The 121,896-nt window shown below is 43.0% G+C and overlaps 2 protein-coding genes and 2 long non-coding RNA genes across 8 annotated transcripts; 3 read left to right on the forward strand and 1 right to left on the reverse strand.

Moving 5' to 3' along the window:
- The first annotated feature begins 3,023 nt into the window (after positions 1–3,023).
- Positions 3,024–12,702, forward strand: malt2 (MALT paracaspase 2). Of its 4 annotated transcripts, XR_006756911.1 has the most exons (18): positions 4,666–4,687; positions 5,245–5,392; positions 5,656–5,822; positions 5,959–6,089; positions 6,618–6,768; positions 6,948–7,135; positions 7,305–7,401; positions 7,609–7,653; positions 7,770–7,811; positions 7,977–8,180; positions 8,298–8,475; positions 8,589–8,663; positions 8,752–8,879; positions 9,011–9,160; positions 9,369–9,526; positions 11,531–11,665; positions 11,905–12,457; positions 12,539–12,702. XR_006756911.1 is itself a non-coding variant. In XM_014216215.2 (17 exons), exons 2-17 carry the CDS (start codon positions 5,256–5,258, stop codon positions 12,361–12,363), a joined length of 2,445 nt encoding a protein of 814 aa, XP_014071690.1. In that variant the 5' UTR covers positions 3,024–4,126; positions 5,249–5,255; the 3' UTR covers positions 12,364–12,702. The 4 variants fall into 4 exon arrangements, 3 of the variants coding, with proteins under 3 accessions (XP_014071690.1, XP_014071689.1, XP_045543410.1); XM_014216215.2 differs by lacking the exon at positions 4,666–4,687 and adding an exon at positions 3,024–4,126 and having other exon boundaries at positions 5,249–5,392; positions 11,905–12,702; XM_014216214.2 differs by lacking the exon at positions 4,666–4,687 and adding an exon at positions 3,027–4,126 and having other exon boundaries at positions 11,905–12,702.
- A 1,922-nt stretch (positions 12,703–14,624) lies between these two features.
- Positions 14,625–29,426, forward strand: LOC106613692 (scaffold attachment factor B2). Of its 2 annotated transcripts, XM_014216223.2 has the most exons (18): positions 14,625–14,931; positions 15,543–15,633; positions 15,782–15,846; positions 15,942–16,169; positions 17,863–17,908; positions 18,695–19,100; positions 19,453–19,499; positions 19,654–19,760; positions 19,920–20,069; positions 24,992–25,077; positions 25,178–25,310; positions 25,419–25,561; positions 25,722–26,042; positions 26,262–26,399; positions 26,671–26,713; positions 28,328–28,410; positions 28,516–28,608; positions 28,743–29,426. In XM_014216223.2, the coding sequence occupies exons 1-18, from the start codon at positions 14,767–14,769 to the stop codon at positions 28,849–28,851; spliced, it is 2,454 nt and encodes an 817-aa protein (XP_014071698.2). In that variant the 5' UTR covers positions 14,625–14,766; the 3' UTR covers positions 28,852–29,426. The 2 variants fall into 2 exon arrangements, with proteins under 2 accessions (XP_014071698.2, XP_014071699.1); XM_014216224.2 differs by lacking the exon at positions 26,262–26,399.
- A 17,343-nt stretch (positions 29,427–46,769) lies between these two features.
- On the reverse strand, positions 46,770–55,520 carry LOC106613693 (uncharacterized). The gene is made up of 4 exons (XR_006756912.1): positions 55,150–55,520; positions 54,666–54,734; positions 54,428–54,516; positions 46,770–47,531 (listed from the first exon to the last, which is right to left on the reverse strand). It is a non-coding gene; the product is annotated as an uncharacterized lncRNA (long non-coding RNA).
- A 26,857-nt stretch (positions 55,521–82,377) lies between these two features.
- LOC123724388 (uncharacterized) lies at positions 82,378–104,942 on the forward strand. The gene is made up of 3 exons (XR_006756913.1): positions 82,378–82,517; positions 98,432–98,554; positions 104,134–104,942. It is a non-coding gene; the product is annotated as an uncharacterized lncRNA (long non-coding RNA).
- The last annotated feature ends 16,954 nt before the right edge of the window (positions 104,943–121,896 follow it).

The raw sequence follows: 121,896 nt of genomic DNA on the forward strand, positions 1-121,896 counted from the left end.
TGCTAAATCCTCCCATTCCTAAGCCATGGATGGAGATGGGGATTTGGACTTGTTGTTTTGGCTTAATTCTCTGTACAGGCTAATGATTGTGATGGGGATTCTGATCTAACTATAAATTGATATGTTGTGCCACTGGCCTGAGATGATTGAAGTTGAATATGTAGCCTAGCAGGCTCCCATTAACTAGCTAGCAAGAAAGGAGGTTGGCATTGGCATTCAGCTAGTCTACAAGTACAGTGAGGAAAAAAAGTATTTGATCCCCTGCTGATTTTGTACGTTTGCCCACTGACAAAAAAATGATCAGTCTATAATTTTAATGGTAGGTTTATTTGAACAGTGAGAGACAGAATAACAACAAACAAATGTTATAAATTGATTTGCATTTTAATGAGGGAAATAAGTATTTGACCCCTCTGCAAAACATGACTTAGTACTTGGTGGCAAAACCCTTGTTGGCAATCACAGAGGTCAGACGTTTCTTGTAGTTGGCCACCAGGTTTGCACACATCTCAGGAGGGACTTTGTCCCACTCCTCTTTGCAGATCTTCTCCAAGTCATTAAGGTTTCGAGGCTGACGTTTGGTAACTCGAACCTTCAGCTCCCTCCACAGATTTTCTATGGGATTAAGGTCTGGAGAATGGCTAGGCCACTCCAGGACCTTAATGTGCTTCTTCTTGAGCCACTCCTTTGTTGCCTTGGCTGTGTGTTTTGGGTCATTGTCATGCTGGAATACCCATCCACGACCCATTTTCAATGCCCTGGCTGAGGGAAGGAGGTTCTCACCCAAGATTTGACGGTACATGGCCCCGTCCATCGTCCCTTTGATGCGGTGAAGTTGTCCTGTCCCCTTAACAGAAAAACACCCCCAAAGCATAATGTTTCCACCTCCATGTTTGACGGTAGGGATGGTGTTCTTGGGGTCATAGGCAGCGTTCCTCCTCCTCCAAACACGGCGAGTTGAGTTGATGCCAAAGAGCTCCATTTTGGTCTCATCTGACCACAACACTTTCACCCAGTTGTCCTCTGAATCATTCAGATGTTCATTGGCAAACTTCAGACGGGCATGTATATGTGCTTTCTTGAGAAGGGGGACCTTGCGGGCGCTGCAGGATTTTAGTCCTTCATGGCGTAGTGTGTTACCAATTATTTTTTTGGTGACTATGGTCCCAGCTGCCTTGAGATCATTGACAAGATCCTCCCGTGTAGTTCTGGGCTGATTCCGCACCGTTCTCATGATCATTGTAACTCCACGAGGTGAGATCTTGCATGGAGCCCCAGGCCGAGGGATATTGACAGTTCTTTTGTGTTTCTTCCATTTGCGAATAATCGCACCAACTGTTGCCACCTTCTCACCAAGCTGCTTGGCGATGGTCTTGTAGCCCATTCCAGCCTTGTGTAGGTCTCCAATCTTGTCCCTGACATCCTTGGAGAGCTCTTTGGTCTTGGCCATGGTGGAGAGTTTGGAATCTGATTGATTGCTTCTGTGGACAGGTGTCTTTTATACAGGTAACAAGCTGAGATTAGGAGCACTCCCTTTAAGAGTGTGCTCCTAATCTCAGCTCGTTACCTGTATAAAAGACACCTGGGAGCCAGACATTTTTCTGATTGAGAGGGGGTCAAATACATATTTCCCTCATTAAAATGCAAATCAATTTATAACATTTTTGACATGCATTTTTCTGGATTTTTGTTGTTGTTATTCTGTCTCTCACTGTTCAAATAAACCTACCATTAAAATTATAGACTGATAATTTCTTTGTCAGTGGGCAAACGTACAAAATCAGCAGGGGATCAAATACTTTTTTCCCTCACTGTATGGTGAGTCCAAAAAAAATGTTTTGCTTAAGCCACACGCCCACACACACAGACTGAAATCTGTACCATGGACAGCCACATTACATTTAGCAACATTGATTGGACTAAATTGTTTTGGGTATATTTTAAGTTTGTTTTCAGTGTATTAAACTAAGCATGTATAGCCTTGTTCATTTGATGATGTTTTAATGTTTAAGTTGAAATGGTGCTGGAATAGCAGAGGCAGTGCTCCTGTTGTTTTTATGCTGACGTGTAGTAACTGGTTTTAAATCAGTAGTTGTTTAGTAAACGGTTGAAAACATGAACTTGCTTGACCATGCTGCAGGTGAAATAACTGTTACATGCAATATTTGCTTTGTGGACTTCACCAGACAGATGTTGCTCTCTGGTTTTGTGATTAAACAATGGTGTGGTTGAATTTATTCTGCCACTGTGGCTTCCCAGGTAGCACAAAACGTCTGGCCCACATCTGGCCTGATTCCGACATGCCAGATCTAAAACTGCTGGCCCAGGTCTGGCAGCCGGATCCTGCCCTGAGTCATTCGGCCAGATCTGGCAGCCTGAACTGAGCCAAAGCTGCCATTTTAGGGCCAGAATCTTCCCAGCAATGGCCCAAATCCACTCGATTTGGATCAGTTTTGGCTTTATTCTCGACAGTTTACAAGATCCAGAAAATTACATTAGGCCACTCATATGATGTATTTTGTCAGGATGTATCGATGTTTACACATAGGTTATAGCCTATTTTTCCTATGGGTGGCCTCACTAAACACACGTTTCATTTGTAAATTATGTCTGAGTGTTGGAGTGTGCCCCTTGCTATCAGTACATTTAAATAACAAAACATTTTTGCTGTCTGGTTCGTTTAATATAAGGAATTTGAAATGATATATGCTTAAGTATATTTTAGCAATTACATTTACTTTTGATACTTAAGCATATTTAAAACCAAATACTTTTAGACTTACTCAAGTAGTATTTTGGTGACTTTCACTTTTACTTGAGTCATCATCGGTTCCTCTTTTTGTGTTGTCCGTTGTATTTTTCCTTTTACTCGACTATGACAATTTGCAACTTTTTCCACCACTGGTCGTGGATCATGTATCCCAAGTCATCCTATAATTAACATTTCCACCAGCATATGCCTTAAAATCGCTAATGCCATTATATTAAGCCATGACTGGACGAATGACTGAACTTAATAGAATTGTGAGTGGGGTTCGAAAAAAAATCTGTAGTAAAATCAAATTCATTTATTGTAGAGATTATCTAGGGTAATTCTCCATCGAATAGCTTAATAGGCCGATTTTTTGCAAATGACCTAGCAAATTCGAGGTGAAATTATTACATTAATTTGTTTTTTTTATATTATTCCATCACCTGCCGAATAAAACAATCTCATATGGCCCTACTTCTGAAAAAGTTAGATATGCTGAGCAAACAACGCAATTATCACAGGTTGTAATATGACATTTTTTGTGTCTTGGCGTCGCTGTTGATTTTAAACATGCACCGCTGCTGCTAGAGACCTGAAAAAAATATGGCCTTGTTTATTCTCGTCACCTTTTGAGATCTACTTATTTCGTGCAAGATTTTGTGTGTAAATGGTGAATATACATTTTTTTGCGTGTGTGGATTTAAACTTGTTCCGCCACTGTGTGACTGTTGTCTACTTGTTGTCACGGCCTTATTGTATTTCACGGTGACGTATGAATGAATGGGTTGTAGAACAAACAACGCAATTATCATAACAGGTTGTAATAGCTTTTTTTTATTGGCTTTGCTTTCTCAGTGATTTTACACATGAACTGCTAGTGTTTTTGCAACGTGATGGAGTTGTCTCTTTTGCTGATAGTTCCAAACTTCTCTCTGATACATATTTCCACTGACGCTGAGTTTTGGTATGATTCTATTGGCGTAGGGAAGGTGAAAGTAAACTTGAGGGGGAACATGGTTGCTTTCATGCAAATACAAGGGACAACACAAAAAGAGGAACCGATGTGAAATGAGAAACAAGACATTGTTCAACCAATTGTGAGAGTTCATTCACACCGAGACGAGATTGGCAAAACGGACTACTGTAGTTCCGAAATATATGATTATTGATAGATATTTCTGAACTAGATGAGTGCGGTCGGGTTGTCTCTTCTTCCACTGAAAACTATTGAACGGCTTGTCTCATCGAAAACATCGTCGGAATCGGTAAAGAGGCAGGCGTTTGTAAGTTTTGAGATAAATATACAGTAGTCTCGTTTACGTGGACGAAGAAATTCATCTCAGGTTATTCCGGAAGCAGCTGAATCGAACGCAGGTAAATGGATGCGCTTTCAGTCACTCACTTAAGTGAGCAATACATTCAGATAAATAGACTATAGCAGTTGACCGATATTTAGGCCTATTCCTTATGTTGTAATGTGCTTGTTTAATTGTTATAGCTTTTAACTAGGCTACGTACAATCCAATCATACAAATCTTTTTTTCACACGCTTTGTATACTGCCAGTCACTGTAAGCATCAGCAAGTGAAAGTTGTAACCATAGCATTAAGAATTAGAATACTAGAATGGCTTGAACTTGACCAAAATGATCAGCCATTTTGGTCAAGTTGGTCAACCATGGTTTGCCAGTGCTGTGATTTAGATATTGTGTAAAATAATGTATTTGAACAATTTATCTGCACTGTATGTTTGTTAGCTAGCTATAGCAAGCCAGTTTTAGAGGAATGATTCCATTAATCGGACAAATGAACTGCTAATATTTCAACATTCCATTCAAACAATGCAATCAATCCACAGCCTAGCGGACTAAACTCCACTTCCTCTATCCATGGCCATACACTGGCTGAAATTAATTGATGACAGGACTTGGACAAGGTGTAAATGCAACAAGTACTCATATTGTATCATATAATGGCACTCACAGCTTTACAAGAAAATTGAGACATTTCTGGTCTGTTTACATATATTTTAGAGGCTATTTATAAAGAAAATGGGTATAAAACCTGTATAAACTGTATGTATAATTATATGACAATATTTTGTTGACAATAATTATATTACACAATTTCTAAAATATCACATGCCTTACTTTTATTTTCATGTATAAGTAAAATCAGGATTATGCCTCTACTGCCATTCATTCCAATTAGACTTTGGATGACCAATATGGCTGCCATTTTCATCCCATTCTGGAACTTTGAGGATCTATGACATAGCCCTTCTAGTAATTTAACAGGATATCTATGGTTGGAACAATGTGTCTTCTGTAGTGTGTTCTGTCATCACAGCCACTCAAGGCGTGACTGGCACGCTTGACTCTGGACGACCACTGTTACAAGTTTATTCCAAAATGTTTTGAGAACTGTGAAAACTAAGGTCAATAACCATTAGCTGTTTCTATTCTTCCCTACAAAAAACAATATTGTTTGAAGACAGACTAGAGATGGGTGACTGGAATCTCAGCATTGGGACTTTGAGTGAAGGAGCTCAGAGCAGGTTAGCTGACATGCTGGATAATGCCAAATGTGGATGGAGACAACTTGCCAATGTTGTCACCGAGGAACCTCGATTCCGCTGCAGGTGAGACTTTGAAATGAAACACTCAATGTTAATAGCATTGTCTCATAATCATTAGAGCTATGATGTTGATAACTGAGTCCGTACCCCATATTCTTTACAGAATAATCTGTCATCTATACCGAATGATAACACTCAATCTGTATTTTTTTTTTTTAACGGTGATGTTGTGAAGCTGTGGAGTCTTAATGATGGTATAAAGCCATACAGAGAGAATGTCGATGTTTAGCCTGACCGGTTAGTGGTTTGTCACCATTTATTGACAGTGAGAATGAGATGACCAGCTGTTCGCTCCAGGTGCTCAGCCCAACAGGCAGCCCCAGCCGTTACCTCCTAGAGAGGCTGTCTGAGCGCTCCTGCACCCTGGCCTTCCTGCTGCACTGCCTGAAGAAGATGGAGCACCATGAAGCTGCGCAGTACCTCACTGCTAACGGTCAGTCTTAACCTCTGCCTGTCTGTCTCTCGCTCTCTGAAATATATGATATTTGCTCATTTTAGCAACACTACAGGTGTCCTCTGTCACCTTACTTGGTACCTCAGTCACTGTGCGTGTGTATATGTGTGTGTAGTGATGGAGCGGTTTCAGATCACAGTGCAGCCCCAGGCCCAGCATGCTACAGAGGGAGGCAGGGTTGTGCTGGTCTGTAAGGCCATTGGTCCTGCTGCTATGGGCTACCAATGGTTCAGAGGCAAAGAAGAGGTCAGTCCATTGCATATTACAGTGATTATACGCTGAGTATACAAAACATTAAGAACACCTTCTCTTTCCCTGACAGATTGACCAGGTGAAACCAGGTGAAAGCTATGATCCCTTATTTATGTCACTTGTTAAATACACTTCAATCAGTGTAGGTGAAGGGGAGGAGACAGGTTAAAGAAGGATTTTTATGCCTTGAGACAATTGAGACATGGATTGTGTGGGTGTGCCATTCAGACAGTGAATGGGCAATACAAAAGATTTAAGTGCCTTTGAACGGGGTATGGTAGTAGGTGCCAGGCGCACCCGTTTGTGTCAAGAACTGCAACGCTGCTAGGTTATTCACGCAAAACAGTTTCCAGTCTGTATCAAGAATGGTCCGCCACCCAAAGGACATCCAGCCAACTTGTTTAAGGGGTGGGGGGTGCGCAACTCAATATTAGGAAAGTGTTCCTAATGTTTGGTATACTCACTGCGTGCCCACATACGGTGTGTAAAGTGTATGAGTGAGATAATGTATTCTCTCTTTAGGTGCTGGGTGGAAGTGGTCCAGAGCTGGTCCTTTGCCCTTTAACCCCAACCCACCAGGGACACTACATCTGCCGGGTCAACCATGGAGAGAACTTCATCTTCTCCCAGTGGGCACATGTCCGCATTGTCAGGTCAGCTGGCTCCAGCACAGGTAACTCAATTCAACTATATTTTCCAATATTGTTCAATCAGTAGAACTAATGTAGTCAATGCAACGATGGTATTATAAGATCGTCTTGGCATTTAGGCTCTGCCCTTCCTGAATTAATCACATTGACTTCACCTTGCATTATGGTGTCATAACCATTGGGCCCCTTGGTTGTGTTTCAGGTGTCAGTAGCAGCTTCTTCCCCCCCTCAGTGAGTGGAGTGCGTATTGTCCGTCAGCCCAGACCCCAGGTAGTAGCTGAGGGGGACTCCTTGTGTCTGGACTGCTTTGCTGAGGCCAACCCTCCTCCTCAGTACCAGTGGTACCACAATAAACAATCAATGCCAACAGGCAAGATAAGCACCCTGAGGGTCAGTGCCGTTTTGGGTCCCCTGAATATATGATTACTTGCCTTTTTGTTTAAAAAGCCTGTATCATAATTATAGTTCCAATTATGTCAGACATGACTTGTATGTGTCTGTTCATTGGCTTTTTATGATTGCCATATTTGGGGTTGTTATGTGTCGTGGTTGTCTGCAGATACTGTGTGTGACCACAGCAGACCGAGGAATGTACAGCTGCAGGGTGTTCAACCTGTACCATGAGGTGTGGAGCGACCAGGTCCATGTCAAAATAGGTGAGAGTGTTGCACCTGCAATGATTGTATTGTCTGTTATTTCTGTTCTGTGGTCAGAATTTTATGATGTATTTTGTATGTTTCCTTTTTAGTGTTGGCTTAGTTGTGAGGATTCGTGCAGAAGTGGTTCTATGAATGTGTTTTGATTGTCCCGGAAAGCACATGACACAGTGCTTTAACTGACTTCCTTGTTTGTGGTTTTTGTAGACCCTGGTTCCTCCATTGATGCCTCCTGGGAAGAAATAGACGCTGGTACAGACATCATAGTATTTTAACCACCTTCGCTGTTTTTCTACTCCGTGTTGCACTAATGTTTTTGGGTGGTAATGTGATTAATTCATAACAATGTTATAAACAATGTTTTACAGCTGCCACACCTAGCCCTGCCAGGCAGATAAGTAAATTATATGGTAAGTGCAGTAAACAACAACAGCCATCTAAAAGAAGATGCAGTGTTGAAAAAAGCTTTAGAAACATAAATGACTGTATATGATTGTCCATTTTGAATAACATTAATAACAATGTTTCTATGTACCCTTTTTCCTCATACCTCAACTTCCTGTTGTTTGTCAAAGCCACGGACAAGGTGGCTCTTCTGATGGGCAACATGAATTACCTGCACCACAGGCCTCTGCGAGCGCCCATGGCTGACGTGCACGAGATGACCAACCTCCTGCGCCAGCTGGACTTCAAGGTGGTTTCTCTGCTGGACCTCAACTGGCAGGAGATGCACAGCGCTGTAACTGAGTTCCTACTGCTGCTCGACCGCGGAGTCTATGGTCAGTTTAGTTACAATAAGGAATCATAGTAGTTAAATAGTAATATTATTTGCATTGTCCAGCTGTGTCTGATAGTGCCTATCCCTTTCCCGTTCCTCCTCTCCCGTCATGTTCCAGGGCTTCTGTACTTTGCGGGTCATGGTTATGAGAACTATGGGAACAGTTTCATGGTGCCCATTGATGCCCCGGCTTCTTATACCTCAGAGAACTGCCTGTGGGTGCAGGATGTGCTACAACGGATGCAGGAGCGAGAGACGAGCCTCAATGTATTTCTATTGGACATGTGTCGCAAAAGGTACAGTTCTCAGCATCAACTATGTGATTGGGCTCTATGATAATGTAATAATGATATTGCTGTTATGATGTTGTAAATTAATTCATATCTGTACTAAACTTGTACTGTTTTAGAAACTTGAACGACGGCGTCCCCCCACAGCCAGGGCAACTGAAAGTGACCGCAAACATAGTGTTTGGTTATGCCACGTGAGTTGCTTCTCTGCCACCTTAAAGTACCTCTTTCACTCATACACGTATCACAGAATGTGTTATATTAATCTCTGATTATGTCTAGGTGTGTGGATGCAGAGGCCTTTGAGGTGAACAAAGACGACCTGTCCAATGGAATCTTCATCAATTTCCTCAAACAGAGAGTCATGGAGGACGAGAAGGTCACTGTCATGCTGGACAGGGTGGCCGAAGGTATGACTAATGAAGTTTTAAAAAAAAACGAAAACATATTTTGAAGTATTGTGACACTTGATATCGTGAATATCAATCTTTACAAATGACTGTTAATGTAGTTTGTCTTTTTTGTTCATGTATCTGTACAGACATGGGTCGGTGTGAGATCACACGAGGGCGGCAGGCTCTAGAGTTACGCAGTAATCTTTCTGAGCGACGTGCACTCACTGACCGCATCCAGAGCTCCGGCTGCCCAGAGACCACCTCGGCACGCAACCTGCAGTGGGCCATAGCACATGGTGAGACCTTTGGCTTATTCACCATGTATTTTTCAATCAAGGTACATTAGTGGAGTGACTGACTGGGTTTTGAACCCAGGTCATATGTGTTACATTATCCCTCTGAGCTAAATCCAATGCATTATCTCTGGGAGCTGATATGCGTTTTCTGGTAGACCTAAGCAAGCACCCATGACGGCTTCAATAAGCTTTAGCTGTCTCTTTCCAGTTCTTCCAAAGAGCCGTAACCTGCAGTTTGACTGTGGCGTGACGGTGCAGCTGGGCTTCGCAGCAGAATTCTCCAACATCATGATCATCTACACCCGAATATTGGAGAACCCCAAGGACATTGCGTCTTGCTCGGCCCATCTCACAGACTTCACTGAGGTTAGCTTCTCCATTGTCACAATGTCTTAATATGTTCAATAGTCTTCAACTGCAGCACAGTCAGGGTTGGTAACTCCTTATTAAACATTTCACAGTAATAAACTCATCAAAAAAAGAAATGTCTCCTTTTCAGGACCCTGTCTTTCAAAGATAATTCGTAAAAATCCAAATAACTTCACAGATCTTCATAGTAAAGGGTTTAAACACTGTTTCCCATGCTTGTTCAATGAACCATAAACAATTAATGAACATGCACCTGTGGAACGGTCATTAAGACACTAACAGCTTACAGACGGTAGGCAATTAAGGTCACAGTTATGAAAACTTAGGACATTAAAGAGGCCTTTCTACTGACTCTGAAAAACACCAAAAGAAAGATGCCCAGGGTCCCTGCTCATCTGCGTGAACGTGCCTTAGGCATGCTGCAAGGAGGCATGAGGACTGCAGATGTGGCCAGGGCAATAAATTGCAATGTCCGTACTGTGAGACGCCTGAGACAGAGCTACAGGGGGTCAGGACGGACAGCTGATCGTCCTCGCAGTGACAGACCACGTGTAACAACACCTGCACAGGATTGGTACATCCAAACATCACACCTGCAGGACAGGTACAGGATGGCAACAACAACTGCCCGAGTAACACCAGGAACGAACAATCCCTCCATCAGTGCTCAGACTGTCCGCAATAGGCCGGGAGAGGCTGGACTGAGGGCTTGTAGGCCTGTTGTAAGGCAGGTCCTCACCAGACATCACTGGCAACAACATCGCCTATGGGCACAAACCCACCGTCACTGGACCAGACAGGTCTGACAAAAAGTGCTCTTCACTGACGAGTCGCGGTTTTGTCTCACCGGGGGTGACGGTCGGCTTTGTGTTTATCGTTGAAGGAATGAGAGTTACACAGAGGCCTTTACTCTGGAGCGGGATCGATTTGGAGGTGGAGGGTCCTTCATGGTCTGGGGCGGTGTGTCACAGCATCATCGGACTGAGCTTGTTGTCATTGCAGGCAATCTCAACGCTGTGCGTTACAGGGAAGACATCCTCCTCCCTCATGTGGTACCCTTCCTGCAGGCTCATCCTGACATGACCCTCCAGCATGACAATGCCACCAGCCATACTGCTCATTCTGTGCGTGATTTCCTGCAAGACAGGAATGTCAGTGTTCTGCCATGGCCAGCGAAGAGCCCGGATTTCAATATCATTGAGAATGTCTGGGACCTGTTGGATTGGAGGGTGAGGGCTAGGGACATTCCCCCCAGAAATGTCCAGGAACTTGCAGGTGCCTTGGTGGAAGAGTGGGGTAACATCTCGCAGCAAGAACTGGAAAATCTGGTGCAGTCCATGAGGAGGAAATGCACTGCAGTACTTAATGCAGCTGGGTTGCCACACTAGATACTGACTGTTACTTTTGATTTTGACCCCCCTTTGTTCAGGGACACATTATTCCATTTATGTTAGTCACATGTCTGTGGAACTTGTTCAGTGTCACACCCTGACCATAGAGAGCCCTCGGGGTTCTCTATGGTGTTTTAGGTCAGGGTGTGACTAGGGGGGTTCTATGTATTCTATTTCTGTGTTGGTGTGTGTGTATGGTTCCCAATTGGAGGCAGCTGAATATTGTTGCCTCTAATTGGGGATCATACTTAGTGTGTCCCTTTTCCCACCTGCGTTGTGGGATATTGTTTTGTTTAGTGCCTATGTGCGCTACGTACTGCACGTTCATTAATTCTTTGTTGTTTTGAGGTTTCACTGTAATAAATATGTGGAACTCTACTCACGCTTCGCCTTGGTCCGATTATTTATATAACGAACGTGACATTCAGTTTATGTCTCAGTTGTTGAATCTTGTTATGTTCATACAAATATTGACACATGTTAAGTTTGCTGAAAATAAACGCAGTTGACATTGAGAGGACCTTTCTTTTTTTGATGAGTTTCTGTTTCTGTCACGTGGACATGCAATGATACTTGTTCCTGTTTCCAATTGTGTTCTGTATGATGGCAGGGTTTGGATATGGATCTGAAGATGAGTAATCAGGAGAACCTCCTAGATGCAGGGAGTTTACTGCCAATGGAGATCCTCCTGCCTGCAGAGCTTCCAGGCCTCTACACCCGCCTGAAGGGACTGCAGAGACTTACGGTCAGGGTTCATTTTACACATTGACTCTCATGGGTGCTCCAAAACAGTGTTGGTATTCGAACTCTAAATCAGATATCATTGTTACTAGTTTTGTTTGGGGATACGGGAGAGCCCAGAAACCCTGTAAGAACCTTGCTCAAGGTGATTGTGAATCCCTTCTCTGTGTAGGCCTATGAGTTATGTGACTATCACCATTTTATGAGCTTTGACGCATCTGCCTTTGTTTGTTCTCATTACAGAAGGAGTTGACATTCACTGTGTGTCTTCAGTATAAGTATACAAACTTGGATGAGGAGGTCCATGAGAGGCAAACTGTCACTGTGGGAAAACCACTGGTATCCAAACTCAATCTCCACGAACCTCGGCTTCCCCGCTCCTACTCGGCCTCTTCCTCATTCGACCTTCACTCCTTCAGCCATTCCTCCTCCTTCCCAGAGGGCTTTGGGCCAAGCTTCCCTGCCTCAGAGACATCCTCCATTGGCTCAGCCTCCACCACCTGGTCATATTACTCACAGCCAGGACTGTCTGCCACCCCATCTTCTCCTGGGAAGTTAAATCTACCTGTGGAGGATGACAGTCCAGAGTTGTTTGATTCTGACGCCCCTCAGCCTCTCACCACAAGCAAAAGCCTGCCTCATGGTCAAGTAGAGGACCTCACATATCGGTTCAGTAACATGCACAACTTCCATTCATGTTAGTCATGTCAATTTGCAGAGTTGTAAGCCGTGCAACCCATTGTGTTTTGTCTACAGACCTACACATTAACTTATAGTGCAACTTACTTTACAACAAATTGATCCCATGACCTGCATTGTTTATATGTTAAAGAATATGTAGAGAAAAACTGATGTAATCTCATTTTTTTTAGCTCATGTAATGGGTGTTTGTCTTAATGTTATGAAAATATAGTGCCTTAAAGCATAACCATTTGGGCATGCTGTTAATACATTTCTTTCACATCTTTCACATGGTGGATTTAACTTTTTTTTTGTTAAACAGACATTAATAACTTATTAAAATGTGTTTGAACATTTTGATTCTGCCCCCTCAAATAGTGTACACAAAATACAACTCATTTAGGCTGGGATATGTTTATTATCCTGTCATAGCCTTTATAAACAGGCCTTTGCAGTGTAAGACATGTCAAATGTTTGGACATGTAAAAAGTGTCTGCAGAAGGAAGGAGCCGAGATGTGGAACGTGTGGGGGAAAATCCGTTTGATAGAGACTGTATAGCAGAAGAGAATTGCAAAGGAATAAAGTGTTGTAACTGTGGAATGCCCAAATATGGTGGAAGAGGTGGAGGTGGCCAAAATCAGGGCATTTCAGTCCGTCTTTTATGCGGAAGGTGCTATAAAGGGTAGAAATAGCAAAAGGTCCGACACAGCAACAAGCAGCGATGCCTGCGTGTCACCTGCAGGATCCAGACATTCTTCAAGTAAAGAAAGTGGACTTTGTGTCATTTATAGCAATGGTGCTAAATGGAACTGCAGAAGTAAAAATAAGTCAAGAAAGATCGACATTGATTCTGCAGCTGAACTCTTTCAAGGATTAAAGGATTTTACATCTGAGGAGTTGCAGTGCCTTCGGAAAGTATTCAGACCCCTTGACTTTTTCCACATTTTCTTACGTTACAACCTTAATCTAAAATGGATTAAATCGTTTTTTCCCTCCATCAATCTACACACAATAACCCATAATGTCAAAGCAAAAACTGGTTAAGAAATGTTTGCTAATTGATAAAAAATTAAAAACATCACATTACATTTACATAAGTATTCAGACCTTTTAATCAATACTTTATTGAATATTCTTTGGCAGTGATTACAGCCTTGATTCTTCTTGGGTATGACACTACAAGCTTGGCACACCTGTATTTGGGGAGTTTCTCCCATTCTTCTCTGCAGATCCTCTCAAGCTCTGTCAGGTTGAATGGGGAGCGTCGCTGCACAGCTATTTTCAGGTCTCTCCAGAGATGTTCGATCGGGTTCAAGTCCGGGCTCTGGCTGGTCCACTCAAGGACATTTAGAGACTTGTCCCGAAGGAACTCCTGCGTTATTTTGGCAGTATGTCCAACCAGCCTCACAACCGCAGACCACGTGTTTGGCGTCGTGTGTGCATTTTATCAATGGCAATTTGAACGCACAGAGATACTGTGACGAGATCCTGAGGCCCATTGTTGTGCAATTCATCCACCCCCATCACCTCATGTTTCAGCATGATAAAGCATGGCCCCATGTCGCAAGGATCTGTACACAATCACTGGAAGCCGGAAGCTGAAAGCCACTGGAAGCCGTTTCTTCCATGGCCTGCATACTCACCAGACATGTCACACATTGAGCATGTTTGGGATGCTCTGGGTAGACGTGTATGACAGCGTGTTCCAGTTCCCGCCAATATCCGGCAACTTCGCACAGCCATTGAAGAGGAGTGGGACAACATTCCACAGGCCACAATCAACAGCCTGATCATCTCTGTGTGAAGGAGACGTGTCGTGCTGCATAAGGCAAATGGTGGTCACACTGGTTTTCTGATTCACACCGCTACTTTTTTAAAGGTATCTGTGACCAACGGATGTATATCTGTATTCCCAGTCATGTGAAATTAATAGATTAGTCCTAATGAATTTATTTCCATTGACTGATTTCCTTATGTGAACTGTAACTCAGTAAAATCTTAGACATTGTTATTTTATTTTTTTTCGTTCATATTTTTGTTCAGTGTGTTCAGGGAAAATTAACACGAATCCACCCAAACTACGCAATATATATTTTGTATTTATTTATTTATTTGTAGTTTGTGTGGAGTCGTGTATATTTTCGCTTCCCCTTATGGAATTTCCCTTTCTCTTGTATATTTTTTGCACCCCGGTTCAGTTGGAGGCGACAATACACCACCAATTCTGCGTGTAGCGCGACTTAAAACTCAAAGAAGAAGAACAAGCGAACACTGCCCCTTTTCACGAACTGTTTTCAGATGACATATGCGCAGTGGAGTTCCCTGTTCATAGTGCGCCATTTTGTGACAGTAGGCCGCTTGTTTCGTGCAAGAGATTAGCTAACCTGTGCTTGCAAACAAAATAACGTTTTCTCAGTGTAATCATGGCTGAAAACTATTCGACGGGAGAAGCAGGGGGCGTTGAGATTCCTGAGGGAGCAATTCGTAAATTGTCGGAGCTGAGAGTCATTGACTTGAAAGCAGAATTAAAAAGACGAAATCTGGACGCCACTGGCATTAAGAGTACGCTGACAGAGAGGCTGAAAAAGGTAACGTTAGCCATGCTAACTAGTAGCTAGTTAGATGTGCTTATGCATCATGATAATTCACAAATGAGCTGGAACCAGTGTCACATCATTAGTTAGTTGCATGATGTAGATAACCACTAGAATTTTCTAGCGAACTAAGTTTTATATTTCAAATAAATGAAGCTAACGTCAGCTAGCCATGGCCTTGCGTAGCCGAACGGCAAGGCCTTTGTGAGCGGGCGGTGATAGCCACATGGTGCCCTTCCCAAACCTCTCCTCCGGCACCCCCGCTCCGTATTCTAGAACTAGCTAGTTTAGCATACATGATTCAACAAATGAAAGCCTTAGTGATTTAGTTGGCCATTTGAATCAGATGTGTTAGTACTAAAATGCATCGAATAGGTTTAATACTCGTAGGCACTGGAGGAGAGGTTAAAGAAACACAACTCCAAGGCCTGCAAGCTAGCTTGTCAGATTTTGTGTAAGTGATAATGTTCACCAACTAACACTGTTTTGTAGTTGGCCACACAGCCGTTTGTTTGATAATAGTCGAGTTGGCTAAACTGAAACCAGATTTAATGTAGTTAGCTAGTCAGGTAACTATAATCATTCCTTATGTAATTTCCCAACAGGCGATTGAAGAAGAGGGTGGGAACCCAGATGAGATGGTGGTTGTTCTCGATGCAACTCCTAAGGCAGCACTGGCTAAACGGACCTCCAAAGGTATGTTTAGGGAGTGAGAGCAAGGTCATAATTAAGCAATGTCTTGGAGTAAATTGATATTAGGGACTTAAATATTTGTTTTTTTACCCCACTTTTCTCCCCAATTTTGTGGTCTTTAATTGCGATCCAATTACGATCTTGTCTGCAGGGAAAAGACAGGAGAACGATGAATCAGAGGACTGCACCATTGAGGAAGATTCGGGTGATGGCCAGGTGAGCATCTACCACCGTTTTTATCTAACGCAATCACTATGCACTCCCTGGATAACAATCTATTAATAAATTCACCTTCCATAATTCCATTCAAGGATGACAACATGCAGGACATGGACATCCTGGATATGAATGTGCTTGATGAGGCCGAGAATGACAACAGTATGCCGGCAGAGGAGGAGTATGACACAGATGAAGTCCTGAACTCTCCGTCGGATGAAGTCAACCCCGAGATCCTGGCTGACGAAGGGGCCATGAACGAAGATGAACACAATGGAATCTCTGGCTCTCTTGAGCTGATGAGTGAAGCCAAACCTGAAGAGGTGAGACAAACTCGCTGCTGTTGTGGGGAAGTCATATCTAATCATTCCAATATTCTCCCACTTGTTTAAAAAAAAAAAATTTAGGCGGCACAGCCGTAATTAGCAGACATTTAACCTCTATGGGCTAGGTGGGACGCTAGCGTGCCACCCGTGGTGCACTCCATCAACAGCAGGTGCATTTCAAGAGCGGCAAATTTGAATCCAAATAAATGTCAAAATTCAAATTTTTCAAACATACAACTATTTTACACCCTTTGAAAGATAAACATCTCCTTAATCTAACCACGTTTTACGATTTCAAAAAGGTTTTACGGCGAAAGCATAAATTTAGAGTATGTTAGGACAGTACATTTACAAGAGTTGTGTGTAATGTTTTGTCAATTCAAAGACAGGGTCACCAAAACCATAAAACCAGCTAAAATGATGCACTAACCTTTTACAATCTCCATCAGATGACACTCCTAGGACATTATGTTAGACAATGCATGCATTTTTAGTTCTATCAAGTTCATATTTATATCCAAAAACAGCGTTTTACTATGGCATTGATGTTGAGGAAATCGTTTCCCTCCAATAACCGGCAGTCAAGTCAGCGTCACAAATTAAATATTTAAAATTAGAAAACATTGGTAAAATATTATATTGTCATTTAAAGAATTATAGATTTACATCTCTTGAACGCAATCAACTTGCCAGATTTAAAAATAACCTTACTGGGAAATCACACTTTGCAATAATCTGAGCACTGCGCCCAGAAAAATACGCGTTGCGATACAGACTAGACGTCATGTTGGGGAGATCTAAAATCGAAAATACTATGTAAATAATCCATTACCTTTGATTCTCTTCATCAGATGTCACTTCCAGGTATCACAGGTCCATAACGAATGTAGTTTTGTTCAAAAAAGCTCATCATTTATGTCCAAAAATCTCCGTCTTGTTAGCACATGATCTAAGCCAGCCGGACTTCTCGTCATGAACGAGGGGAAAAAATATATTTACGTTCGTTCAAACATGTCAAACGTTGTATAGCATAAATCATTAGGGCCTTTTTTAACCAGAACATGAATAATATTCAAGGTGGACGAATGCATACTCTTTTATAACGTATTGGAACGAGGGTACCCAACATGAACTCGCGCGCCAGGTGTCTAATGGGCCATCATAGTTCCATGGCTCTTGTTCGGTCAGATCTCCCTCCAGAAGACTCAAAACACTTTGTAAAGGCTGGTGACATCTAGTGGAAGCAATAGGAAGTGCCAAAATATTCCTCAGCCCCTGTGTTTTTCAATGGGATAGGTTTAAAGGTAATACAACACATCAGGTATCCACTTCCTGTCAGAAAATGTCTCAGGGTTTTGCCTGCCAAATGAGTTCTGTTATACTCACAGACACCATTCAAACAGTTTTAGAAAATTTAGGGTGTTTTCTATCCATATGTAATAAGTATATGCATATTCTAGTTACTGGGTAGGAGTGGTAACCAGATTAAATCGGGTATGTTTTTTCATCCAGCCGTGTCAATACTGCCCCCTAGCCCTAACAGGTTAAGAGAAGGAAGAGTTAAAGTTGAAATAAAATGCAGGCGCATTTCATAATCATTTGTGTTTAGTTGGAAGGAAAACAGACTGTAAAACCCCATTTGTGCTAGGAGCCATGTTACACTAGATACATTTTCCTTTTATTCCTTTAGGTTCAAGAGAAGGATCCGAAGCCCAAAGACTCAAAGGAAGAAATAGGTACTGTTGAAAAGGGGTTGGAAGTTGATATGAATGCACACTATCTTTTTGCAGTGTTAAATCCGGTATGCAAGTCGTTCTAGATTAACATTCTTGCCTGTGGTTGGTCAGGAAGGGACTGGAAATCCAAAGATAATTGCTGACTGTGTGTTGATGCTTGTTAACTGGAATTGCTAAACACTGATATATGAATCTGTCTGTTTTGGGCACCCTCCTATTATTAAAACAGAACTGGTTAACAATCTGAAGCACAAGGCCAGTAATTAAAGGTTTAGTTGTTGCAGTTAGCACGCAGTGTTTTTAGCTTGCCACGCAAAGACCAAGAAGAGAAGACTGAGGCCCATCATTTGAAACCAACCATTCAAAAGCCTTTTTAGGACTCTGACTAATATTCTCACTGGAGATGAGACTAATGGACTTGTTATACAAACCAAAAGAATTCTGAATTCGCTGTCACTTACCAGATTATGGACACTCATGAAGTCAGCAATTGCATGAAGATGGACCTTCATGGAGCCTCTGCTGATCTTTTGGCTTTCTTCAGATCAGATCTTTTTCTGCCTAGGGATCAGGTGAACTGAAATGGTCGACTTGAATGAGGAGTTAGGCTGCTTGGTCAGTCTCTTTGGTTTTTCCAGTCTCTTGTTACGTGTGTATCTGTGTATACGTAGTTCAATGACAGCGGAGGGCCACGTCCTTTTCCAGCCTTGCCAGTTCCACGTTAACCATTGCTGTGTTTCAGAAGTAATTAAACTCTGTGCCATTCTATTCCTGTTAAATCCGTAGAAACTGATAAAGTAGCCGGGTCTTGTTTATCTGAGCCGCTAAATGAAGAGCGCCAGGAGCCACCGACAGAAGATCAAGCCACCATCGGGGACAAGGTCAATGTTGCCGAGGAAGACAATTTGGAGCCTGAACTGTCGACTAGCGACATGGACGTTGCTAAGCTAACTGCGAGTGAAACGAAAGACACTGGCGACACACAAAATGTCCCCGACGAGGCAGATGACGCTGAAAGCGAGAGCGCTCAGGCTGTTAGCGTAAGCGAGCAGGGCGCGGGTGAAACCGAAAGCGCTGTTGATTCGGAAATGGTCTCTAAGGCTGAGGGTGAGGAGAAGACTGAAGAGAATGCTGCAGAATCAACGACAGTGAAAGAGTCCTCTTCTGTTGAGGGTGATGATCAGAAAAAGAGGTTTGTTGTTTTCTGTCTACTAGAACAATGGCTATCTCTGTTGCATTGGGTCCTTTTTTTAGCAAGTTTTGGTGCTCTTCTGGATGTAAAATGGTCTGCATTTGTGTCAAGTTATCATTTTGTCATTTCCCACCCCTACCTCACCTCTTTACCTTCATAAAGTAATGTATTGGGAGTTTCTTTGGCCATGTAAGGCTGCCTTGTAACATTGACACCCACCCAAATCACTGTAGTGTTGTATATGCTGGGGTAATTACTATGTGCACAGGGTAAGTATGATTAATCTGGATGAGCCCCCTCCCCCAGGTCTTCTCACTTCCAGATATTAATTGTGTGTTCTCTTTGTCTTTAGTTCTGATGAGGAAAAAGGTAGCAAGCCTGACTCAAAAGATGAAAAGGGTAAGTGTAAACATTGTTCATCCTGTATCATTCTGTAATTGTGATGTATCCATTGTGGGAAATTGCAAAATACTTGCTCACACCTGAATGAGGTGCTGAATCAGCTCTGTTGAATGTCTGTACATTTGGCTCATGTTTGTCTGTGTTCTGAAAGGCCCTGCAGGTAGTGCTCCAGCTAGTGGCAGAAACCTGTGGGTTAGCGGCCTCTCCTCCAACACCAGAGCAACTGATCTAAAGACTCTGTTCAGCAAGCACGGAAAGGTCAGTATCCTGAGGAAAGAAATAAGCACTTTTTTGGTACATGTTCATGCAAGAATGTAATTGAGCAAGATGTAGGTGTGAAATGGTACTTTACTTTTGGACCCCACACACTTTCCCTGCTCATGAATTAAGTGTTCTATCCTTCTGTCTCAACATCAGGTTGTTGGAGCTAAAGTGGTGACTAACGCCCGGAGCCCCGGGGCTCGCTGCTACGGTTTTGTCACCATGTGTTCCACAGAGGAGACCACCAAGTGTATCAGCCACCTGAACAGGACCGAGCTCCACGGTAGAATGATCACTGTGGAGAGGGTGAGGGTCATTATCTACCATCTTCAATGTCAGTGGCCTCTTAGTTCACTGCTCTCAACCTGTAGTTTTGTCAAATGTATGGGATGCCTTCATTCAGATAAGTGAGGCTTGACCATGCCAACCTGCATGCATTTTGCGTGCCATGTACGCCATTTGAGGTCAAAATAAGCTTGAACGAAAAACTCCCCTAAAATAGGCTTCTAGTTGGCACATTGTGGTTTTTGACTTAATAGGGATAGGCATCCCGCTAGCGGTACACCTGGGAACAACATTCGGATAAATCGAAGGGCACGCAAATCAAATAAATAATCGTAATATTAAACATTCATGAACATACAAGTATCTTATATCATTTAAAAGCTTAAATTCTTGTTAATCTAACTGCGTTGTCCGATTTACAATAGGTGTTTACAGCGACAGCATTCAATAGACTGACATCTAGTGGAAGCCATAGGAATTGCAATCTGGGAGCCAGGATTACATAGGACCCATAGCTTTCCATTGTAAAAGCCTGGGACCTCAAACATTCTGGTTGGTTTTTCTTTGGATTTTTGCCAGCCATATCAATTCTGTTATAGTCTCAGACATTATTTTAACAGTTTTACCAACTTCAAAGTGTTTTCTATCCAATACTATCAACTATATGCATATCCTGGCTTCTGGGCCTGAGGAACAGGCAATTTATTTTGGGCACGTCAGTCAGGTGGAAATTCAGGAAACTAGACCCTAACCCTAACAAGTTTAACTGTCTAAAGTTGGAGCTGAGCCAATCAGATGATTTGGGCAAGGATAAAATGATCTCTAGATCTCTACTCCGGCCTGCCCTGTAGTCTTATTAATATTAAACTCAGCAAAAAAAAGAAACGTCCCTTTTTCAGGACCCTGTCTTTCAAAGATAATTCGTAAAAATCCAAATAACTTCAGATCTTCATTGTAAAGGGTTTAAACACTGTTTCCCATGCTTGTTCAATGAACCATTAACATGCACCTGTGGAATGGTCGTTAAGACACTAACAGCTTAGATGGTAGGCAATTAAGGTCACAGTTATGAAAACTTAGGACACTAAAGAGGCCTTTCTTCTGACTCTGAAAACACCAAAATAAAGATGCCCAGGGTCCCTGCTCATCTGGATGAACGTGCTATAGGCATGCTGCAAGGAGGCATGAGGACTGCAGAAATGGACAGGGCAATAAATTGCAATGTCCGTACTGTGAGACAGGACGGACAGCTGGTTGTCCTCGCAGTGGCAGACCATGTGTAACACCTGCACAGGATAAGTACATCTGAACACCACACCTGCGGGACAGGTACAGGATGGCAACAACTGCCCGAGTTACACCAGGAACGCACAATCCTTCCATCAGTGCTCTGACTGTTCGCAATAGGCTGAGAGAGGCTGGACTGAGTGCTTGTAGGCCTGAAAGGCAGGTCCTCACCAGAAATCACTGGCAACAACGTCGCCTATGGGCACAAACCCACCGTCGCTGGACCAGACAGGACTAGCAAAAAGTGCTCTTCACTGACGAGTCGAAGGTTTGTCTCACCAGGGGTGATGGTCGGATTCGCGTTTATTGTCGAAGGAATGAGCGTTAGACCAAGGCCTGTACTCTGGAGTGGGATGGATTTGGAGGTGGAGGGTCCGTCATGGTCTGGGGCGTTGTCACACCATTATCGGACTGCGCTTGCAGGCAATCTCAACGCTGTGCGTTACAGGGATGACATCCTCCCTCATGTGGTACCCTTCCTGCAGGCTCATCCTGACGTGACCCTCCAGCATGACAATGCCACCAGCCATACTGCTCATTCTGTGCGTGATTTCCTACAAGACAGGAATGTCAGTGTTCTGCCATGGCCAGCGAAGAGCCTGGATTTTAATCCTGTTGAGCACTTCTGGGACCTGTTGGATCAGAGTGTGGGGGCTAGGGTCATTCCCCTGAAAACAGCTCATGTAGGCCTAGTTGTTTCATATTCCAAATAGCTTACATCAAGCTAGATTACTACATTGCATCCAGTAATAGAATTATTCTGAATTCTCTCCACAAATTAAATGTAAGTTGATTCAAGTTTACATTTTCACTAGACTATACACATACAATGACAAATTTGAATAAATAATACCTCAATTTCATTGACCACTTCAATTTCATGAGGACTTCTATGTTGGCTACAATGTTTATCATTTAAAACCCTATTCGGACGGGACAAGTATTATTAGAGAACGTTGGTTATTTATTTATAACCCCAGAATGTCCGTTACTCCAGAGGACGATTCGGACAGGATTATTTTTTTCCAAAATGCTCTCCTATTTTTCTCAATAAATTGACAGTTATGACGGAAGCCTTGACTTTTTTTCTAGGCTTGTCCAGGCGACAACGGGTTACACTGAAAGCTCACGTTTCTTTAACCTCTATGGGCTATGTGGGACGCAAGCGTCCCACCCCTGGTACACCCTATCAACAACAGGTGAAATATCAAGAGCGCCAAATTTGAAAACAAATGTCATAATTCAAATTTCTCAAACATACAACTATCTTACACCCTTTGAAAGATAAACATCTCCTTAATCTAACCACGTTGTCCGATTTTCAAAAAGGCTTTACGGCAAAAGCATAAAGTTAGATTATGTTAGGAGAGTACATTGACAATAGCTGTGTGTAATGTTTTGTCAATTCAAAGACAGGCGTCACCAAAACCATAAAACCAGCTAAAATGATGCACTAACCTTTGACAATCTCCATCAGATGACACTCCTAGGACATTATGTTAGACAATGCATGCATTTTTTGTTCTATCAAGTTCATATTTATATCCAAAAACAGCGTTTTACTATGGCGTTGATGTTGAGGAAATCGTTTCCCTCCAATAACCGCCAGTCAAGCAGCACAACAAATTAAATAATTACCATTTGAAAACATTGGTAAAATATTATTGTCATTCAAAGAATTATAGATTTACATCTCTTGAACGCAACCGGATTGCCAGATTTAAAAATAACCTTACTGGGAAATCACACTTTGCAATAATCTGAGCACTGCGCCCAGAAAAATACGCTTTGCGATACAGACTAACCGCCATGTTGGAGAGGTCTAAAATCGAAAATACTATGTAAATAATCCATTACCTTTGATTCTCTTCATCAGATGTCACTTCCAGGAATCCCAGGTCCATAACAAATGTAGTTTTGTTCGAAAAAGCTCATAATTTATGTCCAAAAAGCTCCGTGTTGTTAGCACATGATCTATGCTCGCCGGACTTGTCTTCATAAACGAGGGGGAAAAAAATATTTACGTTCGTTCAAACATGTCAAACGTTGTATAGCATAAATCATTAGTGCTTTTTTTAACCAGAACATGAATAATATTCAAGGCGGACGTTTGCATTCTCTTTTAAAACGTATTGGAACGAGAGTACCCAACATGAACTCGCGCGCCAGAGTCTAATCGGCCACCACCGTTCCAAGGCTCTTGTTCGTTCAGTTCTCACAGTATAAGACTCAAAACACTTTCTAAAGACTGGTGACATCTAGTGGAAGCCATAGGAAGTGCTCAACAATTAATAAGCCCCTGTGTGTTTCAATGGCATAGGCTTAAAGGTAATTCAACACATCAGGTATCCACTTCCTGTCAGAATTTGTCTCAGGGTTTTGACTGCCATATGAGTTCTGTTATACTTAGACACCATTCAAACAGTTTTAGAAAATTCAGAGTGTTTTCTATCCAAACCTGAACAATAATATGCATATTCTAGCTTCTGAGTTGGTGTAGGAGGCAGTTAAAAATGGGCAATTTTTTTTCAAAATTCTCAATACTGCCCCCTAGCCCCAAGAGGTTTTAAACCATACCAAACCATCTTTGCTATAGTGTTGTCATAATATTTGAATTGTGGAACTGTGATCATTAGGATATTTTAGCAATCTGCAGTAGATGTCCTAAATGCCCCCCAGCCTAAACAGCGCTGTTGTGGAAATTCCTACACAGGGACACTCAAAAGTCAATCCTAAATGAATCATTGTTTATTGTCAGTGCACTGGAGAGGTTCTATTAAACTTGATGCACCATAGTGAATGTCTGTCAGGAGCTCTAACGGGACAGTCCCGTTGAGTCCTCTTTTTATATATGATAGACAAGTCATATTTGCATGATTTTTAGCTTATTCATTTAATGTTTGCTTCATTCATGTGACCGACCAGTACTGGGTGCTGCATGTGACCGACCAATACTTCACAAGCTTCTGGGTGTACTGCCAAATTGCAGACACTGAACGAATCCTCACTATCAATCAGTCACTAGCATGAACACAGAAATTGGTTTATAGACGAGCACCAACATAACATTTTCCATCACAGTGCACTTTTTATCAGATCAGTTAATGATTTCTTGCTCAAACCACGAGCAATGCCTGTCAAACTCGGAACATTTCTCTCAAAACACAGGGATGCCAATTCGCAAAGGGCTAGTATTATCAGAGGTCATTATGGTTGGAAATGTTACTCTCCTGCCATGGAAAATTTACTGCCATGGCAGATTCGGACGTGACTGAAATTTTACTTTTTGTGCTTGTGCACCTAATTACATTACCCGACCTCCCCCAGTAAAACTAATCCCATCTGAATAGGGCTTAAAGTATACATTTAATTGTATTTAATTATAAAAATATGTACTTTTAAACATTTTCTAGTTAGCTACTGAAAAGCAGCCAATTACCAAGTACGTATATGTCTATAGCATACCATTCCTGCTTAGGCAGTCTTCTGCCAACATCAGTATTAGGCAAAAAAAGGTGCATTTGATGTGAGCAGTGTGGGATTTGCACGTGTACCGATGTGGGAGCCGGAGATGCTGCTGCCACCCTGAAGTGGTACTCGTACAAAATCTTCATGGTTGGCAAGTCTGCTGTTTTATAATCCGACCTCTGTTCCAGGCTAAGAACGAGCCTGCTGGTAAGAAGCCTGCTGACAAGAGCGATGCTAAGTCTGGCACCGACAGGAGACCATCCTCAGACTCCAAGTAAGCTCTGAGAACGTCAATGTCGTTACACATTAAGCTATGTGCTTACTGTATGTCATCAGATACTAGATTTGTGTTTTTAACCATTTTCTCTATCCAGGTCCGATGCCAACAAGGACGAAATGGCTGAAGGTGAAGTCGGAAAAGATGGCAAACGTAATGAGAGGACAGTGGTGATGGACAAGTCCAAGGGAGAGCCTGTCATCAGCGTGAAAGCCAAAAGCAAAGACCGGGTAAGCTACCCAAATGCTGACATCTATGCTCCATCTATTGAACTTTCACCTCAAACTTTTGTGGTAAAAATGGTTACACTACAAGAGCTTTTGTCTTGTTCAAAACAGAGTACCAAGAGTCGCGACCGCAAGTCCCCAAGCAAAGAGAAGGACATCCTGTCGTTTGACCAGATCAAGGAGCAGCGTGAGCGGGAGAGACGGAGGCAGCGGGAGAGGGAGGTCAGGGAGGTGGACAGACGCAGGCACTCTGGGTGAGGAGTTGCTATAGCTGCACGACATTTCACCTCAATGCTAAGAATGAAGCCCGCTTGTACACTGTTAGCTTGTTCCAGCAGTTAGAATCCTTTGAAAAGAGACTGGTCATTCAAAGTGATTCCACTAAATATCTCCTATGCTTTCTGTTTGGCTCAGGGAGCGCGGCAGTGGCCCAGACCGTGGCAGCGTGGACAACCGCACAGAGCGTGAGCGTATCCGCCTGTTCCGAGAGAAGGAGGAACGCGAGCGCCTCCTGCGGAAAAGAAACTGGCTGGAGGTGGAGAAGGAGCGGCTGAACTTTGACCGCATGGAGCGTGAGTTCCTGGAGCGCGAGCGTCAGCGCGTGGAGTACGAGCGCCGGCGTGAGCAGGAGAGGATCCAGCGGGAGAGGGATGAGCTCCGCAGGCAGCAGGAGCAGCTGCGCTTCGAGCAGGACCGCCGCCCCCTCAAGAGGCCCTACGCCGACTTGGACAACAGGTACACACTTCATCCACGTCTGCCACTCTTTCACCCCTCTCCACAGCGTCAGTACCCCTGTTTGAGTTACCAGGTTTCTTATCATAGAATAGATGGCTGGATATGGCCACATAACAACCTCAGCCTTACTCTAGATCCTCAGTGTGCATGACTGTCATCTAAAGACGTGCATGGTTTGAGAATATTTTATTGCGACTGACAAAGACCTGCTGCTTGTAGGAAAGACGACTGGCAGGACAAGAGGCTGGCTATGGATGACCGCTATGGGGGGCGCTCAGACTTCGGTCGCCAGGAGCGCTACCAAGACATTGACCACAGGGACCGCGGTCGCTACCAGGACGATGCCGTCATTGACAGGTACAGAGTAGACTAAGGTTATTTGCAGTTAGCTGACACCAGCTGTCATGACTGTTTATGACATCTGTTATGTAGGTCTTATGATGGGGGGGGGGGGCTTCAAATATTTTGCGCCTGTTTCTGCATCACTTCAATTGATGCTTATAATTTATACTTACGTAAAAAGCAGTTTCAATGGCCAACTGCTTGTTGATGTTGAATTTGTGGTTGTATGCCACACGTTTCGGTCAATAATCAATGTTTGTGTTTAATAATGTAATCTTTCCTGTAGGAGGGACACTTCACGGGCTGTAGTTGCAGACAGGGATAGCACGGTAAGTCATGTCCTCATGCAAGCTACACACAATACCCCATAATGACAAAGCGAAAACAGGTTTTTAGATTTTTTTCTCCAAATGTAATATTAAAATATGTGTATCGCTCTCTGCTATGAGACTTGAAATTAAGCTCAGGTGCATCCTGTTTCCATTGATCATCCTTGATGTTTCTACAATTTCATTGGAGTCCACCTGTGGTAAATTCAATTGATTGAATGTGATTTGGAAAGGCAATCCTGTCTATATAAGGTCCCACAGTTGACAGTGCATGTCAGAGCAAAAACCAAGCCATGAGGTTGAAGGAATTGTCCGTAGAGCTCCGGGACAGGATTGTGTCGGCACAGATCTGGGGAAGGGTACCAAATAATTTCTGCAGCATTGAAGGTCCCCAAGAACACAGTGGCCTCCATCTTCCATTTAAGTATGTTTAGAACCGCCAAGACTCTTCCTAGAGCTGGCCTACTGGCCAAACTGAGCAATCGGGGGAGAAGGTCCTTGGTCAGGGAGGTGACCAATAACCCGATGGTCACTGACAGTGCTCTAGAGTTGCTCTATGGAGATGGGAGAATCTTCTGGCAAGACAACCATCTCTGCAGCACTCCACCAATCAGGCCTTTACGCTAGAGTGGCCAGACAGAAGCCGCTCCTCAGTAAAAGGAATATGACAGCCTGCTTGGAGTTTGCCAAAAGGCACCTAAAGACTCTGACCATGAGTAACAAGATTCTCATGTCTGATGAAACCAATATTGAACTCTTTGGCCTGAATGCCAAGCTTCACTTCTGGAGGAAACCTGGCACCATCCCTACGGTGAAGCATGGTGGTGGCAGCATCATACTGTGGGGATGTTTTTCAACGGCAGGGACTGGGAAACTAGTCAGGATCGAGGGAAAGATGAACTGCACAAAGTACAGAGATCTTTGATGAAAACCTTCTCCAGAGCGCTCAGGACCTCAGACTGGGGTGATGTTTCACTTTCCAACAGGACAACGACCCTAAGCACACAACCAAGACAACGCAGAAGTCGCTTCAGGACCAGTCTGAATATCCTTGAGTGGGCCAGCCAGAGCCCGGACTTGAACTCTATCGACCATCTCTGGAGAGACATGAAAGTAGCTGTGCAGCAACGTTCCCTATCCAACCTGACAACACTTGATAGGCTCTGCAGAGAAAAATGGGAGAAACTCCCCAAATACAGGTGTGCCAAGATTGTGGCGTCATACCCAAGGAGACTCAAGGCTGTAATCGCTGCCAAATGTGCTTCAACAAAGTACTCAATAAAGGGTCTGAATATTTAGGTAAATGTGGTATTTCTGTATGTAATTTATCAATTAGCAAAAATGTCTAAACTGGTTTTTGCTTTGTCATTATGGGATATTGTGTAAAGATTTCCCCCCCCCAATTTAATCAATTGTAGAATAAGGCTGTAATGTAACATAATGTGGATAAAGTCAGGGTCTGAATACTTTCCCAAAGTGTATGCTATTAGGCACCAATATGAGTTGTTGATCATGTCGTACCACTGTTTTACAGCATTTGGTGCCTTTTAAAAAAAAAAAAAATTTAAAAATGTGATGCGATTCTTTTGGTTTTAATTGTGCTTCCCTCACCAGCACTTCTCGGACCGTACCGAGAGGCACGGGAGGGACACCTGGACCGCAGCAGGAAGTTATGACAAGCGTACTATTAATCCAAGGTTAGTTTGATTTTTAGATAGTTTTGTCAATTTGAATTTACCCCTCACCAGATGGATGCCACGGTGTGCTTTGAGCTGCTCATCACTGTCTGTCTTTTCTTTCAGGGAGGGCCGTGACTGGGACAGAACCTGGCAAACAGGTCGAGACGGGGGCATCCCAGGCCAAAGTCACATGGGGGCACGGGGAGGAATGGCAAGGTAAGCTCATATATATATGGCAATATTGACTATGTTTTTGAGACATCTGCCAATGTAGGATTCGGACATGTGGGGCCAGTGTGAAATCCATCAGCAATTCTGGTCCTTATGGTGTCTTGTTTTCTGACCCCCAGTCGTGGAGGAGGCTACATGACAACAGGGACTTCCCAGTCCCTCTCTGGAGCTCTGAATCGTCAGAATCAGATGATGCAGGGTGGTGGGGCCTTCGGTCGCCGCTACTGAGGTCTGAACACCCTTGTTCCCAGTCACATGTTTAGATGTATTGTGAAACTGTCTGCAGCATGTATATTGCTCACAAAAGCTTTGTGAATTCGATGTTGCTTTTATAGACCCTTTGACTTTTCTTCCTCCTTTTAAAATGTAAGATTGCAATTGAATTTAACTGAACATCTGAGTTTTAAATGTCTGATCAGATCATTCATAGTTTTTTCACTCTGAATTACTATTTTTTTTTTTAAATAGAAAAATGATAAATTCTGTTCAATTTGTGTATTTTGAGTGTGGTTGAATCTTGGTAAGAAATGCTCAGGAATGCGTCTGCTTAAACTTGGTTGCGGAAAAGTACGAACACAATGGTTATGATTGCATTTCAGGCTTAATTTCAATTACTGTCAAATGTGGCATTGTCTTAGTGGTAATGTACAAAAATCTTTTAAGAATTTGTATGGATAATAGGAAACGATTAACCGCGTTTGATTCAACTGCAGCTGTACAATACCACCACTGGATGGCACCAGATGGCTATTTTTCTGTGAGATGAAAATGCTGCCTAATAAAGTTTTCTTTTTGCAGGCCAAGGGCAAACATTTTTATTTACTTTCTCATCAAGATTGTTTTTAAGAGCAATGTTTTGCAATCGATGATTAACGCAGGTTTGGTTCGTGGTAGATATAACACTCCACAAATCAAATAGAATTAGACCTAAGAGTTCGGGGCTCTTCATGCAACCAGAAAAATAAGTACATGAATCATCTTGCCCTAGTGAAATGTGTTGTGGGTATTTTCACCTACATACTTGTAGGCTACATGTTTGGAGCTTTACACTTGACTTTTTTTTTTTACTATCTTTATTCATAATGAGCTTAAGAATGTGTTAAAATAACTTAATTCGTTTGGCATGGTTGTTGTCTATCTACTCCATAGGGCCTAGGCCACACTGATGTAAACAGTTGTTTAAAATTTACATTTTGTTTAATCCACTTGATTTTCTCCTAGCCTACCAGCAGTTTTCCCCTCTAGCAGCCTACCATAATTTTTGGTGTCTAACTTGCCCAGCTCATATTAAAGATTCATCTTTGGTCCAGTCATAGAATTAGTATACTACAATAGACATGAACCTTAAGGTCAGCCATCTTGGTCAGGGAGTTGGACAGGCAAGAAGTACTGATATTGTATCATAATAGCGTTCAGTTTTCCAAGAAAAACATTTAGACATTTACCGGCCGTTTGCATATTTGAGAGTCTATTCATATAGAAGTTGTATTTATAATGACAGTATTTTTGGTAGATGATTATTACACTATCACACGCCTAACTTTTATTTTCCTGCATAAGTAAAATCAGGATTGTCTGATTTTGGATTTCTCCCTGACCAATATGGTTGCCATTTTCACCACATTCTGGAATGTTGACGGTTAAAATTAGCTAGATAACCAACAACTGTAATGAAGTATTTGAGACGAGTGCTCATTGTGAAAATGTATTTGTTTTCAATAAACATTGGAGACAATATAGTTTACATGTCAACAAATCTAAGCCAACCCTGTCTGTTTTGCTCGCGACGGTTTTGTTGCTAAACCACCAACCCATCTATGGGTCCAGTACTGTCTTCGTGCCCAATTCGCGCCACACGTGATGGGCGTTGACAGAAAAACCTGACTTGCTAGCTAACGGATCCACTGCAAAGTGATTTCACATGGATTAAACAGTCAAAGTATGATTATTTATCAAGCTAGCAATCTAAAATATAGTGAAATGCTAGCTAGCTTTATATTCTTTTGCTAGCTAGCCAGCTATACTGAACAAAAATTCAAACGCAACATGCAAAAGAATTTACTCAGTTACAGTTCATATAAGGAAATCAGTCAATTGAAATAAATTAATTAGGAGAACATAGGCCTTCCCACTTGGCAGGTAGGCCCACCAATTGGGGAGCCAGGCCGACCCCCACTCAGACTATCCCACAGGTGAAAAAGCCGGATGTGGAGGTCCTGGGCTGACGTGGTTATACGTTGTCTGCGGTTGGTTTGCCGGTTGCACGTACTGACAAATTCTCTAAATCGACATTGGGAGGCAGTTTATGCTAGAGAATTGAACATTCAATTCTCTGGCAACAGCTCTGGTGGACATTCTGCAGTCAGCATGCCAATTGCACTCTCCATCAAACTGCAGATTTTATAGTGGCCTTTGTCCCCAGCACAAGGTGCACCGGTGTAATGATCATGCTGTTTAATCAATTTTGTGATATGCCATACCTGTCAGGTGGATGGTTTATCTTGGCAAAGGAGAAATGCTCACTTACAGGGATGTAAACACATTTGTGCACACAATTTTAGAGAGAAGCTTTTTGTGCATTTTAAATATTTCTGGGATTTTTTTGTTTCAGCTTATGAAAAATGGGACCACCACTTTAGATGTTCTGTTTATATTTTTTTTCAGTGTACTTTCGCTTGTTATCAAGCAAAGATACTGCTCCTTCCGTCTGTGTTACAAGTTAATAATGGCTCTCCAGAGTGGAGAAAAAGTTATCCGGATAGCTATGCGTCAAATAAACATAAACATGTTTTGTAAGTAATTAAAATCACTAATTCATATTTGGTGGCCTACATTATTGTAGCCAATTTCGGTGCTGTTTCTGGGTGTGATAATACACCAAGTGGCCCAAACCTCTGACATGGTAGTCCTTGCAGAACTAAGAATAAGCCTGCAACATTTCTTCATAGGTGTCCCTGCGCTTCACACATCCATCCTGCCTGCCCAGTTAACGGTCAGAATTCTGATGGCCTCCCAGCACCAGCTGGTGCCATCCCACTTCTGATGTAGAAATATTTGATGGGAAGCCCTGAATTAAATCCAGGACCCTGCCAGTATCAGTCCAAACGGGTACACACACAGGAGCTAGGTGTACTGATCCACGCTGATCCTCAACACTGGTGCCCCTCAGTGGTGTGTACTTAGTCCCCTCCTGTACTCCCTGTTCACCGACGACTGCGTGGCCAAACACGACTCCAACACCAAGTTTGCTGAACGACACAACAGTGGTTGGCCTGATCACCGAAAATGATGAGACAGCCTATAGGGAGGAGGTCAGAGAACGGGCAGTGTGGTGCCAGGACAACAACCTCTCCCTCAATGTGAGCAAGACAAAGGAGCTACAGGAAAATGCAGGCCAAACAGGCCCCCATTAACATCGACAGGGCTCTAACTTAGAGTAGTGAATGCATATATTTCATACTTTTTTTTTTAACGTACTGGTCCGCCGTGGGAATCAAACCCACAACCCTGGTGTTGCAAACACCATGCTCTACCAACTGAGCCACACGGGACCTACCACATCAACGAACTATCATGCTCCAAACACACCAAGACAGTCGTGAAGAGGGCACGACAAAACCTTTTCCCTCTCAGGAGACTTGGCATGGGTCCCCAGAACCTCAAAAAGTTCTACAGCTGCACCATCGAGAGCATCCTGACCGGTTGCATAACCGCCTGGTATGGCAACTGCTCGGCATCTGACCGTATGGCACTACAAAGGGTAGTGCATACGGCCCAGTACATCACTGGGGCCAAGCTTCCTGCCATCCAGGACCTATATAATAGGCAGTATCAGAGGAAAGCCCATAAAATTGTCAGAGACTCCAGTCACCCAAGTCAGACTTTTTTTCTGCTCCTGCACTGAAAGCGGTACCGGAGCGCCAAGTCCATGACCAAAAGGCTCCTTAACAGCTTCTACCCCCAAGCCATAAGACTGCTGAACAATTAATCAAATGGCCACTGGACTATTTACATTGACACACCGCTCCCCTCCATTTGTTTTGTACACTGCTGCTACTCGCTGTTTATTATCTATGCATAGTCACTTCACCCCTGCCTACATGTACAAATTACCTCAACTAACCTGTACCCCCGCGCACTGACTCGGTACCGGTACCCCTTGTATATAGCCTCGTTATTGTTATTTTATTGTTACTTTTTATTATTTTTTACTTTAGTTTATTTGGTAAATATTTTCTTAACTCTTTTTGAACTGCACTGTTGGTTAAAGGATCGGCCCCTTTTTTCCCAATTTTCGCCTAAAATGACATACCCAAATCTAACTGCCTGTATCTCAGGCCCTGAAGCAAGGATATGCATTTTCTTGGTGCCATTTGAAAGGAAACACTTTGACGTTTGTGGAAATGTGAAAGGAATGTAGGAGAATATAACACATTAGATCTGGTAAAAGATAATACAAAGAAAAAAAATATGTATTTTTATATTTGTTTGTACTGTCATATTTGAAATACAAGAGAAAGGCCATAACGTATTATTGCAGCCCAGGTGCAATTTAGATATTGGCCACTGGATGGCAGCAGTGTATGCGCAAAGTTTTAGACTGATCCAATGAACCATTGCATATATGTTCAACGTTTGTATCAACACTGCCCAAATGTGCCTAATTTGTTTATTAATAACTTTTTATGTTCAAAACTGTGTACTCTCCTCAAACAATAGCATGGTATTATTTCACTGTAATAGCTACGGTAAATTGGACAGTGCAGTTAGATTAACAAGAATTTAAGTTTTCTGCCAATATCAGATATGTCTATGTCCTGGGAAATGTTCTTGTTACTTACAACCTCATGCTAATCGCATTAGCCTACGTTAGCTCAACCGTCCTGCAGGGGACCCACCAATCCTGAAGAACTTTAAGGGCTTGTAAGTAAGCATTTCACGGTAAGGTCTACACTTGTATTCGGCTCATATGACAAATAAAGTTTGATTTGATTTACTAAGGTTGTTACTGTTGCTCGCTGGTGATGTCTACCAGAGTCAAATAATCTTGATGCAACATATTGATTCCAAATTGTGTTGTGTTAAATTAATGATCATTTGTTTGATAATTTGTTAGAAAAAGCAAAGCAGTAGGTGACACCAAATACCTATCATCTGAGTCTTGAATTTTTTTTCTTCATGTCCTTACAGTGACAATACCATGCCAATACCAACTTTTTTTTAAAGTACCGAGGATGACCTTATCCTGTCTGCTGAGTGGCAAGGTAGTCCATGGCTGCAGGAGTGGGCCTAAGAAGCTGTTATCAGAGGAGAATGAGAGATTGGTAAAGGCATGTAAAAAGGGCATGTCAGTCAAGAAGGCAGTTGTGATATTTCAAGTACCGAGGATGACCTTAGCAGTGGCGGTCATGAAAGATGATTGTTAAGCAAATAACTGCTGGACTCACGGTAATTGACCGTTAATTAACAAAAACACGTTTAGCATCTCCTGGCATACACGCGTAGCCTACAAGCCACTGATGCAGACCTTTGGAACATCTACATTTTAAAAAGTCTAATAAATCCATTTAATATAGCCTACACTATCACAATCAATCCATTATTTATTTTAGACAGCTCTAAAGAAACATGACATGAAGGAAATGTAGACTATTTCAGAAGAACAGAATAGCATACTCTGAGTTGTCCTTATGTTAGGCCCTGATATGGCTATGCCAAATGGCTGTAGGCTACACTAGTTCATTTAGCAGATAAGATCTGTTTAGATTTCTGTGACATTATTTTGTATTACTTTATAGTATGAAGAATAAAATTGAACATAGCTGAATAAAATAGAAAGGATATTTTCTCCAAACAATTTCCAAGGAAGTGCGCCCACGAGGCTATTCTGTGTTGAGCGGTTAACAAAGATACAGATCCTCCCGATATGCTTCATTTAGAGTTATTTATGCAACTTTAGTTGTCATACAAATGTTGGACTATATGTTTAGATTTTTTATATATTCTAAGGCTGCATGATGCAACTAATGATGAGCTGAAAAAAGTTGCATGAAAGGCTGCACACCTCATCAGTCTCTCATTCACAATTTGACAATATCAAATCAAATGTATTTATATAGCCCTTCGTACATCAGCTGATATCTCAAAGTGCTGTACAGAAACCCAGCCTAAAACCCCAAACAGCAAGCAATGCATGTAAAAGAAGCACGGTGGCTAGGAAAAACTCCCTAGGAAAAACTCCCTAGAAAGGCCAAAAACCTAGGAAGAAACCTAGAGAGGAACCAGGCTATGAGGGGTGGCCAGTCCTCTTCTGGCTGTGCAGGGTGGATATTATAACAGAACATGGTCAAGATGTTAAAATGTTCATAAATGACCAGCATGGTCAAATAATAATAATCATAGTAGTTGTCGAGGGTGCAACAAGCACGTCCGGTGAACAGGTCAGGGTTCCATAGCCGCAGGCAGAACAGTTGAAACTGGAGCAGCAGCACGGCCAGGTGGACTGGGGACAGCAAGGAGTCATCATACCAGGTAGTCCTGAGGCATGGTCCTAGGGCTCAGGTCCTCCGAGAGAAAGACAGAGAGAATTAGAGAGAGCATATTTAAATTCACACAGGACACCGGATAAGACGAGAAATACTCCAGATGTAACAGACTGACCCTAGCCCCGCGACACATAAACTACTGCAGCATAAATACTGGAGGCTGAGACAGGAGGGATCAGAAGACACTGTGGCCCCATCCGATGATACCCCCGGACAGGGCCAAACAGGCAGCCCCCACACCACTAGAGGGATGTCTCCAACCACCAACTTACCGTCCTAAGACAAGGCCGAGTATAGCCCACAACGATCTCCGCCATGGCACAACCCAAGGGGGGGCGCCAACCCAGACAGGAAGACCACGTCAGTGACTCAACCCACTCAAGTGACGCACCCCTCCCATGGACGGCATGGAAGAACACCAGTAAGCCAGTGACTCAGCCCCTGTAAAAGCCCCTTGCCTTAACAGGAAGCCAGTGTAGGGAGGCTAGCACTGGAGTAATATGATCAAATTTTTTGGTTCTAGTCAGGATTCTAGCAGCCGTATTTAGCACTAACTGAAGTTTGTTTAGTGCTTTATCCGGGTAGCCGGAAAGTAGAGCATTGCAGTAGTCCAGCCTAGAAGTAACAAAAGCATGGATTAATTTTTCTGCGTCATTTTTGGACAGAAAGTTTCTGATTTTTGCAATGTTACGTAGATGGAAAAAAGCTGTCCTTGAAACAGTCTTGATATGTTCTTCAAAAGAGAGATCAGGGTCCAGAGTAACGCCGAGGTCCTTCACAGTTTTATTTGAGACGACTGTACAACCATCCAGATTGTCAGATTCAACAGAAGATCTCTTTGTTTCTTGGGACCTAGAACAAGCATCTCTGTTTTGTCCGAGTTTAAAAGTAGAAAGTTTGCAGCCATCCACTTCTTTATGTCTGAAACACAGGCTTCTAGCGAGGGCAATTTTGGGGCTTCACCATGTTTCATTGAAATGTACAGCTGTGTGTCGTCCGCATAGCAGTGAAATTTAACATTATGTTTTCGAATGACATCCCCAAGAGGTAAAATATATAGTGAAAACAATAGTGGTCCTAAAACGGAACCTTGAGGAACACCGAAATTTACAATTGATTTGTCAGAGGACAAACCATTCACAGAGACAAACTGATATCTTTCCGACAGATAAGATCTAAAACAGGCCAGAACTTGTCCATGTAGACCAATTTGGGTTTCCAATCTCTCCAAAAGAATGTGGTGATCGATGGTATCAAAAGCGGCACTAAGATCTAGGAGCACGAGGATCTTAGTGCCCATTACGTGGTTGTAATGCCCCTAAAAATCTATGCCTTTTGCGGCCAAAGTGGCTGTTGTGCCCTTGGGCTGAATATAATATAATTACATTCTCCCGGCTGCCGTGCTCCGAAGCACCTCTCACTCACATGGCTATCAGATATCTCAATTCTTATTCGCCAATGCTCGTCATGTGATCGGGTCCTTCTCGCAGCTAAGAAGTAGGCTACAAGTGAAGACATACACATCCCTCTTATCGAATTCTGAGGTGCATATTGAAGATGTTAGAAGAACTGTCCAGATTTTGCCTATTGTTAGTCAGCCAACATGATGAGTAGGCCTAACAAACAGCAAAAACACTAGCCTATGTTAATCTACTATCCCCCATAGTACAAAAGTTGACCTATTCTATTTGTCAACTTGTCCTGTGCAATAAATAAATATTCTTAACCTAAGCTGGGACAGTTGTGGGATCCAAATTAATACAACCACTCGCATAAAAAAAAAACTTTAAAAGCAATGAGGCTGGTGCAACAGATCAGAACATTCAGCTTAAAATGTTGATATACTATTAGGCTATTTCATTATGAATGTTCCAAAATGCAATCAGTTAGCGGGAAAACACTGTTCTGACCGTAAATGCGATTATACATGTCATGAAAATGATCTTCCCCAAACTTGAAACTCACGTGCTGCCTGTGCCGCATGCCAGTTAGGCTCTACATCGATTGTAAAGCGGATTAATGAACTTAATTTTATTAAGTTATTTGGCCACTGTAGTTGTGACACAAACCTTATTAAAACATATCGGCCTATGGGCTAGGCTACATGAGGTGTGCGACTATGATTTGAAAAAAAATCAACAAAAAAAGGCATGCTGTTTCTTGCCTTGCTGGGCATCATTCACAAGTGATATTACATCATTCACAAGTGATAGGCTAATATTGTCACCCATGAGACTATTCTTAATTGTATGTCGTCTATTATAGTAAATAATATGTGTGAAATTAGTTTTGATTTAGAATGGACTATTATCATGCACCTGTCTTGGAACAGGTGTCACACCTGCTCCCGCTCATTACCTGTCACCATCGTTATGCGCATCAGAGCTCATTGGGCTCAATGCAACGACGTCGTCGATGCACTTATTGATGAAGCTGGTGACTGATGTGGTATACTCCTCAATGCCATTGGATGAATCCCGGAACATATTCCAGTCTGTGCTAACAACACAGTCCTGTAGCGTAGCATCGGCGCCATCTGACCACTTCTGTATTGACGGAGTCACTGGTACTTCCTGCTTTAGTTTTTGCTCGTAAGCAGGAATCAGGAGGATAGAATTATGGTCAGATTTGCCAAATGGAGGACGAGGAAGAGCTTTGTATGCGTCTCTGTGTGTGGAGTAAACGTGGTCTAGAGTTTCTTTTACTGGTAGAAATGAGGTAAAACGGATTTAAGTTTGCCTGCATTAAAGTCCCCGGCCACTAGGAGCGCCGCTTCTGGATGAGCATTTTGTTGTTGCTTATGGCCTTATACAGCTCATTGAGTGCGGTCTTAGTGCCAGCATCAGTTTGTGGTGGTAAATAGACGGCTAAGAATAATATACATTTGAAGTTGGAAGTTTACATACTCTTAGGTTGGAGTCATTAAAACTCGTTTTTTCAACCACTCCACAAATTTCTTGTTAACAAACTATAGTTTTGGCAAGTCGGTTAGGACATCTACTTTGTGCATGACACAAGTAATTTTTCCAACAATTGTTTACAGACAGATTATTTCACTTATCATTCACTGTATCACAATTCCAGTGGGTCAGAAGTTTACATACACTAAGTTGACTGTGCCTTTAAACAGCTTGGACAATTCCAGAAAATGATGTCATGGCTTTAGAAGCTTCTGATAGGCTAATTGACATAATTTGAGTCAATTGGAGGTGTACCTGTGGATTTATTTCAAGGCCTACCTTCAAACTCAGTGCCTCTTTGCTTGACATCATGGGGAAATCAAAAGAAATCAGCTAAGACCTCAGAAAAAAAATTGTAGACCTCCATAAGTCTGGTTCATTCTTGGGAGCAATTTCCAAACGCCTGAAGGTACCACGTTCATCTGTACAAAAAATAGTACGCAAGTATAAACACCATGGGACCACACAGCCGTCATACCGCTCAGGGAGGAGACCGGTTCTGTTTCCTAGAGATGATCGTACTTTGGTGTGAAAATCAATCCCAGAACAACAGCAAAGGACCTTGTGAAGATGCTGGAGGAAACAGGTACAAAAGTATCTATATCCACAGTAAAACGAGTCCTATATCGACATAACCTGAAAGGCCGCTCAGCAAGGAAGAAGCCACTGCTCCAAAACCACCATATAAAAGGCCAGACTATGGTTTGCAACTGCACATGGGGACAAAGATCGTACTTTTTGGAGAAATGTCCTCTGGTCTGATGAAACAAAATAGAACTGTTTGGCCATAATGACCATCGTTATGTTTGGAGGAAAAAGGGGAGGGTTGCAAGCTGAAGAACACCATCCCAACCGTGAAGCACGGGGTGGCAGCATCATGTTGTGGGGGTGCTTTGCTGCAGGAGGGACTGGTGCACTTCACAAAATAGATGGATCATGAGGTAGGAAAATGATGCGGATATATTGAAGCAACATCTCAAGACATCAGTCAGGAAGTTAAAGCTTGGTCGCAAATGGGTCTTCCAAATGGACAATGACCCCAAGCATACATCCAAAGTTGTGGCAAAAATGGCTTAAGGACAACAAAGTCAAGGTATTGGAGTGGCCATCACAAAGCCCTGACCTCAATCCCATAGAAAATGTGTGGGCAGAACTGAAAAAGTGTGTGCGAGCAAGGAGGCCTACAAACCTGACTCAGTTACACCAGCTCTGTCAGGAGGAATGGGCCAAAATTCACTCAACTTATTGTGGGAAGCTTGTGGAAGGCTACTCGAAACATTTTACCCAAGTTAAACAATTTAAAGGCAATGCTACCAAATACTAATTGAGTTTATGTAAACTTCTCACCCACTCTGAATGTGATGAAAGAAATAAATGCTGAAATAATTCATTCTCTCTACTATTTTTCTGACATTTCACATTCTTAAAATAAAGTGGTGATCCTAACTGACCTAAGACAGGTGAATTTTTACAAGGATTAAATGTCAGGAATTGTGAAAAACAGAGTTTAAATGTATTTGGCTAAGGTGTATGTAAACTTCTGACTTCAACTGTAGATGTGAACTCTCATGGTAAATAGTATAGTCTACAGCTTATCATGAGGTATTCTTCTTTAATATTAGGCATCGCACACCAGCAGTTACCAGACCTAGTTGCTCTGTCCTGCTGAAAAACAGAGAAGCCAGCCAGCTCTATATAATCCGCGTCGTCGTTCCAAGTCTCCGTGAAACATAAAGTATTACAGTTTTTAATGTCCCATTGCTAGGATATTCTTAATCTTAAATCGTCCAGTTTGATTTCCAATGATTGCACGTTGGCCAATAATACAGAGGGTAGTGGTGGTTTACTCAATCGCCAGCAAATTCTCACAAGGCACCCAGAACTCCGCCCCCTGTAGTTCCATCTTTTATTCATGCAAATGATGGGGATGATGGCCTGGTCTCCGGGAAGCAGTATATCCTTCGCGTTGGAATCATTAAAGAAAAAATCTTTGTCGAGGTGAGTATTCGCTGTTCTGATGTCCAGAAGCTATTTTCGGTCATAAGAGACGGTAGCAGCAACATTATGTACAAAATGAGTTACAAAATATGCAAAAAAATGAACTAAATAGCTGGTTAGGAGCCAGTAAAACGGCAGCCATACCCTCCGGCGCCAACATGTTTTCAGATGTGAGCAAAACCTTTAAACAGGTCAACATTCACAATGCTGTTGGGCCAGACGGATTACCAGGACGTGTACTGAGAGCATGTGCGGACCAACTAGCAAATGTCTTCACTGAAATATTCAACCTCTCCCTGACCGAGTCTGTAATACCTATATGTTTAAAGCAGACCACCGTAGTCCCTGTGCCCAAGAACGCCAAGGTAACCTGCCTAAATGACTACCGCCCCGTAGTACTCTGAAAGTGCTTTGAAAGGCTGGTCATGGCTCACATCAGTCCCCTCCTCTTCACCCACGACTGCGTGGCCAAGCACGACTCCAACACCATTATTTCGTTTGCTGACGACACAACGGTGGTAGGCCTAATCACAGACAACGATGAGGCAATCTATAGGGAGGAGGTCAGTGACTGTTTATTAGCCTTCCCTTTGGCTCAGTTGGTAGAGCATGGTGTGTGCAACGCCAGGATTATGGGTTCGATTCCCATGGGAGGGCCTGTACAAAAAAAATATGAAATGTATGCATTCACTACTGTAAGTCGCTCTGGATAAGAGCGTCTGCTAAATGACTAACATATAAAAAATATCTATGCATAGTCACTTTACCCCTACCTACAGTGCATTCGGAAAGTATTCAGACCTTTTTCCACATTTTGATATGTTACAGACTTATTCTAAAATGGATTCAATAAAAATAAGTCCTGATCAATCTACATACAATACCCCATAATGACAAAGCGAAAAACAGGTAAAATATATATTTTTAAAATGTATTTATTTACATAAGTATTCAGACTCTTTGCTATGAGACTCGAAATTGAGCTCAGGTGCATCCTGTTTCCATTGATCATCCTTGAGATGTTTCTACAACTTGATGGAGTCCACCTGTGGCACATTCAATTGATTGGACATGATTTGGAAAGGCACACACCTGTCTACATAAGGTCCCACAGTTGACAGTGCATGTTAGAGCAAAAACCAAGCCATGAGGTCGAAGGAATTGTCCGTAGAGCTCAGAGATAGGATTGTGTTGAGGCACAGATCTGGGGAAGGGTACCAAAACATTTCTGCAGCATTGAAGGTCCCCAAGAACATAGTGACCTCCATCCTTCTTAAATGGTTTGGAATCACTGAGAGAATGCCAAGAGTGTGCAAATCTGTCATAAAGGCAAAGGGTGGCTACTTTGAAGAATCTCATATACACTGCTCAAAAAAATAAAGGGAACACTAAAATAACACATCCTAGATCTGAATGAAATAAATAATCTTATTAAATACTTTTTTCTTTACATAGTTGAATGTGCTGACAACAAAATCACACAAAAATAATCAATGGAAATCCAATTTATCAACCCATGGAGGTCTGGATTTGGAGTCACACTCAAAATTAAAGTGGAAAACCACACTAAAAGGCTGATCCAACTTTGATGTAATGTCCTTAAAACAAGTCAAAATGAGGCTCAGTAGTGTGTGTGGCCTCCACGTGCCTGTATGACCTCCCTACAACACCTGGGCATGCTCCTGATGAGGTGGCGGATGGTCTCCTGAGGGATCTCCTCCCAGACCTGGACTAAAGCATCCGCCAACTCCTGGACAGTCTGTGGTGCAACGTGGCGTTGGTGGATGGAGTGAGACATGATGTCCCAGATGTGCTCAATTGGATTCAGGTCTGGGGAACAGGCGGGCCAGTCCATAGCATCAATGCCTTCCTCTTGCAGGAACTGCTGACACACTCCAGCCACATGAGGTCTAGCATTGTCTTGCATTAGGAGGAACCCAGGGCCAACCGCACTAGCATATGGTCTCACAAGGGGTCTGAGGATCTCATCTCGGTACCTAATGGCAGTCAGGCTACCTCTGGCGAGCACATGGAGGGCTGTGCGGCCCCCCAAAGAAATGCCACCCCACACCATGACTGACCCACCGTCAAACCGGTCATGCTGGAGGATGTTGCAGGCAGCAGAACGTTCTCCACGGCGTCTCCAGACTCTGTCACGTCTGTCACATGTGCTCAGTGTGAACCTGCTTTCATCTGTGAAGAGCACAGGGCGCCAGTGGCGAATTTGCCAATCTTGGTGTTCTCTGGCAAATGCCAAACGTCCTGCACGGTGTTGGGCTGTAAGCACAACCCCCACCTGTGGACGTCGGGCCCTCATACCACCCTCATGGAGTCTGTTTCTGACCGTTTGAGCAGACACATGCACATTTGTGGCCTGCTGGAGGTCATTTTGCAGGGCTCTGGCAGTGCTCCTCCTTGCACAAAGGCGGAGGTAGCGGTCCTGCTGCTGGGTTGTTGCCCTCCTATGGCCTCCTCCACATCTCCTGATGTACTGGCCTGTCTCCTGGTTGCGCCTCCATGCTCTGGACACTAAGCTGACAGACACAGCAAACCTTCTTGCCACAGCTCGCATTAATGTGCCATCCTGGATGAGCTGCACTACCTGAGCCACTTGTGTGGGTTGTAGACTCCGTCTCATGCTACCACTAGAGTGAAAGCACCGCCAGCATTCAAAAGTGACCAAAACATCAGCCAGGAAGCATAGGAACTGAGAAGTGGTCTGTGGTTACCACCTACAGATCCACTCCTTTATTGGGGGTGTCTTGCTAATTGCCTATAATTTCCACCTGTTGTCTATTCCATTTGCACAACAGCATGTGAAATTTATTGTCAATCAGTGTTGCTTCCTAAGTGGACAGTTTGATTTCACAGAAGTGTGATTGACTTGGAGTTACATTGTGTTGTTTAAGTGTTCCCTTTATTTTTTTGAGCAGTGTATGTCACGTCCTGACTATTGAGTGCTCTTATTTTCTATGGTAGAGTAGGTCAGGGCGTGACTGGGGGGTTTATCTAGTTAATTTTTTCTATGTTGTGTTCTAGTTTCTTTTTTCTATGTTGGGGTTTTTGTATGATTCCCAATTAGAGGCAGCTGTTCATCGTTGTCTCTAATTGGGGATCATATTTAAGTAGTTGTTTTTCCCACCTGTGTTTGTGGGAGATTATTTTGAGTTAGTGCATGTTGCACCTCTGTCGTCACGGTTTGTTGTTTGTTTATAGTTTATTGTTTGTTTTGGCTAAGTTTCACAATATATAAAGATGTGGAACGATACGCACGCTGCGCCTTGGTCTGTTCCTACACACAGTCGTGACAATATAAAATATATTTTGATTAGTTTAACACTTTTTTTTGGTTACTACATGATTCCATATGTGTTATTTCATAGTTTTGATGGCTTCACTATTATTCTACAATGTAGAAAATAGTAAAAATAAAGAAAAACCCTTAGGTTTTAGGTGTGTCCAAACTTTTGACTGGTACTGTATATGCAGTTATCTTAAACAGCAAGCTATCCAGCCACCTAAAATGAGCTATTTAGCTAACTAGCTATTAGCCTAGCCAACAACTACGATTATGGTAGGCAAGCTAGAGCCCAACTACTAAAGACCAGCTCGAACACAACTAACCAAACTAAAACATAACCACAGATCAAAGAGAGAGCAGAGACTTACAGATTGATGGCTGGGGCACATCCGATGGTAAAACTTTTAAAAGCGTTCAGGCTGAGTTAGCTACCAAATCCAGGGAGGCGGGCCGATGGAGAATCAAAAAATCCCAAATAGATAGATTCCAGATGTCCGTCAGCTAGCCTGCCAATGTGTACAAAGTTACAAAACTCCCGTAGCCTACTTCACAGAGAACATGCCGAAAAGTTGATAAAACAAAAAGGAGAACAGACGAGGTACTACAAAATTAGAGCAAGCAGGTATGATTTTCTCTTTCTCTTTGTGCCCAGGTGAAGAAAGCACCTGAGCCAGTCGTGCTAATGGTTTCCCACTAGATAGCACAGCCACAAACTCAAATACCTCATACTCAAATACCACAAACTCAAATAACACAAACTCAAATACCTCATACCTCCATTCTTCTGTATTTTATTTTATTCCTTGTGTTACTATTTTATTTTTTAACTCTGCATTGTTGGGAAGGGCTCGTAGGCAAGCATTTCATGGTAAAGTCCACACCAGTTGTATTCGGTGCATGTGACAAATACAATTTGATTTGATTGGTGGATTGTAGCTCACCACCACCAACACTTGGTCTGGAATGTAATTATATACATGCTAGCATGGCTAACGTTAGCCAGCTTGAGCAACACTAGATGACCATAAGTATGAGTTCACCAGTGGCGGTCGGTGCCGTTTAAGATGAGGGAGGATGATCTTCTTTTTTTCTTTTTTTTTTTTAAACATGGCCTCATTTCTATTACAGCATATTGGATGACTGTCATTCAGATAACATTCACTCAGCTCAATGTAACATAGATAGGTTTAGGCTACTACATGATACTCAAATTTTCCCTGTACACATCATGAGGTTGCTACAACCTAGCCTATGAATGAAAGTTTACAACGTAGGTGTACAGGTCAAGAGAATTCTGAGTAATCAAGGTGACAGACACATTCAATACCGCCTTGCATACTCTTGCCTGCATCTAGCTGATATAGGGTGTAATCATTACTCCAACAGTTGCAAATGAGAGTTTCTATTGGACAAATTCAGATATGTTTACCCCCGTTTCTTTCCATTTGCTTCCATTTAAGAAACGTTTTTCAACAGAATCGGCGCAATGAATACACCCCTGATCACACGCAAACACAGTTCACTTTCATACCAGACACATACAAACCGCTCGTTGTATATATAATTCCTTCTCATTTATCTATGCACTCTCCTCCTCTCACCTTTTCCCTTCACTTGTGGACTTCAGTACAGAACACATCAGCTGTCTGTGACCAGGTGAATAAACCTTTCCAAGCCAAACCTTCATATCATTACTGCTAACTGCTACATACAGCTTATTTCGTTGTCACGTCATAGTCAACATAGGCATAGCTACTAGAACTAAGGCGTTAGTAAACCCGCTACAATCATGCACAACAGTGTAATCAGACGCAATCAGTTTAGCAGTTGCACCAGCAGGCCCCGGTGGCAATAAATTAATAAAGCCAAAAGTTTACCTTGACTTGGAAGAGTTCCACTGTTGGATATCCATAGTCAGCTAGCTAACATAACATCCCTCTCTGTTGGAGCCGGGTGTTTGAGTAGGCTAAACTAGCTAGCTGAATTTGACAATAGCTAAGTAAGTGAAAGTGAAAAAATATATACTACGAAATATAGCTAGCTCTCTTTCTCCCTCTCTCTTGCTTCTCCTTAATTTTGAAAGGAATTAATTTATTCAAAACTTCTCAACTATTGTCTTTCTCTTTGAGTCACATTTTATGCACTGCAGTGCTAGCTAGCTGTAGCTTATGCTTTCAGTACTAAATTCATCCTCTGATCCATTGATTGGGTGGACAACATGTCAGTTCATGCTGCAAGAGCTCTTCGTAGTATATAATTTGGAGGACGTCCTCCGGAAGTTGTGATAATTACTGTGTAAGTCAATGGAAGGGGGTGACAACCATGAACCTTTTGTATTTGTACCTTTTGTAGTTTTGTATTGAAGTCAATGTACCCAGAGGACAGAAACTAGCGGTCCTCCGGCTACACCATGGTGCTACTCTACAGAGTGCTGCTGAGGCTGCTGTAGACCTTCATTGCAAAACAGTGTGTTTTTATTAATTATTTGGTGATGTGAATATATTTAGTATTGTTTTATCTAAAAAGGATAAACTTTTTAATGTTTCACTATTTTTATTTTTATGAAAGTCAATGAGGAGGATGGTCCTCACCTTCCTCCTCTGGGGAGCCTCCACTGGTGGACACCTGCTCATCGAACATCTCATTCCAAAATCATGGGCAATAATATGGAGTTGGTCCCACCTTTGCTGCTATAACAGCCTCCACTCTTCTGGGAAGACTTTCCACTAGATGTTGGAACATTGCTGTGGGGATTTGCTTCCATTAAGTCACAAGAGCATTAGTGAGGTCGGGCACTGATGTTGGACGATTAGGCCTGGCTCGAAGTCGGTGTTCCAATTCATCCCAAAGGGGTTTGATGGGGTTGAGGTCAGGACTCTGTGCAGGCCAGTCAAGTTTTTCCACACTCATCTTGACAAAACATTTTTGTATGGACCTCGCTTTGTGAACAGGGGCATTGTCATGCTGAAACCGGAAAGGGCCTTCCCAAACTGTTGCCACAAAGTTGGAAGAACAGAATCATCTAGAATGTCTTTGTACGCTGTAGCGTTAAGAGTTCTCTTCACTGGAACTAAGGGGCCTGAACTATGAAAAACAGCCCAGAACATTATTCATACTCCACCAAACTTTTCTCCTGGCATCCGCCATACCCAGATTAATCTGTTGGACTGCCAGATGGTGAAGCGTGATTAATCACTCCAGATAACACGCTTCCTCCAGAGTCCAATGGCGCCGAGCTTTACACCACTCCAGCCGATGCTTGGTATTGTGCATGGTGATCTTAGGCTTGTGTGCGGATGCTCGGCCATGGAAACCCATTTCATGAAGCTCCCGGCGAACAGTTCTTATGCTGGCGTTGCTTCCAAAGGCAGTTTGGAACTCGGTAGTGAGTGTTGCAACTGAGGACAGACGATTTTGTACGCGCTATGCGTTTCAGCACTCAACGTTCCCGTTCTGTGAGCTTGTGTCGCATATCACTTTGCGGCTGAGCTGTTCTTGGTCCTAGACGTTTCCAATTCACAATAACAGCCCTTACAGTTCGGGGCAGCTCTAGCAGGGTTGGAAATGTGGGATCCTATGACAATGCCACGTTGAAAGTCACTGAGCTCTTCAATAAGGCCATTCTACCTCCAATGTTTGTTTATGGAGATTGCATGGCTCTGTGCTCGATTTTATCAGCAACAGGTGTGGCTGAATCCACTAATTTGAAGGGGTGTCCACATACTTTTGTCGTCCATGTGACATTGAGAAATAGCGCATTGTGGGTAGTTTAAAAGATATCCAGAAATAAGTTAATAAATATGTAATAGGTAACCAGATAGTGACTACAACTAAGTTACCAAGTCTTTGACCACACTGTCTTGTTACATTGGTGAGTAAAAACACATGCTTCGTACCCTATAATATAGAAAGTAATATGAGCGCCTCAAGAAGAATGTGAAGACCCTAGTAGATAATTGAGGTGGGTGGAAGCAAAGGGGATTGTAACTGTGACCCACCTTGAAGCCAAAGCCAGGCCAGTGTAGCTCTTAATTTACCTGTCTTGACAAAGAGGATTTATGTGGCGGGGTCCAGCTATGAAAGAGATGGGAGACCACGTGGCACCTAGGGTGGAGAAAGGGGAAGGTTAATGGGAGAGAAAGGTTGAGGGGGGGGGGGATCTGGGAGTAGAGTGCTGTCAATATAAGGTCAAGTCAAATGTGAGTGTGTGTGTCTCTGCCTGACTGCCTGTCAGTCAGTCTGTTGCTACTCAAAGCATAGGCTACCTCGGTCAGTATTGCATAGCGATGAACTTATCTTCCACTTTGGCTGAAGGACTATTCCTGGCCTCGGCGATGGGAGAGGACCTGCGGGTCCCAACAGAGATCATCGCGGCGCGGCCGGCATTTTTCATGTTGCGGGTGGGAGCAGGTGGTCAGACAAACAACTTTGGGATGAAAATATTTTTGTTGTCCCGCAGATAATTTGGAAACGGTCGTCTTTGTTGCATTATTCACACACACTCAGAATTCGCTGCTTCAACTTCAGTATCCTACCCAGGGGCGCAACATTGGTTTTAGAAGTGTGTGGGTGGGGGACATAACCTGGCGTGGGGTCTGGGTCTCCTCCAGAAATCTTTTGGGCATCTAAAGCTAATTTCTTCCATTTCTACACAGTCCAAATGAACCATGGCCCTTCTAGCCTTCTCTATTTAGAACAAATAAAATAATAAAAAATGCCCAAGGTCGTCAAGCTAGGTAAGATATCATTATTAAATATGTTTAAATGATTGATAGGACTTAACGAATTCAAATAATCAATATTGTGTTGCACCTTTAACCAACAGAGCTCTTTTTACATGCACACAATATAGTTGGGTCGCCCCGTTCTGTCCCTAGGGGTCCACTACCCTGAAGCGCCCCAATCCAACACACTCCACTCAGCTTTAAGTTCTCAGTGAAATATTCATAATTGGTTTTGGGTGTGTTAGGCCAAGGCCAGAGTGACAACCCACAGGACAGCAGAGTCCCAGGACTCGTACTGAGCAGCCCAGCCTAAATAGGTATCTCCCCTGACGTGGGCATGTTTTCAATACAGACTCCTTTAGTTATACTGTATTCCATATAAGGCATCCAGACCTTATGAAAGTTGCAAAGTATACCGTTAATCTTGTAATAAATCAAATCTAGTGATACATTTTACATTTCTGCCGTCCTTTGTGCCATTGTGGGAGGATAATCAACCTTACAATTAATGTCAATGCATTTCTTAGCCGATATAAATGCTTGGTTACACAGTTTCTTCTTATAAGTCTCCATTATCAACATTTCCAAGCAAACAAAAACAGAGAGAAGGGATAATCTGTAGACATGCTGAGGTAAAAGAACATGCTCTTTGCCAGAATTCAGCCAGCCTTCACAAGACCATAACATATGCAAATATGTCCCCTTTTGTGTTTTACACCTCCAGCAGAGGAAATACATTTCTAAGTGCATGTTATTCAGTTTCACTGGCATATAGTATGATCTATGGATGGTCTTAAAACTGCAGTAGTTTATGTCTGAGATTATATGAACAGGACTTGGCATTCTAACATATCTGTATACATTCATCATCATCAATAGCTCCTAGTTTTCCTCACATTTTAGTTTTACATGTTTTGTGCCATCGGAAAAAGCCTCCATCAACCCTAGATACAGTTTGGAAATCAACTTTGGAGGTTTGTCAGACAGCCTGCAAATAGTTTCAATCTCTGAATCATCTTGCTTGTCTAGTGTTTGCACAGAGAGAATAAAGTGTTTTATCTGCAAAAATTAACCTCAGCGCCGTCATAGACTGGTTTTCCCTGGCTACCTGACCCTGCTGAGACCCCTGCCACAATCTGATCCTCCTAAGATGAGGCATGACAAAGAATTACCTTGGTGTACATGTATACTTTATATTATCCAAGAATAGAATCAATGGTTCAATAAAATTAACATTATTCCCAGATCCCAGACTGTACCTTTCATCTTAAACCGCTGTCCTGTACTGTAGGTCTACCCATCACCTCAACATGGAACTTTGTATCATTCACTGATATTGTTATAATATACTGCAAAATTCACCTGAGCTCCATAGACTGGTATTCCCTGGCTGTCTGACCCTGCCTTGATACCTGTCACCTTCTGACCCTAATGAGCAGTGTTGTGTACTGACTATGCACCACGACAATTTAGCCTGTAGAGCTGTTTATTAGTGTGAGTGTGAAAAGCAGCTAGGGAATTAGCTAGGGAAACTGACATATTAATAACGTTATGTTGGGGCGGCAGCGTAGCCTAATGGTTAGAGCATTCGACTAGTAACCAAAATATTGCAAGTTTGAATCCCCGAGCTGATTCGAATTCTGCCCCTGAACAAGGCAGTTAACCCACTGTTCCTAGGCTGTCATTGAAAATAAGAATTTGTTCTTAACTGACTTGCCTTGTTAAATAAAGGTAAAATAAACATTGCTATACTGACTCTAATAAAAACTCATGAGACTGGCTGCATCACTTTTTATTTGTATTATTATTTTTTGAATATCAGATTATCAAGCTTCAATTGTTTGGCCGCTGGTTCCATTGTTTGATTCAGGTCTAGTGTGATTGAAGCAAAAATAATAGCTAACGTTAGCCAACTTTTGGCCAGCTCTCTCTCTAATGGCACATCAACTGGCGAAAGCTAGCCAAATTCATTTATTTTTGTTGAAATGGGACAAAGCAAAGGCTACAAAACATTTCCACACAAACAACAGCTGTTAGATAGTAATAATTGTCACCTCATATCGCTATCTGACAGATAGCTAGAGCTGAACTGGCTATGGTAGTAGCTAGCTAATTAGTTTACTACATTGCCTAGAAATAAATATTGATCACCCATATTTGTCTCCTTCTGAAAATCGTCCCAATCCTAAAAGGTAGGCTAGAAAAATTGCTAAAGCGAAAAAGTGCAAGTCTCTCCAACTCTGCTCTTTTCAAATGACGTCTACCATATTGGCTGATATAGCCCAGTAATAACGATAGCTTAATATAATGGACCACGTGAGAATCTCAGGTAATTTAACCTAGGCTATTTCTCAGGGTATTTTTTGCAAATGTTCATATTGCCTATAGGGCGCAAAATTGATGGCACCATGGCTGGCAAGTGAGCTGCGTCACATATGCCTAAAATAACATTGCGGTAGCGGGAGGGAGTCAGACAGAAAACTGCGAATGCAGGCGGGAGGGATGAAGAAATCAGTCCTGCCCAGTCCTCTAGGCTAGTCCCAGATGTATGTCCACTCACCCACATCTACTAATCATTGACCAGGGGGTCCGACTGAAGTTATTGAAAGGATGAGGGAGAGAGAATTCACCATCAGAGTAGGAATTCTGATCTAGGATCAGGGCCACTCTGTCCATATAATACTAAACTCAGCAGAAAAAGAAACGTCCTCTCACTGTCAACTGCGTATATTTTCAGCAAACTTAACGTGTAAATATTTATATGAACATAAGATTAACTTCACTAGGGTAAGGGGCAGTATTTTCACGGCCGGATGAAAAACGTACCCAAATTAAACGGCCTACTACTCGGGCCCAGGAACTGGAATATGCATATTACTAGTAGATTTGGATAGAAAACACTCTTAAGTTTCTAAAACTGTTTGAATGATGTCTGTGAGTATAACAGAACTCATATGGCAGGCAAAAAACGGAGAAAAATCTAAGCAGGAAGTGAGAATTCCGGTGCTTGTAGTCCTTTCAAGTCTTGCCAATCGAACACACAGTGACTAAGGATTCATTTTGCACTTCCCAAGGCTTCCACTAGATGTCAACAGTCTTTAGAACCTTGTTTGAGGCGTCTACGATAAACAGAGACCCGACTGGAAGGCTGGGAAGTTGGTAACCCAAGGAATGACATCACTTCATTGGTGTGCGTTCATGAGAGTGTTAGCTCTGTTCCAAATCCTTTTTCAAGACACAGGAACCGTCCGGTTGAAATATTACTGAATCTTCACGTTCTATAGGCCCTAAAGATTGATGTTTTACAACGTTTGACATGTTTGAACGAATGTAAATACAATTTTTTTAAACTTTTCTCGTGACATTTCCCTCGCGCGCCCTACATTTGGAGTACCTTACTGAACGCACAAACAACATGGAGTTATTTGGACATAAATTATGGATTTTATCGAACAAAACAACATTTGTTGAGTACCTGGGACTCCTGGAAGTGCCTTCTGATGAAGGTCACGTGTCGATGTACTCTCCTAACATAATCTAATGTTTTGCTTCGCTGTAAAGCCTTTTGGAAATCGGACAACGTGGTTCGATTCAGGAGAAGTGTATCTATAAAATGGTGTAAAATAGTCCTATGTTTGAGAACTTTGAATTATGACATTTTGTGGTTTTAAATCTGGCGATCTGATTTTTCACTGGCTGTTGAATAGGGTGGGACGATTTCGGCCCTAGCCCTCACCCTCTGATCTAACAGGTCCCAGACGTGCTCAATGGGATTGAGATCTAGGCTCTTCGCTGGCCATGGCAGAACACTGACATTCCTGTCTTGCAGGTAATCACGCACAGAACGAGCAGTATGGCTGGCGGCATTGTCATGCTGGAGGGTCATGTCAGGATGAGCCTGCAAGAAGGGTACCACATGAGGGAGGAGGATGTCTTCCCTGTAACGCACAGCGTTGAGATTGCCTGCAATGACAACAAGCTCAGTCCGATGATGCTGTGACACACCGCCCAAGACCATGACGGACCCCCCATCTCCAAATCGATCCCGCTTCAGAGTTCAGGCCTTGGTGTAACGCTCATTCCTTCGACGATAAACGCAAATCCGAACATCACCCCTGGTGAGACAAAACCGCGACTTGTGAGTGAAGAGCACTTTTTGCCAGTACTGTCTGGTCCAGCGACGGTGGGTTTGTGCCCATAGCCGACGTTGTTGCCAATGATGTCTGGTGAGGACCTGCCTTACAACAGGCCTACAAGCCCGCAGTCCAGCCTCTCTCAGCCTGTTGCGTACAGTCTGAGCACTGATAGAGGGATTGTGCCTTCCTGGTGTAACTCGGGCAGTTGTTGTTTCCATCCTGTACCTGTCCCGCAGGTGTGATGTTCGGATGTACCGATCCTGTGCAGGTGTTGTTACACGTGGTCTGCCACTGCAAGGACGATCAGCTGTCCGTCCTGTCTCCCTGTAGCGCTGTCATAGGCGTCTCACAGTACGGACGTTGCAATTTATTGCCCTGGCCACATCTGCAGTCCTCATGCCTCCTTACAGCATGCCTAAGGCACATTCACGCAGATGAGCAGGGACCCTGGGCATCTTTCTTTTTGTGTTTTTCAGAGTTACTAGAAAGGCCTCTTTAGTGTCCTAAGTTTTCATAACTGTTATCTTAATTGCCTACCGTCTGTAAGCTGTTAGTGTCTTAACGACCGTTCCACAGGTGCATGTTCATTAATTGTTTATGATTCATTGAACAAGCATGGGGAACAGTGTTTAAACCCTTTACAATGAAGATCTGTGAAGTTATTTGGATTTTTACGAATTATCTTTGAAAGACAGGGTCCTGAAAAAGGGACGCAAAACTAATATTGATATTCATGTGTGGTGGGCCGTAGAAAATTACAGTATCTGCTTTAGTTTTCGAGATGATCGATCTCACCCTTACAAAAAGGCACCATAGGATTAATATAAAAGAGTATTATATAAATATCACAAAAAAAACGTATAGTATTCTTGTGGTAAATTCGGACATACTATAGTATAACAATAGCAATCTTATAGTAACAATATAGCAATAAATATAGCAATATTATAGTGATCCTATAAGATTACAATAGAAGAATATTATAGAAATATCACAGAAAAACTTTTAACAAATTCTATAGTATTCTTATGGTAAATTCAGACATAGTATAGAATAACTATAGTTATCTTAAAGGAATACTATAACATCTTCTTATAGTGATACTATAGCAATAACTAATATTATACATTACTATACCAATATACAAAGATATACTAATGGTATATGGTATATGGCGCTCTATAAGTTAAAACACTTATAAGACAAATTATCATTGTACTACAATATGCAATAAACATTTACATTAAATTACCGTAATTTCCGGACTATTAAGCGCACCTGAATATAAGCCGCAACCACTGAATTAAAAAATATATATTATTTTGAACATAAATAAGCCGCACATGTCTATAAGCCGCAGGTGCCTACCGGTACATTGAAACAAATGAACTTTACACAGGCTTTAACGAAACACGGCTTGTAACAAAAATAAATAGGCTTTAACGAAACACGGCTTGTAACAAAAATAAATAGGCTTTAACGAAACACGGCTTGTAACAAAAATAAATAGGCTTTAAGGAAACACGGCTTGTAACAAAAAATAAAAAATTAGCAGTAAGCTTTAGTTGTCTTTTGAGTCAATTCCTCACGCTGCTGTTTCCAACGTCCTATCATCGACTCATTAAGACCAAGCTCCCGTGCAGCAGCTCTATTTCCTTTTCCAACAGCCAGATCAATCGCCTTCAACTTGAAAGCTGCATCATATGCATTTCTCTGTGTCTTTGCCATGATGAGGGTGACAAATTGACTACCGTAATCAGAATGATGGGAAGTTTGAGAGCGCTCGATTTAATCTAAACAGTAAACAAAAACGTTGTTTGACCTTCACCCGTTCGGCAATTTCATTGGTCTAATGAAAGCTTCATGCCACCAAAAAACTGAGCACGTCACAGAATGTGTTTTTTTGGAGAAAAAAAAATTTGAAAGCGGGAAAAATCCATATATTAGCCACCCGCGAGGTTCAAAGCCTGGGAAAAAAGTTGCGGCTTATAGTCCGGAATTTACGGTAAGCAAAATTGCACATGCATACAGTATTTTTCTGCTTGCTGTGTTGTTACAATGTTAATACACCTGCTTTTGTATTCAAATTGTGACTAGTTTGCATCCCCGCTTTACAGCTCAAGATTTGAAGTCACCCTACCATAATGTCTGGTAGGGTTGTGATGGCTATGTCTTGGACTGCTGCTTTTGGGGGTTGGAGGAAGGGTGTGGATTCACCAGCCATGATGTCTGGGAACACACAGTATGACAGACAGTTAAAGAGATTTAATACAGATTAATTCAACCACCTCCTTACAACTTCTAATCATCCCCCCTACTCTCAATCTCTACTCCTCATATTCTGATCATCAACCAACAACAATCTATAACACACACACCGTTAGAAACCGTGTTTAATCTCTCACCATTGTGAGATTTGGGGATGGGTCTCAAACCACCAGCCATGTCTGGGAACACACAGAATGACAGACAGTTAGAGAAAGTGAATACAGATTCATTCAACTACATCCTTCCAACTTCTAATAATCTTTCCTACTCTCAATCTCTACTCCTCATATTCTGATCATCAAGCTTAAACCAAACACACACACCCTTTGAAATTGTGTCTCATTCTCTCCCTCTTTAGGTTTTTCACCTCCTGGAGCAAACCTGGCAACTCTGAAAATATAGAACATAATGTGCTATCATTACTTGTATGCAATCAACTAATAGATTGGTAGACACTATACAACTGTACCTATTCACAGATACATCTACAACTGAACCTAATCACAGTATCTATGGGTATATACACAACTAAACCTGGACTTGCATGCAGGGTGGGAATATTCAGTGGGAGCATCCACAAACAGGAAAGCTTACCTTCAATCATGGAGAGAGATTGTCTGAGTGTTGCATTTTCTCTTTTGAGATCCATATTTGAAAGTTTGCAGTGGTTAGCTGCATTTGCATTTCCTGTTTTGACACTAAGGTGAGGTCACTGCGGTCTGGCCTGGAAGGACAAAGATTCTTTCTACAACTTACAAATTTAGACATGAATAGGGGACATATTTTTGGAGGGGTTTCAGACATAGTTATTAACCACATAACTTTTTTAAATGTATTTGGTTGTGTTGAGGAGAAATCAGATTTTTATGACACAAAGTGTAATGCTAATATTAGTACATAAAGTAGGTGAGACATGGTTAAATTCACCTTTAAAGCATCAACTTAAATTGCACAACTAATGCTACAAAGTGTTAGAAACTTACTTGACGTGATACACTGGTCATTAGTTCTGCCTGATGTTTTTTTTTTTTTTTCAGACTCAGCCCTCTTCTTTTTCTGTGATACTCTGGTAGAGTAACAAATAGCAAAGAGCTAGCTATAGCTAGTCAACTTCACAACTAAGCATGCCTTTTGAGTTGTATTTTCCGCTTCTTCCACATAATGCGGGTTCTTTACTTTCTCACTCATTCCTCTATCCTTTCTTCGCTTGCACATTCTGACATTTCTACTGGTCTCTTGCGATCTTCTACAAAGTAAAAATGAACATTAGTTAGTGGCTCACATCACTCACCATGTTGCATACCCTCTCACCCCATAATATCATAAGCTGTGTTTGCAACCTTGCTAGCTATATCTTTTATTTTACCAGGCAAGTCAGTTAAGAACAAATTCTTATTTTCAATGACGGCCTAGGAACAGTGGGTTAACTGCCTTGTTCAGGGGCAGAACGACGGATTATTACCTTGTCAGCTCGGGGATTCGATCTTGCAACCTTTCCGTTACTAGTCCAACGCTCTAACACTTCAAACACATCGACTGTGTCATTGCGTTTTGATACACCAGAAGTAAATTCATTTACAATGGAACGCTGCATTTGCCTTGCAGCATTGCCTTGCAGAGGCAGTGCGTTCTGTGTGGTGCATACATTGGATTTATCAAATGTATGCATAAAATTGTATGCATAGACTTGACAGAAAGTAGCAAAATGTGAATGTTGAATTTTTGTTGCACATATCCAGTGACAACATGTGGGATAACATAATAAAAACAGTTTGACTGTAGAATTTCTTTACATTTTTTATTCATTTATTTGCCAAGTTTATTATTTATTCGATGACATCCACAAATTAATTATGAGAGCCTATAATATAATTTCCCTCTAAAATGCAGTTTTGGAGGGAATAAGTTTTGGAGGCAATAATAAATAGTCAAGATAGCAGAGTAGGCTCTTTCAACAATGAGAACAACGTTGAGGAAGGTGGTTTTGATCGCGCTGTTGGGCCGGGACCAGTGCCGCCGAAAGCGCAGTGTCTGTGTAGGTCCAGAGATGGTTAAAGTCACGAAAGCAGGCAGGGGAGTTCCACCGTGTCATTCAAGAGCTTCGACTGTTTGGAGAGGAATTCCGATGTTACTTTCGTTTGGACCCAAGCCAGTTCGATCACCTGCTCCAGATGGTTGGAGCCAGGATCACCCGGGTGGATACCAACTACCGAGTCCATCAGCCCAGTTGAACGCCTGGCGATTTGTCTCAGGTAAGCTAAATTCAAGTACATTTTTAAAGCCTTTGATACCATAATTGATTGATATTTGATACATTGTTTTTATGTGCAACCTAGCTAGGTAAAGGGCTCTCTAGTTAATAGTCCCTATTTGACATCAGATGTACTTTTACAGAATGTTCATTAGGACTATAACTTTTCCCAAAGTTGGTTTATAATCCTTTTTTAATTATGCAATGTTACCAAATATAAAGAAAGTTGAGGTGCCTTCTGCCTTGATGAAGGTAGGCTAGTCTTCTCCAGTCTATCTGCCGCCCCGGCTTGCCGAACAGCTAACTAGCCAGTGGTTAGCATGCTACCTACACATACTAGTGAACTTAAGTGATATAACTAGCTCCTTAGCTAGCGAACGTTAGCTACATTACTTCTTATTGTTATAGCCAATGTTTTGTCTGTATTACTTTTTTATATCTGAGTTTAACGATTGATAACATTAACCATATATTGTTAGCTAGCTACGTTATACTGTCATTAGCTGGTAGCTAGCTAGTTAGCTTACCATCCAGAGCCATGACATAGGCAGGATATCTCTTACCCTTGCGCTGCCAATTAACAATACATTCTTGAAAATTATCGCACGTCCCATCAAACTCTTCAATGTTTTCCATTTCAACAATTTCTGATGTCCTTTCTTCAAAGAAATACACAAGTGCATACATGTTTGGTGATATTTTGCTTGTGCTGCAAAGTGCAAACTGAGCGTAAACCGTTATTTTCTTTGCTCGCGCCTAGTTTTTTAACTTCCGCCCATGCGCACGATTTAGTTACGTAGAGCTTGGCGCCTTTTATGTGGCGGCTTTATGTCTTCTCCTTGATTTGTTCCTTAGATGCAATTGCCAGGCCAGTACCTCGTTACTGTAAGCAATTCAATGGTGAATATGGTTGTGACTGGTGCTTGCACCCCGGGAAAGTTGTCCCCAAAGGCAGAGGATATGTAAGATCCTATCCTTACAGTCAACAACTGCAAATTGAAAGATCACACAATCAATTTAAGGATAATGCATTTCACACTGCTCGCACTGACATTCCGCAAAATGGTGTAAAGGGGTTGTCAACTGTTTTTGCTTCCATTGTGCAACATTGTGTTTGGTTTTGTGCCTGATGCATGCATTCTGTTCTCCTCGGCATAACTCGACAACTTCTGTCTCTTTATTTGGACACGTGCAACTGTTTGAATCCGTCGTACATAGGCTGACAAATTACAGAATTAGACGTTCTACTGCTAAATCTCAAGCCACTAAAGAAAATCACAAGAATACCGTGATCACCGCATACGAGACAAGTTTAGAACGCATCGGAGTGTCGTGCATTTCTTCTGTTTTATTCAATCACTGTTCTGCCTGGCATCCTTCTGGCTCCATTTCTACAAAAAAAAACATATTATGGTCCAAGGATCTATTTCACAGCGTGACTTTAGATTAGCTAACATTTCTTTAGTCCTCTTTGTCAAGAAAATGGAAGAATTATATGGACAAGAAAATGTTTCTTTCAATTGTCATCAGCTAATCTACCTTACTGATAGTGTACTGAACTGGGGGCCTCTCTGGGCAACGTCATATTTTACATTTGAGGGTAACAATTCAAGTTTGAAATCTCTTTTCCATGTGACGCAGTGTGTTCCATAACAAATTTGCCAGCTTTTCCTTCTTTGGCGAGACATTTCCAAACGTCTTAGTGTTTTAGGATTTCACCCGGAGTCAGAGTTCGGTATATTCCTTACAAAGTTTGCAGACAGGAGATTGAAAGGAGAAAAAATCTCATGCTCCCAAAACTCTTGGAAAATCTGTTCCTCTTCACCTCACAGCTTCTGTAAAACTTGCTGTAGTATAACTAATTACCGGATTTGTCCCGTCCCAGTCTATGGAGTCATACGGACGATTCATTTATGGATTGTTTATCACACAACTAACTACAAAATCTCAGAAAAAAGGGATAATACCTCAGTCATGTTCAAAAATGGATGTTGTGCACAACTGCTGTTCTTTTTCTTTGTTAGGCTGAATTGCATTTGTCAAACAAACTGCTTATGTCAACCTATTCCCATTGTTGTGGTTCAACCATATGTAATTCAAACTAGGCCGCAATCTATCTCATCAAAAAAAGTGTGTGAAAGTTGAGAGGTCGAGACAAAAAAAAAGCTTTTTCTTTGGAAGATATCAAGTGTAAATGTATTCATGTGGATGGCTGGCTTGTCCCTCTGCCAAACATTTATGAGAGAGATTAGTTATGGCTGTTTTTTAGAGAGCTGGTTGATGTTATTGAGCTGATTGATAATGAGAACCGATTCTCATTTGCAATGGTGACCTGGCCAAGAAAATCATCAACATACTTTAATTCAGGTCCATCCTGTATGAGGATATGTTAGGGACGTGCAGCTTCCAGTTAAAACACATGCATTTAGTTTCACTGGAATTGAGCAATAGTTGGAGATCACAGAATGTGTTGTATGTCATTGAATCTGTGTGATTCTAATTGTATCACTCAATGATAACTTATCAGGGACATACATCAGTGATGCAAGGGCCATCGCTTATATATTGTATTATACATGTGGTTAACATGTTCAGTGGAAAATATGCTTTTTTAAATAAAAATAAATTAATATTAATTTATTTATTGGATTTAATGTATTGAAAGTATCCAACCCCCAAAAAATCATACTACTTTAAAAGTAACCTGGCTATACCCATGTTGGCATATAAAATAAATATTGGTTGGCTTTCTTTTTTTGCTTGCAGGATAATTTTCATCACCTCAATTAGAATACTATTACAAACCCGACAGGAATAGCCTATAGGAATGCTTTCAATAACTTCAGGGGAATACTATAGAAAATAATACAGGAACGCTATTTAAATTCATAAGAATACTATAGAGATACTGCATATTATTTATACTATTGAAATCTTATTGGATATTCTGAAGTTATTATTGGTCAAAAATACTATAGAGACTCCTATAATCATTCTATAGTATTTTCATAGCAAAATAATATCATAGCATACTTTAAGCTAACTATAGGGTATTATAAAAAAATGTACAATTTCTTATAAGAATCTTATAGGAATGCTATGGTGCTTTTTCGTAAGGTTCTGTCGAGGGAGGAGCTGTATTTTACATATTGTGTATATGTATTTCTTCTGAACACATTTCCATTCGTTGGCAATGTCAATTCTTGCAAATGTTTTCAAAATACTTACTTTTATGTTGCTAGCTAGACAGGCAAACACCAATGAGTACTAAACTATAAACCAATCAAAACTTGTGTACTATCACATCTGCCAGTCACTTTATCTGTATCTAAGGTAGTAGACAGCTGGTGACATCTCTCGAGATATCGCCATCCGACAAATTGCTATCAGCAGTGGTGTGTATTCATGGATGCCAAGGGAAGCCAGGCTTCCCCCAAAAATTGTCCAAGAAAAAAAATATATATATGAAAATAATTCATCTTTCATCTCTCTGTGTTTGATAATTTTCCTTCAATTCGCAATAGGCTGAATGTATCTCACCAGAGAAGGCATCCAAGTGAGTGAAACAGCACCCCTTTGTTTCTGTATCAGTAGGCCATCTATCTGATTTTGTCTGGTCCAAAAGAGTACGACATTGTTGCCACCCGTAGCGTTGAATTTAACGGAAGCCAGCGAGCATTTGGTATTTTGGGGTATTCTATTAGGATCCCTATTAGCTGTTGCGAAAGCAGCAGCTACTCTTCCTGGGGTCTGGACAAAACATGAAACATGACATAACACTGACCATTAATAGACAACAACAGCTCAAGGACAGAACTACATCAATTTACAAAATGGCACACATAGCCTACATATCAGTACATACACACAAACTATCTAGGTCAACTAGGGGAGAGGCGTTGTGCTGTGAGGTGTTGCTTTATCTGTTTTTTGAAAACAGGTTTTCTGTTCATTTGAGCATATGAGATGGAACAGAGTTCCATGCAATAATGGCTCTATATAACACTGCACGCATTCTTGAATTTGTTCTGAAGTTGGGGACTGTGAAAAGACCCCCGGTGGCATGTCTGGTGGGGTGGGTGTGTGTCAGAGCTGTGTTCAAGTTAACTATGCAAACAATTTGGGATTTTCAACACATTAATGTTTCTTATAAAAAGAAAAAGTAATGCAGCCAGTCTCAACTCAACTCTTAGCCAAGAGAAACTGGCATGCCCTCTGATAACAATGATTACAAGAAGTGTCGCTCTGTTCTGGACCAGCTGCAGCTTAACTAGGTCTTTCCTTGCAGCACTCGACCACAAGACTGGACAATAGTCAAGATAAGACTAAACTTGAGACTGCAGGACTTTATTTTTGGAGTGTGGTGTCAAAAAAGCGGAGCATTTCTTTATTATGGACAGACCTTTCTCCATCTTTACAACCATTGAATCTATACTGAACAAAAATATAAAAGCAACATGCAACAACTTACAGTTTGTGTAAGGACATTGGTCAATTAAAATAAATTCATTAGGCCCTAATCTATGGATTTCACATGACTGGGAAGGGTTGCAGCCATTGGTGGGCCTTGGAGGGCACAGGCCCACACACTGGGGAGCCAGGCCCAGCCAATCAGAATACATTTTTCCCCACAAAAGCCTTTAGTAAAAACAGAAATACTCCTCAGACGATCCCACAGGTAATGAAGCCAGATGTGTCCTGGGCTGGCGTGGTTAAATGGTGTTTGTGGTTGTGAGGCCAAATTCTCTTAAACGATGTTGGAGGAGGCTTATGGTAGAGAAATTAACAAAAAATGGTCTGGCAACAGCTCTGGTGGACATTCATGCAGTCAGCATGCCAATTGCACGCTCCCTCAAAACTTGAGACATCTGTGGCTTTGTGTTGTGTGACAAAACGGCACATTTTAGAGTGGCCTTTTATTGTCCGCAGCACAAGGTGCACCTGTTTAATGACCATGCTGTTTAATCAGCTACGTGATATGCCACACCTGTCAGTTGGATCTTGGCAAAAGAAAAATGCTCACTAGCAGGGATGTAAACAAATTTGTGTACATCATTTGAGAGAAATAAGGAACTTTTCGGGGATCTTTTATTTCAGCTCATGAAACATGGGACAAAGACTTTACATGTTGCGTTTATATTTTTGTAAAGTATAATTTCAACTGATCTCTTTTCCACACGTTTTCGGTCTGATCATAGTTATTTCATAATAATGAGTGCCAGAAATATGCAAAGTGCAATGTCTGGCTTTTTTTTTTATGTGCAAAAAATGACAAGTGAAATTAATGCCATTGCCTCATCTCTGGTCTGAGTTAAGAAAAACTGCGGACTGGGGTGACTCGTCTCTAATGAAATGTGCCCAACTAGAATCCTCAAGGGTGAAATGTTGCACAGAATGAACCAGTCAATGTTGAAGAAATAAGGCAAAAAGCTGATAGTGAGACAGACAACCTTCGACCTGTACAAGTACTGTAGAAATTGTGTTGCATTGACCCCTACATTTATCCCTTACCAAATGGCACATAATTGTTCATATTTCTGACTGGTGAGCAATACAGAGAATCCATACGCAAACAGATACTTTACATTGACAACATTTTTCTGACTTATCTATGATCTTCAAAAAATGGTGTTCTCTCATATCAACAACAAAATATCTGACAGGTTTAAAAAAAAGAAAGCGGAAGGAACTCTTCCCAATTCTCACTTCCTTGAGCCCAATATGCTTATTCGTCCTCCTCTGGAGTTCTCTCTTCAGTTCCTCACTCTATCCATTGTTCTCCGTCTTTGTGGGGTTTCTTTAGGACAGTGGCTATTTTATTTAGAAAGAAGAACGTAAACAGCGCAGAATCGCATTAGTGGAAACCAAGACTGTTCTCAGGGCAGGCCTGGTTATAGCAGGGAACATTTTAGCATTTTAGGTAACCCTAACCCTTTTCCTAACCTGCCATGTTAATTACCTACCTTCAGTGTCAGCCCCGGACAACTAGATTAATGTATGTGGGCAATTCCATGCCAGGATGGCCCAAACATATTTATGATGTTTTGGATCTTCCTGAAATTAATTCCATAGAAAGGTCCTTTGGGGGAAGAATGTTTGTCATACATTTGAAGTCTATATGATTATTGACAAATTATGTATTAAAGTTGTGAAATGTATGTAATTTTTGCCTTACTCAGGCCTTCTTTAAGACACTTAAATTATGTGTCTGTAAATGCTACTAGGCCAGATTTGTTGTCATCTAAAATATTACTGTGTGTTTTGAAATATGAGTAGTGTTTAGATTAAGGGTTCAATTCATTTACATGAATTTATGGATAATTTAAAATATTAACATAGTTATCTCAAAAGTATTTTTAGACATATTGTTTGTAATGCTATACTCTTCAAACATGTTAATTTTCCGTAGCTCTCACTTCAAAAGTAGCAGAGAGCCCACTCTGGAAATGTGATTTATTTATAGAATATCTTTACAACAATATGTCTAATAATTAAGAACATCAAAAAGGGTACTTTTGAGATATTTATGTTAATATTTTTCTTTGTCCATAAATTCATGTAAAAAGGTGTATTCTTAACCTAAACACTTCTCATATTTCAGAACACACGGTAAGCTTTATGGCTTTTTAGCATCTACAGATATATCGTTGGAGAAGGCCTGGGTATGGCCAAAATGTTAAACATTTCACAACTTTAATAATTATTTTTAAATAATTATTTTGGATACAAATTTCAAAGATATGCCGGACATCCTTGCCCAAAATGACCTGTTTGGGCTATCCTTGCACCATGGAATTGCCCATATATGGCCACTGCCAAGACAAATGGCATGACCTATGCAGGTGTGAAGATATCCTTCAGAATGTGATTTGCACAATGACTGTATATATGAAGGATTTGCCTGTCAGGTTACTATCATTCAACCAACCTTGCTGATGAGAGGTAACTATGGTTCATGTGGTGGCACATGTTGTCCAAATGGGCCAGGGAATGGCAACCACCTGTATTGAGGAAGTGAGCGATTTGATTAATACTGCAGACTCATCATTTCAACTAAAGTGGAAGGAAATAATAAAATAACTCCACCCTGACTACTTTAGGTCAAGTGGAAGGAATTTCAGTGCATAGGCCTACTGTATGTCATTTTTCTCAGACATGTTTTTCCTCCAACATTCTCATGTTTTCTTGGATGTTAATCTTATTTTCTTTTATGGTATTATGACATTTCTATTAGGAAGTGTGAGTGATATTGATTCTAATATTATTATCATTAGACAAGCTTCACCCAGCTGCAGATAACCCACATGTATGGGATCCAGGGTAACACAAGGACGTGTTTTGTCTTTCCCCTCTACGAATAACATCTGCCATTCAAGGATTCATTATTTAACAAAACACAAAGATTAAAGTAGTTCAGAAATGTCATTTGTTCTTTGTTTTATATCTGCATAGGACTATCACAGGCTGTTTCTGATATAAAGTAGCTGATCACGGACAGTTTCTAATCCGAAGTGATAGGCACTGACAAACACCCCACCCAGAAGTCCTTGCCTAGCCTCTTGTTTTGGGGTGCTTGTAGCATGCATGTCCTTGTGTCTGTTGAAGTTTCGGTCTCTTGGCTGCAGTGCTGCAACTGATGGCCCTTTCCCAAATACCATGCTCACCTCACAGAGTACGACGTTTCAGGTAAGACCCAAAAGCAGACTGTGTTGAAGTAACAATGTTTATTACAGCAACAGGGGCAGGCAAACGACAGGTTAAGGCAGGCAGGGGTCGATAATCCAGAGTAGGGGCAAAGGTACAGGACGGCAGGCAGGCTCAGGGGCAGGCAGAGTGGTCATGCAGGCGGGTTCAGAGTTAGGATAGGCAAGGGTCAAAACCAGGACGGCTAGGGAAAGCGAGACTGGGGAAAAGCAGGAGCTGAGAGAAACCACTGGTTGACTTGAACGAACAAGACAAATTGGCCACAGACAAACAGAGAACACGGGTATAAGTACCCAGGGGACAATGGGGAAGATGGGTGACACCTGGAGGGGGGGGTGGAGACAAGCACAAGGACAGGTGAAACAGATCAGGGCGTGACGCAGAAAGTGAGGTGTGTACCTTGTGCACTAGAGAGACTTTCATTCCCCAAAGCTTGCAGCAGGGGGCGATGCAATACCACATTTGAATTACCCCCAAGTTTACCCTGAAGGTTGAATCGAGAATTGACTGCATCTGAAGATGTCATGAAGGATAGGACTTTTTCAAACAGGAAATCCTCTGTTAGTGGTGGGAATGTGGGTCTTTTGACACACACATTATGTCTATCAGGCTTTCTCCCTCTAGAACTACACTATTTGTATAGATCATATCTGCTGTCTGGGAGTAATGACAAGATATACCTTCACCTTTCACAGTCTTTGAAGCATCCTGAAATAGTTCACTATGGCTGGGGTAGCAGTCTGCTGTGCATGGGACATTGGTAGCCAGTCTAGTGTCTAACACGTTCCATGATATCATGGTTACGACCTGAATGGACTTCAATGGACAGAAATTGGTCAAAATGCTGACCATTGGTTACACTTGAGCTCTCCTGCTGTATGGACTTTCATACATGGAACCCTGACTAACATACATTATTAAGACACTGATGAATGGACGTTTGCCTAGTGTGGACATTGTGTGCTTTAAAGGCATGAAATGGAAGAGCATCTCTGTATTGAATCCTTTATGAAGTGGGTCATGTACTTACCTATATAGAAAATAATAATGAAAATCAAATAAGAGTCTTATATGGCAGAAGATCATTTGTACAAAATGTGTCTGCTAAGATTTTTTTTTGTTTTGCCTTATGTCAGTTTTGTATTTCTCTATGTGTTAACTTATGTCTTTTGTGACTAACACAATTGAATACATGATTGTTGTGATTTTCCTACATAGATATGGTATTACATATATGAGACAAAATACACTACATGGCCAATAGTATGTGGACACCTGCTCATCGAACATCTCATTCCAAATTCATGGGTATTAATGTGGAGTTGGTCCCCCCCTTTGCTGCTATAACAGCCTCCACTCTACTGGGAAGGCTTTACACTAGATTTTGGGACATTGCTGCATGGACTTGCTTCCATTTAGCCACTAAGCCTGGATCACAGTCAGCATTCCAATTCATCCCAAAGGTGTTCAATGGACTTAGTGTCAGGGCTCTGTGCAGGCCAGTCAAGTTCTTCCACACCGATCTCGACAAACCATTTCTGTATGGACCTCGTTTTGTGTACGGGGACATTGTCATGCTGAAACAGAAAAGGGCCTTCCCCAAACTGTTGCCACAAAGTCGGAAGCATAGAATCGTCTAGAATGTCATTGTATGCTGTAGCATTAAGATTTCCCTTCACTGGAACTAAGGAGCTTGAACCATGAAAAACACCCCCAGACCATTATTCCTCCTCCACCAAATTTAACAATTGGCACCATGCATTAGGGCAGGTAGCGTTCTACTGGCATCCGCCAAACCCAGATATGTCCATCAGATTGCCAGATGGTGAAGCATAATTCATCACTCCAGAGAACGCGTTTCCACTGCTCAAGAGTCCAATGGCGGCGAGCTTTATACCACTCCATCTGTCACTTGGCATTGCGCATGGTGATCTTAGGCTTGTGTGCAGCTGCTCGGCCATGGAAACCCATTTCAGCTCCCGACGAACAGGTATTCTGCTGATGTTGCATCCGAGGGAAGTTTGGAACTTGGTAGTGAGTGTTGCAACCGAGGACAGACAATTTTTACGCGCTTCAGCACTCAGCGGCCCCGTTCTGTGAACTTGTGTGGCCTTCCACTCTGTGGCTGAGCAGTTGTTGCTCCTAGACGTTTCCACTTCACAATAACAGCACTTACAGCACTTACAGTTGACCGGGGCAGCTCTGACAGGGCAGAAATTTTACGAACTGACTTGTTGGAAAGGTGGCATACTAAAATAGTAAAAATAAAGAATAACCCTTGAGTAGGTGTGTCTAAACTTTTGACTGGTACTGTATACAGTGCATTCGGAAAGTATTCAGACCCCTTGACTTTTTCCACATTTTGTTACGTTACAGCCTTATTCTAAACTGGATATGTAAAAAAATACTCATCAATCTACACATAATACCCCACAATGACAAAGCAAAAACAGTTTTTGCAAATGTAAAAAATAATAAAATCTGAAATACCTTATTTACATATGTATTCAGACCCTTTGCTATGAGACTCGAAATTGAGCTCAGGTGCATCCTGTTTCCATTGATCATCCTTGAGATATTTCTACAACTTGATTGGAGACCACCTGTGGTAAATTCAATTGATTGGACATGATTTGGAAAGGCACACCTATCTATATAAGATCCAGCAAAAACCAAGCCATGAGGTCGAAAGAATTGTCTGTAGTGCTCTGAGACAAGATTGTGTGTCAAAGCACAGACCTTTGGCAGGGTACCAAAACATTTCTGCAGCATTGAAGGTCCCCAAGAACACAGTGGCCTCCATCATTCATGATTGGAAGACGTTTGGAACCAGCAAGACTCTTCCTAGAGCTGGCTGCCTGGCCAAATTGAGCAATCGGGGGGAGAAGGGCCTTGGTCAGGGAGGTGACCAAGAACCCAATGGTCACTCTGACAGAGCTCCAGTTCATCTGTGGAGATGGGAGAACCTTCCAGAAGGATGACCATCTCTGCAGCACTCCACCAGTCAGGCCTTTATGGTAGAGTGGCCAAACGGAAGCCAAAAGGCACATGACAGCCCGCTTGGAGTTTGCCAAAAGTCACCTAAAGGACTCAGACCATGAGAAGCAAGATTCTCATGTCTGATGAAACCAAGATTGAACTCTGGCCTGAATGCCAAGCATCACTTCTGGAGGAAACCTGGCACCATCCCTATGGTGAAGCATGGTGATGGCAACATCATGCTTTGAGGATGTTTTTCAATGACAGGGACTGGGAAACTTGTCAGGATCAAATCAAATGTTGTTTGTCACATGCGCCGAATACAACCTTACAGTTAAATGTTTACTTACAAGCCCTGAACCAACAATGCAGTTTTAAGAAAATACCCCCCAAAAATAAGAGATAACAATAACAAATGCTTAAAGAGCAGCAGTAAATAACAATAGCGGGGTTATATACAAGGGCTACCGGTATGAAAATAGTCTGGGTAGCCATTTGATTAGCTGTTCAGGAGTCTTATGGCTTGGGGGTAGAAGCTATTTAGGAGCTTCTTGGACCTTAATTTGGCACTCCGGTACTGCTTGCCGTGCGGTAGCAGGGAGAACAGTCTATGAATAGGGTGGCTGGAGTCTGACAATTTTTAGGGCCTTCCTCTGACACCGCCTGGCATTGAGGTCCTGGATGGCAGGAAGCTTGGCCCCAGTGATGTACTGGGCCGTTCGCACTACCCTCTGTAGTGCCTTGCGGTCTGAGGCCGAGCAGTTGCCATACCAGGAAGTGATGCAACCAGTCAGGATGCTCTCGATGGTGCAGCTGTAGAGCGTTTTGAGGATCTGGGGACCCATGCCAAATCTTTTCAGTCTCCTGAGGGGGAAAAGACGTTGACAGAGAGAGAGAGAACATTATTATTGGCATGTTTTTTAATTAGTTGGTACTGATTAGATTGTCAGTGATGCAGAAATGCCAAACCAAACACAGGATCAAATAGCAGCCACTTTCACATGGGCCCAGGTGAGTGATGTTGGTAAAGCTAATTAAAAAATATATATATATAATCAAAGTGAACTGACTTATTTAACTTAAGACATAGAAAAATTAATGACAAAATGCACACTACTGTAAACACACTTCCCCTCCCTCTCTCTCTCCATTCTAATTTTGGTTTCTATCATGTGTGTTGTGGGTTTCTTTCTCTTTTGTGCAAACTACAGTAGACCAGGGCAAGGTTATAATGCAGTAATGGAAAACTAAAATCAAACTGAACCTACAGTACATAATTAAACTTCTAATAATGTTTCCTACCACTTGTAGGACAACGTCGCTCAAGAAACAGAGGATACCGGGATGCCCACTCATGGACTTACAGAAGACCTACGCCAGTGGGCCAGCAACCTTCCAGGAGTCATCAGACACCTACCTCAAGAGTCCAGGTCAGACAGCAGTGAGCTCTAGTTCACCCAGGATGGCGTGGAACCCCAAGAGCTCACCCTTGGACTATGATGGTAATGTCTGTCTGACACTCTTGGCTACAAGCACGGTCAAATAAAGAAAGCTGAGCCCACCATACACAACATATATCGGATCCTTGCCAGCCAGTAGAATCCACTCGGCTTCATCGTCCCATACACCACACGGGCCAAGGTCGTGGTCCAGAGCCATTGGGACAAGAAAAGAGGGTGGGATGACCCAGACCTACCTGAAGATCTTCTCCAAGCGTTGCTTACTTGGGAGAACAAACTTCCACAGCTGCCTCAGGTCACACTGCCTAGGTGTTACGTCAGCACCGACATGGACCTCCCAACCAGCACAAGAAGTGTCCATGTCTTCAGTGATGCCTCAGAGTGTGCGTAAGGTGCCGTCTTATATCTCCGCATTGAAGACACCAATTGACGGATCCAAGTGGCATTCCTTGCAGCAAGATCAAGAGTGGCTCTGAAACGACAACAGTCGATGCCAAGACTCGAGCTCTGCGCTTCACTCACCGGTGCTCAGCTGGCCGTGGTCCTCAGAAGAGAACTCACCCTGGAGATCCATGTCTTCATATACTGGTGGGATTCTACAACAGTCTTAACTTGGCTCCAGTCAGACTCCTGCAGGTACAAAGTATTTGTTGGCACAAGAGTCGCAGATATACAGGAGCTCACGGATTCCCAGGCCTGTTACCTGTTACGTGGAAACGGAGCCAATCCAGCTGACAATATCACACGTGGCAAGACACTGTCTCAGCCAGTCCCTCCGGGCAGCCGTCTGGTGACTGTGGCCCCTGAGTACGACAACGACACCGGACTGATCCATGTTAGAAGTTGCCTTCGGAGATGTGATCAGCTGGGCCCTGTTGTCCTTCATCCAGTGGTCCTGGACCCAGCTTATCCAGTCAAAAGGCTACTGATAAAAAAAATTGACGAGCAGCTGTGGCATCCAGGCCAAGAGAGGGTGATTGCTGTGTTATGTAAACGGTTCTGGATTCTGAGGGGGGGGGCAGGTATCCGTCGCTTCCAGCTTGGTTGCGCCAAATGCAGGAAGTGGCGAACCCAGCCTAAGATGGCTGATTTACCCCCAACCCATCTGCGGCTCCACAAGCCCACATTCTTTTCTACAGGTGTGGACTGCTTAGAACCGTATGTATTCAAGATTGGCCAAAGAAATTAAAAGAGATGGTGCATCATCTTTAAGTGCATGACCACCTAGGCTGTACATGTGGATCTACTGATGAACATGGATACCGATTTGTGTGTGTGTGTGTGTGTGTGCGTGTGTGTGTGTGTGTGTGTGTGCGTGCGTGCGTGCGTGCGTGCGTGTGTGTGTGTGTGTGTGGATCTTCATTAATAACCCAACTTATTTCTCTGCATGTCCGCGATATTGTAAAAATCATAACAATCAGACAATCCCCATTCTCCAGATCTTTCCATATATTGTACATGGTATGACACTGATGGGATAGTTTAGAATGTTGTGCAGTAGTACTTACTGATTGCCGGACACAGTGAACACAATTGCAGACATTTCTCTTCTGATGAAGACAATGTGATAATATTCTGTGAGCAAAACACTGTGAATTTTGTATTTACTGATGATATTTGTATTCAATGTTTTGCAAAAGGTGGTCTATGCATGTCATGGAGTGGACCTTCCTCGCACCCAAAGATTACATTTGAACTTTCTACAGAACACGATAAATGAAATGAATCATGAAATTAGCCTCTGTACTTGTTATGATCCAAGTGCTTTGAAATGTGTATTTCCCATGTATGTGAGACCTTCCATGTCTCTCAATGATTTTTATATAACACATGCAACATTTCTGTTTGGCTAAAGCTTGTCCATCCATATAAGTCAGATATTACAAGGATCTACTATGGGTCTTGTATGTCTATTTGATGCCATACAGTGAGGGAAAAAGTATTTGATCCCCTGCTGATTTTGTACATTTGCCCACTGACAAAGAAATGATCAGTCTATAATTTTAATGGTAGGTTTATTTGAACAGTGAGAGACAGAATAACAACAACAAAAATCCAGAAAAACGCATGTCAAAAATGTTATAAATTGATTTGCATTTTAATGAGGGAAATAAGTATTTGACCCCCTCTCAATCAGAAAGATTTCTGGCTCCCAGGTGTCTTTTATACAGGTAATGAGCTAAGATTAGGAGCACACTCTTAAAGGGAGTGCTCCTAATCTCAGCTTGTTACTTGTATAAAAGACACCTGTCCACAGTAGCAATCAATCAATCAGATTCTAAACTCTCCACCATGGCCAAGACCAAAGAGCTCTCCAAGGATGTCAGGGACAAGATTGTAGACCTACACAAGGCTGGAATGGGCTACAAGACCATCGCCAAGCAGCTTGGTGAGAAGGTGACAACAGTTGGTGCGATTATTCGCAAATGGAAGAAACACAAAAGAACTGTCAATCTCCCTCGGCCTGGGGCTCCATGCAAGATCTCACCTCGTGGAGTTGCAATGATCATAAGAACGGTGAGGAATCAGCCCAGAACTACACGGGAGGATCTTGTCAATGATCTCAAGGCAGCTGGGACCATAGTCACCAAGAAAACAATTGGTAACACACTACGCCGTGAAGGACTGAAATTCTGCAGCGTCCGCAAGGTCCCCCTGCTCAAGAAAGCACATATACATGCCAGTCTGAAGTTTGCCAATGAACATCTGAATGATTCAGAGGCAACTGGGTGAAAGTGTTGTGGTCAGATGAGACCAAAATGGAGCTCTTTGGCATCAACTCAACTCGCCATGTTTGGAGGAGGAGGAATGCTGCCTATGACCCCAAGAACACCATCCCCACCGTCAAACATGGAGGTGGAAACATTATGCTTTGGGGGTGTTTTTCTGCTAAGGGGACAGGACAACTTCACCGCATCAAAGGGACGATGGACGGGGCCATGTACAGTCAAATTTTGGGTTTAGAACCTCCTTCGCTCAGCCAGAGCATTGAAAATGGGTCGTGGATGGGTATACCAGCATGACAATGACCCAAAACACATGGCAAGGCAACAAAGGAGTGGCTCAAGAAGAAGCACATTAAGGTCCTGGAGTGGCCTAGCCAGTCTCCAGACCTTAATCCCATAGAAAATCTGTGGAGGGAGCTGAAGGTTCAAGTTGCCAAACGTCAGCCTCGAAACCTTAATGACTTGGAGAAGATCTGCAAAGAGGAGTGGGACAAAATCCCTCCTGAGATGTGTGCAAACCTGGTGGCCAACTACAAGAAACGTCTGACCTCTGTGATTGCCAACAAGGGTTTTGCCACCAAGTACTAAGTCATGTTTTGCAGAGGGGTCAAATACTTATTTCCCTCATTAAAATGCTAATCATTTTATAACATTTTTGACATGCGTTTTTCTGGATTTTTCTGTTGTTATTCTGTCTCTCACTGTTTAAATAAACCTACCATTAAAATTATAGACTGATCATTTCTTTGTCAGTGGGCAAACGTACAAAATCAGCAGGGGATCAAATACTTTTTTCCCTCACTGTATGTATTACTTACAAGTTTCAGGTAGAACATATACAAATCTTGTAATATTCTTATATATCGTTCCATATGGATAAATTCATATTTGGGTATGTCTAAAGATGAATGTGGTTTGATAATTCCCATAAACCCAGGGACAACAAAATAATCCAGCTAGGGCAAAGTCTTCCCTAGTCACTCGCAATCCTTTGGCTGGGTCTGAATACCGCTCACTTGTAAGGTCATCTTGGATGTCACATGTAATGTTGATTTAACCTAGCAACTGGCAACCAAAAAGGCTAGTAAAAGTTGTTTTGAAGTAGTGCTGAACAATTCCTAATCGCAATATTGACATGTGCAATATCCATATCGCAAGAGATCATATCGCATGCAATATTTTTGAAACGCCACCCAGGTCTCGGGTAACTTCGGGCAACTTCCGTTTTTAGAATTGACCCTGTTTGTCATCTCTCTCCCTCTCTCCTCTTGCGCCTGCTTCCTACACACAAATCCCTGCCCCCGCTCACAGTTACTCCTGGCTGTCAGATTCGCTATACTGTTAGGGTAGATATGTTCAACAGATTGTTCCAATCAAGAATGATGATTCTTTCCACTTTGCTTCTTAATATAAATAATTATATTTCTATGATTCCATCCGTTAACCCAAATGTTTTAATCTATATTGCATGTAAAATCACAATCAAAATATTTGGTAAAAAAAAAAAAGCCATATATGTTTTTGCCGGTATGCTACAGCCCTAGTTTGAACAATTTATTCCCATGTTTAAAACATATTGCCCCTGTGGGACGAGAGCTAAAGGCTGAGTATGCAGGGAGCAGAACGGAAAGGAAAGAGCTCTATATCTGGGCCTGTCCCAGGGCTGGCTAAAGACTCAGAACCGGACTAGATGGGTACATTTACAACTTTAGAGATGTCATTAAATATTGAGATCACATCCTATTGCATGGGGAGAGGTAGTGTTTCAACCCACCCCAATGTCCTAAAGTAACCTTGTGTGGAGTGTGGTACCATGTGGGCTGGATTTTGTGTGTGATGTCATATTTCAGATCAGGCTGTCCAACCCTGGCCAATCAGTTTAAGGCCGGAGGTTTGGGGGAGGCAGTCATAGAGTAGAAGAGCAGCTGGAGAGATCAGTTACAGCCCTGAAGAGCAAAATATTAACCTAAATGAGAGTGGCTGAAGCTCTGACCACCTCTACTTGTGACAGCTGTGTTTCTCTGGAGGTGAACCAGATCAGACAAGAAGTGGAACTAGGTTTTACGTCTCCATTTCAGTCTAAGACACATTACATTGTCTGGCCTATATTGTGATCTGTCATGATTAGTTCCTCTCAGTGTCCCTGGAGGCGAAAGAAACACACACCTGTTTAGGCGAGGTGCTGGCTAGCGGAGTAGAACACTTGAAAAAGAAAAGGAGAGCCGCACACTAGGAGCTCAGACGCAATAATTTAATAACCAACGTTTTGACAGACAAGCTGTCTTCATCAGGGTATAATGACAAACACTGCAGGTCACTTGTTTGTATAGTGTCAAAGGACACACACAGGTGTCTGTAATCATGACCGTGTGTGTCTTGATATTATTGGTTAATTTACAGATATAAATATAACATACAAAAAACATGAATGGATAACATACGATCATAGATGCAATTTGGCTACATAGGCCTACAAACATTTACAATGAATAGCAAAATCACAAGAATGGCTTCAGATCAAAGTCTATGTTGAGACCGAGGTCACCCCCTCTCCGATATAACGTAGGTACGAAATCGAACGGTTCACTTCCAAAAAGTGGGCCACAACTGGGTACGTTGAGTTTTTGCACCTAATGGTGCTACGATGTTCAGAGATTCATCCTTTAATCCGCGCTTCGTTTTACCCACATCATTTTTTACCACAAGGACAAGTTCTAAGATAAATAACTGCCTTAGTGGAACACGTGATAACACCTTTGATTGGAATCTGTTTCCCTGTTTGGGTGTGTCCCTGGCATTAAAACAGTTACAGTTCAGCAGTTGTTCTTCATCTACTACAAATTACAAATGAATTGTTCAAAGGCACATTGACACTTTTTTCACCTTGTCGACTCTAACCCCTAGGCAGTGGCATGTATTCATGGATGGCTTCCCCCCAAAATGTACCAATAAAAAAAAACATTTCATAAAAGTCCTTAAATTCGCAAGAGGCTAAATGTATCTCACTGGAGAAAGCATCCCAGCGAGCAAAACAGCGCCCCTCTGTCTCAGTATGTGTAGCCCATCTATCTGATGCTTTCTGGTCAAAAAGAGTATGACGTTGTTCCCGCCCGTAGCATTGAGTGCAAGGGAAGCTAGAGAGCATTTGGCCTCCCTTGATAGCCAAACAGCGTTGAGTTAAACTAAGTGAGGTCAGTTGTGAATGGTCCTGTGTCACCCAAAATAAAGTGTCAAGGGAATCCAGTTTGGATTTAACTTCACACCAATCACATCACATCAAAAAAATGTATTGTTGCATCTTGTTGTGTCGTTGTCCTCCGGTGGCTAGCTATCTAGCTAAAATCCCTTTCCTAAATTATCCATGAATGGAGATAGGGATTTGGACTTGTGGTTTTACCTAATTCTCTGTACTGGCCAATGATTATAATGGCGATTCTGATCCAACCATAAATTCATACATTGTGCTCCTGACCTGAGAGGATGGAAGTTCAATATGTAGCTAGTTGTAGAAGGCTATTTTAACTAACTGGTCTGGCGTATCGTTGCCCAAGAAAGGAAGTTAGGCTAGCGAACAAGCATTTTAGTCAGGTAGCCTAGGACAACAAAACTTAGTGTGTACTGTATGACAGTCATAGACCGTTTGAGCAACATGAAAGAGGGTGGCATTGGAGTTTCTCTACAAGTAGGGTAAGTCAACATGTTTTTCAACAATGTTTTCTACACACACACACACACACACACACACACACACACACACACACACACACACACACACACACACACACACACACACACACACACACAGAGAGAGGGAGAAATCAGTACCATGGACAGTCACATCATATTTACCTTACATCGATTGGACATAATAGTTTGTGGTATCTTTTAGTTGTCGCTGTATTAGACTAAGCAAAGGTGATTAGATATTGTTGAAATGTTGAAGTTGAAATGGTGCTGCAATAGTGGAGGCTGCGCCTGTTTTCTTTGTGACTTGCGGTAACGCCGTGGTTCTAAATCAATAGCTGTTTAGTAGTCCAAAGATGTCTGAAACATTAACTTGCTTGACCATGCTGTTGTTCATGTGACTGTTTGTTACATGCAATATATTTTGTGGACTTCTCCAGACAGATGTTGTGCTCTGGTTTTGAACTGAAACAAAGGTGTGGTTGAATTTATTCTGCCACTGTGTCTTCTTATTGTCTCTGCCTTAGGCCTATATATCACGGTGTCAAGGAATATGAACTAGCAGGTTATAGAGCAAACAACACAATTATCACATAGGTTGTAATATGGCTTTTTTTCCTGGCTTGGCTTCCCTGGTGATTTTACCCACGCAACGCTACTGCCACTAGGCTACCTGCCACCTTATATAGGAACCTGGTTTTGACACTGGCTTTATATAGGAACCTGGCTTTGACACTGGCTTTATATAGGAACCTGGCTTTGACACTGGCTTTATATAGGAACCTGGCTTTGACATGGGCTTTATATAGGAACCTGGCTTTGACATGGGCTTTATATAGGAACCTGGCTTTGACACTGGCTTTATATAGGAACCTGGCTTTGACACTGGCTTTATATAGGAACCTGGCTTTGACATGGGCTTTATATAGGAATCTGGCTTCGACACTGGCTTTATATAGGAACCTGGCTTTGACATGGGCTTTATATAGGAACCTGGCTTTGACATGGGCTTTATATAGGAACCTGGCTTTGACATGGCCTTTATATAGGAACCTGGCTTTGATATGGCCTTTATATAGGAACCTGGCTTTGACATGGCCTTTATATAGGAACCTGGCTTTGACATGGGCTTTATATAGGAACCTGGCTTTGACATGGCCTTTATATAGGAACCTGGCTTTGACATGGCCTTTATATAGGAACCTGGCTTTGACATGGCCTTTATATAGGAACCTGGCTTTGATATGGCCTTTATATAGGAACCTGGCTTTGACATGGGCTTTATATAGGAATCTGGCTTTGACACGGGCTTTATATAGGAACCTGGCTTTGACACAGGCTTTATATAGGAACCTGGCTTTGACACTGGCTTTATATAGGAACCTGGCTTTGACATGGGCTTTATATAGGAACCTGGCTTTGACACGGGCTTTATATAGGAACCTGGCTTTGACATGGGCTTTATATAGGAACCTGGCTTTGACATGGGCTTTATATAGGAATCTGGCTTTGACACGGGCTTTATATAGGAACCTGGCTTTGACATGGGCTTTATATAGGAACCTGGCTTTGACATGGGCTTTATATAGGAACCTGGCTTTGACATGGGCTTTATATAGGAACCTGCCTTTGACATGGGCTTTATATAGGAACCTGGCTTTGACATGGGCTTTATATAGGAACCTGGCTTTGACACTGGCTTTATATAGGAACCTGGCTTTGACACTGGCTTTATATAGGATCCTGGTTTTGACACTGGCTTTATATAGGAACTTGGCTTTGACACTGGCTTTATATAGGATCCTGGCTTTGACACTGGCTTTATATAGGAACCTGGCTTTGACACTGGCTTTATATAGGAACCTGGCTATATATAGGAACCTGGCTTTGACACTGGCTTTATATAGGAACCTGGCTATATATAGGAACCTGGCTTTGACACTGGCTTTATATAGGAACCTGGCTTTATATAGGAACCTGGCTTTGACATGGGCTTTATATAGGAACCTGGCTTTGACATGGGCTTTATATAGGAACCTGCCTTTGACATGGGCTTTATATAGGAACCTGGCTTTGACATGGGCTTTATATAGGAACCTGGCTTTGACACTGGCTTTATATAGGAACCTGGCTTTGACACTGGCTTTATATAGGATCCTGGTTTTGACACTGGCTTTATATAGGAACTTGGCTTTGACACTGGCTTTATATAGGATCCTGGCTTTGACACTGGCTTTATATAGGAACCTGGCTTTGACACTGGCTTTATATAGGAACCTGGCTATATATAGGAACCTGGCTTTGACACTGGCTTTATATAGGAACCTGGCTATATATAGGAACCTGGCTTTGACACTGGCTTTATATAGGAACCTGGCTATATATAGGAACCTGGCTTTGACACTGGCTTTATATAGGAACCTGGCTTTATATAGGAACCTGGCTTTGACACTGGCTTTATATAAGAACCTGGATTTGACACTGGCTTTGACACACAATGCGGAGACAGAGAGTGCACCATAGTTCAGTCAAGTCAATGGGTTGCCTTGTTCCGTTAGGGATGGGAATGTCTCTATTGCAGTTTCCCAAACTTAAAACGTCCACATTTGTTCCTTGAATGAGTATATTTGCAAGTAAAAGGAGGTCGTTGAAAACACTACAGTACAGGTTTTTACTTCCTTTATATTAGTCTTCCCTATATTTACTTCCCTTTTATTAGTCTGATGAGAATATTTTGATTTGTGTTCTACATTGCTCCCCAAAATATATAAATTGTCTATTATAAAACATTCTCCAAATAGATTGGATGTTGGGTGTAGCCTCTTTTCCTTTTTTTGGGGAAGTATTAATGAAGTCATGTCACAAATAGCATGACATGTACCTATAATCAGACACTTCATATCTCTGTATCACACACTGTGTCCAATAGGAGTTTCCAGCATATCATGATCTAATACAACTAAATAAAGATAACTTCTCACCCTAATTCATGTTAGTGTGACCATGTCAACCACAATTTACTTCCACAATTTACTTCATGTCATTACCACTATGAAACTCTAACACCATTGTTATGAAACTGCTGTTTCCTATTTCACATGAATCTTCACTAATTTTATTTCAAAGGACTCCCTAACTTAAACATAAACCCCAGCATAACAACAAGTCTGAATATGCCTTGGACTGTGTGTGTTCCTTTCCAATGGTACACTACATGACCAAAAGTATGTGGACGCATGCTGATTTTGGAACATTTCATTCCAAAATCATGGCCATTAATATGGAGTTTGTCCCCCCTTTGCTGCTATATCAACCTCTACTTGTCTGGGAAGGCTTTACACTAGATGTTGGAACATTGTTACGGGGACTTGCTTCCATTCAGCCACAAGAGCATTAGTGAGGTCGGGCACTGATGTTGGGTGATTAGGCCTGGCTCGCAGTCTGCGTTCCAATTCCTCCCAAAGCTGTTGGATGGGGTTGAGGTCAGGGCTCTGTGCAGGCCAGTCAAGTTCTTCCACACCGATCTCGGCAAACCATTTGTGTATGGACCTCACTTCGTGCACGAGGGAATTGTCATGCTGAAACAGGAAAGGGCCTTCCCCAAGCTAGTCATCTTGATTACTTTCTTGTGTCATTCTCTCTGGCACCAAAAGTTTAAAAAAGTGTTGATAGGGGACAGAATGCGGTCGGACCATCACATAATTGGCATATACAGTTGAAGTCGGAAGTTTACATACACCTTAGCCAAATACATTTAAACTCAGTTTTTCACAATTCCTGACATTTCATCTTAGTAAAAATTCCCTGTCTTAGGTCAGTTAGGATCACCACTTTATTTTGAGAATGTGAAATGTCAGAATAATAGTAGAGAGAATGATTTATTTCAGCTTTTATTTATTTCATCACATTCCCAGTGGGTCAGAAGTTTACATACACACAATTAGTATTTGGTAGCATTGTCTTAAAATTGTTTAACTTGGGTCAAACGTTTTGGGTAGCCTTCCACAAGCTTCCCACAATAAGTTGGGTGAATTTTGTCCCATTCCGCCTGACAGAGCCGGTGTAACTGAGTCAGGTTTGTAGGCCTCCTTGCTCGCACACGCCTTTTCAGTTCTGGCCACACATTTTCTATAGGATTGAGGTCAGGGCTTTGTGATGGCCACTCCAATACCTTGACTTTGTTGTCCTTAAGCCATTTTGCCACAACTTTGGAAGTATTCTTGGGGTCATTGTCCATTTGGAAGACCCATTTGCGACCAAGCTTTAACTTCCTGACTGATGTCTTGAGATGTTGCTTCAATATATCCGCATAATTTTCCTACCTCATGATCCATCTATTTTGTGAAGTGCACCAGTCCCTCCTGCAGCAAAGCCCCCCCACAACATGATGCTGCCACCCCCGTGCTTCACGGTTCGGATGGTGTTCTTCGGCTTGCAAGCCTCCCCCTTTTCCTCCTAACATAACGATGGTCATTATGGCCAAACAGTTCTATTTTGTTTCATCAGACCAGAGGACATGTCTCCAAAAAGTAGGATCTTTGTCCCCATGTGCAGTTGCAAACCGTAGTCTGTCTTTTTTATGGCGGTTTTGGAGCAGTCGCTTCTTCCTTGCTGAGCGGCCTTTCAGGTTATGTCGATATAGGACTCTTTTTACTGTGGATATAGATACTTTTGTACCTGTTTCCTCCAGCATCTTCACAAGGTCCTTTGCTGTTGTTCTGGGATTGATTTGCACTTTTCGCACAAAAGTACGTTCATCTCTAGGAGACAGAACGCGTCTCCTTCCTGAGCGCTATGACGGCTGCGTGGTCCCATGGTGTTTATACTTGCGTACTATTGTTTGTACAGATGAACGTGGTACCTTCAGGCGTTTGGAAATTGCTGATTTATTTTGATTTTCCCATGATGTCAAGCAAAAAGGCACTGAGTTTGAAGGTAGGCCTTGAAATACATCCACAGGTACACCTCCAATTGACTCAAATGATATCAATTAACCTATCAGAAGCTTCTAAAGCTATCACATCATTTTCTAGAATTTCCCAAGCTGTTTAAAGGCACAGTCAACTTAGTGTATGTAAACTTCTGACCCACTGGAATAGTGATACAGTGAGTTATAAGTGAAATAATCTGTCTGTAAACAATTGTTGGAAAAATGACTTGTGTCATGCACAAAGTAGATGTCCTAACCGACTTGCCAAAACTATAGTTTGTTAACAAGAAATGTGTGGAGTGGTTGAAAAACGAGTTTTAATGACTCCAACCAAAGTGTATGTAAACTTCTGACTTCAACTGTATATGTATATGGGTATGTGTATGTATGTACTGTATATAGATATATATATTTACCCCCAAAATACATGGGGGGTTGGAAATGATGCAGACCATTACATTGATGGAAGCAAATATCTATCCGCAATATTAAAGCTGATCCACCCCTTAAAAAATTTAATTAAATAAAAGGGCCTTCCCCACAAAGTTGGAAGCACAGAATCATCTAGAATATCATTGTATGTTGTAGCGTTAAGATTTCCCTACACCGGAACTAAGGGACCTAACCCGAACCATGAAAAACAGCCCCAGACCATTATTCCTCCTCCACCAAACTTTACAGTTGGCACAATGCATTCGGGCAGGTAGCGTTCTCCTGGCATCTGCCAAACCCAGATTTGTCCTTCGGACTGCCAGATAGTGAAGAGTGATTCATCACTCCATTTAGATTTCAGGTAGAATTCCCCTGTAAATTTACAGCATTATACTGGCATCACAGTTGCCAGCTTAATACTGTAGTGATGCTGTAATATGTAATATGCTGTAATATGTTTTACAGTGCTATTTCACAGCATCCTTGCTGTAAAATGCTGTCATTTCTTACAGTAAGGAAAACAGTATTGTAATGCAACATTACAGTATTAAGCTGGCAACTCTGGTGCCAGGATAATACGGTAAATTTACAGTGAAATTCTACCTGATATCTAAATGTAAGAAAAACAATACATTTATACATAGAATATGTTTATTCAAATTGGTAACAACATTAAAAATGAATTAACAACATAATTGAAAACAGAAGTAACAAGAAGTTAACATATATGTAACCAAATAAGAGAATCATTACAACAATAATGGAAAAACTGTATTGTGTGTGGGTTGTGGGGGAGAGAGAGATAAAGCGAGAGAGGTGAGACGAGTTAAAATTGGGATTGGGTACAATCCTAGATCTTCAGATTCAGAGCTCCCAGCTCCAACATGCAGGACTAAGTGAAATAAAACAATAAAAAGAATAAGAAAAATATCAATAACAATATATACATACTGTTTGTCCTGGCATGAGCAGCTATCTAGTCACATTCCACAGTGAGACAGACATGATGAATACACCCAAATACTGCCTTCTGATATTGCTTATCTATTCTGGTGGACCCAATGCAGGTAGAATTACTTTTATTTAGTCCTGTGTGATACTTGACACCGTTGTTAGCTTAGTGTTGAGGTTTGACTCGTCACGCGATGCAGGGGGATCTTGCGCCGTTGTTCCCATTCATTGGCCTCCCATTAGCTTGGAACTGTCAGTTAAGACAGGAGATCTGCCTTAGCTTGTCCTCTGATGTATGCTTTGACCAACAAACAAATAGGCCTTCCCCACTGGGCACAGACCTCAATTCAACATCTATTCCACATTAGTTCAACTTAATTTCATTGAAATGACATGGATACAACAGTGATTAAACCAGTGTGTGCCCAGTGGGACATTGATGCGAAGGCCTTCATGCGATGTTAAAGCTGTGTTTTGCTTGATTTTGCTCTTTGAAAACAGATCCAGTACAGCGGATCTCTTCCATCTTTATTCTGAAGAACTTGAAGGTATGACATTTCAGGGTCTCGTGGCATCATAATCCAACGTAGTGTAGCCAGCCTCCCCTCAAAAATACAATCTGCCTGCCTTTCTCTATCTCTCTCCTCACTCCATCTCTCACTAACTCCCACCTGTCTGTCTCTTACCAGATGAGAGGGGTTCCTCCTGCCACGGCTCTGTCATCCAGGGCCAGTTTGAGGGTTCCGTCCTTACAGCCAATGGGGCATATCATGTAGAGCCCATCCACAGATACACCAGCCAGCCCTCACAACACCACTCAATCATCTACCATGAGGATGACATAGGTAAGAGGATTGTTGAACATCTAATGAGTATTCTTCTTAAATGTATATCAATTGCTATATTGCTCCCTCAAAATGATATGGTGTATTACAAACGATTCTCAAAATATATCTGCCATTGTGTCACATGGGTATGTATACACCCTTCCTCATTTTTGGAATGAGGAAATTAATATAAACCTATAATCAGACCATGACCTCATCTACCAAAGGTCAAGCTGACATATTTTATGACATCATGGTCAGATGAAATGGACTAACGCTCAATGCCATGGCCTGACACCTCCTTACATTTACATTTTACATTTACATCATTTAGCAGACGCTCTTATCCAGAGCGACTTACAGAAGAGTGCATACATTTTTATTACATTTTTATTACATTTACATTTACCAGACCAGAGCAGACCATGGCCTGACACCACCTTACCAGACCAGAGCAGACCATGGCCTGACACCTCCTTACCAGACCAGAGCAGACCATGGCCTGACACCTCCTTACCAGACCAGAGCAGACCATGGCCTGACACCTCCTTACCAGACCAGAGCAGACCATGGCCTGACACCACCTTACCAGACCAGAGCAGACCATGGCCTGACACCTCCTTACCAGACCAGAGCAGACCATGGCCTGACACCTCCTTACCAGACCAGAGCAGACCATGGCCTGACACCTCCTTACCAGACCAGAGCAGACTATGGCCTGACACCTCCTTACCAGACCAGAGCAGACCATGGCCTGACACCTCCTTACCAGACCAGAGCAGACCATGGCCTGACACCTCCTTACCAGACCAGAGCAGACCATGGCCTGACACCTCCTTACCAGACCAGAGCAGACCATGGCCTGACACCTCCTTACCAGACCAGAGCAGACCATGGCCTGACACCTCCTTACCAGAAAAGAGCAGACCATGGCCTGACACCTCCTTACCAGACCAGAGCAGACCATGGCCTGACACCTCCTTACCAGACAAGAGCAGACCATGGCCTGACACCTCCTTACCAGACCAGAGCAGACCATGGCCTGACACCTCCTTACCAGACCAGAGCAGACCATGGCCTGACACCTCCTTACCAGACAAGAGCAGACCATGGCCTGACACCTCCTTACCAGACCAGAGCAGACCATGGCCTGACACCTCCTTACCAGACCAGAGCAGACCATGGCCTGACACCTCCTTACCAGACCAGAGCAGACCATGGCCTGACACCTCCTTACCAGACCAGAGCAGACCATGGCATTGATGAAAACAGAGAGGATCCTGCACGAGGGCCAGACTAATGGCTGTCTATTGTTCCCTATCTCTCCTTTTATCCTAACCCAGTTTTAAACCAGCAGGCTGTGGGCTGGGGTTACTGTGGGTCACTGATCCAGTCATGCCCTGTGCTGTTCAGAGCAGACAGGGGGTAACGGGTTAACAGAGTCCTCTTATGGAGCTCTGGGGGGTGGGAGGAGGTGGAGACTCACTCAGAGCTCCAGCCAAAGAAAATTAAAATCTAAGATGATGTAAGGGAGGAGGAGGAGCAGTGTCAGGTGACCTTCCTCCCAAGCCTGGGAACCCTTTGAGCTGGGTAGGCCTCTGAGAGGGCCTTACTAGAGAGGTTTGGCCAGATGGCACTCATTGGAAAGAGCCGTCATCCTATTTAACATGTGCTTGTGTGTGTTTCAGTGTAAGATCAATTCCAGGAAAGAGGTTAGCTCCCTAAAACTATATTACACACACAAAGCACAACCCACTGGTTTCTCAAGCTTTTTGTATCCCCCAATAAACAACTGTAGCAAATAATTTTTTGCGTTTTGTTGATGTTGCTTGTAAGCAGTGTCCTGTACTTTTATACACATGCCAAAATACAGTATTGTTTTATTTATTTTTATTTATTTCACCTTTATTTAACCAGGTAGGCAAGTTGAGAACAAGTTCTCATTTACAATTGCGACCTGGCCAAGATAAAGCAAAGCAGTTCGACAACATACAAAAACACAGAGTTACACATGGAGTAAAACAACGTACAATCAATGATGCAGTAGAAAAATATAAGACTATATTCAATGTGAGCAAATGATGTGAGATAAGGGAGGTAAAGGCAAAAAAGGCCATGGTGGCAAAGTAAATTAAGTATAGCAAGTAAAACACTGGAATGGTAGATTTGTAGTTTGAAGAAAGTTCAAAGTTCAAATAGAAATAATATGGTGCAAAGGAGCAAAATAAATAAAATAAATAAATACAGTAGGGGAAGAGGTAGTAGTTTGGGCTAAATTATAGATGGGCTATGTACAGGTGCAGTGATCTGGGAGCTGCTCTGATAGCTGGTGCTTAAAGCTAGTGAGAGAGATAAGTGTTTCCAGTTTCAGAGATTTTTGTAGTTTGTTCCAGTCATTGGCAGCAGAGAACTGGAAGGAGAGACGACCAAAGGAGGAGTTGGCTTTAGGGGTGACCAGAGAGATATACCTGCTGGAGCGGGTGCTACAGGTGGGTGCTGCTATGGTGACCAGTGAGCGGAGATAAGGGGGGACTTTACCTAGCAGGGTCTTGTAGATGACCTGGAGCCAATGTGTTTGGCGACGATTATGAAGTGAAGGCCAGCCAACGAGAGCGTACAGGTCGCAGTGGTGGGTAGTATATGGGGCTTTGGTGACAAAACGGATGGCACTGTGATAGACTGCATCCAGCTTGTTGAGTAGGGTATTGGAGGCTATTTTGTAAATGACATCGCCGAAGTCGAGGATTGGTAGGATGGGCAGTTTTACGAGGGTATGTTTGGCAGCATGAGTGAAGGATGCTTTGTTGCGAAATAGGAAGCCAATTCTAGATTTAACTTTGGATTGGAGATGATTGATGTGAGTCCGGAAGGAGAGTTTACAGTCTAACCAGACACCTAGGTATTTGTAGTTGTCCACAAATTCTAAGTTAGAACCGTCCAGAGAAGTGATGCTGGACAGGCGGGCAGGTGCAGGCAGCGATCGGTTGAAGAGCATGCATTTAGTTTTACTTGTGTTTAGGAGCAGTTGGAGGCCACGGAAGGAGAGTTGAATGGCATTGAAGCTCGTCTGGAGGGTTGTTAACACAGTGTCCAAAGAAGGGCCAGAAGTATACAGAATGGTGTCGTCTGCGTAGAGGTGGATCAGAGATTCACCAGCAGCAAGAGCGACATCATTGATGTATACAGAGAAAAGAGTTGGCCCAAGAATTGAACCCTGTGGTACCCCCATAGAGACTGCCAGAGGTCCGGACAGCAGGCCCTCCGATTTGACACACTGAACTCAGTCAGAGAAGTAGTTGGTGAACCAGGCGACGCAATCGTTTGAGAAACCAAGTATAAGGAAGTTACAGTAGGCAATATTTAATTGAAACACCAGAACTGATGGAGACCGATGTGTTATATCAGTACAATCAGTGCATGTGGGCATGAGGTAATGTAGCTCTTTTGTACTACACTAACTTCCTGTGGTTGTCATCTGGTCCCCAGACATGGGACAGCCTAGGTTTGTTTGTAAATAGGCCTTTAGGAACAGCCCTCCAGACAGACAGACTGTCTGTTTAACATCTTACTAACATTACTTTTATCAACAGACTTGTCTGACTAATTATTAGGACTTTTTATTTATTTAGCCAACTAGGCAAGTCAGTTAAGAACAAACTGTTATTTACAATGACAGCCTACCCCAGCCAAACCCTAACCCGGACGACACTGGGCCAATTGTGCACAGCCCTATGGGACACCCAATCACGGCCAGCTGTCATACAGCCTGGAATCAAACCTGGGTTTGTAGTGACACCTCTAGCACTGAGATGCAGTGCCTTAGACCGCTGCACCACTCAGGAAGTCATGGTACATGAGGTGTGTGGCATAAATTTACTCCATGAAGACCAAGCTCATAACAATATTATGAAGGCACCGTGGAAGAAGTTTTACCACCCATGGGGTTATAAAGCATTGAGGTTATCTCCAATGGCTTTGATAAGAGTAGTCTTTTGAAGTGTGTGTGTGTGTGCACGTGCGTCTGTGTGTTTGTGTTCAGGGAGGAGATAGAGCCGTGGGAGCAGGCTAGTACTGACAGGTCCCCATGCTGTGTAGAGTCCTGGCAGACAACCCACATTTAAACAATATCAGAGAGAGGAGTGTCCGACTGTGTCTGTGTGTGAGCTCTCCATGGTAAACCCCTGGTCACGTGATCTCTCTTTTGAAGTCACACCACCTTGGTGTGAGAGAGGGATAACCTTTGAGCATTTGTCATGCTCGCTGGGGCTCTGTCATTCAGCCTGCCAGCTCTCCTTCCGCTCTGGGTATCATTAGTTAAGAGGCTCACTCATGAAAACATACCTTGACTTCCCCGCCAACATCCTGCAAGCAAGCAGATTGACAAAGTCTCTAGTTCTGCTTGTAGGTGAACAACAAAACAAAAACAACAGTGAAGCATATGTATTCCAGATGTGTGAAATCATTTTTGCTTAAAGATCGATTCAAAAGATGGACAGCCCTCACACAGTGCTTTCACACATTGTTCGTATTGCAGTCCCGTGTAGCTCAGTTGGTAGAGCATGGCATTTGCGACACCAGGGTTGTGTGTTCACTCCCATGGGGGACTAGTATGAACAAAATAAAAAAAGTATGAAAAATGTATGAAGTCACTCTGGATAAGAGTGTCTCCTAAATTACTAAAATGTGTGTTGTAAAGGTCCAGCTGTTGAATTTCATCCAGCATCGAAGACTGATTTCAGTCCCTTCATGGAGGATTTCGTGAACTAATCTGTGTTGGGAAATACCCCCTGTGACCACGCTTGCAACACCCCCACAAGGTCTTCTCCTGGCCCGGGTTGATGACATGATTTTAAGCCCACCATGGATGACGTCTAAGGGTGGCTACTTTTAGCAAATTACTCTGTTACTTTGACATAACTTTTAAATGAGCACATTCAGAGTATTCATGTGGCCATTAACTCCAAAAAATATATCTGGTAACTAGGGGTTCTGATCTACTCTGTGGCTGAGTATGGCAGCGTCTCAGTGGACGTTTTATGGAATACACTTTTAGTCCTGAATTGGTTTGATCTTCAGGTAATCCGAACAGGAAATCCACCTATGGTTTTTATGATGGATGTAGTACGTTTCAAACGTGCACATTACAATAGGCTGTGTAATAGGCTGTTTAAACTATGTATGGGATATTTCTCTACTGCAGTGAGACAGATTGAGTTTAGTTTTTTAAGTTGGCAAAGAACTATGCCTTTTTTTAAGAGTTTGGCTGCACTGTCCAGAAACTTCTAGACCGTTTGCTTATTTTTGTCTCCCCACGCATGCATAGTTGAGAGAGAGCCCAACTCTTCATCTCTGAGGCTCAGGGAGCTATGGCAGATGTCTGGAAATAATTCTGTCAATGGGTCAACGCCCGGCATTTAACCCCCTCCCCCTCTCCCCAGTCCAACATCCCCACCCATGCCATCTATAGAGCCAACAACTCTCATTGGCCATAGGTGCCTCAGCAGAACGGTGTGACCCAATCACGAGTGTTTGATGGAGCGACAGGTCGCCCAGCTGGCAACCTGACAGTAGTATTTTCTCAGTCCTCCACGGTTCAACAATCAGGTCTTCCTCTGTCAGCCCTCCAATCTGGGTCGCCAATTAATAACATGGCAGAAATCCAGGAAATCACATGTTTAAGTGATTATTGTCATACAATAATGCCATACAGATGTACAGTGCCTTTGGAAAGTATTCAGACCTCTTGACTTTTTCCACATTTTGTTACGTTACAGCCTTAATCCAAAATGGATGAAATAAATAAAAATCCTCAGCAAACTACACACGATACCCCCATAACGACAACATTTTTGAAATGTGTTAAAAATAACAAACAGAAATACCTTTTTACATAATTATTCAGACCCTTTGCTGTGAGACTTGAAATTGAGCTCAGGTGCATCCTGTTTCCATTGATCATCCTTGAGATGTTTCTACAACTTGATTGGTGTCCACCTGTGGTAAATTCAATTGATTGGACATGATCTGGAAAGGCACACACCTGTCTATATAAGGTCCCACAGTTGACAGTGTATGTCAGAGCAAAAACCAAGCCATGAGGTAGAGGGAATTGTCCGTAGAGCTCCGAGACAGGATTGTGTCGAGGCACAGATCTGGGGAAGGGTACCAAAACATTTCTGCAGCATTGAAGGTTCCCAAGAACACAGTGGCTTCCATCATTCTTTAATGGAAGAGGTTTGGAACCAGCAAGGCTCTTCCTAGAGCTTCCCACCTGGCCGAACTGAGCAATTGGGGGAGAAGAGCCTTGGTCAGGGAGGTGACCAAAAACCCGATGGCCACTCTGACAGATGGGAGAACCTTCCAGAAGGACACTCATCTCTGCAGCACTCCACCAATCAGGCATTTATGGTAGAGTGGCCAGACGGAAGCCACTCCTCAGTAAAAGGCAGCCCGCTTGGGGTTTGCCAAAAAACTCTCAGACCATAAGAAACAAGATTCTCTGGTCTGATGAAACTGAGATGAAACTCTTTGGCCTGAATGCCAAGCATCACGTCTGGAGAAAACCTGGCACCATCCCTACGGTGAAGCATGGTGGTGGCAGCATCATGCTGTGGGGATGTTTTTCAGCGGCAGGGACTGGGAGACTATTCAGGATCGAGGCAAAGATGAACGGAGCTAAGTACAGAGAGATCCTTGATGAAAACCGTTTCCAGAGCGCTCAGGACCACAGACTGGGGGCGAAGGTTTACCTTCCAACAGGACAACGACCCTAAGCACACAGGCAAGACAATGCAGGAGTGGGTTCGGGACAAGTCTCTGAATGTCCTTGAGTGGTCCAGCCAGAGCCCGGACTTGAACCCGATCGAACATCTCTGGAGAGACCTGAAAATAGCTATGCAGCAACGCTCCCTATCCAACCTGACAGAGCTTGAGAGGTTCCTTGGTGTCCACATCACCAACAAACGATCATGGTCCAAACACACCAAGACAGTTGTGAAGAGGACATCCCGAAAATCGGTCTTCTCACCAAAAACGTCTGTAGCGTACAAACCGTTTGACCTACAAACTATTTTGACTAAAAAGGGGAGAATCTCACGAACACGATGGGGGTCTCCATTTTGCTCTCCAACCCCCATAAGTGTCACAGGAATCGTCTGAAGGTAACCGGTACCGGTTTTAAAATATGCATGGAAGTATGAAGGTAGTTTTGTGCCTCCCCAAAAAAGGGGTTAAATACTGTATGTGTACAAAAAATAAAACATATTTACTGAGTTTTCTTATATTTCAGACACTTCAAAACCTTCTTTCTTATGATTTTTTTTACTGTCTTTTTTGCCATTTATGGATGTGTTATTCTATGTGTTTTTGCTGGGCTATTGCAGTAAAGGCCAAATTCAATATTTTGTCAAATATATATATATTATACCTAAAGGGGTCCTGAAATGCAAAACAAATAGCTAAATGATCCACAGTATGACCATCTTAAAACAATTCCATATGTCAGCTTAGAATAAAGGTGTCACGTCCCTTCAATAGAGTTCCAGACACTTGTTGAATCTATACCAAGGTGCATTGAAGCTGTTCTGGCGTGTGGTGGCCTAACGACCTATTATAATGGCACCGGAGGGGATTGCTGCCGTTTTATGGGCTCCTAAACAACTGTGCTATTTTTATAGATATTTTTTTGCGTTGTTTGTAACTTATTTTGTACATAATGTTGCTGCTACCGTCTCTTATGACCGAAAAAGCTTCTGGATATCAGAACAGCGATCACTGGACAAAGATTTTTTCTTTAATGAGTCCGATGCGAAGGATATACTGCTTCTCCGAGACCAGGCCCAAATCCCCGTAATTCGCTGGAGGAAAAGACGGAAATACAGGGGGCAGAGATCAGGGTGCCTTGTGAGAATTCGTCGGCGAGTGTGTAACCCGGCTCTACCATCTGTTCTATTGGCCAAACAGGATTATCTCAGTTCGAGACTATCCTACCAATGGGACATTAAAAACTTGTAATATCTTATGTTTCACAGAGTCGTGGCTGAACGACAATACAGATAATATACAACTGACTGGGTTTACCGTGCATCAGCAGGACAGAACAGCTACGTCTGGTAAGACGAGGGGTGTTGGTGTGTGTATATTTGTCAATAACAGCTGGTATGCAATGTCTAATATTTAGGAGGCCTCGAGGTAATGCTCGCCTGAGGTAGAGTACCTCATGATTAACTGTAGACCACACTATCTACCAAGAGAGTTTTCATCTATATTTTTCGTAGCTGTCTATTTACCACCACAAACCTGATGCTGGCACTAAGGCCGCACTTAACGAGCTGTATAAGGCCAGAAGCAAACAAGAAAATGCTCATCCAGAAGCGGCGCTCCTCGTGACCAGGGACTTTTATGCAGGCAAACTTAAATCCGCTTTACCACATTTCTACCAGCATGTCACATGTGCAATCAGAGGGAAAAAAACTCTAGACCACCTTAACTCCACACACAGAGACGCACAGAGACGCATACAAAGCTCTCCTTCACCCTCAATTTGGCAAATCTGACCATAATTCTATCCTCCTGATTCCTGCTTACGAGCAAAAACTAAAGCAGGAAGTACCAGTGACTCGCTCAATACGATGTGGTCAGATGACGCGGATGCTACGCTACAGGACTGTTTTGCTAGCACAGACTGGAACATGTTCCGGGATTCATCCAATGGCATTGAGGAGTATACCACCTCAGTCACCAGCTTCATCAGTAAGTGCATCGATGACGTCGTCCCCACCGTGACCGTACGTACATATCCCACCAGAAGCCATGTATTAGAGGCCACATCCGCACCGAGCTAACGTTTAGAGCTGCCGCTTTCAAGGAGCGGGACACTAATCTGGATGCTTATAAGAAATCCTGCTATGCCCTTAGATGAACCATCAAACAGGAAAAGTATCAATACAGGACTAAGATTGAATCCTACTACACTCTTACGCTTGTCAGATGTGGCAGGGCTTGCAAACTATTGCGGACTACAAAGGGAAACCCAGCCGCGAGCTGCCCAGTGACGCGAGCCTACCAGACGAGTGAAATACCTTTCATGCTTGCTTCGAGGGAAGCAACATTGAAGCATGCATGAGAGCACCAGCTGTTCCGGAAAACTGTGTGATCACGCTCTCCATAACCGATGTGAGTAAGACCTTTAAATAGGTCAACATTCACAAGGCCGCGAGGCCAGACTGATTACCAGGATGTGTACTCAGATCATGCGTGGACCAACTGGCAAGTGTCTTCACTGACATTTACAACCTCTCCCTGACCGAGTCTGTAATACCTACATGTTTCAAGCAAACCAGCATAGTCCCTGTGCCCAAGAAAGCAAAGGTAACCTGCCTAAATGTCTACCGCCCCGTAGCCCTCACATCTGGACAAAAGGAATAACTATGTGAGAATGCTGTTCATTGTCTACAGCTCAGCGTTCACAACCATAGTGCTCATCACTAAGCCAAGGACCCTGGGACTAAACACCTCCCTCTGCTACTGGATCCTGGACTTCCGGATAGGCCGACCCCAGGTGGTAAGGGTAGGCAACAACACATCTGACACGCTGATCCTCAACACGGAGGCCCCTCAGAGGTGCGTTCTTAGTCCCCTCCAGTACTTCCTGTTCACTCACGACTGCATGGCCAAGCACAACTCCAACACCATCATTAAGTTTGCTGACGACACAACACTGATCACCGACAACGATGAGACAGCCTATATGGAGGAGGTCAAAGACCTGGCCATGTGGTGCCAGGATAACAACCTCTCACTCAACGTGAGCAAGACAAAGGAGCTGATCGTGGACTATAGGAAAAGGAGGGACGAACATGCCCCCATTCACATCAACAGGGCTGTAGTAGAACGGGTCGAGAGTTTCAAGTTCCTTGGTGTCCACATCATCAACAAACTATCATGTATCATGGTCCAAACACATCAAGACAGTTGTGAAGAGGGCACGACAACACCTTTTCCCCCTCAGGAGACTGAAAATATTTGGCATGGGTCCCCAGATGGTATGGTAACTGCTCAACATCTGACCGTAAATCGCTACAGAGGGTAGTGTGTACAGCCCAGTACATCACTGGGGTCAAGCTTCCTGCCATCCAGGACCTCTATACTAGGCAGTGTCAGAGGAAGGTCCAAAGAATTGTCAAAGACCCAAGCAATAAGACTGCTGAACAATTAATCAAATGGCCACTTGGACTATTTACATTGACAACCCCCCTTTCTTTGTTTTTACACTGCTGCTACTAGCTGCTTATTATCAATGCATAGTCACTTTACCCCTACCTTGATTTGATTTGACACTATGTTGATGTTTCCTTTATTTTGGCAGTTATCTGTATGCATCCTTACTTTTTATTGATAAAAAGTAGCTGTGCAACTCGTATTTCAACACTACAAACACATGTTCACTGCTTCCTGCCAGAGAGGAAATGCTGTTTGATGTTTCAGGTGTCCACCCACGCCAACACATGCAGTGAGTGAGTCATTAACCTTCTCCGGACATGGCTTATATTTCAGCAATCCAGCCTCCATTAACCTAGACTAGTGGGTGTGCCGGTCATCAGTGTGTTGATTTTACACAACGCCATATTAGGGCCAATGCTGGTGGATTATCCACAATCATGTGACCACCTCCTACGCTCAAATGGAGGAGTAGAACATAGTACAAGGCCCCTTACCTTTGGCCTACTGCAATGACTGTTTGATGGGAATTCAGATTGCTGCATTTGTTGGAAAGAGTCTTTGCTTTTACGGGAAAACATCAGTGTACAATCATGATAACTATTACGAATTTAGTCACTAGGGTTGGTTTGTGTTAAAAATAAACATTTACAAGTATATGCAAATTAGAAAGTCAATGTGTTTGTGTTTGATGCTTATTTATAAAACCCTCTTAGGCCTCACTCCACCCTATCTGAGATATCTACTGCAGCCCTCATCCTCCACATACAACACCTGTTCTGCCAGTCACATTCTGTTAAAGGTCCTTCTTGACCTTTGTGCTGTTGACTGTGCCCAATAATGTTTGTACCATGTTTTGTGCTGCTACCATGTTGTGTTGCTACCATGTTGTTGTTATGTTGTGTTGCTACCATGCTGTCTTGTCATGTGTTGCTGCCTTGCTATGTTGTTGTCTTAGGTCTCTCTTTATGTAGTGTTGTGTTGTCTTGTTCTGATGTGTGTTTTGTCCTATATTTATTTTGTATTTTGTATTGTTTTTAATCCCAGGCCCCAGTCACCACAGGAGACCTTTTGCCTTTTGGTAGGCCATCATTGTAAATAATAATTTGTTCTTAACTGACTTGCCTAGTTAAATAAAGGTTAAATAAAAAATAAATACATTTGTATTTGAAATCCTGAAGAACCGTGGTGAATTAAGGCAGAAGCATGAATTTTTTGTGAAAACTTCAAGAGGCTGAATATGTCTTGCACATTTGGTTTTGGATGTACATTTCTTTAAATGTTTAACTGTGTAGTTGTGCATGTGTTCATACAGTAAGATATATATTTTTAAAGAATTTTTTAATTTTTTTTTTACCAAATTAGTGCACTAGGCTTTTTTTTACTACTCCTGTATGAGCAGAGAAAAATACTCATCAGCAGAGCAGGGATAAAAATCCACGTAAATTCTCCTCCCAATGGAAGCAGCCTGTCACGGCTGTTCAAAGGATCGGACCAAAGTGCGGCATGGTTGTAGTTCCACATATTTATACCGTGAAATGTTGCAATACACAAATAACTACAATAACAAAAACAACAAACTGTGACGCAGAGAGAAATAAACACTACTCAAAAGATAACAACCCACAAACACAAATGGAAAAACCCCCTACATAAATATGATCTCCAATTAGAGACAATGAGAACCAGCTGCCTCTAATTGGAGATCATCCCAACAACCCCAACATAGAAATAGAAACCTAGAAAAACAACATAGATAACAAGAAAACCACCCAAAAACACTCCCTGTCACACCCTGACCTACTCTAATATAGAAAATGACATCTTACAAGGGTCAGGACATGACAGTACCCCCCCCCCCAAAGGTGCAGACTCCGAATGCAACCAAAAAAAACCCAACAAAACAACCACAAAGCACAAAGGGAGGGTAGGGAGGGTGACAAATGTCTATGGTGGCTCTAGTGCGAAACCCAGAACCTTACTATCCCTCCGATCCTCCAACAGCGGAGGTGGCTCCGGTTCAGGGTGTAACCCCCGTTCCGCCTGCAGATCCCTCCGCATCTGTAACACCGGACCGTGGATCGTTATCGGAGGAATCGGACTGTAGATCATTACCGGAAGCGCTGGGCTGCAGACCGCCGCTGGAGGTTCTGGGCAGCAGACCGCCGCTGAAGGCTCTGGGCTGCAGACCGCCGCTGAAGGCTCCAGGCTGCAGACCGCCGCTGAAGGCTCCGGACTGGGGAGCGTCGCTGGAGGCTCCGGACTGGGGAGCGTCACTGGAGGCTCTGGACTGGGAATGTGCACTGGAATCCTGATGCGTGGGACTGGCACGGGTGGCGCCAGACTGGTAACCCACACCTCAGGACGAGTGCAGGGAGCAGGAACAGGACACTCCGGACTGGGCATGCGCACTGGAGGTCTGATGCGTGGGACTGGCCTAGGTGGTGCCAGACTGGTAACACGCACCTCAGGACGAGTGCAGGGAGCAGGAACAGGACACTCCGGACTGGGCATGCGCACTGGAGGTCTGATGCGTGGAACTGGCCTAGGTGGTGCCAGACTGGTAACACGCACCTCAGGACGAGTGCAGGGAGCAGGAACAGGACACTCCGGACTGGGCATGCGCACTGGAGGTCTGATGCGTGGAACTGGCATAGGTGGCGCCAGACTAGTAACACGCACCTCAGGGCGAGTGTGGGAAGGAGGCACAGGACGTACTGGGCTATGGAGGCGAACTGGAGACCAGGCATGCTGAGCAGGCCTACTCCTTCCTGGCTGAATGCTCATCTTAGCCCGACACCGATGAGGAGCTTGCACCGAGCGCACCGGGCTGTGAGTGCGTATGGGCGATATAGTGCGCATCACACCATAACCCAGTGCTCGTTCATCCTCTCGCTCCTCAGCATGCCCGCTCCGCAGCGCTCTTAACGCCAGCACCTCTCTCCAGAATCTTGCGTCAAACTCCGCGCTCGACTCTCTGACTGGCTCCGGTTCACTCCACAGCTCTCCACGGTAAGCACGGGAAGTTGGCTCAGGTCTCCCCTCTGACATTGGCAAACTTCCCGTATGCCCCCAAAAATTTTTTTTGGGGGGGCTGCCTCTCAACCTGGCCTCTTAGTGGATATAGGGCCTCGTAGTATTGTCGCTCCCTTTTTGCGGCTTCAATTTCCTCTCTCGGGCGACGATACTCCCCAGCCTGCCTCCAGGGTCCTTTCCCATCCAAAATCTCCTCCCAAGTCCATTCCTCCAGCTGATCCCTACCGCGCTGCTTGGTCCTTTTGTGGTGGGTTGTTCTGTCACGGCTGTTCAAAGGATCGGACCAACGCGCAGCATGGTTGTAGTTCCACATATTTATACCGTGAAACGTTGCAATACACAAATAACTTGAATAACAAAAACAACAAACCGTGACGCAGAGAGAAATAAACACTACTCAAAAGATAACAACCCACAAACACAAATGGAAAAACCCCCTACATAAATATGATCTCCAATTAGAGACAACGAGAACCGGCTGCCTCTAATTGGAGATCATCCCAACAACCCCAACATAGAAATAGAAAGCTAGAAAACAACATAGAAACAGATAACAAGAAAACCACCCAAAAACACCCCCTGTCATGCCCTGACCTACTCTACTATAGAAAATGACATCTTACAAGGGTCAGGACGTGACACAGCCATGACGGGTTCTGTGGTGCAGAGTGTCTGCAGTGCGTCTGCAGCGCCTTGCCCATAGCCTCAGACCCAATAAAGTAGGCCAGACATCACCTCACACACACACACACACACACACACACACACACACACACACACACACACACACACACACACACACACACACACACACACACACACACACACAGTGTTTGGTACTAGTATTGGCACCACTATGGCATAGTGTTTGACAGAATGATAAAATGGCAGATAAGATAAAAGATAAGAGAAAAGAGTGCCCACATAAACTCAGCAAAAAAAGAAACGTCCTCTCACTGTCAACAGCGTTAATTTTCAGCAAACTTAACATGTGTAAATATATTTATGAACATAACAAGATTCAACAACTGAGACATAAACTGAACAAGTTCCTCAGATATGTGACTAACAGAAATGGAATAATGTGTCCCTGAACGAGCAGTATGGCTGGTGGCATTGTCATGCTGGAGGGTCATGTCAGGTTGAGCCTGCAGGAAGGGTACCACATGAGGGAGGAGGATGTCTTCCCTGTAACGCACAGCATTGAGATTGCCTGCAATGACAACAAGCTCAGTCTGATGATGCTGTGACACACCACCCCAGACCATGACGGACCCTCCACCTCCAAATCGATCCCGCTCCAGAGTACAGGCCTTAATGTAACGCTCATTCCTTCGACGATAAACACGAATCCGACCATCACCCCTGGTGAGACAAACCCGTGACTCGTCAGTGAAGAGCACTTTTTGCCAGTCCTGTCTGGTCCAGCGATGGTGGGTTTGTGTCCATAGGCAACGCTGTTGCCGGTGGTGTCTGGTGAGGACCTGCCTTACAACAGGCCTACGAGCACAAACCTGTCATCCTGTCCCGCAGGTGTGATGTTCGGATGTACCAATCCTGTGCAGGTGTTGTTACACGTGGTCTGCCACTGCGAGGACGATCAGCTGTCCGTCCTGTCTCCCTGTAGCGCTGTCTTAGGCGTCTCACAGTACGAACTTTGCAATTTATTGCCCTGGCCACATCTGCAGTCCTCATGCCTCCTTGCAGCATGCCTAAGGCACGTTCACGCAGATGAGCAGGGACCCTGGGCATCTTTCTTTTTGTGTTTTTCAGAGTCAGTAGAAAGGCCTCTTCAGTGTCCTAAGTTTTCATATCTGCGACCTTAATTGCCTACCGTCTGTAAGCTGTTAGTGTCTTAACGACCGTTCCACAGGTGCATGTCCTTTAATTGTTTATGGTTCATAGAACAATCATGTGAAACAGTGTTTAAACCCTTTACAATGAAGATCTGTGAAGTTATTTGGATTTTACGAATTATCTTTGAAAGACAGGGTCCTGAAAAGGAGACATTTCTTTTTTTGCTGAGTTTAGCATTGATTTGATTGTTTTTCCTCTGTAGATGATCTGCAGATACAATAGCTATTGCAGGTCATATTATGTTTAGAGCTATAAGCTACCCTGTAAATTGATTAAATAAACAGCAGGTATGACTTTGCGTGTCAGCTCCATGAATAATCTATTATAGGCAGGCCATTGTCTCTAAGGCATGAGGCTAGTTTGGTTATGGTCCCTATATCTTGATCAACAATGGGCACAGGGAGATTTGAACATATACAGAACATCATGTGAAGTTATTTATAGCCACATGCTTGGAAACATACATAATTTCCTTTATTTTGAGATTAGCTATAAAATGGATTGAGCAGATGTTGTTCCATGAGGAATTTTCCATCCTGCCGAACCCGTTCTCTCCCCTCAAACACGTTCCCACAGGTGACTGGCCCTCTGTCTATGTGGCAGACGTATTACCTTCTTTTTTTTACCGGACAATGTGATTTTAACAACAAACCTTAGCTTTGCCCAAAAGGGTAATAACCATACATTTGTGGTGGTGTGAGAATGCACAAGGCCGTAAAGCTAAATAGCTCATGTTCTTGCTGAAAGGTTATGACTAGACGCCTATTTTGTCATTTTGAGCATGGCTATCTAGTGACTACCATCTCATGTGACGTCCACAGGAAGTTCCGGTGTCCAGGTCGAAGAGAACATCGGACAATTCTAAAACCAGCTGCCTGCTCTATCTCCCTGCCGACCACTTCTACTACAGGAAGTTCGAGAGCGTTGAAGCTGTTGTGGCTCAGGTAATTGGTCTAAAGAAATGTGAACCCAAAAAATACCAAATACGTGGTCTGTATGATGTTGGATGCCTTAAAAAAACTAAATGTATTGGTCACACACATATTTAGCAGATGTTATTGCGCGTGTAGCGAAATTGCTTGTGTTCCTAGCTCCAACAGGGCAGTAGTATCTTAACAATTCACAAAAATACACACAAATCTAAAAGTAAAACAATGGAATTAAGAATATATACAGTACACCTTAGCCAAAAACATTTAAACTCAGTTTTTCACAATTCCTGACATTTAATCCTAGTAAAGATTACCTGTTTTAGGTCAGTTAGGATCACCACTTTATTTTAAGAATGTGAAATGTCAGAATAATAGTCGGAAGTTTACATACACTTAGGTTGGTGTCATTAAAACTTGTTTTCAACCACTCAACAAATTTCTTGTTAACAAACTATAGTTTTGGCAAGTCGGTTAGGACATCTACTATGACACAAGTAATTTTTCCAACAATTGTTTACAGACAGATTATTTCACTTATCATTCACTGTATCATAATTCCGAGTGGGTCAGAAGTTTACATACACTAAGTTGACTGTGCCTTTAAACAGCTTGGACAATTCCAGAAAATGATGTCATGGCTTTAGAAGCTTCTGATAGGCTAATTGATATAATTCCCACAGGTGACTGTAATTTGAGTCAATTGGAGGTGTACCTGTGGATGTATTTCAAGGCCTACCTTCAAACTCCTGATTTTGTTCATTTACCCACTTACAAAGAAATGATCAGTCTATAATTTTAATGGTAGGTTTATTTGAACAGTGAGAGACAGAATAACAACAAAAAAATCCAGAAAAACACGTCAAAAATGTTATAAAATGATTTGCATTTTAATGAGGGAAATAAGTATTTGACCCATCTGCAAAACATGACTTAGTACTTGGTGGCAAAACCCTTGTTGGCAATCACAGAGGTCAGACGTTTCTTGTAGTAGGCCACCAGGTTTGCACACATCTCAGGAGGGATTTTGTCCCACTCCTCTTTGCAGATTTTCTCCAAGTCATTAAGGTTTCGAGGCTGACATTTGGCAACTCGAACCTTCAGCTCCCTCCACAGATTTCCTATGGGATTAAGGTCTGGAGACTGGCTAGGCCACTCCAGGACCTTAATGTGCTTCTTCTTGAGCCACTCCTTTGTTGCCTTGGCCTTGTGTTTTGGGTCATTGTCATGCTGGAATACCCATCCACGACCCATTTTCAATGCCCTGGCTGAGGGAAGGATGTTCTCACCCAAGATTTGACGGTACATGGCCCCGTCCATTGTCCCTTTGATGCGGTGAAGTTGTCCCGTCCCCTTAGCAGAAAAACACCCCCACAGCATAATGTTTCCACCTCCATGTTTGACGGTGGAGATGGTGTTCTTGTGGTCATAGGCAGCATTCCTCCTCCTCCAAACATGGCGAGTTGAGTTGATGCCAAAGAGCTCCATTTTGGTCTCATCTGACCACAACACTTTCACCAGTTGTCCTCTGAATCATTCAGATGTTCATTGCCAAATGTCAGACGGGCATGTATATGTATTCTTGAGCAGGGGGACCTGGCGGGCGCTGCAGGATTTCAGTCCTTCACGGCGTAGTGTGTTACCAATTGTTTTCTTGGTGACTATGGTCCCAGCTGCCTTGAGATCATTGACAAGAACATCCCGTGTAATTCTCATGATCATTGCAACTCCACGAGGTGAGATCTTGCATGGAGCCCCAGGCCGAGGGATATTGACAGTTCTTTTGTGTTTCTTCCTTTGCGAATAATCGCACCAACTGTTGTCACCTTCTCAACAAGCTGCTTGGCGATGGTCTTGTAGCCCATTCCAGCCTTGTGTAGGTCTACAATCTTGTCCCTGACATCCTTGGAGAGCTCTTTGGTCTTGGCCATGGTGGAGAGTTTGGAATCTGATTGATTGATTGCTTCTGTGGACAGGTGTCTTTTATACAGGTAACAAGCTGAGATTAGGAGCACTCCCTTTAAGAGTGTGCTCCTAATCCCAGCTCGTTACCTGTATAAAAGACACCTGGGAGCCAGACATCTTTCTGATTGAGAGGGGGTCAAATACTTATTTCCCTCATTAAAATGCAAATCAATTTATAACATTTTTGACATGGATATATTTCTGGATATTTTTGTTGTTATTCTGTCTCTCACTGTTCAAATAAACCTACCATTAAAATTATAGACTGATCCTTTCTTTATCAGTAGGCAAACGTACAAAATCAGCAGGGGATCAAATACTTTTCCCCCCCACTGTAGGTATTCCTCTTGTCCAGATGGGATCCATGTCTATGTAAGGGGGTTTATTGTTCCTGTTCGTTCAGGACAATGGCCAAATGCTACTTTCCAAAGTTTTTACTCCAAATTTCCATTTATGGAATGGAGAGAGAATTTATTTAATTTTTGGACAGATAAGAAACCTCTGCCCTTTCCGTCTGCCATTTGTGAGTTACTTCAATGGGAAGGGAGTCTGCCACATCTGACTTGTTCTGTGTTTCATGACCCAGAGAACATGCAGTACATTTGAAACCCTAGCATGCTAGATGCCGTCATTATGTAGTATTAGTATGCCAGAGATAAGGCATCAGGATTTCCCTGTCTCTCAGTAACCGCATCCGTTCTATTTACCTTTGTTCTCAGAAGTTGCGTCCAGAACTGGAGGTATTTCTCGATATCAGATACATCTGGACAAAAGCTCACTGACTTGTTTTGGGTCATTTGCATTTGGGTTAACCATTGTCCAACATATTTAGGCCTTCCCTGCTGTCTATCGATATCGGAACTCCTTTTCGGGAATTATCTGGGTTTTTTCCCCGAATTTGATGAAAACCTTTGATAACTTTAGAGCTTTTGGATCTCGACTGTCTGTCAAACAAGTTATTTAATACAGAAGGCTATTATTCTGTTAAAAGCTTTGCTACATAAACCAGACATCAAAGCAATCCTAATAGTGTTTGATGTTATTCAGGATTAGTTAGATTGAATAAAAGATAAATGTCAACAGTTCAATGCTGCTATTCAGTCAGATGACTGGATAAAACAGATTATTAAGGAGACATGTTGGAATTCCATTTGGTATGTTCAGTATGAGTTCATTAAATTAGCTTTTGATGTTGAACGTTCAGGCCTGTCTGCGTAATGCATGTGCGTTAAAGACACACCACCTTTTCTGTGCCAACTGCCAAGCCCTCTCTTCTCCTGACCACACAGCTACTGTGGCACCACACTGGCAGGGATTAGGAGAGAGCTTCAGGGCACATGGTGCCATATGTGTCAAGGCAGTGTGCCAGGCGTAAGCGCTAGCTGCCCCATAAGTTAACCCAATGCTAAGGGCATATCAACACAGGTTCTATTGCTATTTGGCTGCCTTCCCCTCCACAGGCCCTCAGCTACAGTCTGTGCCAGCTACACCCTTCAGAATGTAGTCACTCCACTGCCATGCCCAGCACTATTACATTTACATCATTTAGCAGACGCTCTTTTCCAGAGCGACTTACAAATTGGTGCATTCACCTTATGATATCCAGTGGAACAACCACTTTATAATAGTACATCTAGATCTTTTTTTTGGGGGGGGGTTAGAAGGATTACTTTATCCTATCCCAGGTATTCCTTAAAGAGGTGGGGTTTCAGGTGTCTCCGGAAGGTGGTGATTGACTCCGCTGTCCTGGCGTCGTGAGGGACTACTATGCTGGGGCTGCCAAGATGGCTGCAGCCAAGTCCTTGTTCCAGGATAGTTTCCCCTGGGTGTTCGTGTGACTGTACATGCACATGACACAGTCCCAGTCCCTGCAGCCCCAGAGAATGGTAGTGAACTCTGGCATAACTGGCGCACTGACTGGGTCAAAGGCTCACCGCCCCACCCACCCAACAGCCTGCCTGTCCACCCGCCGCCTGCCTGACTGGCTGGGATGCTGTGCAATAAATGTCCCTATGGCAGTGATTTAAGTGTCTGTGTGGAAACGTCCCATAATGGAACAATGGTAAACAGTGGGTCAGAACATACTGTATGATGGTCTGGATTAGAGATTGTCACACATTGATCTGGGAGTCTGGTGACATAACTTCATCTTAAAAAAGAAAAGGAAAAGCGTCACACTCTAAGAGCTCCGATGCAATCTTTTATTTCCACCGCTTCGACAGCCAAGCTGTCTTCATTGGGGTATACTGACAGCACAGGTCACCAGTTTATATAGGGTTTCAAAGGACTCGTGCAGGTGTATGTAATTATGGCCGGCTGTGGCATGATTTCATTGGTCGATTTACAAATATCAATAGTACATATAAAAAAGCATGAATAAATAGCATACGATCATAGATACAATTAGGCTATATCATATAGGCCTACAAACACAATATTAGTTACAATGGATAGCAAAAACACAATAATCACAGGAATGGCTTCAGATCAAACTCTGAGAGCGAAGGGAGCGAGGGTCTTTAAATTAAAGATTCGTGCAGACCTCTCGTTTTAACAAAGAATTGTCAAGGTCACGTCGTGTTCTATGCCAATATAATGAAGGGACGAAACAGGGTGGTTCGCTTCCGAAAACTGGGCAGCAACTGCGTACGTCACGTTTTTGCACCTAATTGTGATACGGTGCTCAGAGATTCTTACTTTTTTTAGTTCTCGCTTCGTTTTGCCCACATAATTTTTACCTGACGGACAAGTTATTAGATAAATAACTGCCTTAGTGGAGCACTTGATAACACCTTTCATTGGGATCTGTTTCTCTGTTTGCGGGGGTTTGAAGGATCAACATTTGTAAGTGCCATTGCGTTGAGCGTGGTAAATCAGAGGTTACCAATTGATCTCTGAGATTTCTGCCCCGGGAGAATAGGATCAAGGGAGGGTGCGAAAACGCATTACCGATACTGTCATCGGATTTTAGAATGTGCCAATATTTGTGGACGATTCCCTTTTGTTCAGAGCATTTTGAATAGCGCTTAGTGAGAACTCAATGATTATTATTTTTATCTCGATTTTGTTTTTGATTTTCTCAACATCCATGTTTTGTACCCCCTTTCATTGAATTTTCTTTGAATCTCAGCCATGTTTCTGTCGAAGTTTGATTGTTTTTTGTAAATTCTTTTGATTTGACAGAATTGGCTGTTGGGCAAACTGTTTTTCAAGGGAAGCGGGTGGCATCTATCCGCCTTCAACAAACTGTTACGATCAGTGGGTTTCTTGTAAAGATCTGTGTATAGAACATTATCAATTTATGTTCAAATAATCAATTTATAAATTGATAAGGGCTATTGATAAGAGACAGGTAAATGAGTAATCTGTTTGGAGAAGGGGATTGTAAATACACACAGCAATTGTTTTAGATTCTTTTTCCTGATGATCCTTGGAGACTAATGTGAAACCAACCATATGGAAGCAAACTGAAAATCATATCAACATGACATGTACTGCAGCTCTGTAACATAGATTTTGTCAATGATCTTCTCCTGTCTGATGGTTTCACCACTGTTATGGTTGTTGTGGACAGATTGTCAAAATCCTGCCATTTTTTCCCTCTCTCATGTCTCCCTACCACTCTCCAGGTCGCTGAGGCACTGTTCCAGCAGATCATCTGGCACTATGGCCTTCCGGAGGATATCGTCTCCAATCGTGGCCCTCAATTCACATCATGTGAGAAAGAGCAGGCGGAAACAATAGGCGGATCGCCACCACAGTGAGGCTCCCGTGTTCCATCCTGGTGATCGCGTCTGCCTCTCCATCAGGAACCTCCCGCTCCGTCTGCCCTGTAAGATGCTGATTCCCTGGTTTGTGTGGCCGTTCAAGGTCCTCCGGGAAGGTCAACGAGGTAATTTACATATTACAACTCCGCACTAACTATCGGATCTCACCATGTTTTCATGTTTCCCTCCTCAGGCCGGTGGTTCCTGGTCCCCTGGTGGATGCCGTCCCCCACAAAACCCCTCCGCCTCCCTTGGACATTGAGGGGAGCCGTGCCTATGCCGTCAGATCACTCCGTCGTGGGGGTCGGCTCCAGTACCTGGTGGACTGGGAGGGGTACGGTCCAGAGGAGCGGTGCTGAGTTCTGGCGGATGACATTCTAGATCCCCACATCATCCAAGAATTTCACCTTCCCTACCGGACCGGCCTGCTCCTCGCACTTGGGGCTGTCCTCCTGGCCGGCGTCATCCTGCGGTTGGAGCCGCGCGTTGGGGGGAGGTACTGTCACCTACTCCCGCTCCCCCTCTCCGGCACTCAACGTCGCCGGTCTACTAACCACCAGTCATTACGCACACCTGACAACCCTCATTACGCACACATGCGTCCCATCATGAGGCACACCTGGATTCCATCATTACCCTGATTACTTCCCCTTTATCTAGCACTCCTTTGTTATCACCCACCAGGCAATATTGTTTATTTTTCCATGTAAGACGCCTCCCTTGTTTTGTATGGGAGGGGTACGGTGCGGAGGGGTACGGTGCGGAGGGGTACGGTGCGGGTTCCCTCTCCAGAAATTAGCGGATGTCCACATCTATGTCCTAGAGTATGGGGGCAACGATTTGGGAGGGCTGTATGATGGGACCACTCAGGACAGGGACCTCTCCCGAATCGTGGAGAAGGGACAGGGTATCGGCTTTGATGTTCTTTGAACCTGGGCGGTATGAGAAGGTGACGATGAATCTAATAAAGAAAAGGGCCCACCTTGCTTGGCGTAGGTTGAGCCGCCTCGCTGTCCGTATTTACTCCAAGTTCCAATGGTCGGTGAGGGTGAGAAACAGGTCCGTGGCTCCCACCAGCCAGTGTCTCCACTCTTCTAATGCCAACTTCACTGCCAGGAGCTCCCTATCACCGTCATCATAGTTCCTCTCTGCAGGGGACAGTTTTTTAGAGTAGTATGCACATGGATATAGTTTTTGTGGATTACCTTGACGCTATGACAGAACGGCCCCCACGCCCACTTTTGAGGTGTCCACCTCCACCACGAAGTGCAGCGTAGGGTCTGGGTGTTTCAGAAATGGGGCGGAGGTGAAATGCCTCTTCAGCAGTGGAAAGGCCTCATCAGCTGCAGGATTCCACGCCAACTTAAGGGGACCACCTTTGAGGAGAGAGGTGAGTGGAGAGGCGATGGAGCTGAAGTTCCTGATGAAGAGGTGGTAAAAGTTGGCAAACCCCAAAAACCGCTGTTGTCTCAATGGTTGTTGGGACTGGCCATGACCTGACCGCACCTATCTTCCTTTCCTCCATAACTACTCCCTGCGGGCTGATCCAATATCCCAAGAAGGAGATGGCAACCTGATGGAACTGGCTCTTCTCCACTTTGATGTACAGATGGTTATCCAGAAGGCGTCCCGAAACCCCTCGTTCACGAATGTCTGGAACACCGACTAAACCATAAGGCATCACCAAGTACCCGTAGTGCCCAGAGAAGGGTGCTGAAGGCCGTCTTCCATTCATCCCCCTCCTGGATGCGGATCAAATTGTAGGCACTCCGCAGGTCCAGCTTGGTAAAAAAACTGGTCCCTGCGGAGCTGTTCAATTGCAGACGGCACCAATGGGAGGGGGTAGCGGTACTTGGTGGTGATGGCATTGAGCCATCTGTAGTCAATACAAGGACGAAGACCCCCCTCCTTCTTGGCCATGAAGAAGAAACCTGCCAACGCAGGGGATGTGGATGGGTGGAAGGAACCCTGTTGGACAGCCTCCTGGATGTACTCCTCCATAGCCTTTGCTTCAGCCACAGACAGTTGCGATCTGCCCAACGCATTACCGGGGGCAAACAACCCGCCCTCCAGGACACCTACAGCACCCGATGTCACAGAAAGGTCAAAAAGATCATCAAGGACATCAACCACCCGAGCCACGGCCTGTTCACCCCGCTACCATCCAGAAGGCAAGGTCCGTACAGGTGCATCAAAGCTGTGACAGAGAGACTGAAAAACAGCTTCTATCTCAAGACCATTATACTGTTAAACATCCATCACTAGCACATTAGAGGTTGCTGCCTTTAGGTATGGAGTAGAAATCACTGGTGGCGCAAGTCTTGGAGAAAACCTCCCGGAGATCCTGGTAAACCTTGGATGTCGGCCTGGAGGGCAAACACAGGACTCTCAACCGACGTGGAATGACAGGGTAAAGGATAGCAGCTCTCCCGGCATCCGGGTGCCCAGGCCATAATCTCTATCCTCAGCCAGTAGATGGTGGTGTCGGGGCATTTGTGTACTGGTGCCTTTCTTGGTACAGGGTTCCCACGGTGATGGTGAGGGGTGCTGTGATGCATGTGACTGTGCCAGATCCCAGTGGTCAGTTATCCAGCGCTTGAACCAGAAACTGAGAGGAGAGCGGGTATGATGTTATGTTCAGGGAGTAGGCAATGGCCTGGTCAAAAGTCCACTAGAACTGTAGAAACAACACGTAAGGGACAGCCAGCTAGTGAAATCGGTACTAAAAAGGTTTTGGTGGAGAGTGAAGATGATGAAATACTCACACCTACCCCACGAGACGAATGATCACTGGACCGTCCCTCTGCTCTAGTGAATCTCGGGTTAGAACATAGTGGACACCGTTGAAGCTGGTGTCCTTCCTGGCCACAAAAGGGACAGAGCTCCAGCTGTCTCCAACTGCGTCGCTCAGCCGTGGGGAGGCGTGTGGCCCCTACCTCCATGGGTTCAGGCTCTGACTTAGAGCGGTCAACAAAGGAGGGAGAGAGGTGATGGGAGTCCCGATGCTCCCGAAGGAGATTATCCAGACGGATGGCAATCGTGATGTGTGTCCAATGAGAGGGTGTCATCTCGGCATGCCAACTCTGTCTGGACCTCCTCATGCAATCTTTTTTTGAATAAGGTGCAGAGTGCCGGTTAATTCCATCCGCTGGATGCTGCCTCTGTACGAAAAGTGAGGGCGTACTCCGCAGTGGTCTGGTCCTCCTGCCATAGTTGGAGTAGGCACTCAATCCCCTCTTCCCTCCGGTGGATGACCGAAGACTCTTCTGAACAGAGCCATGAACCTCCCATAGGAACCCAGCTCCTCCTCTCTCCCAGATGGCCGTAGCCCACTTCAACGCCCGCTCGGTCAACAGGGTACTAACCGTGGCAACCTTGGACCTCTCGGAGGTGGGGGCTCCCATTTGATGAGCAAAATAGAGGGAGCACTGGAGGAGGATGCCACTGTATTTGGATGGTCCCGTCATATTTGTCTGGAAGGGACAAATGAGCATCGATGACCTGGACAGACTGCTGAATGGGCTGGAGTGATGGCTCGCTGGGTCGACTCATGGTAGAGGATCCTCCACTCATTGGGGGTGACGCCCCTTGGGGAAGATCTAGACATTGAAGAATGCGGAGGACCTCATACAGTTGCGCCAGGTGATCGTGGTGTTGGCGAAGTAGGTCTCCCTGTTCGTCGACGATCTGAGAGATATCTTGGTTGGCTGCTGCTTCCATTTTGTGAGGCAATACTCTGTAACGTAGACGCAGGGAGTCAGGAAGCAAGTGCAATTAGTGAGTTTAATGACAAAGAACATAGAACAATACCAAACAAGGGAAGCGTCTTACATGGAAAAATAAACAATATTGCCTGGTGGGTGATAACAAATGAGTGCTAGATAAAGGTGAAGTAATCAGGGTAGTGATGGAGTCCAGGTGTGCCTCATGATGGGGCTGTTGTGGAAATTCCACACATAGACACTCGAAGTCAATCTTAAATTAATAATTGTTTATTAACAGTGCACTGTAGAGGTTCCAACCAACCATGTACACATGCTGATCAGGAGTTCCTCTGTCCAGTGTCTGTTCTTTTGCCCATCTTAATCTTTTATTTTTATTGGCCAGTCTGAGATATGGCTTTTTCTTTGCAACTCTGCCTAGAAGGCCAGCATCCCGGACTTGCCTCTTCACTGTTGATGTTGAGACTGGTGTTTTGCGGGTACTATTTAATGAAACTGCCAGTTGAGGGACTTGTGAGGCGTCTGTGTCATGGCTGCTCCCGCTCTTCCCCCCTGGCGCTCAAGGGCGCCAGGCTCCCCAGCATTACGGACTCCTGCAACCATCAATACGCACACCTGCCTTCACCCGTCACGCGCTTCAGCGATTATTGGACTCACCTGGACTCAATCAGTCTGTTTCTCTAACTAGACACTAATGTACTTGTCCTCTTGCTCAGTTGTGCAACGGGGCTTCCCACTCCTCTTTTTATTCTGGTTAGAGACAGTTTGCGCTGTTCTGTGAAGGGAGTAGTACACAGCATTGTATGAGATCGCCAGTTTCTTGTCAATTTCTCGCATGGAATAGCCTTCAGTCTGTTCAACCTCTCTTTCGTATCGTCCAAGAACCCTAAAGATTGTAAAGCTGCTGCGGTTATCCCCCTCTTCAAAGGGGGTGACACTCTAGACCCAAACTGTTACAGACCTATATCCGTCCTGCCCTGCCTTTCTAAAGTCTTCGAAAGCCAGGTTAACAGATCACTGACCATTTCGAATCCCACCATACCTTCTCCGCTGTGCAATCCGGTTTCCGAGCTGGTCACGTGTGCACCTCAGCCACGCTCAAGGTACTAAACGATACCATAACTGCCATCGGTAAAAGACAGTACTGAGGAGCCGTCTTCATCAACCTGGCCAAGGCTTTCGACTCTGTCAATCCCCGTATTCTTATCGGCAGACTCAACAGCCTTGGTTTCTCAAATGACTGCCTCACCTGGTTCACCAACTACTTCTCAGATAGAGTTCAGTGTGTCAAATTGTAGGGCCTGTTGTCCAGACCTCTGGCAGTCTCTATGGGGTACCACAGGGTTTAATTCTCGGGTCGACTCTTTTCTCTGTATATATCAACGATGGCGCTCTTGCTGCGGGTGATTCTCTGATCCACCTCTACGCAGACGACACCATTATGTATACATCTGGCCCTTCTTTGGACACTGTGTTAACAAACCTCCAAACAAGCTTCAATGCCATACAACACTCCTTCTGTGGCCTCCAACTGCTCTTAAATGCTAGTAAAACTAAATGCATGCTTTTCAACCGATCGCTGCCCGCACACACCCGCCCGACTAGCATCACTACTCTGGACGGTTCTGACTTAGAATATGTGGACAACTACAAATACCTAGGTGTCTGGCTAGACTGTAAACTCTCCTTCCAGACTCATAATAAACATCTCCAATCCAAAATTAAATCAAGAATTGGCTTCCTATTTTGCAACAAAGCCTCCTTCACTCACGCTGCCAAACATACCCTCGTAAAACTGACTATCCTACCGATTCTCGACTTGGCGATGTCATTTACAAAATAACCTCCAACACTCTACTCAGCAAACTGTATGCAGTCTATCACAGTGCCATCCGTTTTGTCACCAAAGCCCCATATATCACCCACCACTGCGACCTGTATGCTCTCGTCGGCTGGCCCTCGCTACATATTCGTTGCCAGACCTACTGGCTCCAGGTCGTCTATAAGTCTTTGCTAGTTAAAGCTCCGCCTTATCTCAGCTCACCGGTCACCATAACAACACCCACCCGTAGCACACGCTCCAGCAGGCATATCTCACTGGTCATCCCCAAAGCCAACACCTCTTTAGCCGCCTTTCCTTCCAGTTCTCTGCTGCCAATGACTGGAACGAATTGCAAAAATCGCTGAAGTTGGAGACTTATATCTCCCTCACTAACTTTAAGCATCAGCTATCTGAGCAGCTTACCGATCGCTGCAGCTGTACACAGCCCATCTGTAAACAGCCCATCCAATCTACCTACCTCATCCCCATATTGTTTTTATTTTATTTTTTGCTCTTTTTTGCACACCAGTATTTCTACTTACACATCATCATCTGCACATCTATCACTCCAGTGTTAATTTGCTAAATTGTAATTACTTCGCTACTATGGCCTATTTATTGCCTTACCTCCTTACGCCATTTGCACACACTGTATATAGACTTTTTCTATTGTGTTATTGACTGTACGTTCGTTTATTCCATGTGTAACTCTGTGTTGTTGTTTGTGTCACACTGCTTTGCTTTATCTTGGCCAGGTCGCAGTTGTAAATGAGAACTTGTTCTCAACTGGCCTACCTGGTTAAATAAAGGTGAAATAAAAAATTACAACATTAACAATGTCTACACTGTCTTTCTGATCAATTTGATGTTATTTTAATGTACAAAAAATGTGCTTTTCATTCTGTCACGTCCTGACCAGTAAATGGGTTATTTGTTATTGTAGTTTGGTCAGGACGTGGCAGGGGGGTGTTTGTTTCATGTGGTTCGGGGTTTGTTGGGATATGTGTTTATGTAGAGGGGTGTTTGTTTAGAGAATTCCGGGGTTTTTGGTTATGTTCTATGTTTTGTATTTCTATGCTCTGTCTATGTTGTGTATTTCTTTGTGTTGGCTTGGTATGGCTCTCAATCAGGAACAGCTGTACATCGTTGTTGCTGAGATGGAGTCATACTTAGGTAGCCCTGTTTTCACCTGTCATTTGTGTGAAGTTGTTTTTGCACTGCTATGTTTAGCCTGTAATACTGTGCGTTCGTTCGTTTTCTTGTTTTGTTTTGTTAAGTGTTCTAATAAAAGTTAATATGAGCACTCAACCCGCTGCGCCTTGGTCCACTGTATACGACTACCGTTACACATTCAAAAACAAGGATATTTCTAAGTGATGCAAATGAATAAGTTAAATCTGAATACCAAATACTGAGAAGTGAGCAGGAAAGGTGTGCGTAGGAAAGGCATACATTCCTAAATCTGGATCGAGCCCTCAGTGAATGTGGCACATGGCATTAGCCACGCTATTTAGACTGGGCTTACATCTGCTCCTCTCTTCTCACCTCTCCTGACTAGCCAGATTCTTTCCACTCGTGACAATTTATGTTGTCCATGGCCCTTGTTGTGGCCATTGGGCATCTTTATTTTTAAAGCAAGCATTATACTGTAAATGGTGCACTGATGTTGTCTGCCTGTAAATATGGCCCTTGTGTTGTCACTGATGACCCCATTCTCACAGGAAAGAGACACGGCTGCTGTCTCCTCACTCCGAGGCATCAATATTTATGACAGAGGAAAGTTCACGCTGTGCATCGTTGTTGCATGCAGAAGAGTAGGGATTAAATGTTCTGTATGCCTTGGTTGACATGTGACTGGTTTGCACGTGTAAGGTATGCAGGGTACAATGTCAGCAGTCTCCCGCCCATGCTGAAAATATAGTGGCTTAAAAAGATCTGTGGAGGAGATTATGAATTGTATTAATGCCATATCCACTGTACTGTAGCTTTCTCCTTTCCTCCACTCCTAACTGCATTTTCTGCCATAGACATAAAATGAATAAAACCGGCGTTCCCATTCAAGTCAATGATCGCCAAATGGGTGAACTGGTGGCCATAAAAGCAGGAAGTGTACCCATCAATATGAGCTGCGATTTCTTGATTCAACTCAACTAACATTACAAAAAAATACATTCCATTGCATGATCCACATCAGTTAACATCATTTGAAAGAACATTCTATATTACCATGGAAATGATTGCATCACTCTACAAGGCAGCAATTGTGAGTGTACCCATGAGTTTACCAGTCAAATTGCCTGAGTTAGAGGTTCCAAGCTCATTCTATTAATTGTTTTGTACAACACCTTGCTTGTTTCAACAAGGGGCAACAAAGTTTAATCACATTGTTGAGTCCATGTTATCGCAGAAACAGACTCAAACATACGAATGACCGCCCGTCCCATCTTCAGTCAGCTGTTTGTTCCCAAAATAGTTATGACGGTCAGTTTATTTCCATGGCGGTTTTCATCCATAACCGCCGGTTACACGGTTATATGGTAATTGTGCCAGCCCTAACTGTAGTGAGTCTCCTCAAGCAGAGAAATATCGAATCACACTGTGAGTGTTTTTTTTTAATGTTAAATATTCTGTCCCTTTTGGCTCTGTGTCCTCCTCTCCCAGGTTGCCTCCTACGAGAGAGCGGTGAATGATACTTATGACAAGGCCGACTTTGATGGACTCAGGCTAATCAACTTCATAGTGAAATACCTCAGTGTAAGAACTCCTAGACTCACAATGGCTGCAATGTTTCCTGTTTCAGGGCTTATCCAATTTAGATGTGCTGATGTTACGCTATGATAACCCCGAGCTTCATCTTGATGTGCAATTCACAAACTAATTATGTTTACCCTTTCTTTCTCTCTTCCTTAGACTCAAAAGCTGCTTTATGACAGATTTTAAGAGCTATTATAGAAATAATGCAGTGTTCTCAGGTGGTGCTGATGTGTCTGAGAGAAACTGGGAAAATGACTGTCTGTCCGACCTGCTGACCAACAGGGACTACAGTGGAGTCCTGGGGCTGGTCTGGTAGGGCAAGACAGGCACACACACACAGACACACATGACCACCTTGTCATCAATGGCCTCTAATACTAATCTGCATTATAATGCATTTGCACTATGTACACTTCCGCACAACACTGTATATACACTGTGCATAATTGCCACGGCAGCATCCATGCCTCTGTAAATTGTCAATTGTATATTCCCGCTGTAATCAGTCTATACCCTAGAGTTTGATGTTTACTGTTCCGATATTGCTATAGTCTGTATGATGTCTGTGTGAACTTGTGTCTGTATTCTGTTTGTATATTGTCTATTGCTGGCAGCACCTTCTCACTAAGGCTAATTCCAGGTATGTGTAAATGTACTTGGCAAATAAAAGTGATTCTGATTCTGACTAAAGCACTCTTGTTGTTATGGGATGTGATCTAACAGAATCCCCTCAGCAGTTACAACATGGCCATAAAAACAGTCCCCCCACTACCTCTTAAACACCACTGCATTACACACACATACAAACCCACACCTATCTGTGAGTTGTGGGGGGCAGTGCCCATATTTGTAACAGTTGAGCTAGCTTAGCACCTTTCAAGAATTTGCCCTTTGTCCATTTCTGGCCTTGATATGTGACAAGATAGAGGTCACCCCTGGCCCTTCCCAACACCCACATTGGAAAAGTTTCCATACTAAGTCAAGGTAAATAGGGTTATTGAATATTTGACCTTCACAGCATCAACTGCAGGTGACTTTGGATAAAGAAAGTTAACATGGCTGTCATAAGGCTGGAAAAGGGTTTAGCATAGTGCTTTTTCAAGTCCATAAACTGGGCTCTGCCAACACTCCTGTGGATGTTTTTAAGATGGTACATGTAGAATAGATATTTTTCCTACTGGCCTGTGTCCAAAGTGTGCTGAATTATTGTACAACGAGTGTATGAGCCCTGTTAGTTTTCTCTCCCTACGGCCGGAGTTCAATCACTGAATTTTGACTGCACTCCAATCACAGCTGTGTGTCCAATCATAGGCAAATTACAATTGGCCCAGAACCAAGCGGCATGGCTGGCCTTTAAATTAAAATCAAATGTTATTGGTCATATACACATGGTTAGCAGATGTTATTGCGAGTGTAGCGAAATGCTTGTGTTTCTAGTTCCGACAGGGCAGCAATATCTAACATGTAATCTAACAATTCCACAACAACTACCTAATACACACAAATCTAAGTAAAGGAATGGAATAGGAATATATACATATAAATATATATGGACATGCTGGGGGTGGAGCGGGGGGGTGGGGGGCAATATCAATAACAAATTGTCAATCTCTCCTGGCTCAAAGTTGAGGAGAGATTGACTGCATCACTTTGTGAGAGGTATTGACTTGCTGAACGCACCAAAGTGTCTGTTCAAACAACTAACACACAGCTCATACATACCGCACAAGACATGTCACCAGGGGTCTCTTCACAGTCCCCAAGTCTAGAACAGTATCTGGGAAACATGCAGTACTATATAGAGCAGTAACTACATGGAACTCTCTTCCACATCAAGTAACTCAAGCGAGCAGTAAAATTAGATTTAAAAAACCCCAGATAAAACAACACAGCACAACGCGGACTGAAGAGACACACACTCTACACAAACACACATTGTAATGTTGTGGTATTGTGCGATTTTATATTGTAAATGTGTAATAATGTAATAATGACTTGTATGATGTATTGTGTTATTTCTGATGTAAACTGTTGTTGTGTTTTGTTTTAATGTAATTGTTTTGACCCTGTTTGGAACCCAGGAAGAGTAGCTGCTGTAATGGGGATCCTAATAAATAAATAAAATTACTAAATAAAAGTAGCGTGTCCAATGTATTCACTAGAAGCCAAATTCACATCTGAACTTGTCTACATCTGATATGCATCTTATTTTACCTGACTTGACCCGTGTGAATACCCCAGGTTTTGTGGGTAAAGCGTTTTACGGAAACTGATCATCTTTGCAAAAACACCTCAGGAATGTCATCGATAAAACACTGTGCTGCCATTCTATGGACAATGTGACATTTCTTAATGTCACCGCGGTTTCACAGGCCGGTGACAAAGCCTTCTTTGTTTTATTATTGTTGTTTTGGAGGAAGCGGGACCTGTTCCCACAGTGGGTGGAGCACCTTTTCCATCACAATATCAGCTAGGCCGCCTTTTGATTGGCTAATCAGAGGGGTGTGAGAGAGAGACTTTCATGGTCACACGTGACCAGAATGCTTTGAACCCTGGCCCCAGCTACCCCCCTCACCCACCCTCAGACGCTTTAACTTCACTGAACACAGGGTGACCGCATTCCACAGCCCCTGCAGAAGCATAGTTTGGTCACCATGGTGAGGTCTCACATGAGAAGCACGCTTACACATGCAAACACACACACTCACACAGTCTCGATGACATTGCTGTGACATTGAATGGCTTGAACCACTGACATGTGACAACCCAAAGAATTACCACAATGTGAGAATGTTTCACCTGAGTCTAGATAAAAGGCCTAAATCCACAGTATCGCCATCAGCCAAATCTTCCTAATTTATTGGTCAAGGTAGAGAGATTGGGTAACATGAACTATATGGCATGGTGCTATAAATCCAGAGACATTGTACTGAGCATTGCCACTTCCCAGCCCCACACCACTACAATTTCTTTTCCTTTTGACAAGCTGATTGCGAAAGTATGGGTGTTAATTTTCCAGCAGCAACAATATAGGAGGTTGTTTAAATGTCTCCATAAAGCGTTGTGGTAGCAAAATGGTTAACTAACTGTTTATGTTTTTCAGAACAACAGGGTCAATTCTATTCAGTTCAGTCAATTCAGGAAGTAAATTGAAATTCCAATTGAAGAACTGAAAGAACATCATTGAATTTGAATGGCATTTTTTTATTCTTGAATGGAAATGTCTATACATCTCAAGTTGAATAAAATGTATAGAATTCGGCATTCACAAAAAGGGTAGGCAATGGCCTTTACATCAAAACACTTCTGATAATCAGCCATAGGAAGGGAATTTCTTTGGAGTGAGGACACTATGAGCGAATCAAAACACACAAGCCTTACCCTCAACCGAAGACACACACACACACACACACACACACACACACACACACACACACACACACACACACACACACACACACACACACACACACACACAAAACACTGCCCCAGTTGTTCCTCTGTTGACAATGAACTCAGTGGAAGGGTGTCCATAGTGATGAGGAGCAACAGCTTATTCCATTGGAGCTGCATCAACAATGTTTGGCACACAGAGCCTCACAGAGCTAAAACAGCATTGTCTGAGCTCAGTGAAAAACTAGCCTGACATACAGTAGAAAGCATAGCTCCAGCTTGGAACAGACTGAAACCAGACACACATCCCTGTACAAGGACTCACATGGTACGGTGGCAACTCTCGACAACCTACGCTTTTGCTGCTTAATGTGAAGTGGATAAATGATGGGAAAGTTTTGTTGTTTTGACAGTGCAGTCTAAATATAGCACACGGTCCACCCATCTGTTTCCCGGGCATCCTCGTTCAAACGAGAGCCTCACTTGAGTCATGTCCCCCTTCTACTATTGTTTGTTTGTTTGTCCAAGACCGTGAAAGAGAGTGTGTGTGTGTAGTGTGTGTGTGTGTGGAGAGAGAGAGAGAGAGAGAGAGAGAGAGAGAGAGAGAGAGAGACAAGACGGACCCACTGGTTGCCCTCTAGGTTACAGAGAGCTGGTAGTCCCGTCCACCAAACTACAAGGTGTGAAATGGAAGAGACTCAGGGGGTATGCTAATTTGTTATAGAGCAGACCTAACCCACTATACTAAATTACTCAAAAGAGGACCATTTTACATCTGGCTGGAAATGAATAAGGAAATTATCTCAACAGAGAAAATAGCCTCATGTGTGCTACCTATATCCCCCCAATAGAATCTCCATACTTTAATGATGACAGCTTCTCCATCCTAGAGAGGGAGATCAACAATTTCCAGGCTCAGGTCCTAAATGCCAGAACTAGACAAGAGCCCAACACCCCCAGCACACAGGGGGACAAACACCTTCCTGGAGGTGACAGCATTCCCTCCCCCATATGCCCCCCTAGACACAACCATGACAACATAACCAACAAAAATGGGACGCAACTCCTGCAGCTGTACATAGTCAATGGTAGGCTTCGAGGGGACTCCTATGGTAGGTACACCTACAGATCATCAGAGTCTCTTAGAGCGTTCAAAGTCAGTCCACTGACACCCCTATCAGATCACAGCAAAATCCCACTCTACTTGGACAGAGCTATGCTCAATCATGAGGCATCAAAGCCAAAGGAACTGAATAATATTAAGAAATGCTATAGATGGAAGGAAAATAGTGTGGAAATCTACCAAAAAACAATTAGGAACAACAAATTCAATCCCTTCTAGACAATTTCCTGGACAAAAGGTTTCACTGTAATAGTGAAGGTGTAAACTTGGCAGTAGAAAACCTAAACAGTATATTTGACCTCTCAGCTTCCCTATCAAATCTAAAAATGTCAAGCAGACAACCTAAGAAAATTACCAACAATGACAAATGGTTTGATTAAGAACGCAAAAACCGAAGAAAAAAATTGAGAAACCTATCCAACCAAAAACACAGAGACCCAGAAAACCTGAGCCTATGCCTTCACTATGGTGAATCACTAAAACAATACAGAAATACACTACGGAGAAAGAAGGAACAGCACGTCAGAAATCAGCTCAATGTTATTAAAGAATCCATAGAATCTAACCACTTCTGGGAAAATTGGAAAACTCTAAACAAACAACACAAAGAGTTATCTATCCAAAACGAAGATGTATGGATAAACCACTTCTCCAATCCTTTTGGCTCTGAAACAATGAACAAACAGCAAAAGCATATACACTACCGTTCAAAAGTTTGGGGTCACTTAGAAATGTCCTTGTTTTTGATAGAAAAACACATTTGTCCATTGAAATAACATCAAATTGATCAGAAATACAGTGTAGACATTGTTAATGTTGTAAATGACTATTGTAGCTGTAAACGGCAGATTTTTTGTAGAATATCTACATAGGCGTACAGAAGCCCATTATCAGCAACCATCACTCCTGTGTTCCAATGGCACGTTGTGTTAGCTAATCCAAGTTTATCATTTTAAAAGGATAATTGATCATTACTAAACCCTTTTGCAATTACGCTAGCACAGCTGAAAACTGTTGTTCTGATTAAAGAAGCAATAAAACTGGCCTTCTTTAGACCAGTTGAGTATCTGGAGCATCAGCATTTGTGGGTTCAATTACAGGCTCAAAATGTCCAGAAACAAAGACCTTTCTTCTGAAACTCATCAGTCTATTCTTGCTCTGAGAAATTAGGGCTATTCCATGCGAGAAATTGCCAAGAAAGTGAAGATCTCGTACAATGCTGTGTACTACTCCCTTCACAGAACAGCGCAAACTGGCTCTAACCAGAATAGAAAGAGGAGTGGGTGGCCCCGGTGCACGACTGAGCAAGAGGACAAGTACATTAGAGTGTCTAGTTTGAGAAACAGATGCCTCACAAGTCCTCAACTGGCAGCTTCATTAAATAGTACCCGCAAAACACCAGTCTCAATGTCAACAGTGAAGAGGCGACTCTGGGATGCTGGCCTTGTAGGCAGAGTTCCTCTGTCCAGTATCTGTGTTATTTTGCCCATCTTAATCTTTTCTTTTTATTAGCCAGTCTGAGATATGGCTTTTTCTTTGCAACTCTGCCTAGAAGGCCAGAACACAGGAGTGATGGTTGCTGATAATGGGCCTCTTTACGCCTATGTAGATATTCTACAAAAAATCTGCTGTTTCCAGCTACAATAGTCATTTACAACATTAACAATGTCTACACTGTATTTCTGATCAATTTGATGTTCTTTTAATGGACAAAAAATTTGCTTTTCTTTAAAAAAGAAGGACATTTCTAAGTGGCCCCAAACTTTTGAACGGTAGTGTACATGATCAAATACAAATCTTAGAATCAACTATTAAAGACTACCAGAACCCACTGGATTCTTTAATTACATTGAATGAACTACAGGACAAAATACAAACCCTCCAACCCAAATAGGTCTTTGGGGTTGATGGTATTCTAAATTAAATGATAAAATATACAGACCACAAATTCCAATTGGCTATACTTAAACTCTTTAACATCATCCTCAGCTCTGGCATCTTCCCCCAATGTTTGGAACAAAGGACTGATCACCCAAATCCACAAAGTGGAGACAAATTCGACCCGGGGGATATGCGGCAACAGCAACCTTGGGAAATTCCTCTGCATTATCATTAACAGCAGACTCGTACATTTCCTCATCAAAAATAATGTACTGAGCAAATGTCAAATTGGCTTTTTACCAAATTACTGTACGACAGACCATGTATTCACCCTGCACACCCTAAATGACAAACAAACAAACCAATACAAAGGCAAAGTCTTCTCATGTTTTGTTGATTCCAAAAAAGCTTTCGAGTCAATTTGGCATGAGGGTCTGATATACAAATTGATGGAAAGTGGTGTTGGGGGAAAAACATAGGACATTATAAAATCCATGTTCACAAACAACAAGTGTGCGGTTAAAATTGCCAAAAAACACACATTTCTTTCCACAGGGCCAGGGGGTGAGATAGGGATGCAGCTTAAGCCCCACCCTCTTCAACATATATATCAACGAATTGGCAAGGGCACTAGAACAGTCTGCAGCACCTCACCCTAATAGAATCTAAAGTGAAATGTCTACTATTTGCTGATGATCTGGTGCTTCTTTCCTCAACCAAGGAGGGCCTACAGCAGCACCTTGATCTTCTGCACAGACCTGGGCCCTGACAGTGAATTTCAGTAAGACAAAAATAATGGTCTTCCAAAAAAGGTCCAGTTGCCAGGACCACAAATACAAATTCCATCTAGACACCGTTGCCCTTGAGCACTCAAGAAACTATGCATACAGTTGAAGTTGGAAGTTTAAATGTATTTGACTAAGGTGTATGTAAACTCAGTTTTTCACAATTCTTGACATTTAATCATAGTAAACATTCCCTGTCTTACGTCAGTTAGGATCAGAACTTTATTTTAATTATGTGAAATGTCAGAATAATAGTAGAGAGAATGATTTATTTCAGCTTTTATTGCTTTCATCACATTCCCAGTGGGTCAGAAGTTTACATGCACTCAATTAGTATTTGGTAGCATTGCCTTTAAATTGTTTTACGTGGGTCAAACATTTCGGGTAGCCTTCCACAAGCTTCCCACAATAAGTTGGGTGAATTTTGTCCCATTCCTCCTGACAGAGCTGGTGTAACTGAGTCGGGTTTGTAGGCCTCCTTGCTCGCACACGCCTTTTCAGTTCTGCCCACAAGTTTTCTATAGGATTGAGGTCAGGGCTTGTGACGGCCACTCCAATACCTTCACTTGTTATTCTTAAGCCATTTTGCCACAACTTTGGAAGTATGCTTGGTGTCATTGTCTATTTGGAAGACCCATTTGTGACCATGCTTTAACGAAGACCATGTCTTGAGATGTTGTTTCAATATAGCCACATAATTTTCCTACCTCATGATGCCATCTATTTTGTGAAGTGCACCAGTCCTTCCTGCAGCAAAGCACCCCCACAACATGATGCTGCCACCCCCGTGCTTCACGGTTGGGATGGTGTTCTTCAGCTTGCAAGCCTCCCCCTTTTCCCTCCAAACATAACAATGGTCATTATGGCCAAACAGTTCTATTTTTGTTTCATCAGACCAGAGGACATTTCTCCAAAAAGTACGAACTTTGTCCCCATATGCAGTTGCAAACCGTAGTCTGGCTTTTTTATGGCGGTTTTGGAGCAATGGTTTCTTCCTTGCTGAGCGGACTTTCAGGTTATGTCGATATAGGACTCGTTTTACTGTAGATATAGATATTTTAGTACCTGTTTCCTCCAGCATCTTCACAAGGTCCTTTGCTGTTGTTCTGGGATTGATTTTCACTTTTCACACCAAAGTACATTCATCTCTAGGAGACAGAACCGGTCTCCTTCCTGAGCGGTATGACGGCTGTGTGGTCCCATGGTGTTTATACTTGCGTACTATTCTTTGTACAGATGAACGTGGTATCTTCAGGCGATTGGACATTTTTTCTGAGGTCTTCGCTGATTTCTTTTGATTTCCCCATGATGTCAAGCAAAGAGGCACTGAGTTTGAAGGTAGGCCTTGAAATACATCCACAGGTACACCTCCAATTGACTCAAATGATGCCAATTAGCATATCAGAAGCTTCTAAAGCCATGACATCATTTCCTGGAATTGTCCAAGCTGTTTAAAGGCACAGTCAACTTAGTGTATGTAAACTTCTGACCAACTGGAATTGTGATACAGTGAATTATAAATGAAATAACTTGTATGTAAACAATTGTTGGAAAAATGACTTGTGTCATGCACAAAGTCGATGTCTTAACCGACTTGCCAAAACTATAGTTTTGTTAACAAGAAATTTGTGGAGTGGTTTAAAAACAAGTTTTAATGACTCCAACCTAAGTGTATGTAAACTTCCAACTTCAATTGTACCTCGGCCTAAACATCAGCGCCACTGGTAACTTCCACAAAGCTGTAAACGATCTGAGAGACAAGGGAAGAAGGGCCTTCTATGCAATCAAAAGGAACATAAAATTCGACATACCAATAAGGATCTGGCTAAAAATAATTGAATCAGTTGTAGAACCCTTTGCCCTTTATGGTTGTGAGGTCTGTGGTCCGCTCACCAACTAAGAATTCACAAAATGGGACAAACAGCAACACCAGACAAACACCAACACAGACTCCGCATGCAGAATTCTGCAAAAATATCCTCAGTGTAAAACATAAAACACCAAATAATGCATGCTAATTATGAAAATCCAGAAAAGAGACGTTCAATTCTACAACCACCTAAAAGGAAGCGGTTTCCAAACCTTCCATAACAAAGCCATCACCTACAGAGAAATGAACCTGGAGAAGAGCCCCCCTAAGCAAGC

Source organism: Salmo salar, chromosome ssa10, assembly GCF_905237065.1.
Source record: "Salmo salar chromosome ssa10, Ssal_v3.1, whole genome shotgun sequence".
Classification (NCBI taxonomy): domain Eukaryota; kingdom Metazoa; phylum Chordata; class Actinopteri; order Salmoniformes; family Salmonidae; genus Salmo; species Salmo salar.

What these genes read in the sequence shown, in the direction of transcription:
- malt2 (XM_045687454.1), top strand. An exon ending in CCAGGTCCATGTCAAAATAG is followed by an intron (nt 7,402 to 7,608) that starts GTGAGAGTGTTG and finishes TGGTTTTTGTAG; the next exon opens with ACCCTGGTTCCTCCATTGAT. An exon ending in GCTGGACAGGGTGGCCGAAG is followed by an intron (nt 8,880 to 9,010) that starts GTATGACTAATG and finishes GTATCTGTACAG; the next exon opens with ACATGGGTCGGTGTGAGATC.
- LOC106613692 (XM_014216223.2), top strand. Translation starts at nt 14,767, where the DNA reads ATGGCTGAAAACTATTCGACGGGAGAAGCAGGGGGCGTTGAGATTCCT. An exon ending in TGACTCAAAAGATGAAAAGG is followed by an intron (nt 19,500 to 19,653) that starts GTAAGTGTAAAC and finishes GTGTTCTGAAAG; the next exon opens with GCCCTGCAGGTAGTGCTCCA. An exon ending in GAATGATCACTGTGGAGAGG is followed by an intron (nt 20,070 to 24,991) that starts GTGAGGGTCATT and finishes CCTCTGTTCCAG; the next exon opens with GCTAAGAACGAGCCTGCTGG.